At 34.0% G+C, this 144179-nt stretch overlaps 8 protein-coding genes across 19 annotated transcripts in view; 5 read left to right on the top strand and 3 right to left on the bottom strand.

Annotated features, from left to right (window-relative positions):
* The window catches only part of LOC111046885 (flocculation protein FLO11-like), a 46215-nt gene extending 31600 nt beyond the window's left edge, over positions 1-14615 (top strand). The window contains exons 2-4 of the mRNA XM_022332527.2: positions 7055-10409; positions 11440-11531; positions 12568-14615. Of these exons, the coding sequence (XP_022188219.2) occupies positions 7055-10409; positions 11440-11531; positions 12568-12729 (3609 nt within the window). The 3' untranslated portion in view covers positions 12730-14615. The remainder of the gene's footprint in view (positions 1-7054; positions 10410-11439; positions 11532-12567) is intronic.
* Positions 1-43832, bottom strand: part of LOC111046888 (galactose mutarotase) — a 46807-nt gene extending 2975 nt beyond the window's left edge. The window contains exons 1-6 of one of the 5 annotated variants that reach the window (XM_022332531.2): positions 43548-43832; positions 41038-41139; positions 2368-2560; positions 1565-1722; positions 505-714; positions 31-118 (exon numbers count right to left, since the gene is read on the bottom strand). In XM_022332531.2, the coding sequence (XP_022188223.1) occupies positions 31-118; positions 505-714; positions 1565-1722; positions 2368-2560 (649 nt within the window). In that variant the 5' untranslated portion in view covers positions 41038-41139; positions 43548-43832. Of the gene's footprint in view, positions 1-30; positions 119-504; positions 715-1564; positions 1723-2367; positions 2561-2902; positions 3328-30327; positions 30445-41037; positions 41140-43547 lie in introns of those variants that run through there. The other 4 variants (XM_039424527.1, XM_022332532.2, XM_022332530.2 and 1 more) reach the window with 4 other exon arrangements.
* Positions 15317-26077, top strand: LOC111046886 (putative fatty acyl-CoA reductase CG5065). Its single transcript, XM_022332528.2, has 10 exons — positions 15317-15474; positions 16008-16249; positions 16802-16909; positions 17912-18052; positions 20138-20298; positions 20945-21054; positions 21774-21972; positions 23253-23495; positions 25234-25494; positions 25968-26077. The coding sequence occupies exons 2-10, from the start codon at positions 16046-16048 to the stop codon at positions 26056-26058; spliced, it is 1518 nt and encodes a 505-aa protein (XP_022188220.2). The 5' UTR covers positions 15317-15474; positions 16008-16045; the 3' UTR covers positions 26059-26077.
* On the top strand, positions 29733-40886 carry LOC111046887 (TNF receptor-associated factor 6). The gene is made up of 7 exons (XM_022332529.2): positions 29733-30006; positions 30960-31093; positions 31519-31696; positions 33023-33139; positions 34423-34580; positions 39495-39749; positions 40393-40886. Exons 1-7 carry the CDS (start codon positions 29965-29967, stop codon positions 40712-40714), a joined length of 1206 nt encoding a protein of 401 aa, XP_022188221.2. The 5' UTR covers positions 29733-29964; the 3' UTR covers positions 40715-40886.
* Positions 43833-48802: 4970 nt separating the features above from the next.
* Positions 48803-70550, top strand: LOC111046889 (serine/threonine-protein kinase VRK1). 8 transcript variants are annotated; one of them, XM_039424517.1, is made up of 13 exons: positions 48803-49207; positions 53794-53974; positions 54555-54610; positions 56597-56666; positions 57863-58059; positions 58945-59170; positions 59983-60162; positions 60577-60740; positions 61595-61713; positions 62981-63139; positions 64655-64792; positions 66103-66269; positions 68674-70550. In XM_039424517.1, exons 2-13 carry the CDS (start codon positions 53812-53814, stop codon positions 68796-68798), a joined length of 1764 nt encoding a protein of 587 aa, XP_039280451.1. In that variant the 5' UTR covers positions 48803-49207; positions 53794-53811; the 3' UTR covers positions 68799-70550. The 8 variants fall into 8 exon arrangements, 4 of the variants coding, with proteins under 4 accessions (XP_039280451.1, XP_022188225.2, XP_039280452.1 ...); XM_022332533.2 differs by lacking the exon at positions 54555-54610 and adding an exon at positions 56150-56205 and having other exon boundaries at positions 48958-49207; XR_005570895.1 differs by having other exon boundaries at positions 48964-49207; positions 65665-66269.
* A 3210-nt stretch (positions 70551-73760) lies between these two features.
* Positions 73761-79852, bottom strand: LOC111046876. The gene is made up of 5 exons (XM_039422889.1): positions 79843-79852; positions 78594-78706; positions 77026-77133; positions 75361-75539; positions 73761-74585 (listed from the first exon to the last, which is right to left on the bottom strand). The coding sequence occupies exons 1-5, from the start codon at positions 79850-79852 to the stop codon at positions 74132-74134; spliced, it is 864 nt and encodes a 287-aa protein (XP_039278823.1). The 3' UTR covers positions 73761-74131.
* A 2761-nt stretch (positions 79853-82613) lies between these two features.
* LOC111046874 (cysteine-rich PDZ-binding protein) lies at positions 82614-85252 on the top strand. The gene is made up of 2 exons (XM_022332514.2): positions 82614-82792; positions 84580-85252. Exon 2 carries the CDS (start codon positions 84581-84583, stop codon positions 84881-84883), a length of 303 nt encoding a protein of 100 aa, XP_022188206.1. The 5' UTR covers positions 82614-82792; position 84580; the 3' UTR covers positions 84884-85252.
* A 115-nt stretch (positions 85253-85367) lies between these two features.
* Positions 85368-130075, bottom strand: LOC111046891. Its single transcript, XM_022332535.2, has 7 exons — positions 129606-130075; positions 95625-95696; positions 94140-94183; positions 92951-93031; positions 91945-92092; positions 90919-91145; positions 85368-90276 (listed from the first exon to the last, which is right to left on the bottom strand). The coding sequence occupies exons 1-7, from the start codon at positions 129790-129792 to the stop codon at positions 88471-88473; spliced, it is 2565 nt and encodes an 854-aa protein (XP_022188227.2). The 5' UTR covers positions 129793-130075; the 3' UTR covers positions 85368-88470.
* Positions 130076-144179: the final 14104 nt, after the last annotated feature.

Here is a 144179-nt window from a genome sequence, read left to right as displayed (position 1 = left end):
TTACATTTTAAAGAAAATTAACACACTTACCTTCAGCTACCAACTCACTATTCAACTTGGTTATCTCGTTTCCTACGATTTTCACCTTGTGTTGCATCAACGCTTGGGAACCTGCAGCCTAAAAGATTGTTTATAAATTTAAACGCTGTAAATTCAAGATCCAATACTCCTACTGATTAGAGATATAAAATAATCATCACAGGTCTATATATGAAGAATCTGAGGACAAATCGTTCGATAAAAATTGGTTAGTTGTAGCATTTGAAATAATAACTGTTTTTTCGTCAGAGGCCTTAACAGTAGAATTTTCATCGCCTTACTTTTAAATGTCCTCATTTTTGAAGAATTATATTGAATAATACAAGAGTAGAAGTTCAATAGTTTATGAGAAGAATAAACTATTTTTCGCCTATCTATTCCTTATTTTTGAGGAATTATATTGAATAATATAAGTTTAATAGTAAATGCGTGTATAAAAAACATAAGAATTCAAATAATACAAACATGTCCAGCCAGGTTGAAGTAGGAGTGGTTGGTGAGATTGACTATTGTTGGCTTGTCTGTAGTTGCCTTGAATACGATTTTCAGTGAGTTATCAGAGGTTATCTGGAATGAGGTAGTAGCCGTTAATGTGCCAGGATAGCCCTCTTCCCCGTCTTTGCTAACATAAGTCATGATCAATTTATCACCAGATATTTCACTTTGCCAAATAACCTGAAACATGATCAGTAGTTGCTTATTTCGTCAAGAAATCTCTTCGCCAATAAATCTTCAAAAGTACAATGTAATTACAATGAAAAGGTGGAAACCTTATTAAATCATGCATTGGGCACTATTACCACCATCTAGGTCTACGTGCACCTAGAGAATTTATAAAAAAACATTACATGCATCAATCATCATCAGTACATCAATTCATGGGATCCTATTACATGATTTAATTTTAATAATAAATGAAACATTTTTTTAATCGTTAATACATTCATTCAATCATAGTTTACTAATACAATTACATATTATAAAATATGATCCATTTTTATTAGAGGCTTTGATGATACGATATTTTTCAGCTCGAAGTTTTTGAGGATAGTTGTAATCTGAAAACTGATAATAATATCACTTTATGCACATTGAAATTGGCAAATAATACAGTATTATTAGCATTATTGAGTAGCATTATTGGAACTCCTGGTTTCAAACCAAGACAAACCTTATAATACTCAAATATGTACTTTTAAAAAATATAAACTGATAGCCATTGTGGCCGTAACAATGGGTGAATTTACATACGGTTTGCCCTAAAACACAGATTAGGTTTTATTTGTTGAAAAAACGAAATCAATTGGGTCGAAAATTCAATGACGAAATGAATGGTCGACGAAATGATATTTCTATCAAAACTACTTGGAATTGAAGGATTAGGCTTATTGAGACCAGGCAGAGTAGGCATTAATAAAGCGGTAGAAAATTTAAGCAAATAATCAAGTAGAGCTATACGCTAGGGTTCAGACTAGTTTTATTAATTCGATGCAGGTTTTCAAGTATTTATAACATTGATGTCTACCTTATCAAACCCCTTAAATCCACCATGCAAATGAAAGTCTTCGACATTTTGCGTCAGAGCCACTTTATGTCCGTGGAAATCGAAATTAGTTGGCTTTGTCCTGTTGGCTACACGCCCCACTGTGGCTCCAAAATACGGATTCACTTCCGATAAGTATCCTGAAAGTTTTCAGTTTTCCAATTATTGATGATGCTAATCTATTTTGTTATAAAAACATCTATTTTTGTAGAGCTCCATATTTCAACTGACAATAAACTGAAAGCCACTCAACTGACAATAATTGAACAGCGCTTATCTACAGTGAATAATAAACTTGATGTGCGTTAAATTTCTCAGATACAAAAATCAATTGCAGCAATCGAATTCCAAATTTAATGCTTTAATAAAATTCTATCATGAGCATTGAAATGACATCTGTGAGTATCAGTAGCCTACAAGTAAAATTTTCTCTTTATCTGAAGCCATACTCAATCAATTCAATTTCTGGATTTCTAATTTCAGCAAAATGAAATAATACAATAGACCTAGACCTTCTATAGGCCTAGTAGTATATTCAAATATTAAAAATTTTTCAACATTCTTTGGTATTTGGTTTTTTGGTACTAAAATGTGATCGTTTTTATACTTTTAGGGTAGATCAAATTCAAAGTACTTCTTTCCTTCTCAGCTCTGAAAGTTCAATTGGACAATTAGAAAATATTGAAAAATTGGGGCGAATGATGGAGACGGTAATATGAAAATCTGTAGATTCCAAAATGAATATGTGATTTTTGTGTAAGGATATTGAAATGTAATGTTATTACCTTCCATGCTATCGAATCCTAGAACTACATCGGTCGTACCACCATTCTTGCTTGGTAATAGTAGGTTTTTTATTGCAGCTCCATAATCTATGACTTCAACAGAAAATCCACTTTTATTTTTCATTGTGAATTTATGAACCGGATTCCCGTCACCGTCCTTGCCGAAAAGTTCCTTCGAGATTGGAGCAGCCATCTGCAACATCAAAACAAATGTGCTATATTTCTTACAAACAAATTATGGAACCGCATATTTTCAGGATCCCACTCTATTCCCTTTTCAATTTGAATAATTCTAATAGCTTTTAACGAGATTTTTCAATCACCGTTATTCTTCTTTTATATCATCGAATCAGATGAACGAAAGTTTTGGTGTAAAATTCATGACAATGTTTCTAAATAATATAGAAACTGAACAAAATAAAAATCCAAACAGTTCCGGATGTTGTTGATTAATTCTGAGAGAAAATTATTTTAAAACTAACAGTACCGTACTACTAATTTATTGAGAGAAAATTGTTTATATTATTTCATCTACTTTGAAAATTATCCTATTATATTCATGTCATTTTCTAATATATTATCCAATGTTAACTGATTTACACGCCTTATTATTTACGAGAAAAATAAAATCGTTTAATTAACTCGAACCTCAACAGTGATGAACTTGAGAAACTGAATGTATCGTAACGATTCGAAACAGAACGTCTACTGTTGATTTTAATCACTTGAAACTATTCAACAAAGCACTACTACAACTGACTGACACTATCTGAATGAGCATTCCAACAACACAAATTTTGATAAGCCACAAACGTGACTCACTGTGAGTTTTTATCCACTACTGTTTGAGTTATAAATCAAAATATTCTGTAGCTGTCACTGATAGAAGACGATTATGAATATTATGATTCACTGAGGGGGAATTCGTCGACTCTTGAAAAATTGATAATGTACTGTATTGTAAGTTACTGCATTTACTCAGATTAGATACTGCAATTAGTAGATTTCGACTCAACTCATTTTAACATAATATATAAGGAGATCTAATAATCAATCTTGATTTATAATATCAGATGCAATTTAATTCATATATGATTATACGTAGTTATGATTGATATAATTAGAATCTCACTAACTTACTGATGTGTGACTTGAGCTTGATAAAACACGATAAATGAAAATTCTCATTATATTGACTAGTAATATCTTATAAGTTTGAAGGTAGATTGTATCCAACTTATTTCTGTCTCATCACTCAATCACTATAGAACCCAATAAATACAAATTCTCATTAAAGTGACCAATAGTAATATCTCATAATTTTGATGGTAGATTGTATCCAACTGATTTTTGTCTTATCACTAACACTATAGTTTTAAACTTATGATTATATGATGAGTATCAGAAGTGTTAGCCTCTACAGAAACCAAGTTTAGGTATTTATTTAGCACATGACAGACTGCGATTTCTAGATTTTCACCTCAGCAAGTACCGGGTAATACATGAAGAATCAAAGTGGAGCAAATCAATGAAAGCATCAACTGCATGGAAAGCTATACAGCTTCAGGCGAAATGCATTATCATATTCATGAAGAGGTATCCCAGCTTGGTCTTCAATAAAACCATTCGAAATCTCAAGCAATCTAAATAAGATAAAACCTTGTACTGAAAACCATACTTTTACGGTACCTACTCACTTCATATTGAACATTGAAAAATTCAACTGATAGGCCACCTATGAAAAACTATATATACCTCTATTAGGAAAAACTTTTTCAAATCACCTATGAAAAACAGATTGAATCAGTTCATCTACTCTATAAACAAAATCTTGCTAACTAAAAGTATAGACCTACAATATTATTTTCAAATTTCTTTCTAATCGAACCAAACACGTTGAAACCAATTTGTTATTATTTTATCATATTTAGTACCTAGCCTACATACTTATAATTGATTCAAATTTTATATTCAAAGTGGCTGCTACCCACCCCTCCCTGGTTGTACACAAGGCGCGAAGGCGGTGGGGCGAGCGAAGCCCTCCAGCTGGAGCGCGAAACCCTAACCGGTGATGCAGGGGAACGACGATGGGGATTCAATAGTGACAGGGGGTGCAGGGACTAAAGTCCTAAACCACGTGTGAAGAGCGAGTATCAATGTGAAATGGAAATATACTTGTGAGAAATTATTGACAGTGAGTTGAATGACAAGTGATTCAATATGGAAAGGTTGAAGTTTCTATAGCCAACCCATAGGCAATTATTTAATAATAAAAATGGTTTGTCCTAATATGAGATTTTCGGGTACTTTTCTCAAGAATAGGGGAAGTCTTTCTTTGGGCCAATATTAGTCTTCATTCTAATAAACCAGTTATTTCCATACCGTATATGTTTTTTGTCTATCTATTAATTTGATTTTTCTACACAAGATTTTTCTGATCATTCAAGGTCCATCGTTTCTTTATTATCAATCCCGATTTCCATCTTAGATCAACTGTACCAGTGCCGTACATAATAGTTAATAGTTACCAGTATACAGTAGCAACTACTTGAATAAAGTTTCTTGCGGTTTAGTTAATAGCATACCGATTCCATCGTAGGTCGACATACAGGAATTAATTAAAAGGCATGTGAATAGCAAGAACATATCTGTGGGAGAAATTGAAGATAGTGAGCACTTGATAGTGTTTGTATGTTAGTTGAATGTGGTTTGTATGTGAAGCAAGTCGGGATTGCAGCAGAAGTCACGTTTATGTCGACTAGAAAATATTTACAGCAATGGTTATGGAGAAGTCGAGAGATACCGCCGAAGATAAAGCGATTGGAAATGCGTTGACCCGCTGCTCTTCTGCTTGGCCTTTGACATTGGCCGGCTTTGGCATTGACCTTGGCATGCGACCTCGTTTTCACTCTCCCTCACGTCCTTATGGCGATGGCGAAGGCGAAGGCGACTCCCTTTCATCGGGACCTGTTTACCATTCCAAGTTTGTTCGCTCAACACAAAATTGCTTAGATTTCCCTCTCGTTGGCTTCATTCCATCCATATACATCGTCTCCTATCAACGTTGATTGGGTTCTAAACACACGACCAATGACTGAAACTGGAGTTGAGAATTTTCACTGAGACACTGCGTTTGTGTTGAAGGGTTTAGCCAAATTTTGCTTTTTATAAGTACTTTGGCGTGTATTTGATATTCCTGAGTGGAAACTTCACTCCACAGATGTAAATTCTTATGAACATACAATAATTTATCAAATTACTTCACTTATATGGGCTACTTTTTTCAAATTAATAAAAACAACATAACAACTTGTAGTACCCTTCCTTATAAACTTTGAAATATTTCAACGACTAGTTCCGATCATAGGTCATTTTCAAGTTGGTCGAAACTAGTCGTTGAAATATTTCAAAGTTTTTAATAAAGGATACTTACTACAAGTTGTTATATTGTTTTTATTAATTTTATCAAATTGTATAATGTACCGGTAACAATTATATACAAATGATAAGGCATATTGGCGAGTACCGTAGCCTACTAAGTAAGAAATAGATGTTTCTTCAATTGATTAAAATAGACATGGAAAATGATAATAAGATTAATGAGTTTCTCTATGGGCTACTACTGGTAGCAATGATTTCGAGCACACATCAGGTATCATAGAACTAATCACAGAATCACAGTAGGTCCTAAAAATTAGAAATTTTTAGTTTAGTTATTAGTTTTGAAGTGTAAATTGGACTTTTTGAAGTGAAAAGTGGAATCTAACCTCATTTTTTGAAACTTTTATTTGTAAAAATTCAAGAGAAGACAGTTTTGAGCTATCCCTGTTGTCTTCTCCCAATCATATTTTAATTATGATTTGTGATTGTGAATAAATGAATAAATAAACACGAGGTTCTACCCACAAGCAGCACTGATTAGCTAGCATATGACTTGCGGTAGAGGAAAATAGTATTTTCTGAAAATGTAATCAATCGAAACAATAATTGAATGAGTTACAATATTGGGATTTTTGCATTATCATTAGCAATCACGTGAACGATAAATCAAAGAGTTGACCATTTCACAGTATTATAACTTATGATTGAATTTTAATATTTAGCCTAGAGGATTACACTAATTATATTGCACGGACCTCGGCGGATTACTTACGAATTCCTGTTAGAAACAGAGTACGGTAGCACATAGAGGAAAATCTAAGAATTTTATTCAAATATTTATTGGATATATTATGAAAATATATGTGAGAATACTGCACTGTGGTGGAACTACAGTGAACAATATCATTTTCTCATATATTATGAAGTAATATTGATGAAAATATGGAGCAGAGTTGTTGATTAAATACTTGATCAATTGATACTGTAAACGCCCCGTGTTACCATATGGTAATATGACATTCTATCATATTATATTTACTGGAATAAGTGAATAAGAAATGAAAAAATATTTCAGGAGTTGTTTTTAAGAACTGTATTAACGTCTCACATGAGAAAAAGTAAAAAACAAAAAATTGAAAAAACTTGGGCGTTGAATAGCTATGTGATTGTTTTCATTCATAAGCACTTGTTCACATTTCATTGCATAGACTACTTGCATACATATGAAATATACTCTTTTTTTTTTATTAATCAAGTCATCAATAAAATTATTTATTAGTAACATGAATCCTTCTCTGTTTTGCAGGTGACATTACTTCTGATTGGTGTGAGCGTTCTTTACAACAGTGTGTCTGCTGTAACCTCTCCACACATAGCAGCTGACTTCCCATCGCACAAAAACTGGAATGGAGGCCATCTTCAAACGAGACCCGTATACAAGGGAGGATCTGACAGCTCTCTGGCACAGAGAATAGCCAGGTGGTTCTGGTCACCTGACAGTGATGATGACGACTATGATGAAGGAGGTCATCGCCCTCTCAGAGTCAAAGTTAATAGTGGACCAAAACCACCACTGCAAAATCATCAAGGTCCTCAAATCCGGCAAATTCCCCAGAATCATCCTACTCAACAAAATCATCAACTTCATCAGAATAATCAAGTTCAACAAAACCATCCAGTCCAGGCAAGCAATCCTCCCTCTGAAAAGAAGGTGGAGCAATCCAAGTCAATAAAAGGGAGCTCATCAAATCTATTTCAATTCTGGGCATCTCCAAATCAAAAGCAATCATCAAACTCCCATTCAAACTCCAATTCTGGCTACCGTTATGGGGCTGGCCGATCAAAGGACAACTGCAATCCTTGCAATGAGTTTCCATGGGTACCTGTTGCACGATCCCTCCCAATGGTTCCAGCTATCTTAGCCAATCATGGAAATGATCAATACTCACTCACTATTCCAGCAGTTAGTTTGCATTATGGCCCACCGAACTCTCAATCTTCATCTGGTACAAAGCCAATACCTTCTTATGCAGCACCACCGCCACAACAACATCAGCCCCAGCAACAACAACATCAGACACAACAACAACATACACAACAACAACATACACAACAACAACAACAATATCATCAACTAAAACAACAACTATCACAGCCAAACTCATCAAACAAACCAAGCCAGTCATTTAGCTTGGACTTTGGAGGAAAGCCACCTCCTCCACCACCGCCACCACCATCATCATCATCATCACAATCCACATACATACCTGCAGCTCCACAAAAGACAAGACTTCCTCCAATGACATATGGCATTCCCATTGACATTGCAAAAATACCATTAACATATGCTAGCCCTTCAGCAAATAACTATCCTGTTCAACAAACATCTTATTCATCAAATGTACCAAAGAAAGTGAATGCTCCAGCTCTGATCCATCCACCAATACCTTTTCCAGCATTAAGCCATGGAGCACTTCCACCTTTACACCCCCCTCAGCCATTCACCTCGGCCAAGGCAAACTCACATTCAGGTGGTCTGAGTGCCTACCTCAGGCCTCCAGCAGCACCAGCTGGTGGACCAGCACCCATAACCCAAAGCCATTCACTATCATCTTCAGACCATGGTGATTGTGGTAAGTGCAGACCTAGCTCCACCTATGCTGTAGAGGATTCAGTGGCTGCATCTGCTCAGCATCAAGAGACTGGACACAAAATCCAAGCTATTCCCAACACCCCCGCTGTTGAAGTTATGAAGAGTGTTCCAGTTGCTGAGTATATATCATCAATTGAGTACCCTATGCAGATTGTTCAAGCCCCTATTGTTGATATTAATGGGCTACCACAATACTTCAATCTGCAATTCCCCACACAGAATGGACAGAGTTTTCTTCAACACAGTGGACATGCTTTATTTGTGAATCATGCTCTCAATACTAATGACATATCAAGTGATGCCTCAAATCCTTCCACAACCCCTCAGCCTGCAGATAATATCATTTCAGCAAGTTCATACAAAAACCAACTACAATCCCAAGAGAAAAGTGTTGGAAAGAGTTCATCTCTCTCATCAACAATCAAGCAGGACAGCTCAACAGTTACCACTACTTCACCAAAAACCACATCATACTATACAAGTGCACCTGATCTCCTACCTCCACTACAAGATCCACCTCAGCAATTCTTCAATGGATATAATACCTCCTCTTTGGAACAACAGTCTAATACACAGATTAATGGTGTGCCACCCTCTAGTATGCGTTATTTGAATCCACCTCCCTTGACACCCACACAATCCACTCTAAATTGGATAACAGGAAGCACAATCTCTAGTACTCAGATACACTCATCAACTCCCACAAATCAACCCAGATTTTCTTCCACGCGCCCCTCAATACCACCATCAACACAGGCATCCAAGAGACCAAAACAAATTCATCAAATAATTGTGCCATATACTACAAGGAATGTGAAAGGAGTTAGCAATGCAAATGAGCCTGGCTGGACACCTGTCCCTCCACAAGCAAGGAAGGTTCCCCAGCCAATACAGAATTTCAGGATTGAAGTGCCCCAACAAACAAGAAATATCTCATTTGGTGACATTCATGGACTACAACTTGGTGGTACAGAAATAATCAAATCAATACCATTGAGTGCTACTGGATCCGAAAATGTTGGACAGTTCAAAATACCAGGGATTGAAGAAGGGCTCACTCCCGAACTAATTTCTCAACTGCTAAAATTGGAAGATGGTAATAACCACAATAGTTTGAGGGCAATGGCTCATCCAGGAGACATCCATCATGTTGTGGCTGCTAATCTGAGAGCACTTCTCCGTGGAGAAGAAGATGCTGTTGATTTCAATCGCCTTCAGAAGAATATTGACAACTGGACAGCTGAAGGATATAAAACTAATGCTCCACCAGAAAACTTTCAGCCTCTAACCACCCTTTCACACTTGTCACCTTCAAAAAATATACCTGAGGAATATTTCACAACACCTTCAATATTCACAAGCAATTCTAATGATGATGAAGTCTACGAAACATCAGGAAGTCAAAACCATCCTGTAAGATCAATTTTGAAGCCACATACAAAAGACAATCAAGATTCTGCATCTGACAATTATAATAGTTGGTCTCTTCTAGATACAAAGTTGAAGGCTACAGTTATTACAACACAGGTAACACCAACAGTTTCTGAAACAACACCTTCTACCACAGAAGTACCTAAATTGAAAAAGAATATCATCAAATTCCATCCTCAAGCAGTGCCATTCAATTCCCAACAGAAAACAGCATCACTTGCCTCTTCAACCCAGCGTCTGACTCCATCATCAACTACAACTGAGTCAACAGTGATAGACACTACTCAACCAACATCAAAAGCTTGGGAGCAATTACAAGTTTCAATCTCTCCACTGACCAAAGAGAAGGTTTATGTTGTCACTCCTCAGCCAGTGGACTCAGGAGAGCCAACCACTGCTACCGACACATCTGAGCAAAGTACCATGTCCATTTCATCAACCAGAGTCGACAAAACCTATTCTGTCGAGACTGCCAGGAGAACAACAAGATATCTTCATGATGGCATTGAAAGCCAAACAAAGACACAGGCTAAAGCCTACACTCTAAAACCAAATCGTCCAACACTACAATATACAAGTGAGTATGAAATCGAAAATACAAATCAGTAGCGTTAAATGAAACATGAACTATTCTTATCAAGGATAAAATAACAGTAAATTGAGAAAATAACATGGTAGGGATAATATAGTAAGCTACTGAGCTTAGCTGGGAGAATAAGTAATATGTTTGGAATCTATTATGACTCTAATTTATTATAATTCAAAATTTATATAAATAGCCACATTTCTTATAAATCAGTATTATTGATACTAATTAGATGGATTAGTTGAATACTAATTAGTAGCCTAGCTAGAGAATGCTCTAGTCTAGACATTCGGGTTTGAGAACCAAATTCTCTCGAAAATAGCATGATAATTACTTTGTTTGATGCTAGTGTTAAGAGTTACAAATAATATATTTTACTGTATTGAGTAAAATCCTTTTTTTCGGCTAACTATAAAGACAACTTTATAAGAATACTACTTTCAAATCGTTGAAAATTTTTTAAAAATATTGGTAGGTAGAGTATCTAAACTTGAGTCTATTAGACTTGACCTTCCGTACTGATGAGTTTCTTTACTATTCTGGTAAATGAAATCACTAGACTAGTATTAGGATAGTCCATAATAGATTATTCAAACAATGATAAGAAACTCCGGTTGTCACCATTATGCAAATTCAGCGCTTAACATTCAACTTTTTTTGTAACGTAAAATGTCTATAAATTTATTGTTGTTGAATGGCAGATAGACTGTGAGTGAAGTGTTTTTGTACTCAGGAAATAGATTTTAGATGATGAAAGCTCAACTTACACCACTTTTTTCGATGTAAATAAATCAATGGAACCATGCAAGGCGCATGTGATAATCTTCAGAAAAATTACTTGATCGAATAATAAAATCGATGGAATAAAATACTTATTATATAGCACTTGAACATTATTCATTTAAGCATTAATTGATTTTTTATCATCTTGAATAAGCATTTATGCTATTTTGAAGTGAATAAATCAAATCACCTGACTATCCAAGGAAAGTTGAACTTTTATTTTTTAATATATTTTCAGACATAAGAAGAGCAAAAGGATCTCCAAGTACATTGAAAGATTCTTCAGAAACTCTTGATCCAATCAATAGAAGTAACTTTGGAGTGAAACAGGTAAGTTGAAGAACAACAATTTCCATTCACAAAATTTTCAGTGAAAAGGTTACTCAATTTTACTCAAAAATTGCGCGATGGAAGGTAGATTTCACAAATAAATAAAGCAAATCGTATAAACAAAAGTTTAATATAATTAAATCGGGAAGTATCTCTGACGATGGCGCCAATACAAACCCATCAAGTCAAATTAATGTAAATATCAGTACTTTAATTGACAAATTCATAATCATAAAAGTTTGATGAATGAAGGAAAGCGATGAGCCCTGAGTAGTCAGATATGGATAGAAGAATTTAACAGTTCTTTTGTCAATGAATGTATCATATGCTACAACTTTTCCCCAATGATTTGTAGCGATCTCTCATTATAAAGCAATAAGTATATTTGAAATTTTTAGCAAAAATCATAATTGATATACAATTGAACATTAAACATTGATTTGAAAATTATTTACTATAATTAAACTACATAGGTACTGCATTACAGTTCTGCTTGTAAATGTTCATTTTTTTATAATATCAATTTTTTTTTTCAATGAAAACGTAACTTGAAATGAGTTGAAGAGAATAATTAATATTTGTGTAGGAATTGGGCTTATTTGTTTTCTCGTAAGTAATGAAATAATTTATTGATGGGGAGAAATCACAGTTATAGTGAATATTTATATAAGTTTGACTTTGTATGCTCTATTTCAATGTAGGGAATAGTGTATATGGGATGACAGGGATTCCAACATAGTACGCAGATACAGTATCTGCACTCGAAAAACATTTCCACTATCCTCTGCATAGTAAAAAATCCATTTTCTCTCAATACATAAATCTTTAGTTTTGCGTTATTATCACACAAATAATAAGTTTATAGAGTGTTCAATTAATTTTCTCTTGGGCTATCAAATTTCTACATGAAGGTTACAACGAAAGTTGAAAATTGGTCAGTGTTCAAAAACTTGAATATTAGGTCTCATTTTAAATAATTGCCTTCCAATTCTGAAAATGTTGATGAATATTCATGCAGCATAATGTTTTTTTTCAGTCCTCAGATGACAAAGGAAGTCGATCGAGGAGAATGCAAGACGAAGAAGGGTACTTCCGATTTTTTCCCGAGCTGATGAAAGCCAGCGACATTGGAGAAGAAGCGGAAGTCGATCAAGTCAGGAGGGTTGCCCTAGAGTTGAAGAAAGAAGGCTCAACGTGAAAAATCTCTAATCATAGACTTTATACATGAACAAATATATGACAATTCCTATGCTTTTGCTAGCATCATGAAGTGCAGTGAACGTGAAATTGACAATCAGGTGAAAACGGTGTGAATGATAAAAAACTGCATAACAACTAAGTAATGATATTTCAATGTTAAAGTGTTCATTGTGTGTAGATTCATATTTATTAGCATGAGGAGACAGCGTGTAGTGACTATTGACTATTACTGTACACCACTAATGTCTTAAAAAGTATCAAAAATAGAACAGTACCACCCAAATTGCAGAAACTTCCATGTAATTATCCAACTCACTAGAGAATAAGATCAATGATAGATAGTCAGTCGAGTGAATGAATTTATTAGAGTATGTATTATGTAATTATACGTGTTGTGAATGTTTGTATACTCAAGAATTTTCCCAACCAGTGAATGAGAATTGGGGACAGTAATAATATAATCATTAAGGAAAAGAAAATCCACTTTTCTTACAGAAAGTTTTTCAAATCAATATTGAATTCTCATGAATATAAGAATCCAAATTTCACAAATTGAAAACATAATCTAACAGTATCATGATTTTAAAGAAAGCAAACAAACTCCACAAATGATATATTTTATTTTAATAATTTTATTTATATTGGGATAATATTGAGTCAATAGAGATGAATATTGGTGTCTACTAAATAACCAATAAATTAATATCCGTCTTATGCATATTCATTAGATAATCGAAAGAAGTGTACAAGCCTTGAGGAAGATTGAATTTGACTGTACAGAATATTTCCTCTTAAATATTATAGGTACCTAAAAATAATATTAGGTTAAAATGTGAGTTATAAAATCACATTACTTAGGTTTTCTTTAGAAATATAATATCCAAAGATCTGTTCATAGTGGGAACTTGATTAAATATTCTTCTTCAAAACTGAAAAATATTACTTTTAATTGACGAAAACAAGATTAAGATCCTCCAATCAGAACAAAGGAACTTCAGCATTCAGTATTCAAAATAGTTTCAAGCAGGTGGAGTATGATTGTCAGAATATTGTTAATTATTGTCATCATTACCTATTTTCTATATCCACATAACCTCCTCAAATTATTTCTTTGCAACTTTCATTATTTTACAATTTTTCAAAGAATAAGGTATATTAAAGAGTAGTTCTAGTTCCCAATCTGAACTTTCCTTTGTAGATCAGTCCTTTATAATGATGGTTGAAGAATGCTAAACTCATTGTTTTTATTTTCAGCACAATTCTAGATTATTTATTACTGATTTTTCTGTGTTTAAATCATCTTACATTTAATATTTATTAATACGAAGTCAAAATGGTGTTCTCATTCTCATTTAATTAATCAGAATTGTTATAGGTTATTATAATCAATTTATGTGTCTGATAATGTACCTTTGTGACAAAATATATTCATATTCTATTAGTAGGATAAGCTATATAAATAAGGATTCTCTGTTCCAAATATTTATTTGCAATTTTAGATTTTTCAGTTCAAAATATTCATTTCCGATTTAAATTTTTCAGTTTAACTCGTATAATGTCAACGATATAGATTGAAAAGATCCTTTTTTGAAATTGATAAGTGAACAAGTGCAAAACCTAGGATTTTTCAAATTCACTTCAAATATCATATTTGTGTTACAATCATTAATTGAAATGAATGCCAGACTTTCAGAATTGTAACTGGGCCGGGACTATTATATTCTAAGCCAGAATGCTCTATAAGACGCTTAGTACCTTATATATTACTATAGAAATACCTATTTGAGAGTAAGATTCTAGTTTAAGGCATAGTATGTAAAATACAAATTTATACTGCCATATTATGCGAATTTAAAGTTCATCAATAAATTCTTCCAACCTAAACCTATTTTTTATCCTAGTTACTCATTCGCTCAACTGAAAATTAAAAATATAATGAGTTTGCCTATATAAAATGTAGAAGCTTCAAGTTAAATGTTGAATGCATGACAATAAGTTAGACAAAACAGGAACAGATCTTTCAAGTGCTGGATTAATTTTGCATGTAATACGTTACAGAAGGTGAATGAAGTTGACCCATCCCTAGAATATAATTACATTTACTAGATATATGACAAACAGAACATGATAAATAATTAATAATTCTCGAGAAATTCATTAACCATCAAGCCATGTTCCGAGCTGCTTTAATAAACGCGAAGGCTAGCACCTAAGGTGGAATAATTTTCCCACAAGTTTGAAGTTGTAGCTATTAGACTAGAGAACATACTGTTCGGCGATCAACTACACCGCCTGGTTGACCGAAAATATGAAAAAACTGCATCACTTGCTAGTAAATTAACAAGTGAATGTTCCAAAAAAGGACCAGGTAGTATAATTATACATATATGTGAGTTCATAATAATTATAATAGGACGATAACCTAAGAAATGACTGGTGAATTTAGTAACCAGTAGGGAATCATTCATTGGCTCCAACAATTGATTATTGAAAATGTTTGTAATCGGTACCGTACTTAAAAAAGGCCTATAAAAATTATACAGTTGAGTGAATAGTAAATGTCAAAGATCATTAGCACACAATACAGGTCACTCCCCATGCTGCGTCAACTCCATAGAACCAACGAAACATTGTATCAATCGCACTCCAATCAGCCTCATGTTTCCGATTTTTACCGTTGAAATAAATTACCTTGATCGACCAGAAATTCAACCAGAATTAGTAAAGTTTACATCGAATTGTGGTGAGTAGTATTTTAAAAGTGACAATTCTCAATTTACTAGCAGAGTAAAATTTATAAGTTTGAAAGTGAGGATCTTATTATTAGTTATTAGTATCATTAATAATTTTCTTCCATTGCCTCATCCCTCTTAAATGTGCTTGCTTATCAATAAAATTCTTCAATTCAAATCAAGTCTTCCAATGTGGGCTCACATTTTTTCAAAGAAATTCTTTATAATCCAATTAACTTCTTGGCTAGGCTCCCTCTTATATAGAGAGTTTAAATTTTGATATTCCAAAAATCACTGTATCTCTCTCAAGATAATCATGAAAAATTATGGATATTAAATGTGCAGTTCATTATTAAAAACTTAAAAGAAAAAGTTTTCATGCGAAGTTTATGTTGTATATGTTTTTGTGTTTTCATCCTAAATGTGACCATTGCAAATGTGTTTTTCTAGAAGAGAAATAAATGAATTTAGTATAGGAACATTGTATAAATCTACAACCAGGGAAAATTTAAACATTTTCTTTACAAACCAAATTTTTTTCTAGCTACTGCAAATATCTGTCTATTTTAACAACCATCCACAATGAAAATAGATCCAACAATACCTATACCCGAGTTCTTCAAAGGAAAAAATGTTCTTATAACTGGAGCTTCAGGATTCATGGGGAAAATTCTGGTAGAGAAATTACTTCGATGCTGTCCAGAAATCGGGAAAATCTACATTATTTTAAGAGGCAGAGGTGATAAGAGTCCAAAGGAAAGGTGGGATGAAATGACAAAACTTCCGGTGAGTGTGTCAAGTGAGTAATTAACTTGATTTTTCAGTACATTCTTATTTTCTTGGAAAATTGATTAATGAGATAAATAAATTCAAATAAAATATCCTTTTCCATAATTATCAGGCTGTACGCTATTTTTGAACTATCACTTAAGAATCTGACTGAAATTTTACAGATCACCCGCAAATCAGATTTCATCACAATGACCACGATTAATCAATAAAATTTTATCGAGAATTGTCTCATTTATTATATGCGTATCACATTAACAAAAAAAAAACAATTCCAGAAGAATATGATGCTCTATTCCAATGAATTTCAATAATTTAAAATACTAAATGAGGTGTATTTAGTAGCACTAGAAAAACAGTAACTTGGAAAAAACATTAAAAACTATAGGTCTACCTGTCTTCATGCTACTAGATGTCAACTTCATTTCACTTTTTAGATTGAATAGCTTTTAGCTTGGAAAGAAATTTTTATCATAGAATATAAAGTGAGTAGATATTTGAATAGCAAGGAAATGAGTAAATAGCATTGTAATGCATTACAATTTACAGGTATTCGACAGACTCAAGACAGAGTACCCAAATAATTTGGATAAAATAGTTGTTTTAGAAGGTGATGTATCCGAGAAAAATTTGGGACTCGCAATTCATCATCAAATAGTAAGTGAATTTTTATTCTTAAGAATACAATAATGTGTGATGCTGAAAATGTGGAAAGAGCATGGGAAGATCTTGATTTTCCTGGAAGATGCGCACACAAGCTTATTACTCGTGCGTTGGTAATGAAATGAGATGATGGTGAAACAACCGTGCACTTGGAGCGTTTGAAACCTCGGCAAAAAATTTTATTTAAAAATTAATCTTTTTTCTATGTAAAATGTTAATATTTTGAAGGGGTATAATTTTTTATCAATAAATGCTCATCTACTACCGTCATAAACAATACATGCGAGTTGCGAGAAATAAATATTAAATATTGAACCCATTCTATAAGTTGAAGAATCGACATGTTTGAGATTATGCGAATAAGAAATTTTGTTGGAACGGAACCTCGTTCCCCTCATACTAGTACCTAATTATTTTGTCAATTGTCACCTTTAGGGTGTGATCACATTGAATGCATGTATATATATATATATATGCAAGTGCACGTCAGATCATGCATGAACCGAAAAACAAAATCTAAAATTACAATTTACACTTTCTCTTCTAGGATCCCCAGGAGAAATGTGTGCTACACATTCTAGTATTGGATCCCTAAAAACCATTAAGAGACTGTGTATATTTTAATTATATGTAATTTGAAAGTTTATTTCTTCTCAACTACATTCGACTGTTTAGTTTCTATTATCATACCTAACTACTTCTTTGTAGACAGACTTTAACTACTTTCATCTTGTCCAACTCACAATCGAATCTTCAAATAGAGAAGACAGTAGATATGGTGCTTCAAGCCACTGAGTCATCTGATATGTCCGGTCAGATTATAGTTCAATTATTATTCCCCAAATTCTTATTATTACATTAAAATATTAGTAATGCACTCAAAACCTTAGCAACAAACTTAAACAGGTATTATTATCCTACAATTAGATAAGCTATCAGTGTCATATTATTATTATTTTTTATCTTTAGTAGTCAATTGAAGTGTTCTACTTCTAGATTTTAGAGGAAGATGTTTCGATTATTTTTCATTCAGCAGCCTCTGTGAGATTTGACGACCCTCTAAGCAAAGCGATATTTCTCAATACTCGTGGTGCCTTGGAAAGTGTCAAACTTGCTGAAAGGATGAGGAATCTGGAGGTGAGATTTCTTTCAAATAATCACTCACTATATCACACCTTATTATTATGATTTTATGTTATTGGTCAGTTATAGTATATTTCGCATCTAGGGCGGAAAATGTGTGTCGAGATCACAGTTTTCAAGTTCGAGAGCCGGTAAAACATTTTTGCCCGAGTTGCGAGCACTATTTTTCGCCACACCACAAAAACAATCCGAAAACTTTTATGAACTGGGAATTGGGAATTTGTATATAGTATTCATTTAGTCTGTATAAAGTTTTCATGAACTGAAAACCTGTCAAAATGAAAACTTGACTAACAGAAAACTTGACAGAGGCTACTGAAAATTTGATGAGCTGAAAACCTAACGAACTGAAAACTAGAAAAACTGAATACTTGAAATAAGAAAGTGAACATTTTCGGCCCTAGGGCGGTAAAGAAAACATTTTCAGACCTCCAGCTAAGCTCGTCGGAAACTTATTAGTCCAGTCAATAATGAAAAACGGGGTGTGCTTGCAATTTATATTGTAGTTTTGATGTTCTAATATATTGTTTGAATGTATAAAAGAAACCTGGAAACAATTTTTTATGCAAAATTTCCTCGTGCTAGATACAGATGGCCCAAAAACCTCATATTTTCGGTTCATTTTCCAGTTTATTTCCGCCAAATCCAGAAATCGGACAGAAAAATTTTCTCTCGCCTTTTTTTTAGATTATTAAATTCTGAATAAAATGATATCATTCGGAACTATATCTATGTTCATTGAGTACTGAGTTACAATTTTTGAAAAATGAGTAAAATTTCAAGAAAAAATCAATTTTGATGATTTTTTTTATCTACAATATCTTTTGATTGTTACCATTTAAATGCATAATTCAAATTCCCTCTGAGCGTGATTTTGTGCTCTACAATCCAAGACCAGGTAGAGCGCTCTGTCAGATTTCCAAGTACACCTGATAACAATGCTCCTTGTATTTTGAAAAACACCTCATTTTTAGCTTCAACCATCATTACCAACTTCATTGTTCTCACATTTAGATTTCGCTCAATATGATATAAGTTCATAATATCATGTTTTACTAGAATCACCCGTTAGATGCATTTAATTTAGTAGAGAGACGCGCATAAGGATACCTTAAGGATCAAACTTTCAAACACTCATAACTTTTGACACAATGATCGGATCTCATCGCACTACAGCTCATTCTTCTCGACTCGTCAAGACAATTCAAAATCATGCATCATAAGTCAAATTCGGTCAAAAAATAAAAATCTCATTCTTCTGTGTACGTACAACTAGTAATATCGGGGCACCGAGCTTCGCTCGTTATTTTTATTTATTAATAAACAGAACGCAATTTTCTTTAAAATGATCGTGTTTATATTTTACGGCTGGCGGCTATACGTCAGCTTATGAATTTCTGGGATGAGATATTTTGATTTTCTACAGACGCACTCACTCACTCACTTTTTATTATCCACAGACGAAGAAAGTCTCAGCTGTTTTTCCAAGGATGAATTATCCTTTCAATGTCGTTCATCGATTTTTCCCAGGGATGAGACCTTGTGCAATCGAATTTTTATATCATAAATCTACTATGTTCCAAATTCCGTGAAAATCGTTAGAGCCGTTTTCGAGATCCGGTGAAATACAAACATATAAACATATAAACAGAAATTGCTCGTTTAATAGTATAGGATTTCAAAAAACAAAAAAATACCAATTTCTATATTCAAAGCAGCGTATCTTGTGGAATTCACAGTTTGACAAGGTTTTTGTATCTAGCACAAGGAAATTTTGTATGAAAAAATGGCTCTGAATTGTCTTATGTATCCAAACAATGTAGGCCTATTAAAAATCAGAACTACAACGCAAATTTCAAGCACAAATGTATATATCATGTTAATTGTTTTAATACAAAACCCTTAGAAACATATTCACTGGAATTAGATATATTCGACCTCCATATCACGTGCCAAAACAGCTTATTATTATTACGTTATAGTGAGGCGCAATTGAATTTCTTGTTGTAAAAAATTATTATGAAAATTCCGAGGTTTCTTATTATTGTAACTAAATGGAAGTGAAATGTTTATTTTCAGTGTTATCTTTATGTCTCGACCGCATACTCCAATTCTCATCTAGATATTGCAGAGATAGAAGAAAAGATTTACCCAACTGAATATGATTACAAGATGTTGATAGAGCTGATTGAGAGATATGCTGATGCTGAACCAGCCCTAATTGAAATTCTTGCCAAAAAGTAAGACTTTTACTGCAAGCAAGTTTTATTTTGTGGTATTATTCATTTCATAATATTGAAAACTAAAGATCATTTCATTGCATTAATTAACAAGTAATATATTAAGATGTTCCTTTATCAAGTTGAAATTATATAATAATTAAATTAATGATGGTGAGATTGTTTACAAAAACCCATAAATTCATCTAACTGTAATATTGAATATGCGATACTTCTTCATAAGCTAATATTAGCTTTTTCTGGGCTTCAGAAGGAACTCACTCATTCTCAGTCATGAAAAATGAACAATTTCCAAAGAATTCAGTGGGAGAAAAATCACCCATTATTACCATGTCACTCACAAACTGATATCCATATACTGATTTAGTTTTTACATTAAAAAAATATATTTAAATTATTCTACATAAATATTGTAATCCAATTTTTTTAGGAATGCAGCACCTATTTGAAGATTCCAATGGTGGAATAATACTTAAAATTTAGCCATAAAAATGATTAAAAATTATTACTTTTTAAATATGGTGTGTGATCACTTATTAAACCTTATTGATGTTTTTTGAATTTTTTCTAAATCAGGCATCATGGATAGTGTCGAGTGTCAACATTTGTTTGCAATAAAACTTTTTTGTATTTTGACATTTTTTAGAATAATCAACAATCATCCAAATACTTATACATTCAGTAAAGCACTGGCGGAACAAGTAATGGTAGATTATTCAACGAAAATTCCAGTAGTTATCGTGCGACCGTCAGTAGGTGAGTATACATTTTGAATATTGTATAAATTTGTGAATAATGATTATTGAAAGGTTGGAAGGTAGGAACCATAACATTCAAGAATTCAACCATATACTCATTTATACTCAGAATTCATATTGAATTTCATTTTGACGAATATCAGTGCCAAAATCTTCTATATTGACTGGTATATTTCTGACCATCAAAATTATCAAAGTAGGCTAATTGAAGGAGAGATCCATTAATTGAAAGAATGATTTATACATTATTTTATTGAGTAAGAAGGGCTTAGAATAATTTTAAAACTATTACCTGTTATTTTAAAAATGATTTCTCATGCATAAAAATTTAGATTGCAAATAAATGGTAAACTGAAATATAAAAATATTGAATTGTTTTAAATCTGAATATTATCTTATTTTAAAATAGTTTTGAATTTCAAAATAGAATTTAACTTGAATGCTATAGTAGGCCTACATCGGTGCCTTTACAGTAATAAGTTGATTTAATTGCTAAACAGAACTTTATTATTTACAACTTGATATTTATAAGAAAATGTGGAATAATATTATAGCGATTTCAAAAATGAATATAGGCTACTGTTGATCCATCCTCTATCAAGTAATAGGTTAAACAAAAAAAACTTCCAAGAGGAGAAAATAAGTCTCACTTCGTTTTTGAAGATATAGTTTCACATGGAATTGTTGAATTTCATATTGGGCCTGTTGAATTTTCAGTTATCAATTCGATGCACGAGCCTTTGGTTGGCTGGTTGGAAAATCTGAATGGACCAATGGGAATCATAGCTGGTGTTACCAAAGGCATTCTGAGAGTTTTCCTTGCCAACGAAGACTGTTCTTTAGACTATGTTGCTGTCGACTATGCTATCAACAGTCTCATTGTTTCAGCTTGGCATAAGGCTGTAGCTGAGCAAAGGTAACTTCTTACAAAGGAACCACTATATTATCTTCTATTTTCTTTTCTATCATTTTTCATTCAATCAATTTATTAATTTACTACTGAATCATGTGAACATTGATTCATATATTTGCATTTAATTATGGTTTGATCAAAAAGTATCTGTTTTCCAAACGGCAAATGTTTATGTCATGGTAATGGTTGATTAGCATGTAGGTAAAAATATCCTGTAAGGAAAGTAGAGTTTAGGGATGAGAATTCTGTGTTCCCATACAAAGATTTTAATGGAACGAAGCAATAGAGAACAATAAAATATTGATAAGGAATACAGTACAGAAAAAAAATATAATGTAATATTCATAAAAATGTCTGAGCAGACAGCTATACATTAGCAGCCCTAATGAATAATCAGCTCGATATGAGTGCGTAAGTTGATGAATAATTTTATGGAATTGAAGGCGAATCAATTCCCTATTGGTTTATCAATACGAGTACTGTTTTTATAATAATCAGGTACCAAACTGAATTCATTATTCTCATCATACTACTGACTCTGTGAAAATAAGGAGTTATTTCGTCTTATTTTATGTCCACATAAGCAATAGGCTTGAATAAGAAAGATGATGACAATATACAGTGTTTCCAAACTATCTAACAATATTCTATGGCATTGTTGTTCCTGGGAACGAAACATATCCGAATATCATTTTTAAACTATCCGAAAGTCCTTAGTTTCTAACACAGCCGCCATTTACTTTTTTCACGTACTAATTTTTTTCTCAAAAATCGCTGAACATATGGAAATGAAACTTCGCACAATCATTTATGACAACAAGACAGAGCAACAAAAAAAGTTATGACAATTTTTCAAATTCAATTTCAAATTCAAATTCAAACAAAATTGCGTCCGTTTAAAATTGTATTTCTTGAATAACAAAAAACCGGATATGTTTCGTACCCAGGAACAATGCGCTAGAATATTGGTAGAGAGTTTGCAAACACTCTGTATATTCTTGAGATATATACCGCATATTAAAAAATATATTTCATGAATGATGCGGTGCTTGAGCAAAAAAGTAGGCTACTTGTCATTTTCCATCATTTTGTTCTTATTTTAAACACCTAAAATTCATAAAAATTTTTGTTGTAAATTACTTTTAATTGGGTTGCTTGGATATTTGAGGTGAGGTGTGAAATTGTAATTGAAAGCCGTTTTCAATCAAATCTATAGAATTGAAGGATGAAATTTCCCGATTTTTAAATTACAAAAATGTGTCAACTCTTTATTTTTATTTCAGAGAGAAGAAACAACTTACAATTTACAACTGTGTGTATGGTAATGTTAAATCAGCGACATTTGGTGATATCATAAATGCAGGACCGTCTGTTTCCAACGCTTACCCATACACTGATGTCCTATGGTATCCAAGTATAATAACCACTACAAACACAAAACTTTTTACGTTTCTTTTCTACATCCTCCAAATAATTCCCAGCTTGCTCTTGGATGCAGTACTCTGGCTGTTCAGTTATGATACAATGTAAGTGGTGATACTTCCATCCAAATCCTTTCTATTGATTTCGTCTTATGATTCTGTCATTCATGTTTTTAATTTTATTTTTGAATATTACTTTTGGAATTTGGAAGTTATTATTATTAGTTGATGTCAGTCGGGCACCACTCCTGCAAGGTACTCCTTTAGAGGTTGTTCAGCAATGCACGTGTTTAGGGTCGATCATCAGCAATGATGGAAGCATTGATGCAGACATTTCGAGCAGGATTAATACGGGTTTGATGGAATGGAGAGAGCTGACGGGAGTGCTTTGCGACAATAGAATGCTCATACACATTTTGCTTTTTTACAAAGTGTATAAAGCTGCAGTGCATCCAGCAATGATTATGGTGGAGAGTGCTGGTCTCTGAAAAAGCAAAAAGCAGAGAAACTTTATATAACTGAGATGGGCCAGAGGAGTAAGTAGACTAGACCACATTTAGAACACTCATGTACGTGTCAGTTTTTAAGCTGTGCCAATTGCTGAAAAAATTATGGAAGGAAGACTGCGATGGTATGGCCATGTAAAGAGACGCCCACCCGAAAACATGACTAGAAAAGTGCTGGAGATAGAGTCACAGCCAAAACACGCCTCCCGGTGCACACTTGCGTCATTTCTAGTCGCAGTTTTACGACCAGAGCAACAACAAGGTCACTGGCGTTCTAAAAATTGTTGGAAGTATATGGTGTCGGACGGAGCAGTGCACATTACAGCGTCGCACGCCCGCTTACCCTTTGTGTACGCTCTGCGTACGGCACTAGCGCTTAGGGATATGGGACAATTGGAACTAACAGCAGAGACGACCCATGATCGCAATCACTGGCAACTTAAATCCGGGAGAGCCGACCCCAAATAATGGGAAAAGGCAAGGGAGAAGAAGAAGATTTTTGTATGTTGGAAATTAGAGTTGTGGAATTAATTATAGTTAGACCTAGACGTGATTGGTGAAGCGATTTAATTTTGTATTTTTCCAAGATTGGGATCTTTTAAGGGAAGGTGGTATTGCAAACATTCATTTTGTAAAGTTTTCATTGTATATTTTTTTATCCAACGTCAGAAGTGGTTGTCATCTGAGACCTGGGTGCAGACCAAAATCCATAAAGTAGGAGTTTAGATTATAGGAATTTTTAATATCAATTTTTACCCAATATTAATTAGGTTTTTTATTTGAGCGGCCACAGACAGCCTAGCAAGTAGCATCAATTGACGTTCATAAAAGGAAATATAAATAAATAAATCCTTATCTCAAAACCGATTAGAATGTAGTAAAACCACAAATTCATTAACAAAACTCAATAAAATTTGTTATGAAACATTCCTATGTAAGGTTTGATAATTGTTTATTACGGATATCAAAATTTTCATCAAAGCAAATATATATCAATTATATTTTTATTGAGTTCTACATTTTTGGATCAAAACTAGATATTATAATTAATTTTTTAAGCTATAGATATTGGTTCAATTTCTTGGAAATTGTTTATTTCAATTGTTTACCAAGCTCAATTTAATGAAATCGTGAACTTTTTGTACAAAGGAGTTGAACAAAGAGGTGACCTTTTTTAATATAGCAAAATTATAATGTTCTACAAAGAAAACTTTTTAAAGGTTGGATTCATCTAGTCACTAAACATAATATGCTTAAAATATATGCTTTCACTTCATTCTAACTACGGTAAAACACAGAATGTACTCAATTTTTTTTATTAATTGTATTATTTTCAGGTTCCTGAAGATTAGCAGAAAAATCTATATTGTATCTTTTGCGCTACAAGTATTTTCAACAAAAATTATAAAATTTTCGAATAGATGCTACCAATCTTTATGGAAAACTGTTAGTGAGAGTGATAGCAAAATATTCTACATGGATCCTCCAGAACACATTTCTGCAGCAGATATTATACTGACTTGTCACTTGGGAATGCGAAAGTTCTATTTTCATGAAAGTGAATCGAATATCCCACAAGCCAGGGCAAAATTCAACAGGTGAATTACATTATTAAAAGCTACATTCTATTCTGAATTAGTATTAGAAATTCATTTTCTAGTCTTAAAGAGGTTGGAGGTGAATAATGTATAATATTAACAGTTTGTCAATTTATTTTGACAGACCATTGACAGTCTTTCTGAATAGAAGAGTTGCTTAAGGCACTTAATAGGAAATCTATATTTATTATACTATTATAAACTACTACGAGGTTATTGAACAAAATGTTTGATAAATAAATATGAAAATCTATTCTCAAAGAAAGTAAACCCTTCTACTACGTTTGAGGTATTTGTCTACAAATTCAAGGAATCAGTATTTTTTCATCTTTGATTATTGTTGATCTTTAAAATATTATCAAAAGAAGCATAAAAAGTATCAACAAGTGTATTTAAAGTGATTTAATTGTATTAAAAGTATCAAAAAAGTATTACAGTACTTGATTATTAATAAATACTCATTTATATTTCAGATTGTATTGGGCGGATAGAGCACTCCGAGTCTTTGTTATAGGCATCTTCACATGGTTCTCTTCAAAATATGTTATGAATCGATTCAGTTAGTTGAATAAAATTTGATAAGTCAAATACTTCGTATATTTTCTGTACTCAGCAACCTAAATACAAAGTTCAATAAATTTTGATGGTCAAATTCTCATCAAATAATATCAGACCGTTCCATTAATACTTTAGATACTTGCGGTAAGAATTATTCAACTGTTGCCACTTTACAATCAGTTGAGATAATCATTTCATTCAGATCTATAACACATACAAATGAGTGATATAGTCTACCAACATAGTATTATAAAATTATTGGTCTGTAAACATATACTGTTGTAAGTGCCTGGAAAATAATAAATTTGTGACGAAATATTGCCAGTTTTATGAATTGAGTCAGCCAATATGATATTCTACAGACGTAATGATAACTTTTTTAAAGCAAGAGAAACCTTCAATATATGTTGCATTTAATTGGTCCTAGCACGATCGGGCTGGCTTTCTACGACCAACTAGTTTTTATTTTGTCAGCCTACTCTGCTTTGAAGTAAGTTTAGTATCCTTCTGGAACATTTTTCGGAATTCTCTATAGCAGATGATTATGTGTGTTGAATTCACATTCAATTGAATTCACATTCAATTAACAAACACATACAGATTTCCAACTCAATCATTGATGTTGAAATTCCTACTTCTAAAATGAAAATCTAGCGAATATTTATGTTGAAAATATACAGAGTGATTCATAATTATGATGAAATAATTTAATACGTGATAGTAGAGGTGAAAATAAGAAAAGGCTAAGAAATTATAAAAAAAAGAAATTATAAAAAAGAAATTATAAAAGGCTAAGCCCCGACAGACTGAAATCACACCACAGCCCAAACTACTGAGCCTAAAAACTTGAAATTTTGCACGATGGTTTATGGTAGCCTGAAAACATCCACTAAGAAAGGATTTCCAGAAATTTACCCCCCTGAGGGAGCTAGGGCCCCCCCAAAATTTTGTACTTTTTAACCGCTCATTGCACAGCAAAGTCATGAGGAACTTTTTTGTTCAGCTACGGAAAAAAATTAGATCTATGCAGAAAAATTTCGATCAGGAGCACAGGGGGGTCCAGGAGAGGGCATTTTTCGAAAATTTTGATGTAAAATCACACTACAGCTCAAACTAATTGACCTACAGACTTGAAACTTTGCACAAATATTCTTCAAACATGCTAGACGCGCACTAAGAACGGATTTTGAGATATATTGCCTCTAAGGGTTTCAAAGGATGAAAAAGGATCCTATTAAGTAAGGTTATGAACATGGTAAGGAGAGTGCCATATGGAAATGAAATAATTTATTTATTGACATGTGATATTCTAACATATGTTGTAATCATTGGAAATAACAAAATAATATGATAGAAATTCAAAAAAGAACATCTGTTCTGTTATTGCTTTCTACCTGATTCCACTCAACCTCAATAATATTGTTCTGATAATTGATAAATATGTTTAGTATTATTATTAATATAATAAAAGTATTGTTTTGATAATCAATATTTTTTTCACAAACTCTGTATAATAATATGGCGAATGTGAAACAGCTGCATCAAAGAAATTATGTCAACAACATATGTTTAGGAAAACCATAGTTTTGAACTTCATTTTCCTGATGCAATGTGAAGGCCCAATGTATGGATTATTAATTTTTTAGCTAGAACAGTTTTTCGAGACTGCTAAATAAACGTCTACAGTTTTATCAATGCTGTATCGGCAATACAAAAACGCATGCAGTTAACATATCTTTAAATAAAGGTTTTTATTTTATTTATTTTATTTTTAATTTATAACCATTTTTATTTTATTACAATTTCAAAATTATTCGAGCCATGATAGAATTATTGACTCACTGTAGAGTCAGTCAAAAATTTAAATATTGAAATGAGGGGTATTTTGGCAAGCTGAACGAAAAATAAGATCCTATGCACCTTTTCGATATTTCCTCAAATGAAAAATGAGTTTTGTGGGTTGTCAAAACTCCCCCTGAAAGGGAAACTATTCAACTTATCCTATCGTTTAGTAAATTAACAATGATTTCTGCGTTGAATAACATGTTTCTTGCCAACAAGAATCGAACTCTCTAAATGGAGGTAGAATGATAAGGTTGACAACTTTCAGTTCTGTTGTTTTAACATTTTTTTTAAATCACTTTCAAAAAGTTCATGTAGTACCTACTATTGTGTTCGAGAAACTTCTGGGGCTATCATAGTTTCACAACTATTCTGTTCCACACTCCTATCTCTTGCAGTCGTTAACCATATCTATAATAAAATAAAGAGTTGGCTTATACATGTACGGGATAGGAAAATTATGTTTGACGCATCATCACGTCTGAACTACTGGACTAATCAACTTGAAATTTTGCATATATAGGCTAGATTCTTAATTAACCAAGGATGATTATAGGCCTATTTTCAATTCTTCAAAATTTCATTACGTCAAGTTTTCAGATTATCAATTTTGAAAATAGATCCTTGCGAAGCACGGGTTCCTGCTAGTGTTCTTATAAACATATATCCATAAACGCTTCATTAGCGAGCTATACAGGGTGAAAGATTTCGCCCGTTTAAAAAACGTATGAAGGATTCATATGGAAAAATATCTGAAAAATTGAATAAAACTAGTCTGGAAGCTGTAGTATGAGTAGTTTTTGAGAAAAAAGTTAAAATATGCAAGAAATCTATGTAGAAAAACACAGACTTCTAGGTTTGATGCCCAATAACTTTCTTTAATGACCAGTAAACAAAAATTGTTTTGAAATAACAATTGTAGAGAATTTAATTCTGAAAAGAATTATGTAAGCTGTGTAAACTAAATTCGAATAAAAGTTGAATAAAATGTATTCTAATGTAGTACATTACACCACAAAAATTTGCTGTTTTATGAGGAGAGAACTAATAACTCATAGGTTGTAGCTGATTGCAGCTACACATCATAATTGGTAGTAGGGCAAGGAAAGTAAAAATCTCATTCAACCATAACAATATAGTACTAATATAAATGTAATACTAATAGAAATGAAAGTACCTAACATTGTAAAAATTGCAGCTAAAAATCAGAGCAATACCTACCTACTACTATTTATAAGCCTACCAAGTTCTTAATTTAACAAATATTTCAATTTTTATATTGAATGATAATGGATAATGAATATTCAATAAGTTTAATGCAAAACACAGAAATAAATAATATAGTTGTGAATGATATAATGGAAATTAATTGCCAGCTTAACTGAGGACAATCTTGAATGGTTATTTTCTGAAAGTTTACAATAATGTTTTGCATTATTGTACTGAGACAGCGTTATGTTTACGTTTCTTCTAAAATTAGATAAGAGTTAAGTATTTTAATTTATTATTTAGAATCAATAACAATAGGCCTACATAAGTTTCAATCTCAATAATAATATATTATATAATTATTATTTTTGTAATCCTAGTACCTAGTAACTTTATATGGAATTAATAATCATCCATGAAAATTACCGTCCACAAGTTTTCAAATGCATTGATAGGTAGCCTAATTAAATAATAATTTGAAAATTCTGCCAGGAAAATACACAGTACTCCGTAAAATGTTAATAAAATTATTGAGGGTTCAAACTCAAACGAGTACCGTACAGTATTTAAATATTACCGCGTCTAGAACAAACAGCTGGTCGCTACATGTCATGCGCTTTGCAGGTAAACTGGTTTCTTGGTTTGACAAGTCCAATCCTTCTACTCCCACCTCTACCTGTTTGTGTTTATCAGGCTGAACGCTGAAGGCTGAAGTAGAAGAGAAGAGAGCCTACATCTACGTATTCCAGTCCAGTTTCGATGTATGAATCATCGGTCACGTGAATAGGTTAACAATGCAACTTTCTCAAAACAAGTGGTTGATAAGATTTTATGTTTTGTTTAATTTATTAATAATTTGAAATGACTGATGCATCTCCGACTGGCACCAGCGCATCCTCACCTGTAAGTTGTTCACTTGTGTATTACCGCATTGTTATGTTATCCAGGTGCAGGTTATCTTTTGTGTTGTTATCTTTCAAAAGATCAGCTAATATTATTTTTTATTATAATTTTCTCCTCTACTCCTCTTTTTGATGTTTTTAATCCAATTTAATAGAATTATTTTTAGAATTCTATCTGAACTATTGTAATTAATTGTCGACAACAAAATATTAATCCAACTTTGAATTTATGTTACGTCGTATTTTGAAATCGCTAAACTTGGGATAGTTTTACAAATACCAAAATATCATTCTTGTATTTATCATTCTACCAATTACTCACAGTAAAAGTTCCCAAAGATCAGCGCCAAATGTAAATAAAATTATTATTTTGAACACTGATGATAAATTAAACTTGAAATTCAAAACTACTGTAAATCTTGACTTCTCATCTTGCTATTGATATGATGAAGGAAGAAAGCAGATGAAATGAGATTCTGTCTCACACGTAATTGTAACGTGTACAATTATACTGATTTGCAATTGGTGACATTTGTTGTTCTCAGCTTCAATTAATTTTCTTAGGTTTTCATTTTATTGGCTCTTGTGGCCTCTCTAATCTCAAATTTTATGAGAATTTGAAAACTAAGTATGTTGTTCTATGCCAATAGACCTTTATTGAAAAGATATTAGAGGTAGCCTATAGCATTAGTTTGAGAGAACATTACTAAATTGTGGTTTTTGTTTTTATTTAATTTTCTGAACTATAGGATTTTATAGGCCTTGAGTCCTAATAGTAGGCTTTAATATTAATAGGTGCTGGCAGTGAATTTTAAGAGAAATATTAGCTTTTATTTATCCTATTTAGGTTATTAGCTTTGGTTTATCCCATGCTAAATTAACAAACTTGAAACTTCAATGTTAAGTCCCAAACCAGTTCTCATAATTCGACCATCTGATTGTTTTTTACTATAGGATTCTGAAACTGGAAAGCTTCCAGCTCTAGATCCAAGATTTGAATGCCCAATCTGTCTCAACTGTTTGAAGGATCCATTTCTAACATCATGTGGGCACAGATTCTGCAAAGAATGCATTATTCAATGGATGAAGTGAGTATCTAGTCATTTAATCAACAACTAATCTCAATGACTGTGAGTAAAAATTTCATAAAGAAATTCAAAATAAATTCAACCTCAACTTTGGCTATTAGACCACTAAAATGAAACTAACATAGTAAGTCTCTTCTCCTGAGCACTCTAAAGATTACACTCTTTGAAATTCTTGAAACGATTTCAATTTATTTTATGATTAAAATATATAGTTTCTATTCCAATGCTTTTGAGTTTCCATACAATTTCATCTTTTTAAAAATAAATCAATATCATCAGTTCAGACTCGAAGCAGTAGTATTCTGTAGTTTTTAACATGTTGGAAATTTCTACTCAAACTTTCTTTGTATTACTGAAGATGATTTGGTAGTAACTTGTGGGAAAGATTTAGTTCCTTTTTCACGCATTTCATATGTACATTTCAGACGTCAGGGGGGCGTTTGTCCAATAGACGGCAATGCGCTGACCTTGGAGGCAGACCTTTTCCCCGACAACTACACGCGGCGAGAAATAGCTCAGCAAAAGTTGCGGTGTCCCGTTGAAGACTGCACACAACTTCTTTCTCTGATCGATGCCGAGCAACATATGAGTGAACACCATCCGGTAATAGAATGCTTTCAACAATAGACATTTCCCTTTTTTCAACTGAACGATTTTCCCTCAAACCGAATATACATTGATACACTATTCACAGTTCCTATCCATATTCACGTCTACTGAAATCAGACAGACTAGTCCTCTTGTAAGCCAGACATAGAAATAATCTACATTGTAATTTCTTATCAAATTGACATTGGAAATTTATTTTCCATTAATAACAACTAGGTACAAATCGAATAAATTCATTTCCCAGAATGTTACATGGAAAAAATGAGTTACAATTTAAAATAAAATATATCAAGGAAACCCCCTACAAGACTATTAACAGGTCTTTGTTAAGCAGAGAGTTGATTGGATCAATGAATACAGTATAAAAAGAAATTGATATGCATCCAAACAGCATACGAAATTACGAAGTCATATGGAAAAATTTCATTTGACAAGGGAAATTCCTACAAAGGCAACAGCTCCACTGCCTATCTAAAACTCCCAGTCCTTGGAAATGACCTCAAGTGCGTAAGCAGGGGCCCAGTGTTACAAAATAACAAAACAAAAAACATGTGAGAAGAAACATTAGGTCTATTTAAAAAAATATCATTATTATTCAGAAAATTAATAATTTCTTGGTTGGTAAAGAAATATAATTAGAGAAAAATATTGAAATCACCCTTGGGCTTGACTACACGAAGAATGATAACAATAAAAAATTTAAATTAAAAAAAAAATATGCATGGGGATAGAGAAGAAAATATTACTAACTAATTTGGATGTTGAAAGAATAATAAATTAACTCAAGGAAGAACGGGAGAGCATTTCATTAGAAATGAAAGAGCCTAAACACAGGTAGTTCAGATTGCCAGATTATGAGAAACAATTAAGTATATAGATCAATTTCAACAAGAGCCTTCCGTCATATGATTTAATTCTTTTATGCTCTTTGTCAAATAAAGGTGCATAAACTCATTCAAATTATATTGGAGGATTATGTCTAGCAAAACTAGACTCACCAACTTGATTCAGTTGATTCATTCATAATTAAATACTTTCATTCATTTGATTGATTCACTTTTTATTAATTCACTTCATTCATTCTCTGATAACTTGACTCACCAAACAAAACCATACGTTTTGAAGAACATGTCTCAAGTGAACATTCCATGCCAATAAAATTCACTAATTTTATTTAGAAACTATTTATCCTAATATTTGATCTGAATATTAAATCTAATGTTCGATTTGGTATAAACAATTTAAACAATTAGCAAATTTTTGTGGTTTTTCATTTAAAAATTCTTGTTTTTCATTCAAGTATTCTTGTATTTATTTCAGTCCACCTGTGAAGATTGCATGCGCTGTTCATTTCATAATGTAGGCTGCAATTTCATAGCCGTGTCTGCAGAGCACATGAAGATGCATCTCAACAATGATCTCCATAACCATCTCAATGTAAGTGTTCACTGTATCTTTTGCATGGCATTGAGTTTCTATAGTCGATTCATCGAAAGGAGAGTCAACAATAACATAAAGTTTGCGCTTGTAAGATTATAAAAGTTATCACTCATTTGCGCTGTTGGATGCTCAACTTGTAAATACCAGTTCACAATGCTTTCATTCACACTGGATCACTTACTGTAATTACTCAATTCAGACTACGACAAACATGTTGAATGACTACTGTGAAACGGGCTTGCTGCTCCAAAATCTACTCTCACACACCAATGCTTCTTTAAATTGTCTCTTGGCTCCCAGAACTGACTACAGTTAATGTTCCATAAAATCTAAAAATAAGATGTTTTTTAATAGTTTGATTCACATCAGTAAGCATCGCTTTCATGAAGGCTTGCCATCATTGTGTACGCAGGGAAAATCATATTTATTGGACAAAGTGCTGAATGCTGTTTACAGTGCCTTTGTGTATTTGGCTCGGTTTGTTGAAATAGATGGTAGGGGGCCTTAACTGGTATGTGCAACTGAATGATGTCATAAACTAATTAATAACTAACTCCTTTTAGCAAATATCGACATTTTATTGTAAACAGATGCTATAAAGTGGAATGATGTAAGAAACTCCCAAAATGTATAAAAACATAAAAATATCACAGGAATGTTAGAAACTCCAGAAATATAGAATAGAGGGATGTTATTTTTAGCAAGAATATGCTAAATTTTTTTAAAGCTCTAGCTAAAAAATAAATTTTTAGCAAGCTTCTGGAATTTAACCCTGGTATAAAATTCTTATAAATGTAATTTTTTAATGATACCATTATAAAATTTACACATACAGTACTTGGATAGTTATGAAATGATTTAATCAATTATCCATGCTATTGGCGGTATTTACCCATAAGAATTAGATTAGTATATCGATATCAGAATGTATAGTTCAATTGGTTCGTAACGTAGCAGTGTCTAGTTTTGCATAACTGGCTCAAAAATAAAGTATTCAGTTGAACAAAACTAAACTAGGATTTTTCATTTATGTACGGCATCAGAAACGAAATGGACAGAATATTATTTTATTTTTCATCAAGCTAATTTATATGTGAAAAATAAGCATTTGTATTATTGTGCTGATTTACATGGTAAACATCAACATTGTTTCCTAAAAAATGGTTTTGCGCTTAGTCAAGTGAAGATAATAAATAAATTATATGAATGGTTTATTTGATAATAAATTCTACTATTTTGATTTTGTTTGGAAAAATGAAATAGATTGATTTCTATTCCAGCTCATCAGTTCGGTTTGTTCTGGTCTGAGTTCGAGATTAACAAACACTGCCATCACATCAAAAGCAGAAGAAGCAAAACTATGGGATCCTAGGCCCAAACAGGATGACACTGATTCTACAACTAGTTCAGAAGAAAGCCAATTCAAAGAGCTAGTAAAGTGAGTAGCTTACATGAGTCGATTCATTCTATATACAGATATAAAAATCATTTTTATAATATGGAATACCATCACACTTCGTAATAAGTAGTAATAATGCCAATCAAATATCAAATAATTGCCCCCTGTGGGTTGGGGGAGCTTTGAGTCGAACATCGGACTCAAGAATTTGTTGAAAACCAGAATAAAACTACAGTATTTCTGCTCGTCGTAGGAGGCGAATAAAAGGGACCCCTTTCAAAAGCCCTTCTTCCAAAACCCTTCTCCTTAATACGCTTTGGAAGAACTTTTCATTTCTAGAATGGCACTTTTCCATTGACTTTGCTGTGTGCCATTCTTTCTTTCTTTTTTATCTATCGACCTTTCTTGGCCATATTCTTACTTCTTCTTATGCCAACCCAAGGTGTGAGTGATGTGGACCGTGCTGATGGGCGGCTTTTATATGGTGTCTCTAACATTGAGAAGGCATCTACTGATCACGACATAGATGACGTAAGCTCAATCACACCATCCCAACTGAAGAGGGAGAAGTCCAGAAGATCAAGAATCCGCAGGAATGTCTAAGGATGCAATAAGTCAACCGAGCAGTTTGCGGGTGGAGAGACCAAACCTCACCACTGCTCAAAGAAGGGCGGCCATTCAACCAAAACTTCTTGAGAGAAGTGAAGCTTTTGACCCTGCAAAGTTCCGGAGAGGCAAAAAGAAAAACCCAAGAGGCTGAGTCGAGGGTGGCAAAGCGCCCTAGAGGCGATTTGGTGACATCTCCCTACAAAAAAGGCCAGGAGTGGAACGTAGGTCACGAGGACCAATCAGTCTGAAGAGACTGCTAAGCATATCATACTGTATTGCGAGAGACTAGGGGCAAGGAGAGAAGCTCTGTTTGTCTGCAAGCTACCATGTGATGAATGGGATGTTAGTATAGGGAAAAACTCCTGGATCTTGTAAAGGACACGTTTTGGTTTGCCCAACTACGTACTTGGACACCCAATAAGCTCCGGTTGACGTGTGAGGTTCTTTCAACCTTTGGATCCTTGAAAACGACCCTTCAAACATAACATCAAATAATTATAATTTGGTCATCTTTCACTTCACTCTTTTTTCTATGGGTGGAAGATCATTTGGGCTTGCAAACATATACATTGTAGTCTACTTCAATTTGATTACTTTGTATGCCCATATATCTTATTCAAACACTATCCTTCTTTTTTACCATAATGCGAATTTCACATAACGTTGATATTTTAGACCTTCGCTTCCCAAATACATTCTAAATAGAAGATTACTAGCTGATTCACGATGTTGTCAATAGAATCGAAGATTACCATGATCTGTGAAATAATCTCCATTTTTTTCAATAAGTTTTCTTCCTTGATATCTTTACAAGAAGTAATAGTGCTGAAGAATTTCATCATGTTTAATGATCTACTATGCTTCTAGAATTGAATAAAGTTGAAGTTTAATTGACAAACTGATGAATTTTGTTGAAATCATTGCTAAATTCTAGCTTTTTTAATTCAATTTCAATTTTTTCAATTTCAATTTATTTTCCTTTACACACATACATAAAATACAAGTAATATTAAATTACAACAAGAATAAACAACTAGCAAAATTAGTACAAAAAAAAAACAAAAATGTCCGTACAAGATGCTAATTCAGAATTTGGTGTAAAGGGGTGGGATTGAAGCTCTTCCAACTATAGTTACCCATGTACTAGGAAGGCTTTCAATCCTTGAGAGGGAAAATAAAGGATTAGGGAAAAAGGTGAGGTGGGATGATAGGATAGTTAATTTAATAAAGAAAAATAAATAAAAAGGTCCACACTAGATTGGTAAGTGAGCACACAAAAACACTAAGTTCCTCTTTTACTTTGTTTAATTTACAGGTAGAAAAAATAGTTCGTTTTAATCCAAATACTAATATCATGTTTTATTTTTTTAGTCAATTTTGCGCAGCAGATATATTCTTCAGGAATTTTATTTATCAATTTAGTGCTTAAATATATAAGTTGTCTTCTGATGGTTTCAATGTTTGTATTGTACATAAGATACTTATTTGAGGAGGGTCTCAGATTGTACAGGTTATTGATTGTGTTATTTGTGCAAGGAAAATTAGCTTTATGTTTGATTATATATTTCGCTACATTTATTACGTACAACTGCCTAACTGTTAACACATTAAACTCTTTGAAAGTCAAGTCGGTTGGTAAAGTCTGGGTTTATTCAAAATTGTTTTGATTATTGATTTTTGAATTATGAAAAGCTCTTCTAAGTGAGAATTATAACAGCCCCCCCATACGGATATACCATACTGAATTATGGACTGGACCAGTGCAAAGTAAACCATTTTTAGATGTTTTGAGTTCAGAATTTTTTTGCTTCGTAGAATTTATAGGATAGATATCTCATTCTTCTGCAAATAAATTTTATGTGTATGTCCCACTTCAAATTTTCATCTATTTGGACACCTAGATATTTGGTACTTTTGACTCTTTTTATAGTAGGGCAGGTGCAGTTATTGTTGCAGTTTCAGATTTAAATTCTCATCAGGTTTACCAGTTGTATTGAATGCGAAGGTGATGTAATTGGTTTTTTCAATGTTCAGGCTCAGGGTGTTTCTGTCCAACCAATTTTTTATGAGCAAACAGTTCTGTTCTGCAATTTCATGTACCCCAGTCCAAGATTCCCCATGGAAAATAGCTGCAGTGTCATCTGCGAATGATATAGTTGTGGCGTTTTTTAATTTCAGCTTTAATAAGTCATTGACATATAATATAAAGAGGATTGGTGATAGTACCGTTCCCTGAGGCAAACCGTAGGAGGTCATTTTGGAGACATCAGTAAGTCCGTCGATTGTTAAAGACTGGGTTCTATCTCTCAAGTAGCTCTTTATGAGTTCTAGAAATATTCCCCTAAAGCCATATCTTTCGAGTTTATTGTAAAGAAAACTATGTGATATAGTATCAAAGGCTTTTTTAATATCCAGGAAAACTGCTATAGATTTGTAATTGGAATTCAAGTTTTGTGAAACAGTATTAGAAAATTCAATTAACGCATCTTCGGTACTTTTCGCAGTCTGGAATCCAAATTGATTCTTATCTATTATTTTATGCTTGTTCAAATACACAACTAATCTCTTCTTTATAATTTTCTCCATGATTTTTGCTAGATTACTAATAAGGCTGATTGGTCTGTAGTTACTAGGGTCCAAGGGATCTCCTTGCTTGAATAAAGGTTTTATCTTGGCGGTTTTGAAATGTTTAGGGAAGTAGCCTTGTTCAAAGCATTTGTTGAAAATCACGGAAAGCGGCTGTGAAATAGTGTGGCTTATATGTTTGAGTACTGTGTTATTGAGATTATCCAAGCCTGGGGTGCAGTTATTTTTCAGCTCTTTTATTATCGCTTGAACTTCATTGAAGTTTGTCGGTCTCATAAAGAAGGAATTCGGTAGAGGAGTTTCAATTACATCGTTGTTGAAATTGAAATTTGGAGAGCTTGTGGGATCATTGTTTATAGTTTTAGCCTGTCTCTCCCCAACATTGGTGAAAAAGTCATTCAACCTCTTGGCATCAACTCCAATTTTACAACACTCTTTCTTCCCCTCCCCGATAGCCTCATTAATACACCTCCAAAGCTTTGAACTATTGGTGTTACATTGTTCTATTTTATCCCTATAATAGTTATCCTTCGCCTCACTTATGAGCCTATTCAATGTATTACGATAAACTCTGTATGTATTTATCGAATCAGCATCTGCAGGGCCTTTTCTTATTTTATCATGCATTTTATCCCGTATAATAATTGATCTTATTATTCCGTCCGTAATCCAAGGTTTTAAGGGACGCTTTCGGCGAGGAATATACTTCTCAGTTTTACTTGAATCCATAAAACCATTTATACGATCCACAAAATTGTCAACTAGGGTATCTATAGTATCATCATTTCCAAAAATAGTATTCCAATTTTCTTTTTCCGATTTTTCAGCAATTAGTTTGTAGTTGTATGCAATTTTAACGTTATTTGTAGGCCTGTTTCTATGTGAAGTGGTTTCAGGATTTTTCTCATTACCCAAGTGTAATAGTACAGAATAATGATCAGTTATTGTTGTTTTGAAAATATTTCCAATAATTTCCAATAAGTATTCTGCAATAATATACTATCATTTTATTTGGATGAATGGAATACAGATAAGATATATATTATAAACTATCCAAATTCGATTTTCAGAGTAGGATGGAACTTCTAACCTAAACTTCCGAAGTCGACAACAAGCATTGTTAACGTTGACATAAATTTAAAAGTGTGCTAAAACAGCTGATCAACAAACTTTTCATTAGTCATGTTTATTATTCAATAATAATTAAAACATTTATAATAATATCATCTTATTGTCATTTAAAAGAATAAAAAAGTATAAACTCAACCTCTCACATAATTGAACATCATCTTTTAGGTTATTTAAACAAATCAGAATAAAAAATAAAAATACTTGGACAATTTCCTGATATTCAGATTACCTCAGATTTGCTTGAGCTATGACCTTCGACTCTTGCTTTTGGAAGTGCTTAATAAACAATTATTCTCAATTATTATATATATATTGTTTATTTTTCTGTGTAGCGAAAAATAGCGTTCGCACCATGGGCAAAAATGTTTTTCCAGCTCTTAATCTTTTCTAGTCCTCGGCCTACGGCCTCGGACTTGAAACCGATTTCGAGCCAGAAAAGTCTCATTTTCGGCCCTAGGTGCGAAATATACTATTTCAGTTATATTTATTCAATAATAATTTTAGATAACCCTATTATTCTAACAAAGAAATTATACAACTAAAATAAAATATGTTATGTAATCTAAGTCTAAGTTTCAAGTTTTATAATAGAAAAATAATTTTTAATCAATCATTTCTCTGTTACAGGAACCTATTCGAAAGAATAGTCTTACTTGAACAAAAAACAAGAGAGCAAGATGTGCAGCTGTCAGGGGCTCATCAGCACATTGTTCGATTGTCGGTTGAGATTGATAGACTGAAATCTGATCTACCTCTTAGAGTTTGTAATGGTGTGTATGTGTGGAATATTTCCGATTTCAGAAGAAAGTTACAGAAGATGAAACTGGAGCCGTCGATTATGTTCTACAGTCCCGGTTTTTTTACCTCATATTATGGCTACAGGTGAGAGTGTTGAATTGTCTTTTTTTGAAATCTTAGCTTGATAGAAAACAATATACTGAAAATAGTGGTGGTATCCATCACTACACTCTTAGTGGAAAAAATCCAAAAGAAAGTACTCAAACAAATGCTGAATTAAAAAAAATTGCTGTAAGCTGCTCGGGTAATCGAATCATTCCCAATGTCAACTTTTTGAATTTTAGTTTTGTAACCCCACAATCATTGCACGAAAAATTCACTTATTTCAGAGTTATTTATTGAATGACCCAAAAACTCACTTTTTTGTACATTATGACTGGTCTAGAATCTATTTATTTCACAGTATGCATGTGAAAAATTAACTAGAGTTAAACAAGAGATCGCTGCTCTAAAAATGATTTTATGGTATTGAGAATATCTCTGTAGCTTGGACTGAATTTGCTTTATTTCTGTTCAGATAGTTGCTTCTTATCAAATTTGCAAAACTTTTATTTCAATATCAAGCAAAGCATATTTTGTAATCAAAAACTACTATATTTTAGAATTTATCCATCCAGGAAATCACGATATTTTATCAACGATATATTCACACCTTGGTCCAACATTTAAGGTATAAGATTGGAAAAGTTAATTTTCGCCAATAATATCTAGTTCTTTCACATTTCAGGTTTTGTGCCAGGCTCAATTTAAATGTTAGTGATAAATCTTTCATCACATTGAACGTACATGTAATGCAAGGAGAGAATGACAGTGTGCTGCAATGGCCATTTATTGGTAGAATTTCACTGACTCTTGTTCATCCACAAAATCCTTCACTAACGATTTCCGAAACAATGATGTCAAGACCAGAACTGGAAGCTTTCAAAAGACCAACAAAGGAAATCAATTCACGTGCCTTTGGTTACGCCGAATTTGTTTCTGTTAGTACTATTGAAGGGTACTTGCAAAATGACTGCCTGACTTTGAAAATTCAGGTAAAAAGTGTTTGATTCGCCACCGTAAACGTGACAAGTTAGCCTACGAGTATATTGTGAGTTTAATGTCTTTCGTAAAAGTATTTCAAATTATATATACTGTATTAAGATCAGTATTATGTTGCTACTTCTATGTACTTAATTTTATTGTTTCAATTTTATAGTGATAAAAGAATTTAAAAATTTATCTACTAGTTTATTTTTCCAAATATCATTCCTCAAAAACAACATATACAAGATCGCGACCACATTAATTTATTCGTAAGATGAAGTTTCAATTGTTTTAAACTATAGTATAGTAATATCCGACTTGTGTTATCCAAGTGTTTTATACTCACTATTCAGTGCCAGTCCAAAGAATGTGTTCTGTTGGTGAATTCAAATAATTGCAGTTGAGATTCCTCGATATCTGCCAGTTGACGTCAGGATCACACCATCAACTGTAATAAATTTTCCATAACTTGAGTTTTATTCCTTTACATTCATTCATATCTCAATGTGATTGCTGAATTGAAAATCGAATCAATAGGAATGCCTTCTTTAGGATGTGAGAGTGAATTAATAGATTCGGACTACAAATAAAAAGTTAATTACAGATAATTTATCAATAACAAAAATTTAAAAATAGAAGAACAATAATTAACTTGTAAGATGTGACAACAATTTATAGACCGAGTGAGTATTCATATCCATGTTGTTTTTTGCTCAACAATGTTACATCTATTCAAATGTTAGTTTTCTTAAGGGATTAATGACTTGAAATAGAACAATATCAAACCCCGCATAATGCGGGGTTCCCTGATCTGTTGCCCTTTGACATTTTCATGTATGGCTATTTGAGAAATGATGTTTATGAGCTACATTTGCTGAACTGGAACAAACATTCTCCGAGAAAATGTCTGAATAGGGCAGCAAATGTTCAGGTACATGAGGAATAGTTGTCATTGGCTATTCACCTTCACCATTTTATTGGATGAAGACATCACTTTGCTGATTTATTGGGAGAAAAATTAATTTTATAAGTGGAATATGATTCAGAAACAGTGAATTCAAAATTTTTTGTCAGTTTCACTTCATTTCTAAACTTACAGACAGCAGTTCCAAATTGAAACCAAAATATCTCCAGTTGTATGCAATTCCAACACGGTCTGTTACATATGTAGTCCTGTACGTTGAATTATAATTGATAGAATAATACAGTGTTTCTAAATTACTGTATGCAAAATTACCACAAAATCAATAGCCTATGTGTTAGAATTTTTATCAGGGATATGCTTCTCTATGTAGATCCTTATGGAGTAATATAATTATTTTCAACCTGAGGAACAAACTAAATATGACAGGTGTTAATATATAGATGCTTTGATGATCACCCAGCTAAATCAAAAATGTCAAACCATTGGAATAGAAAATATAAATCTTTTTATTACTGTATAATAATTATTTCGAATATCCAATGAAAGCTATATAAAAAGGGCCAAGGACTTCTGCTACTGCAAACATTGACCAAAGAACTAAATAGCAGATGGAAATTTGAAGAATAAAACTATCCAAAAATTGCGCCCAGACCGGGAATCAAACCCAGTGGGCGAAAGGTTAAAGCCGCTCCGCCGGCAACGGAGAAGGTTGCAGGTGGAGCGGCTTTAACCCTTCGCCCACTAAGCACTCTCTCTGAACAGCTTCACTCAATTATGATGTAGCCAAACTGGACAGGTATCAAATATGGGTTTAAGCTTTGAAATTTCTTCTAATGTTCATGCACATAAAGTATCTAATACGATCTACTAATCCTCTGATTTTCTTGAAGATAACAAGATAGATTAAGAACTTTTAATGTCACAACTATAGAAGCGTCTTAAGACGACCTGAATTTTTTAGTAGCTTGTTTACAGGAACAGGATGCATTGTCTCTTATATGAAAAGGCTATTCTGTTCTTGCTGAGTTGTGTGAGGGGAGCAGTAAGGGATCGCTGCTTGCGATCTATCATAGCTATCTCATGTCTGTCATTCGTTACAGTTTGATATTCTGGGGTGACACACACCTTGGGATAATTTTCAGAGGCAGAAAAGGGCTTTGAGAATAATCTTCAACCTTAGTGCCCGAACATCCTGCAGGCCTTATTTTGTGATCGTATATTAACTTTGCCAGCCATGTACTTTTGACGAAGTCTGTCTGGCGACTGCCGGTCATGGACTAAATATAATGAATTACTTTCTGGAGATCATCACGTACGTTAGTAAAAATTGGAGGGCATTCTCATCCGTTGTACTTGATCATTCCTACAATACGAGGAGAGGTGGCTCAATCCTCTGTTACCCGGCACATAGACTAACCCTTCTGGAGAAAGGCCCACACTATTGCGCAATAAAAATTATGAATAGACTACCCCATAATTTTAAAGATTTTCTAACTTTTTAAAGATGACCGGAAGGATAAGGGAAGTTCTGTTAAAAAGAGCGCCATTCACAGTGGATGAATGTGTGGATGTCTTAAGAAAATAAATAGAAAATTTCATTCAAATTAACTGAAATTAATCGATTTCTTCCAGGGGGTGCTCCTGGATGCAGTGTTTTTTCTTTGACGTCTCCTCCTTGCTTTATTGTATTTTCTGTGTTTCTTATTGATTGTGACGATTCAATGTTGTGAAGCTTGTCTTTTATATGTAACTAAATGAATAAATGAAATTTGATTGATAGAAAATAGCAGAAACAAACACTATAAAAACGATATTAAGGTTTTTAGAAACAAAAGCCCAAAAATGATAGTAGCCTACTAATATTTACGAAGAACTATGCAAATGCAACAGGCCCCAAAATAAATAAAAATTATAATAATGTAAATCCTTACTTCTAGCTTCTTGAGGAATTTGATACCGGTACGGTAATTGAATTTTATAAAATTTACTTGGAGAGTTGAAAAGAAGACCAAAAGTGTGGGTAAAAATTTTTGTTTCTTTTACAATCTATAGTAACCTACTTGAATTTTTAATGATTTAAAATCATTAATCATTCCATTATAATAAATTTCAACTACACAATATAATACTAGTCATATAAACAAAATCAAACATAACCTAAAATTGTTATATAGAATAAAATTTATTTCAAATTTTGATTTTGACAAAGGCCTTCTTGATATTTATAAGACAAAAAGACCATTCATCAGCGTATCTTTTCTGAATGCAACATGAACTGAATAAAAACGACATAAATTTGAATTTCTTGAGAAAAAAGTTAAACTATTTGTTAGTTACTCGAATGTATGAAAGATTTTTTTATATGAATAACTATGTGTGTGTCATCAATGCAATTCATTCATGTTGGATTGAATAGAATTCATAATTTAAATACGATAATATTCGATTTGTTAACTATCAGAACACACAGACACTATCAGAAAATTGCCTTCAATCGTCTTCATAATAGTCCAGGCAACGAAGACATAAAAGGGGAAATAATTCATGTATAAGCCAAAATTGGTACAGTTGTAGGGGAAGGCTTCTTAAACAACATACTAAAAGTACTGTTCGGTAAGCTAAGGGGGAAGGGAACTCTAAAGGTGCATTTTTTCGGTTTTTTGTAAATAACTCAAAAATCTATGGCCTCCAGTAAAAAGGTTGTAATTAGTAAAATTAAAGGTATGTAATATTCTCTACAAAAAAGGTCTCATGAACTTTTTTGATAGGATTAATAATAGTGGAGATATAAAGTGGAGAAAGTATTCATTGTTCAAAATTACTATAGTGTACTGTTGAAGTTTTACTTATACTACTACAAATAATAATAGTACTATGTGGACTTTTAAATGCCGGTCTGTGCGAGTAATCCTAGTGAAGGTATGGAGGGCTTCAAGTCAAGATAATGTGGCTGCGGAAGGGGTGAGCAGTCCTGCTGGAACCTGCTGGTGGCGTGCTCCGTTTTCCAAACACTACAAAGAGTGAACTGTAGAAATGTTCTAGTTGTTAACAGTTCTCTCCACCTTCACAATTTCTGAACATGTTTACTTCTATTGGTCATGAGTTCCTGAATATGTTACACAAATTTATATGGTTCTTGATTTACATGAAAAAATTATATTAAAACTCTTCATTATTTTTCTCACTCGTTAAGGGCAAGGGCCCCATCGGCCGCCCCCCCCCCGCGCCACTTGGTCAGCGGGGCCCTTATCGCCACCACTATGGAGAACCCCTTGTATTCCATCAGTGAGTTCTTAATGTTGGACAACACACTGATAATTTTGTATTTTTGAATTTCTGTTGTTGTGACTAGCTATTGGGTATTAGCTTTCTTGCTTTTTTTCGTTTTTTGACTTGTCCTTGTGGTCTTGTGATCACATTATGCACCTAAAATACTAAATACTATTATGTTGAGGAGGCCAAAGTCCACACAGGACTGTGGGGCCAGAAAAAGTCAAATAAGTAAATATATAATCCAAATATCTAATGTGATATCAATTGTTCTTTATTGTTAAGAGTTATAAATCATGTTTTATTTAATGATTTCAATTAAAAACATAATTTTCAATGATTTTCAAAATTGAGATTGAATAATTTGTTAATTAGTCACATTTTCTAGGCTGTTGAAAAACGTTTTGGAAACATCGCAGAGCTAGAAAAAATTGCACTGTGTGAAATCTGCTTTGTGAAATGATAATGCTCGCTCTCTCTCTCTCTCTCACTCGCTCTCTCTCTCTCTCTCACTCAAGCTTACTCTATTAAAAATAAATGTCGCCTGTATCCAAATGTCCAAAGTCTAGATTGTTAGCCATGTGTTCCTGGATAGATAGCATCAAAAAGAAATTAACTTAAAACTTGAGAATCAGGATGGTGTGGCATCACAGTCCCTCAGAGCTATCCCCAAGGAAATCACTGATACTGTAATAGCTTTTCTCAATCAGCCACCTTGACAGCCTCTTAATTCTTGAAAAAACCAATAGGAAGATCTCTCACTGAGCCTGGCAGCAGTTTGAACTTTTTGAGTGCCAACTTTTTGAGTGACAAGTCGGGACTCATTTTGAGTCCAAAATGAGGAAGAGTCCTCCACTTTTTAACATTTGAGAGAGTCCTTCACTTTTCAAGGACAAAGAAAACGGAAAGAGTCCTTCACTTTTGACAACCTACAGCATGGAATATCCAACTGTAGCCTTCCGCTGGAACCATATGAATGCACTTGAAACCTACTCATCATGTTAGCCCTGTTTCTTCACTGTGGTAAGTGAGGCCAATATGTACAGCCCGAAGACAGTGTGCACCCAGGCATCTGAGGATGGGTTAACAATGGGCAATGTAGTCACTGTATGTAAGTATCTGCAGTGCCTTCTTTTGGAGAAGCAGGATATCATTGGCATGAGGAGAATGGCCCCAGATAAGAACTCCATACTGCACATAACTGCCAAACACTGCATGATACATCATTAGAAGTCTCTTGAGACTCAGGAGGCTTTTCAGCTTTCTGAACAGGTAAATTACTCTAGACATATACCTAGTCAATATGCAGCTCTCAACTCAATTTGGCATCGATTCCAAAGACAAGCAAAGTGACTTTTTCGTCCATTGAAGTGTGGGTACTAAGAGTACAAACCATCTCCTGTGTCTTGGTCTCATTCAACTTATTCAGTTTGTTTGCAGCAAACCATTTTGCTCAGCCTTGGAAAACAGCTCCCATGCACAGCGTTTAGCTTCCAGGGGTCCACTGCCCTTACCAACTATGGTAGTGTCATCAGCAAACAGCAGACTAGAATTCTGCAGGTGGAGATCCTTGATGCATATGAGAAATAACAGCAGCCCAAGCACAGATCTTTGAGGAACTCCATGTGATATTCTCCTATCCTCTGAAGTCGCACCCATCACCGAGACAACTTGCCTCCTGTCGCTTAGATAGTCTTCCATCATCCTCCATGCACTGTCCCCAAAGCCATACCTATGTAGCTTGCCAAGCAGGATGTTGTACGACACTCAGTCAAAGACTTTGGTCAGGTCACACAACACAAGGTCAACCGATTTGTGCTCCTCGAAAGCCACATGTATTCTTTCAACTAATGAAAGTACTGCAGAGGTGGTAGGCCTGCCTTTCCTAAAACCATGCTGCATATCTCCCATAAGGCTGCTCTTTTCCAGATATACTGTCAGCTGCCTCAACATGAATGTTTCAATGATTTTACTCAACACCAGTACAATTGATATTGGCATAGCCACCTCTAATACAAGGCTTCAGCCTACAATATTGCAACGTCGCAGTGTAGTCCTACAATCTAATACATGATTGGTGAAAAAGATTTTAAAAAATACCAGCTGATCTTTTTCACCAATCATGTATTAGATTGTAGGCCTACACTGTGACGTTGCAATATCATAGGCCGCGGCCTTGTATTATAGGGGGCTATGATATTGGTCTGAAGCTGCCTACATCAGAAGGATCACCCTTTTTGAAGATCTTTCTTTGCAATCTTGAGACTGTTGGAAAAAGCACCTTCTCTGAGGCAGCTGTTGACCAGCGACAGCAGAGGTTCCATCAATTGAAGAGAGTGTTGAAATTCAAGGACTTGGGGGTTGTGATGAGTCCTTCTCTTAGTCCATTGGAACATATTTGTGGTATGACATCTAGAGCTGGGTCTTTGCTTGGTTTCATTTTCAGGTCCTCAAGAGATTTCAGATCTCCTTATAGCCTCTTGGACCTGTTTAGGCTCTGGTTCTGCCTGTCCTGGAGTATGAATCGGTTGTCTGGTCGCCATATCATCAGTATCAAATGGATCAGCTGCAGAGGGTGCAGAAGCGATTTGTAAGAATGCTTGGCTGTGGGATGGGATTTGCCTACTTTGATGTTCCTGTGATGGAATTGGAGAATCGTTTCGGACTCTTACCTTTAGCTCAAAGGAGAAGGCTCAATGATCTGGTGCTTCTTTTCAAGTTGGTGAATGGGACATTGGACTGCCCTGAATTACTGGCTGGCATTGATATTTTTTGTGCTCCACGTGGGACCCGTTCCAGGACCATTTTCTGCAGAAGCCTTCATACTACTGCCTATGCCTATAACAGTGGACTGTCTCTAGGGTATTGCGATTGGGCTGTGAGGCTGCTGCAGCTGGGATAGAATTCTTTGGTGTGTCTGCTATGGCTTTCAAGAGAGCGGTTTTACAGCTGGGTCTATAGCTTTTCTATTTTGCAGAGTTCAAATGTATTGGAAGCTTTTTTTTGCTTGTTTCATTGCATTTTTGTTTTTTTCCTATTTTGTTATCATTTGTATTAGTTGGCTGTGTTTTGTTATGGTGTTAGTGGTATTGTATTATTGTTATAGCTATTATTCTATTGTTGCGCTTGCTGCTGTTGAATTACTGTGTTTGCTATTGCTACTGCTAAAAATATTTTGTTTGCTATTGCTTCAAGTTGTTGAATTTGCACTGATAGTTTCTAATGCATATTTGTATATTTCATTCATATTACTGTTATTAGTTGTTATACTTGTGAATGTTTGCTAAGTTACTTATTTGACTTTATGTTGTGTATCTCATATTTATATTTATATTTGTCTTGTTATTTTTGTCTATCTTCTTACCATTGTATTCTTTTGAAATTGGTGTATACCGTTGGAAATATGATAATTAAATAGATACCAATAACAATTTTTTTTAACAGGAACAATGCTCATAAGGTCCTCCCCACTAATGGGTTCGAAACAGGTAAACCTATGTTGAGACAAAGGGACAGCTCTGTATTTTAGTATTACATCGCAAATATTCAATACCGGTCAAAGCCATCATCGTGGAGTCGAACGATTTTTTATGCTTTTAGATATAAGGCTATAATGCATTGAGAAAGACTACTGAACAGATCTGATTGCAATTACAATGAAAATAAAAAGGAAATATAGGCTTTTAGATAATTTACTGAGCATATTAGAATTTTAGTAGATATTCTAAAATAAGTTTTATTTCAATTTTTTTTTATCAATTAATGAGCTGCTCGGACTATCGACTGTCAAGTATTTTGGTGAAGTTTTGTATCGATATTCCACAAAGCACAAATTAATTGACACCGAAAATTGAAAATCGAGTTACCCTGGAAAAATACATTTGATTTTGATAAGATAGCATAAATAAAAATATTCAATTCCGGTTGAATAAAGGTTTGCTTTGATCACTCATATTATAATTACTGAAAAATTGCAAAGTCGAAATTAATATCGATAGTAATTATTTGTTCAACCTTGTTGAACATCGATTATCAATTGTTCGTTTTTCGATGCTCGTTGCTCGAGCTCGATAGAAGTAGAAGTAGAAGATGGAAGCTGAAAACAGTAGCAAATCACTGAGATCAGTGTTTTCGTTTTATTTCTGACAGTCAGATTATTAGAAAAAAACTCATTATTTTACCTATCTTTAAGTAAAACCGTGATTTAGACGTTTACCAATCAAAATAATGAAGTTCATGGATTTTCTCGTTACTCCGGATTAGTTGAAGTGATGTTTTGTTTTGTGTAATTGATGACATTCAGACTATCTTATTATCCTAAGTAAGTTTTAACTTTTTATACAAGGTTTTATTATTTAAAAAGACGTGTTCAACATAAACATAGAATTTCTATATTCATACAGTATAGTCTCATTCAGAGTTTTCTCATCAGGTTATTTAGTTATGTTCCCATCTATCTAACCTACAGTTTCTACAAGTAAGTTAACTTAGCATACCCAGTTTAATTTAACTATGATTGTTCATAAAAACATGTGTCGGATTTAAAAATTGTTTTAAATTTTCATTAAAAACAGTATTTACTATGGCCAAAAGCTGAAAATGGCAATGTCCTACTCCTTACCCGTACATAAGTGTTTACTTACGATCTATAGGCCTAGGTTTTATAAGATTTGAATATTGGGAGCATCTTAGATTTATACAATGGATTGCTATTAGGTTATCCTTATCCCCAATGCAAAATAATTAATGTTTAACCTTACCAAAGTTATACTTCTGATGTATTTTTCTTTTCCTCGGTCTTTATAGGTACTAAAGTTTAGTAGTAGGCATATTACTGTTATATCGGTTAACCCCTTTCTATAATTGAACAATCTGAAATCATATCCATGATAATTTGTGGCTGTTGAGAGTAGGCCTACATATTTATTTATCAGATTTTCAAGTTGGGGTGTTCCATATAGAGAGTGTATAATGTAATATTCTATACATAGTAACGTTCTTACATTCTAAAAACAATAGTGACTGCCGTTTAATTTTTTGGTTTTGTGAATAAAATAATATACTAAATCGATCCCAACCAAACATTTGATGAAAGTTGTTACGGACCGGAAAATAAGTAAGAATACGGTACTGAACCTAGATTTACGCCATAATTCGTCTTATATTTTAAATTTGTTAAAAAATGTTTCTAGGCAGTTTTTTATTAATATTAGAAATCTATTAGAATAGTTATTTTGAATATGAAGTATTTCCTGAAGACCTCAAAAACCGTTCCTGTCTACAAGAAGGGGGGCCACCAGAGCCTTAACAGCTTCAGGCCAATTTCAGTGACTCCAGTGTTTGGAAAGGTGGTTGAAGCAGTCATTAAGCCCCAGCTTGAGAACTTCTTTGAAAGACAAAACCTTCTTTCGAGTATGCAGTTCGGTTTTCAAAGAGGTAAGTAAATTTACTGGATGCAGTAAATAAAGTGGCTGAACGTATTGTCAGGTGTTTGAGAATGGAGAGTCTCTGGAGCTGACCTTGTGCGACCTGAGCAGAGCTTTTGATTGTGTTGACCATTGCATCCTGATTGAGAAACTGCGCTACTATGATGTAGTGGACTCAGCGCTATCCATTGTGGAGTCCTATCTGGCTGGGAGGCAGTAGGTGGTGTCTCTGGGTGGAGCTTCTTCCTGTCCACTCCCTGTGAGCCACTGTGTACCTCAGGGATCAATCCTGGGACCGATCCTATTTATAATTATGATAAACGACCTCGACAGTGATGGTTCAACGCTCTTGTTTGCGGATGATACATTATTGATGTCATATTGCTGTTACCTTCAGCAGGTGTTGGAGATGTCAGCTGAACATCTGTGGTCTTCAACTTCATGGTTCCTGGCAAACCGATTTCAGTTGAATGCAAACAAGACCCAGCATGTCATCTGCAGCTTGTAAAAAAACCTTCCTGGTGATCAAGACCCTGTCAAGCTGCTGGGTTTTTTCTGGACAATAAACTCAAATGGGCCAGCCATATTCAGCATGTGACCACAAGACTATCCAGAATTTTTTCTCTGCTGCTGAAGCTGAGGGGTCATGTCACTGAGGTCTATTCAGTCATGGTGTATCACGCGCTCTTCCACTGTCACGTTTCCTATGGCCTACTCATGTGGGGTCAACCAGCAAAGGTTGTGGACATACTGAAGCTGCAAAAACGGGCTGCCCGAATCATCACCGACAGCGATTATCGCGCACACTGCAAACCCCTTTTTGTTAGACTTGGTATTCTAACAGTGATCTGCCACTTCCTACTTATCTGTCTAATGTATGTCAAGAAGAACGAGCAGTACATGTTGACTCGGACTTATGTGCATGAACATAACACCAGACATCGAGAGCTAATTGATATTCCCAGTGTACGCCTTCAGAGATCACAGGTGTGCTTCAGGAGTTCGGCATTGCGATACTTCAATAGGCTATCTACAGCAGTAAAACAGTTGGATTTAAGAGCGTTCGAGAGAGTTGTATCCAAGCACTTGAAAAGCAAGGCGTACTACAGTATTAGTGAATATATGAGTGATGATTTGTCGGAAATGCTGTCTTGCTAAACATGCCTTATGTATGTTTTTGTTTTGTGTGTTGTATTTTATGTTTTTGACGCCATCGATCCCATATTATGGGTAAAGGATGCAGATTTAGGTATAAATGTATTAAGTATAAAACCTATAAAGTTTAACTAGAAAACACATATTTCTTTTACTATACATAAATTAAACTAAAGGCTTTTACTGTACTTCTTTGAAACAATATAAAGTTTTTATCTCAAGTTTCTTTTTCATTGTCACAATATTTAGCATATTTGGAAGTATCAACAATTAATTTTGTAATCGTTACATTGATTACAAGTGATTTGCCAATCAGGGTGGGTGAGTCTCGGTTTTTTATCATTGCAATCTATTAAAACTTCTATTCCAATTATACGGCGAAAGCTAGAAGTATGACTGTGCTGGTCAGAGCTTTTGTTTAGTCTGTAAAAATAGCAAATGTTTCAGTATTGATTTCCATCGAAGGAATTGAGTGGTTTCCAAAAAAGGAAAAATAATTATAGAGGACCACTCAAGTACAGAACTATTAGATTTTTAGTTTAGGTGTAGGAAAATTGGATAGTAGCCTATAACAAAATGTTCTTTTCTTTTGTATTTCTGACATTATCGATTAGTATTTTACATTACCCAGGTTCCAGGAGTAGGCCTTAGAGAAGGTAACATTGAATGCGTATATGTGCAAGTGAAAGCTGAGACACAAAATCTGGAAAGAGCAATAAGAACACTCCACTGAACGCTTGCACTTGCTGGTTGCGTTCAGTGTGAGCAAATACATACCAGTCACAATGGTGCATTTCAATTTTGTTTTCCTGCTTATGCATGATCTGACGTGCACTTGCGCATATACAAATTCAATGTGACCCCTCCCTAAGTGTGTGTCTGGTTATGCATGATCATGGGTGCAGATGAGAAACAAAATCTGAAAGAGCAATAGAAATATTTATACTGAACGCTTGCACTTGCTGGTTGCATTCAGTGTGGGCAGCTACATGTAAGTCATCTTTAGGATGTGATCACATTGAATGCGTGTATGTGAAAATGCTCATCAGATCATGCATGAGCCGAAAAAAAACTGAAACCATTGAAAAACGTTTTGACTTGCATGTAGCTGCTCATTCTGAATGCAACCAGCAAGTGCAAGCGTTCAGTGTGAGTGTTCCTATTGCTCTTTCCAGATTTTGTATCTCATCTGCACCCTTGATCATGCATAACCAAGTTTGTACTTGCACATATACTCAATGTAATACCACCCATAAACTCCTAGTGCAGGCAGGAAGTAGTTCCTGAAGGGAGTTCCTCAGATCGGCCAGATCTGATAATCTATATAATTTAGATTAATATAACCTGAAAGAATATTTTTAAGTGTGCTTTATAGGTAAAAAGAAAGGTTAAAGAGGTTAGGTTTTGCTTCTTAATGGCAATAGAAATGTTCTTTCTAAGTTTGAAATTAGGTTTTGCTTTTTAATAGCAATATGTTATTATTATAAATGTTCTTTGTTTGTATCTTTTGATAAAGTAAGTTAATAAACACAAATAACAAATATTTTAAATAATGAACAATTTAAAATACTCCCTCTTTTTCCTGAATCCTCATTATTGAGGAAGGGTCTATTTTTCAATTGAATATTTCGTTTCATAATAGCCTATTCCAATGCAGTGAAAGTGAAGAGTAATATCGAAAAATTAAAAATAATTTCTTATAAATAATAGTTCATCCTCATAGAATTGCAGTGTATTTCTTTTCTACAGCCTGTAAAATGATACTAATAATGTTTTATTTTTCATGGTCACTGCCCAACAAAAGCTTTACAGCTGGGTGAACTGACCTTTAAGTGTATCAGTTCCAAATAGCCACCAAGCGTACAGCTCTTCAACTATTAAAATTAGTCAAATGTTACTCATTCTATCAGTTTGTAGCTCACATCCTTTAGTTGAAAAGCAATAACGGCTCTATCGTCCAATTTTCTAATATCAACTTTTTCCAGGTGATAAATTGTAGATTAAGCTATTTGGTTTTGGTATTTTTTCAATTTTATGAAATTGATTATTATACTCTTAACCATCTCTTAAAATGTTTATTCTTCCAAAGCATCTTGCTTTGGAATTCCTCTCCCAAAACCTAAATCTGTAACTTGAAGTACCGTACAAGTTTATTTATTTCAGTAGCAATCAATTCAGAGAGTTTCAATTGTTATTCAATTCCATCAAATAATGGATTATCATATTCATTCAAATAATATACTCTTGATTTTAATCATAATATATTTAAATTTCAATTATTAGACCTAGGTACCTATTAAACTGGAATCGTTTGATTGTATTTCAGCGTTGATCACATGTGAGAATGCCTCGTAACAATGTATCAGAACATAAGAAGAGGAGTGCGCCCAACGGCTATAAGCTGCCATTTCGCATTCGCGAGGGTGAAATTTTCACTGACCTCAGAAGTAAGCAGTGGCGACTAGGAAAGTCTATTGGCTATGGAGGATTTGGAGAAATTTACCTAGGTATTGTACCTGACATTCATTATAATATTTCCGTTCAGTTGAAACTGTTTGGCCAGCAATAAACGTAACGTTTTACTAAATTGGTTTGACTGGGCCATAATGTCAGTCGCTTCCGACGTAGGTGTGCATTTGAAGAGCTCTGTTACAAAAGAAACCCAGAAATTCAATTCTTTCTATCTGTCAGTCTAACCTGATAGCCAAACATTGCGTTATTGGCTGGTCTAAAAAACTATTTTCCTTCCGTCAAATATTTCATTAAGTTTTGTATTGGAGCTAAAATAACTTGATGAATTGATTAGCGATCTGCTAATTAATACATGCAAGATAATAGCATGAACCTATGTTGCATGAAAAGTTCTGCTGAGAAGAGTCAATGTTTTTTAAATATTCTATATATTTTTGAGACCGTATCATTTTAAAGCGTTCACTTGATATTAATCGAGCTATTTCAATATCATTATGTGCTTCGTTCTCACTTTTCCTTCTGTTCTATTAAACAATTTGTATTTGAGCTATCAGCATTTCCAATCAAATCAGTAATTTTAAATGTTCGAAATTTTCTAATAGATCTTTATTTCAGCCTCTGATGAAATCACAAAACCAGTTCCGTCGGATGCGAAATATGTCATCAAAGTGGTAAGTACAATACGACTTTTCAAAATTATTTAAAAAAGCTACTGTAGTTTGAAACTTTTTTGAGCTTACTGTTGTCTTGTCATCATCATATCAGCCTATTCCAATGCAGTGAAAGTGAAGAGTAATATCGAAAAATTAAAAATAATTTCTTATAAATAATAGTTCATCCTCATAGAATTGCAGTGTATTTCTTTTCTACAGCCTGTAAAATGATACTAATAATGTTTTATTTTTCATGGTCACTGCCCAACAAAAGCTTTACAGCTGGGTGAACTGACCTTTAAGTGTATCAGTTCCAAATAGCCACCAAGCGTACAGCTCTTCAACTATTAAAATTAGTCAAATGTTACTCATTCTATCAGTTTGTAGCTCACATCCTTTAGTTGAAAAGCAATAACGGCTCTATCGTCCAATTTTCTAATATCAACTTTTTCCAGGTGATAAATTGTAGATTAAGCTATTTGGTTTTGGTATTTTTTCAATTTTATGAAATTGATTATTATACTCTTAACCATCTCTTAAAATGTTTATTCTTCCAAAGCATCTTGCTTTGGAATTCCTCTCCCAAAACCTAAATCTGTAACTTGAAGTACCGTACAAGTTTATTTATTTCAGTAGCAATCAATTCAGAGAGTTTCAATTGTTATTCAATTCCATCAAATAATGGATTATCATATTCATTCAAATAATATACTCTTGATTTTAATCATAATATATTTAAATTTCAATTATTAGACCTAGGTACCTATTAAACTGGAATCGTTTGATTGTATTTCAGCGTTGATCACATGTGAGAATGCCTCGTAACAATGTATCAGAACATAAGAAGAGGAGTGCGCCCAACGGCTATAAGCTGCCATTTCGCATTCGCGAGGGTGAAATTTTCACTGACCTCAGAAGTAAGCAGTGGCGACTAGGAAAGTCTATTGGCTATGGAGGATTTGGAGAAATTTACCTAGGTATTGTACCTGACATTCATTATAATATTTCCGTTCAGTTGAAACTGTTTGGCCAGCAATAAACGTAACGTTTTACTAAATTGGTTTGACTGGGCCATAATGTCAGTCGCTTCCGACGTAGGTGTGCATTTGAAGAGCTCTGTTACAAAAGAAACCCAGAAATTCAATTCTTTCTATCTGTCAGTCTAACCTGATAGCCAAACATTGCGTTATTGGCTGGTCTAAAAAACTATTTTCCTTCCGTCAAATATTCATTAAGTTTTGTATTGGAGCTAAAATAACTTGATGAATTGATTAGCGATCTGCTAATTAATACATGCAAGATAATAGCATGAACCTATGTTGCATGAAAAGTTCTGCTGAGAAGAGTCAATGTTTTTTAAATATTCTATATATTTTTGAGACCGTATCATTTTAAAGCGTTCACTTGATATTAATCGAGCTATTTCAATATCATTATGTGCTTCGTTCTCACTTTTCCTTCTGTTCTATTAAACAATTTGTATTTGAGCTATCAGCATTTCCAATCAAATCAGTAATTTTAAATGTTCGAAATTTTCTAATAGATCTTTATTTTCAGCCTCTGATGAAATCACAAAACCAGTTCCGTCGGATGCGAAATATGTCATCAAAGTGGTAAGTACAATACGACTTTTCAAAATTATTTAAAAAAGCTACTGTAGTTTGAAACTTTTTTGAGCTTACTGTTGTCTTGTCATCATCATATCAACCTGTACAAATGCACAAATCCTGGGGACCAAATTCTTGAAAATAAATCAACTTATAGCCAATTAAACTGTTATTGTACTCTATGCAATTTATTTTCCATAGAAAATTCATATTGGTTGAGAATTTTTCATGTAAATTAATCTTTCAATAAGGTTTTTTTTCAATTCCACAACAATTTTATTGTTCTCAAAAAATTATGATTTTTCAAGAATATATTATTATATTCAAGGTATATATTGATTATTATAAACGATAATTCAATAAAAATTTAGCCTCATTATTTTTCTTAATTTTTCAGGAGCCACATTCTAATGGACCGCTACTGATAGAGAGGATATTCTACATGAGAGTAGCCAAGCTTGAGAACAGTAAGTTTGAATTTAGTCATCACTTACATTTATCAATATTATTTTCAACATTAATTTATTTAATACCAATTATGAAAATGAGGAAGTTTAATTAGAGTCTAATTGTCCAAAAATTAATGTTTACTTTTAATTATAGCTTTTATTTGAGATTCAACAATTAGCCTTGAACTGTTAAAAAATTTACCTACTCAATAATTGGATGACTATAGTGAGATTCACATTTTTAAGTCTCTGAAAATTATAGGAAAACTTAGTAGTCACTTTTCGTTTTCCACCGTCTTTTCCCTTTGCATCGTCCAATTTAGTAATCACTTTTCCTTTTCGCCGTCTTCTTCTTTTTCATCGTTCAATAAATTGCCGCCAGAATTAAGACAAAAAATCAATCAGAAATGCTTCTAGTTAAGCTTAAAAAATTTTTTTTTACTGATATTTACTCAGAATTGGCATTGCTTTTGAATGCAGTTTAGTATTGATCCTGAATAAGTACCATAGACTCATATGTTATGAGAAATGATTAGCCTATTATTCTTCTATTCATGTTAATAATTATATATTGTAGAAATTATTGTTTTCAAAATGAGTGCATTGAGTACATCGGTAATGTTTCCAGAACTATGACAAAAGAAAGGAAGCAATCAGTTTTTGTTTTTTTGAATATATTTCTATTATTATTGGCTAAGAATTTGAGATTTATATTTCTTTCAATGGTTTTATGTGTTAGTATTGTTGTATGTAAATATGTTTGAATAGCTTATGCTTGTAAACTACAGCAGAAGAAAAGTCAACTTTTTCTTTCTTGTATTGTGTCTATTGTTGTAATGACTCCTCCTCTAAACACGGACTTGTTCCATATTAGAGGGAGTAATAATTTTCATGGGAATATATTGTAAAATGTACTTTCTAGAAATAAAATGAATTTGAATTTAGGTAGAAAGCTGGAATTGAAGCTATCCCAGTATATATGATCTGATTTAAATGATCAATTCTTGTTAATAATTATAAATTCCATCTTCTCGAGTAGATTTTGATATCAATTCACCATTCACCTGAGTTCTGTGGTGGATGCTCGGCGTTTCGGATAAATATATGTCTATATTCAATTGATGTTGCATACAAGAAATGCCTATGATCCATTGTCAATAATTGTTGAGTAGTTATGTTTTGAAACTTGATTGAAATGCAATGTTTGATTTCAGTTGACTCGTGGGTGGCGAAGAATGACATGAGCGCTCTTGGCATGCCCTATTTCGTCGGAGCCGGATCACACATGTACAGAGGGGAACACTACAGGTTTCTCATAATTCCTAGGTTCGGACTCGATCTTCACAAAGTGTTCGTCGAGAAGGGGAAGAAATTTCATATTAAGACTGCATTAACAATTGCTTCGTATGTTGTAAGTACAAAATAATAATACAGTCGTATTTGTCATTGAAAAATTATTTTAATTTACAATGCCTCCCGATTGTATATAAGTCTGTTAAATTTCAAGTGTGATTAAGTGCTAATTAAATACATTTTCAGCTCCTCTGATTTGCTCTTGTGGCATTGACTTATGAATCAGGCCAAAATATTAACTAGTTTTATCAATTTCAAATTAAAGAACAATTTCTTGCAAAAATCAACCTTTTTTAGCTCCACACTCCGATGTGGGCTTTGGCCTCCTCCACAACATTCCTCCAAGCATCTCTATCTTCTACCAATCTTCTACATCCTCTATTACCCATCCTTATTAGATCATCTCTGATCTCATCTTCCCATCGTATTCTCGGTCTGACCCTTTTCCTTCATTAGTGAAGTTTCTCTTTTAGCACTATCTTTGGCATTCTGATTTTATTCATCCTGTAAACATGTCCGACCATCAGACATAGACTAATGTGTCTTTATAATGCGTACTAAACTACGGCCTCTTATTAATCTTTCATGTTCAGCATTAGTTTTCCTTTTCCACTCTTCTCCTTCTTCAACAGGGCCGTAGACTTTTCTAAGAACCTTTAGTTCAAATACACTCAAATTGTGATTGTCTTCTTTAGTAAAATTCCACGATTCAGAGCCATAGGTAACTAGGCCTACAGGTCTTAAATAAGGGTTGCATAAATCTCAAGCTTGGTGCTTCTACTGTTGAGCCTGTTCTTTAGAAGCATCATGTTGCTGTAATAAGCGCATACCTGTTACAATTAATGAAAAATGCTGCTTTTCTTGTCAGTAAAGTCAATCACACGATCAGCTAATTAAACTTCAATCGCAGAAATCAACTAATGGTGAGTACTTTTTGTTTCAGATTGATATTTTGGAGTATCTGCATAGTCATAACTACGTGCATGCGGATATAAAGCCAGACAACCTGTTGCTTGGCCTGGCGGCACAAGCGCCCGTCTACCTGGTTGACTTTGGCCTGGCTTGTCGTTACCGCTACCCGAATGGCCGGCACAAGGAGTTCTGCGTCGACGAGCGCAAGGCGCACTATGGAACTATACAGTACACTTCCAGAGACGCTCATATAGGTGGTAAGTACAAGTTCATGCCTTACAAAAATTATACCTCGTATTCAGAAAATACTATCGGAATGTGTTATAATACTCTTCGAATTCAACATTACAATCATTTCATATTATTTAAAACTAATGTATGACTATGCACAATTTTATATCAGGAACGTAATTCTCCAACTTACAAAGTAGTTTTAATTTTTAGTTTTATTTAAATTAGATGTTATAAGAAACTTTCTCAGTGAATTGTGTAACTGCACTTTCAACTGATTTTGAACAGAGTGAAATCTATAATGATACCATCTGAAATCAATCATATATGATGATACATTGGACAACTGCACTTTATATCAATAATTTCTTCTGCGAATAATCCCAACGCTTGTCAAAGCTTGAGTAAAATTGATGAACTCTTTCGATTTGTTGATATAGCTCTAAATTTTCATCATGTACAGTAATTTAGTTTCCAACTCATCAATTTTTCATTAACAATAACGAGAATTTCACAATATTATATCATGTTGTATTTATTAGAAAACCCATACAAAACGTTGTGTGCTTTTTGTTGTCATTTTTTTTCTTAAATAATAATACTATAAGAATTCTACTCTACTAATACTTGAACGAATATTAATTCTTGAGTATCCATCATTATGCATTATTATACTAGCCCCAAAACCTCAAGATATATACGATATCTTCTGGAATATACTTTAGACCATCGATTATACTGTTCTAGTTTCTATAAAAATTGTCATAGAAGAATGTAAACTGTAGAAAGTTTTCTTTCAAACTTAGTCCTGTCATTAACACCAAACGTTGACTTTCAGCAATATCGAGGAGAGGAGATCTAGAAATTTTAGGATACAACGTGATTTATTTGTTGACTGGACATCTACCATGGGAGGATGATGTGAATGATGAGGAGCTTGTTGCCGAAAAGAAGAAATACGCTATGAATAACATCAATGAGTTCCTCGCATCCTGCTTCATGCCTGAATCACCTCCAGGTAATTTATCTCAATCAAGTTATTGTTCAATATACGAATCCACTTCTTGATAAAATAATGATTTCAAATTGAAAGCCGAATTCCAATAAAGCAATCTCAAGAGACCTGGATATTCCTTGTATCGGGATATTTTTAAATGGGCAGGGTACTTTCAAGGGTATTGTAAATAAATAAGTTGAATAGAGATCATTTTATAGAGTTTAGTTTTTATCATTTTGCACATAAATCCTTTTGGTTCTGACTCCAATACTTTTAAACTTATCAATTACAGTATTCAAGAAATCCGATCTCACTAATTTTGGAATTCTAATATTCCCATCTCTTCTTTCATAATTCTCTTTTCCTTATCAAGTAATTTCTCATGCTGTACGCAGATTAGATAATTTTATTTAATGAAATTGCATTTTATTTCAGATGTTCTCGTCGATTATCTGGATTATGTAAATAAACTGAACTTTGACAGTCGACCAAACTTCAAGTATTGTAAACGATTATTTAGGAAAGGCATTCAAGACGCTGGATACTGTGATGATGGCAAGTTGACTTTCGAAGCACATGCCAAACTGAAAGCAAAGAAGGTATTCACAAGTTCTTTACCCTATTGAGCAATATTGACATTGATAATTTATCATTTCTAATCGATGGTCTAAGTTCTAGCTTAGTCGATTCAATGGTGGAATTATCAATTGAAAATCAGGTCCAACAAATTTGTAAGTCTTGGAAGAGAATAGAACTAATTCTTTTCCACCACTGTTGTTTATTACCACGATAATCAATATATGAAACTCTTTTTTATGACATAGCCTAGTTTCTATTTATAGCTCATAATATGAGTATATTATTACATTAACGTTTTAATGTAATTAGTTTTAGAAACTAATTTTTCTCCACCCACTATCTAGTCAAATTTTACTGAATTGAGCATAATAAATGGAACATAACGTATTCCTGGGGGGAAAAGTAGCTACTCTACTCCCTTGAGAGAAAAAATACTCATTCAGATAACTTGGGATAGACAACTGGAATAGGATTAAATATTAAGTTTGATGTGTCTTGCCACATTTTATAGCATGCTAGTTGATCATGTTAGAATACTCTTCTTGAAGCAAAAGATTATAAATTGATATGAAGTTGATCTCAAGTAGGTATAAGAATTATTCATGTAGGTGGAATAACATTAGATTTCTCTTTCAAGTAGAAAACGTTTCAATTGAGTCTCTATAATATGAACATATTTTTCTATGAAAGTATTCAGTGGATATGAATGGAACTACTGTATTTAATATGAAGGATATTCGTGAAACTATAAATGAGGAAGTTATTTGATATAGTAACTATTATTCTAAAATAATTTCTGGAAGGTTTTTTGTGTGTTGTTATTCTAACTTGATTTTTCTATCTACTCACCTTAATGTGAAATGATGTTTTTCAGAGGAAAAGTAACTCTGAAAGTGAAAATATGGGTGTAAAAAAAGTGAAGAAGTCGTTAACGTTTGGCTTAGAGTTTGAAGTGCCAAACAGAAAACCTTGTACAGCTCAAAACTTCAACAGGTTGGTACTTCAATTATACAATTCTTAAAGTATTCTCATAATATAAAATAACATTCTTAATATGTATCTATATAATGAAAGAATAAAGAGGTGTGCTTGTAATTTGGTGATAATTGCTGATTGAATTCAAAAAGCAGAAATGGAAAATTACAAAGAAAGCATCTTCAAGTATTATTTTGATTCACCTTGAAGCCAGAATTTTAGTTTCCTTCTAGATATTTTTAAATTCAAAGCCTCTAACCTCACATTTAAAATTCGTCTTCTTGATTTGACTAATATGAAATTGACTAATTAGACTCGTATCTCATTTTGTCGTTGGGACTGGAGGTTGTAGCATCGAATCCCAATGCAGCCTAAATTGTTTGCTTAGAATTTCTAATTTTTGTAAGGATTAACTTATAAACTTACATATGTCGTCTTTACAGAGTAATAATTATTCTCTCAATAATTTATTGTTTCAATAAATATTCTAGTTATAATTAGGGTATAAATTTTCGTTTGAAAAGTAAATCCGAAGAATCCAAAATTCATGTTTGATCAATTAACAGATCTCATACATCTCAAGTAAATTTAATAACAATGACATATTTTAGTTACTGTTGCATTATTTTCAGATAATCCTAAAATATTGGTAACTTGGAAACATTCCAGTTGGTCACAGTTTATCTTTTCATGTCTTATTTCAGGTTTATTTAATTCAAGTGTCAAGTAAACAGATTTATTGAATTTTATCTTAATATTTAGATGATAAATTTGTTAATTTAACAATAATTATATTGTTGTTTTAAACTCGTAAAACATGTATTTGATTGGATTCATATACAAATATCTTCGGTTCATTTTGAGTGGTTGATACGCTGACACAGCAAGGTAATTTTGTAAACAGTTCTCAGCATGAACTCCTAATTTGATCTCTTCATTCGATATACATAAAAATACTCATTTTCCATTTTGACCCATTAACAGAGACATTTTGAAGTCTAAATAAAATCTGCACATGACAATTCACCCTTGTTTTGATAAAACCCGCAAGTATTTGAATGAGCTCATAAGAAAGGTCTTTGTTTTTGAGTTCTGCGAGAGTTTTTTTTTTAAGTGGAAGGATTCTCCAATCATTATCTCAAACATCTTTCTGACTACTATCTAATGAAAAATATTGTAGTAGTATATAATTAGGCCTATAAAGTACAATATCAACCTCCTCATTATATGCACATCTTTGAATTTGTATTCAACTATTTATATTTAATGTTTCTGTTGTCTCCAGAATGACTCGGAAATCGTCTACGAGTCAGTCGAATGTGAAGCCTCTGGAGGACTTTGACTGGGCAATGGTTCTGGCTGGTAATCCTGAAAAATGTGCCAGGAAAAACTCGCAAAGTAATAAAAGCAATCAATCATACAGATGTGATAATGACTGCAGTTTGTAAGTAGCAATATAATACTTTATGCATTATTTTCTCCTTTACTATGTTGTTTTTTTCATACATATTAAAAAACCCATCTACAATTTTTTCTAAAAATTTATAGCAAACTTCTGGTCAAACTTAAACCGTTGAACAATCATTACGTGAGAAACGAATATCTGTTCAAAGATTATTATTATTATTATTATTATTATTATTATTAATGATAATGATACTGTATAATTGTCTAGGTTCACAATTTTTGGTAGATATGCAAACTGCATAGTTAGGTCACGATAGGCTGAATTTTCAGTTTCCTCACTGACAGATTAGATAGTTGAAGTTTACAAAATATTTCGTATTGTTGACCAGAAGCACACATTGTGAATCACAGTACAACTTTCCCTCATGATTTTTGCCAGTTCTAATGCCAATATCGGGGCACCGAGCTTCGCTCGTTATTTATTTATTGATAAACAGAACACAATTCTTCAAAATGATTGGGGAAGGACAAACAGGCACAGCCCTAAACTGTTCCTTCCCCGATTTTGATTTATACACTATTAATGATCCAAAAAGTAGGTTATGTTTCATACAATTGAATTCAGTTCCAATTTTCAGTCAAAATATTTAAAAACAAAAAAGTTCTAATTTAGATTGTTTACAAACCAAATTGAATAACAGAATAACACTCACTAATCACTTAAAACCGTAAAATAATGATTAACTCTGAATATTATGATATACTCGAATTTAGAGTGATGAACCATGTCATGTCAACAAATCAGATTATTTTGATAAAATTTCTAGGTAATATTTCTCGCGAGATACAGTAAGCTGATTGAATGATTACACATCTGATCTCCCACAAAGGCACACGCATCTTCTGTTATCGACAGAAGACGAAAATATCATCTTTTCTTCCAAGGATTAATTATCCTTTTAATGTCCTTCAGCGAGTTTTCCCAGGGATGAGACATAGTGCAATCGAATTTTCATCTCATAAACCTACTATGTTCCAAATTTCGTGAAAATCGTTAGAGCCGTTTTCGAGATCCGTTGAACATAAATAACCAGATATAAAAATATGAACAGACATACAGAAATTGCTCGCTTAATATAATAGGATAGATACACTGAAAAATTGTTATGCATTATTAAACATTTCCAACAAAACCTCTATATTAATTTAATCTAATCGGTTTGCTGCCTTAATTAAGAAATTTGTAATAAAATATTTTATCCATCGATTAAATTACAAATATATTTAGTTATAAACATAATTTAATTTTTTCATAATTCGCATAAATTTAACCTATTATTTTACACTATAAGGTACAAATCATACTCCTAGTTAATGTACTCTATTAATTTTCTATTGATTTACTCTTAGAAATCAATCAATTTATTTCTACACATTGCACAGACATTTTCCACTTACATTTCATGGTCAATACAATGAATTATTTTGAATAGTTTGTGATATATTCTTACATTAGTATTAGTTTTTAACCAGTGGTTCATTGTTTGCCCAGGAATTACTCAGATAACTATACAGTTGACCCTGTGGATGATTCGATGAATAACCCGACACCGGCAATGCTGGAGGTGATTGCAAGGCGCAAGCAGCGAGCGCAGACCATCACTGCACACAGACGATCCAAGAGTGAGAGGTATGGCTCAAAACGAATGCGCTTGTAGGATTCGACCTGTTGTTGTTTTCATTCCATTTTTTCAGACTCTCCGATTCATGCTGAGAAGGACTTATTCAAAGGGATTTAACAGTGTTGTTTATTTAAATTTTATTTATTTTTCTCTTTATTTTTATTATTTTTCTATAAATGTCACTTGGTTTCCATCATAAATATTACTGTTTTGTTTTACAATAAATTTTTGATTTTTAACTACATGTATTATTTTTTCAATCTGTAAATTTATTTACCCAATAGAGTAAGGATCAATTGCTATTCCTCCTCTTGAATAGGATAAAATTGAAAACAGAAAACAGATCAACAATAATTTCTAATGCATGCAAATTAAAAATCGTTCTACTTGTTCTAATATTATGTTGTTGGCTATGTCACATTTATCATAAACAGCATTATTAATACAGTTTTATTTGAAGAGGTTTTTATCAAATATAGGTTTCAAAGGAACACTATATCTTATCCTTTCAATAATAAATTATTCGTTTGGTTTTTTATGTAGTCTATAAAATTTATATAATTAAATAATACATTTCTTTAATTTAATTTTACTGTACTTGAATTATTATGTATGGGTTTTGTTTCAAAATATCACTTGTTAGCTGTGTACACGTTTTTTACTATTCAATTGTAAGCTATTTACACGTTCTTTTACTATTCTATTGTTGAAGGTCAGCTGATATATACGGATAGATGATCTAAACATTCTGAAAGTTGCAGGTGTTGAGATTTTCCATCTCCAGTATCCTTATCTGTCTTAATGAATTCGTGACTTTTTTATATCATATTTGGTATATATCAAGTACTTGAAATTCAATTCAAATCACTGAAATTTTCAGATCGATTTGGCTTGGCGTTAAGCAAGAAGGTAAGCAAACCATTTTTCTGGAAAATGCAGTTGCTTTTGCTGTCATCCAGGTAAAGACGGAATGCTTAATTTACTTCAATAGAAATATTCGTGAACTAATGAGTGAACACAAGGTTAATCTTTGCTTGACTAAGTGGTATTTTGAAACATCAACTAATTAATGAATTCTATTTAGTTTTCACAGGTATTGTCTACTTTCGAGGACTTTCCAGTCTGTGAGTAAACGACTACAGAAACTTTTCTGAAATGTGTTTGCAGTATTTGGTATTGTTCTAAACTTTCATTCACATGTTTTCAAAGTTGTTAGAATAGTGTTTCAAGAAGTGTTTACTTGATATATTTTTGTCTGAACTATTTCATTTTTGTTGACTCAATTTTCAATGTGATATTTTTGTGGTTGGGAATTTAGTCGCTGCAGTAGTCCGACAGAGTTGATGTCGAGTGGTTTGACTCCTGCCATGGAAGCGGTGATCAGGAGGAGGCAGGCGCTGGCAGCAGCTGCGGCGGCTGCAAACGAGGAAGCGAAAACGACTGCAGCCGCGAAAGTCAGGAAAACTCGATCCAGTTCACGCAAATGTAAATAAAATATTACATATTCTAGCCTGCACACGTCACAAATTCTTTCTTCTACTTTCTATCGTGACTTGTAAGTTTTCAATTTTGTAGAACATAAATACTTTTTTTGTTGATGTAATTTCGTAGTTTAAATAGTTTAATTTTGACGGTATATAATATGCATTAGGAAATTGAGCTGTTATTGAAAAGTGTACAAGGTGAATGAATGTGAGAGTGATTGGTTGCTAGTCTTTTGTTTATTTCTTCTTTCTCTTTTCTCCAGGAATTTAAAATAAATTGAGTTATACTCATTCCTACTTTTAGACGTAGAGTATGGTATACCTTCAGCAAATAGTATTAATAGTATTCTCTATTCCCAATTCACAATTTTTTTCTGATAAAACATGCCAGTATTCATTATTATCCATTGTATAATTATTACGAGCTGTGTGTTTTGTTATCTTATTGCTTGTGATTGTAAATATTGTTAATTGGAATAATTATAATTCGAATTTTTGACAGTAATGTCTACTTAATCACTAAACAGGCATTGGTGTTAGTTTCATCTTTTATGTTTACTTTGTCACCCACGAAACTGTGGTCCAGTATGCACCTAGAATTTTTATTTTGGTCCAATTTTCAATTCATTACCTAGCTCTGAAAGTTTATTTTTTTCACTCACGAGCTCTTTGGTGATTCACAACTGTATTACTGTCATTGTGAAGGTTCTTTAATTGGTCTCGTAATTTCATTTATGATATTAACATTTAATTCCAATTATTGTTGTAATGCCTATTTTAATTTAAGTTGAATGCTTTAGTTATTTTCCGCACTTGATTCATTCCATGAATTCTTATGAGTAACATAGTAAATAATGAATACAATTCAATTTTTTAAAAACTTATTTAAGAAGTCATTTTATAAAACGTTGTTTAATTGATAATTTTATACTGAAGTATATGGGTTCTTTCAAGTATTTAGGGACCCTAATAACAGAAGAGAATAATGTAGCTGAAGAAGTAGATGCTAGGATAATGTCCGTAAATAGGGTGTACTTCGCCGTGCAGAATATCCTCAAGTCCAAGAATGTGTCAAAAAAGGCAAAATAAAAATTTACACAACAGTTTTAAGACCAATAGTGACATATAGGGCCGAAGCTTGGACATTGACTACAAGAGAAGAAGGTCTGCTTCAGAGATGGGAAAGAAAGATTTTAAGAAGAATTTTTGGAGCAATCAAGGAAAATGAAATATGGAGGATAAGAACAAACAAGGAACTAGGAAGATTGTTCGAGGAGACCAGTATTTTATCTTTTGTGAAAAGTATGAGGCTGAGATGGGCTGGTCATGTGTGCAGAATGCCGGAAGGGAGGGTACCAAAAATGGTGCTGGAAGGCAAACCCGGAGGAAGAAGATTACAAGGAAGACCAAGAAAGCGGTGGGTTGACGATGTGGAGGAGGATTTGCGAAGACTGGGTGTAAGAAGATGGAGAAGAACAGCAGAATGTCGAGAGGGGTGGAAGGATGTGGTTGTGAAGGCTAAAGCTCTACATGGGCTGTAGTGCCAATAATGATGATGATGATGATATGGGTTCTTTCAAATCTAGCGACACCAGACTAATAACGTACTGTGCCCTTGAAACAGCAAACCAAAAATGTAATTTGAATAAGCTTAACCACATCCTCTAATTACTGACTGCACATACACGTGATAGTAATGGCTATGCAAATCACATAGAAGAATGCGCGAATTTCTGTGGTGTGTTTGACAGATGTCGGTAGCTGTGAACCATGCGTTCAATACTATGAAAATCTCTAGCTCATATGGGCTTAAATTCAGTGAAAACATTATCTATTTTCTGGCACTTATGTATGTTGTTATAACCTTAACATTTTTATATGGTCTGTAATTGTATACACAAATAATTGAGTAAATAATGATTCATTTAGGGTATCGGAGCTCGGGATTTAGCTAAGTTGGTAGCTGGAGTCAGAAAATTGGCTTTCCGAAATGGGGCGTAGTCGCAGTTTTTATAACAAACTTTATTTTCTCAATTTCTATAATTGGAAACGTTTTTCCTTGACGAAATTAAACATTCCTAAAATAATTCAAAATATCTGAAAATTTACACACTATTTTATTTTGTGTTCAATTTTCAAGTTTTTCGAAATTATTCAAACATGACTATGACAATGACTACGACTACGCCCCGTTTCGGAAAGCCAATTTTTTGACTCCAGCTGTTCAAAGTCTAGAACTTAGCCAAATCCCGAGCTTAAAAAACCGGCCCTTAAAAAAAGTTATCTTTCAATGGGTGATTCCTCAAATTAAGTCATCATAGATTCTCGAAAAACTGACAATAATTTAGGTCAACTTTTATGAAATTCATCTTGTCACATGACTCATCTATTTGAATTGTTGACAGGTCCGGCTATAAAAGAGCTGAAGATGCAGTTCAAAGCGATGGTGCTGCAGCCGTGTGCAGTCTCGAAACGGGCGTCGACGTCTCCGCCGAAGCGGGTCACTCGTTTGAACTGCGCCAACGCTTAACCGCCTCATTCAGTCTGTGGTTTATTAGGTTGTGAATTCATAGTGAGTAATTCTTCGACTACAATAGAATACAATTATTATGGACTTTATTATTATCTGCTATTCTTGATATGATATTGGACAAATAGGAGGATAATTAGTTGATTACTATGATATAGATACATTTTTGACATTTTGCTTTATACACCTTGTGAAAAGTGAGAAGTTTCTCACGATATGGAAAACTTACTTAGTCTGAGCACAATTACTAACTGCTTCCAATATTTCTTTGATCATTTTTGTGGTGTTGTTTATTGTAACTTATGAGTTAAGAACTATTTGACTTAGCCGCCTCTATAGTACTTGAATTTTTTAAAGCCTTATTAAGTTTAAAACTCATATAAGTAATATATAAGAGTTTCGTTTTACTTATATTATGTGAAAACATTTTCACTGAAGGGTGTATGTATTATTTGGGACACGAAGCATATTTTTCCAAAAGATATTCGAGTGAATTTTGATGTAAACCTTATTATTACTTTTCTATCGATTTTTGTGATCAGTGGCGTTCAAAAACGTCTTTCATTTTTCTTGAGTGAATTGTATTTAAACATTTCAAAATTATCACTCCTCTTAGCATTTTAGATGCGAATTAATTAATGTACAGGTGGCCGTGGCAAATGGACAGTTTTGCCTTTGCCTTTTTCCATATAGAATCTATTTAAAAATAGTAATCATGAAGCTTAAAAAATGACCTAAACAGTGAATCGTGTACGAAAAATGGCAAGAAATTATTTTCCTTGAGATTCTAACAAATTTATCTAAATATAAATAATTTTATGTGTATATTCAAAACAACTAAATATTTAAAACAAATCAATACTTAGGAATCTATATTTAATACAAAATGAATTTTGTCAGAAGATCGTTGGAAATAAGAGACAAATTTTGACATGGTTGAGGGAAATTATAGTGAATCTTCTTTAACCCAACAGTGCACAATAAAAATGATCACTTGAAAGATGTGATTTTTCGTACATGACAGTTATAATGCATTTTTCAAGCTTCAATACAAATTATACTTGAAAAGTTGTAAATTTTTTTTATATTTTCGTTTATTATCACCCAACCCTTACTAATATTCTCCGTTAAGAATACATTTTTGATATTCATTTGCTTCAGATTAGCTGTTCATCTCAATACATTTAGATAAAAATATAGATTAGATGCCAAAGTTTTCATTCTTTGTTCAACTTGGCATTAATAAATGAATGAGTTACAAACTTGGAAAACGTATTGAACATCCTTTGTATTTTTTGTCCAGATTTCAATTGAGATTTGCAGGCATTTTTTAGTATATTATAGTTCCCTGTTATGTACTTATTAGAAAGTTTATAGTTATGTTGAAACTGATAATTTAATTCAAAATCAAATAGTAGACAACAGTTGGATCTGATGTATAATTTTCTTGACAATTGGTTTTTTTCTGTTCATTTGTTCAGCTGCGTTAAATTTGAGAAATATGCTACGAACAATGCTAGTCAAGTTGTATATTTCTAGCTAGCAACTATTTAAAAACCTTGTTCCATTCAGTATGTAGATAGAAAAATTACCATTAATAAAACATTCGTATAAGTTCATTCGTCAACATCGTATTAGATGAATCGTAGATTATAATCTAATGAATTTATCTATAAACTCTGTGAAAGCAATATTATTTTCAATTTGAGAAAATAATATTCTTACAGATACTACATAATAAGATAGCTTCATTTTATAATAAGAAGTCTTATTACTTTAATCGGTAAAATGTATCAATTTGAGATTTCACTGAAATATGATGAATATCACTTGATGAACTCATACTCAAATTTGTACCATGTGTACAAATGTGTTATTTTCTGTAAAGCATTTGTTTTCAGTAAAATAATATGAATATTATGTTGAGCTTTAACTTGGGTTTCCTAAATGACATTTTCTTCATATAAGTATGATTTTCTTCATATATCTAAGTTAGGTTATGATAATTACTATTATAGAAGAAGGTTGAAGATCATATTGAGCTGTGTTAGCTAATGTTCCTGAGACTAGGTTTTCAATTTTTTACAATAATGTAGGAACAAGTGTACTGAAATGTAAATTTATTGTGATTGTTAAGATTCAAACATTTGAACTGTAATTATTATATTTTGTTTCTTTTTTAAATAAACGGTCAACTCGTATCGCTCTAATTATCATTTCACAAAATGATTCTATCCTGAAGCCGGCGCCACACTCTTGCCAAGTGCGTAAAAATTACGAGCGCGAGAGTGTGGTTGGCTACTATACCACTGCTCACCTTCAATTGCCTTTGCTCCGATTTTTGTCGAGACGAGACGGGCTAAGGCGACTGGATCCCATCCACACTCTCGTCAACCATTGCGTGCCTGCGGCAAGCGACTTGGCAAAAGTGTGGCCTAGGCTTAAGAGTCTCGGATCTTTGATGTCTCAAATTGAAAAGGTGATAATTTTATATTATCTTCATATACTCGCAGATTTAGAAAGTTTTTCATTTACTGTAGTCTGTTCTACGATTACTATCTATGGATAGGAAACTATTCAGTGATTTTTAGTCCTGTTACCCAATGTATAATGTAATTTATAAAACGGAAATTTAGTTGATAGAAATGTTTATTTATTATTCAAAAATGTTTGATTTATATACAAAAGAAATGTAATATTTTAGTATTCACATTTTAGTTACCAAAGATGGTTAAAGAATAAGTTCAAAATGTCCACCCATTGAGGTTATATACGTTTGATTCTTTTCACCATATTAGCAGAAACTTTTTTGGAGTTGCACTGGAATCATTTGTGAAGTCTATAATATTGGCTCTAATTTCATTAATATTGTGAGGATATTTTTTGAAAACCTCAATCTTGATTAACTTATGCCCCACAAAAAGTAATCAGGGGATTTGAGGTCGCGTGACATTAATAAACCATGAATCCTTGCTTTTTTTGAAAACCCGTTGCTCTATGGTAAAAGACATTCTGTTCAAAAGACGACCGGAATTCACAAAGCTGAAGGATAATCAATTCCAACTATACCGTGTGTATACAAATTGAGTAGGGCTACCAAATTCGTGCAACAAAACAAAATTTCATTTTTTTAGAAAATGATCTACCACACACAATAGGGTAACATGACTGAGAAATCACTCTGTATTAATAGGAATAAAAAATTGTTGGATGATACCTTGATACGTGTTATTGGTGAGAAACTTGTTGTACAGTAGGCCTACTTGCAAATCAATTATTATTCATTTTTATCGTCTAACTTTCAATACAAAGAGGGTTTTTACCAAAAAAGGAGTTGAAATATCCAAAGCTTAGTATAACAGACCTAAGTGTTCGAAAAAATTTTATACACCTCTATACAATTGATCAGAATGCAACATGTATTGTAATGCAAGTTGTATTATCATTCCAATTAAAGATAAGGTGATCCTTTAAAGTTTTCTCTATTCAAAGCTTAATTTCAATTTTTCTTCAAACTGCACTTTTTAAAGTTACTAGAAATAAAATGTAAATAAGATGACATCTGAACAATATTAATGATTGCAAATTGTTTTTCACTTCTTACCTTGTCTACATACAGTAGAAGCTCTCTTAACCGACCCCTACGGGACCGGACCGTGGTCGGATAACGAAAAAGGTCGGTTAAACCGAATAATATTGTAAATAGTCGTAGTAGGTGTTAAAATCATTCAAACACGTGAAAAAAAGCTTTTAAAAACTGTTCCTAAACTTTTAAAACTACTGTAGCCATTACTCACCCAATAGTCCTTATGATCTTACATGTCCCTTGATCAATGAGACACCGTAATGTATAAGAATAAGAAGAAGTAACATAAATTTAACTCATTTTAATAAACACTCGCAGTTATAAATTATTATAAATTAGAGGTTAAGATTTTCTCGGATTAAATTTGGGTGCAGTAGTCCTAATGGATTTTTTATTACGCTTCCAGTCCTTGACCGTTGTAACACCGACACAGAGTTCATCGCTAATGCTTTTAACAGATTCCCCTTTATCAAGCCGTTCTATTGCTTTTAGTCTTTGTTCCATCGTCACAACCAGTCTCTTACGTTTAACACCACTCATTTTACACTAACAAAGTCAATTACATAAACAATTAAAAAAACAATTACGGTATCAAAAACTGTTAAATATCAAAGTTTGCAAACACAGTTAGCACACTAGAAACTGCCCGCACATGATAATGAGAGCAACTGACTGAATTTTGACTTGCTACGGAATCATTTCGACCTGTTGAAACATGAAAGTTATATTTGGATTGTTATCGCAGCAGCAGCAGCGGAAGTTTGTATATTCCTGGAAACGGTCGGTTAATCCGACAGGCGGTTGATCCGAGGTCGGTTAAGAGAGCTTCTACTGTACGTCAAGGGCCTACAGAAGTACCGTAATCTTATGTATGTGTTTTAGTAAAGATGATGATGATGCAGATATTCCTATTCAATAGAATGATGAAAATTGTTACAATCGCTCATTTTCTAAAATATTTTTGAAAAAGTAGTTTCAAACTGTAGGCTAGTAAATCTAGTAGTTTTTGTTATCTACTATTTTCTAATTGATGTAAATTCGGAATTGGAATACTGTGTACTTTGTATTGTATTCCCTATCTTATAAGAGTTACACCAATTCAGACGTTATTAAGTAGAGTACATTTTATTCATAAAGTTACTTGTATATCAAATATAACCTAGTAAACCTTAGGAGCAATCTATTAACCTCCTAAATTGAGATGCACTATTGAGTCAGTATTGATCGAATGGGAAGCACTGACATTTAATTGGTATATGGAATGCTAAGAGTTTCAAGTGAAGCTCACTATACTAGATTACTCCTTAACAAGTTATGCATAGTTAGCAAAAGGGATAGGATAGGATAGAATGAAATGGAAAGATATCACTCAGTTATAATCAAGTGAAACATTCCATGCAGATAATTTAATTTTTATGATTTCTATAAATAGCCGACAACTAATCATTACAAATAGGTTTAAAAACTAATAATTTAAAATAAATAATTCCCAGGTTTCTAACAATATTACGTAAATGCGTCACCACTTAATTACAGTACAGTAATTTGAGATACAATACTGTGATAACTGTGATTACTCACATTAACCATTCATAAATAAATAATAATTATAAAAACCGCATATAATCAAACGTCGAGCACAAGTTCCTCAATAATATGTGAAATAAGCATGCCAGTTAATCATAACGAGAAACATTGAAAACGTTTGCATACACAGAGCAGAGCATACACCTAAAATTAGCTAATATCAACTATCATTAACTTGTTTGCTAGCATATTTCATCCATAGATTAGTTACAGAAGAACCATTCAATTTATAGTCTTTGAAACCTTTAATTACATAGTTGAATTGGAACCAATTCGAATTTTCAGAATCGCTGTCATCTTCTTCAATTAGATCGATTGTTTCAAGTTTATGATGGTCGTGGCACAGTCTAGTTGTTGAGTCAGATTGTTTTGGACTACAAAAAAAGAATGACATATCCTCAATACAACAACATTTCTTGTCGTCAGTTCTAATATCACTGGTGAATACAAATTTCAAGCCAACTGACTTGGCAGGTATTCTGAAGTGGTCCTTCTGATGGAAGACGTCCGATTTTATCGTAGTGTTCCTGTCTGTTTTTATCAGAATGAATGTGTTGGTTGGGCACATTTGATGATCCAGAATTGTGTTTAGTTCGTCTGATGTCATCATTGACCTGCAAGATAAAATAATTTGTTATAAAAGAACTTTAGATAATAATAATTAAGAAAACGTATAATCATTTCTATTTATAAAATAGATGAAAAGATTGTCAGATAATAATGGTGTTACACTGAACCATAACAAGTAGTGTGAATTTTGTGTAGAAAGTGTGGTGTTCCTTGGCCACATGATCACTGAGAATGGAGTTAGTGTGGATCCAAATAAAACAAAAACCATCCTGAATATGAAAAGTCCAACAAATATTTCAGAAGTCCGCCAATTTATAGAAATGATAACCACTCTAGTTGTTATAATTTGTATTTTTAATCTATTATTTTATCTATAATTTTTATATTCCAAGTAGGTTTTTTGAAATTCAATACGGCAATACTAAGATGAAATTACGGAACACCATGAGTAACGAAATACTTTACAGCCTATTCCATAAATAAATAAAGCCATTTATCAGTCTCCCAATTTTTCAATGCTCAATTTGTTTTTCAGAACTAAATACTGCACTGGAATATTAGTACTGAAGGCTAGATTGAAAGTTTTCAATATGTAATATAGAAAGAATGTAATCAAAGTAAAAAAGCTCCAATCAAATAATATTTTACATGCATAGTTTGGATTGCTTACTACAACTGAATCGATGTAACTTGTGCGTTGAAACAGCATAAGAAACTACGCTTTTCACAGTAGTTGTAAAATACAAGATTCATTAATTCGAATATAACGGTGAGATTAGATCAGGATTTATTAACTAACATTATCAAGATTTAACTCACCTAAAAAGACAGTTGAGGAGTTTTTGAGGTGGATGACTCAAATCTGAATGATTGTAATCTACAGAAGGAACCACTATTCTGAAAACATTTTTCGGGTGTAAGGCAGTAGTTCCAAAAATGATGACTATTTCTTGTATGTTATGTTCAGGTGAAAGTGAATGAAGTTCCGAATCAATATGCTGCGAACAGAAAAAAATTATGATATCAGTGTGACGATTGTATTCTGAAGTCAAAGAGATATTTATTTTGAATGGTGCAACTGCAATATCCAATTTGTATACAATATTATGTACTTTAAAATGAAAATCTTCTGGAAGTTACAAATAACAATGAAATATAGGTAATTACAGAACAGTATCAGCATAACGAAGTAGAGCTGAACACTGAAGACTGATTCCTAGTATCTCTATTACCCTATCTTTAGCAAAGAGACTTTGTAAGGCTCCTCCACTTTAAGAGGCCAAACCACGAGACCAACACAGAAATAGCCCATAATAACAATTTTACTTTTTCCCGCTGCCAGTCCGGTTGAAGGCCGATTTCAAGGACGCCCTGATGGCCGAAAATATGGAATTTGTTATTGTGGACTATTTATGAGTTGGTCAACACGAACAATATCTACTAAAGTAGTTTTTCTTTAGGGCTACTTTTGAATATAAATAAAAATAGAAATCCAAGTAGATAATTCAATCTAGATCATTTTAAAAGGGTAGCCTACTTGGATTTCTATTTTTATTTAATATCTACTATATGTGGAGGTTCCTTTAGCCATGATAGATGTATTAATGAAGTATCATACACATTATAGGATTTGTCAGATTGATCTAATAATGGCTAATTTAGATTAGCAAGCAAATAGGAGGATGGTGTCCTGTGGTATGAATCCGCGTACTAATTGAAATAAACATTTATGGAAATCAGTCTAAATACCGCTTCAGATGTAGTACTGATGGGGAAGTCTTACTGCTTTAATGAAGTTTTGTATAAAATAGATAGTGATGATTCAATTTTAGTATAAATTGATTTTTATGGTTTTTGCTTTATTCGTTTAAATAAATTCATGAAGAGTAAAAAAAAAAATCAAAGATAGTAAACAAAAAAAAAATATTGGAAAGATCGGGTCAAATTTGAAGAATAAGTTACAATGATGATACTAGCCTATATCTATCTCGACTATTTGAAAGAACTGCATGGAAAATAATATACTAAATAAAATGATTTAAAGAAAGCAAGCATCTGCTTGGGTTGTACAAGTTTAGCATATTATTATTTATGTGAGGTAAAGGTTGAGGTAAAATAAGTTGAAATATTTACAGGATTATCAAACTTATTGTCTTGACAGAGGAATTCCCTAGAGTAAAGGTCAGTCTGGATATAATACTGCAGACCAGCAATTTTATCGTAAGTGGACCTTATTTAAAAGTTTTTTTTCAATAAATGCTACTAAATTCAATTCAAACGAAAACCTCAATTCAAAGAAATAAAGGGGAACTTTTTTAATTACAATAAGTTGAAAGATTTGAAAAAAAGTCCAGTTGATTTGAAAAATTGAACATGATACTGGAAATCCTACAACTCTTATACTACAAGGAATAGAAGATCTTTCAAAGTAAAAGCTGTAGCATTTAATTAATAGCTACACATGTAGAACTAATAGCTACCAACCCGCAAAACACTATCAATTGCTTCGTAAACATCAAGTGCCTTGTTGAATTCTCTCTCGACTGTGAGACGATCGTGTCGAGAAATCTCACATTGTTCTTCCTCAGAATCCTGTAAAAAACGCAAAGAAGTATAAAATAAACATCTTCTAGTAGCATGTATAGAGAACAAACTGATAAAAATCATAGAGAAACAATAGCGTAAGTAGATATCCCATGGTATAGGGAATTTATGTCGCAACTTTTACTGTTATCTCAAGCCGAGTACTGTCGATTATTTTCAATTTTTACTGTTTTGTTGGGGTGATAGTGTATGAACGGCACAGTATGATAGACTACGAGCGTCAGACAGCTTCACGGGAAAGAACTACGTGGACTATCGGCTTGAGATAACAGTAAAAGTTGCGACATAAACGCCCTTTACCATGGGATATCTACTTTTGCTATCGTTTCTCTATGTAAAAATCTATTGAAAATAATAGAATTTGATTTGAGTTTCTCATGTTGGAGAGCGACTTGGTAAGCTCTTATTCTTGATTTTTGTTTTCTGTTCGAATTTTCAAAAAAGACCCTAGTATGACTGGTAGCTACAAACCTATATCTTAAGTATCCATTATTGCCAAGATTCTTGAAACAATAATGATGAGACAGTTGACAAAGTGTCTGGAGACCAATAAGTTGTTGGGTGATATATATGCAGCATTGTTTTACAATAGAAGATGCACAACCTCCGACCTTTTATCTCTGGTTGAGGCCATACGTCATGCCTTCGAAAGTTGTGAGTCGGAGGAACTGTTACCGTATAAATTATCAAAGGCATTGGATTGTGTGTGTGCCACATGATGTCCTGCTGAGGAAGCTTACAAAGTACATGGTCATGCATGGAGAATGGTTGAGATACTTAATGGATCATCGGCAGGTTGTCAGCATGATGGGTGCTACGTCTGAGGAGAAATCAGTAAAATATGGTGTCTCACAGGGCTCTAACACAGAGCCCAACACGGTCCCCTTGCTGTTTATAATAATGATGAATTACCTCAGTCTTGATGGTTCAAGTCTGCTGTTCGCAGATGATAACACACTTGTTGATTGTGGAAATGGAACGTTCGAAACCTCTTCGAGGAGGCTAAAGAAAGGTTCCAGGCTAATAGACTGTTACTTAATAAGATAACATAGGAGCTGATGTGTACTCTTGGTAAGTTGGTTTGAATGCTGCAACAGTTAATTTGCTGGGCTTCAATATTGATAATCAACTTAACTAAGGACAGTACATCTTCAGTGTATCCAAGAAGCTATCAAGGGCATTATATCACATCAGAAAAATGAGAAATCAGACATTCAGCACCTTGTGCATTATTCAACAGTCACATCCATTATGGCATCCTGCTCTGGGAACACACTCATTCCTACTACTGCTAAAATAATCTCTTAGATCAATAACATATGTATATAGCGACTTCAACGCCCACTGTGGACTAATTTTCTGTCGTTTGGGCCTATACACCACATATGGGCAATATATTTTGGAATCTCTCCTATACAATACTAGAGGAAGAGTCATTATCAACATACCTCGCTGTCGAGTTGTGAAGTATTGTTTCCCGGTAATGAAGCTGTTTTTAATCGTTTGCTTTCTTCACTCAGACTCCTCGGTTCAGTACCTTCAAGAATGTAAGGTACACCAACTTGGTGTCAATTGAGAGGTGGCTTGGAGTGAAGCTTGGTCTGAACAGGTGTTCAGACAATCTGAGTGACAATCACGACAATAACATCGGTGACTCTTGCCAATTTAGTTGTGTTTATTTGTATTTCGTGACAATTAGTCAGTTTATGACTAGTCTGATTTACTGTTTGTGCTTACGACATGTTCTATACAGGAATGCCTGGTCATTGCTTTTTTTGCTGTGGGTGATGCCCACATGAGCTCTAGGCTTGTGCGTGAGTAATGAGACGGATGATAATGAGAGATAAGTGGACCTATAGCTTAAAGTGAGTTCCAAACCATCGAGAAGTGATTTTCCAAACTAATGAATTATATTCAGAGGAGTTGACTCAAGTGGTCACCATTCAACCGGGTGTAGCAGGAGCATGATTCTCAACTTATCAAAACGATATCTTATAGATCCAGAAATTATAAAAATTAAAAATGTAGGCTTACTATAGAATAAACCAAAAATGAATTCATGTTTCTACTGACGAGATAGCTTAGTAAAATAATGTTTAACCTAGGTAACCAAATATTATAGCCTACTTACATTTGTTACAAGTTCATTCCGCCGCTTTACAAGGTATTTTAAAACTTCAAACGTATATGGAATTTGATGTCTCTGATAAATTAAATATTTTATAATACTTGAAACTAATGTAGAACATGACTGAAAAGTTACTAAATCGTTCAACTTTATGTTCAAATCAACTCTGGTTTTATTCATGTCTCAAAACAAAGAGCATAAGTCAAAATAAACGTGTACCAATATCAATAAACTGTTTCCAAGTTAATTCAGTGATTTAGTCACTATTTTACTAAAAAAAAAAACTTCAACAAACATTAATAATTTTTAAATCTATGATCTTGATGCAACGGTAGAATTTTTTTTCGCCCCCTCCTTCAACAACTATTCAGCTCTTCACTTCACTCTTCTGCTCTTCAGTCTTCAGTGAAATTCGAAACCGAGTATGCGAAACAAACTGCCGTCAGTAAAAATAAAATTTAGAAGGCACTGAGATTATTGGTTTGTCTTCTGACAAGATAAGGTTGATCCGTTCAAAAAAGTGGATAAAGAAATTTTTCGTTGTGAGAATAATTAGAATTATATTGTACTCGAAGTCATAATGGTTAAATGAGCATAATAGTAAAACTGCTGTAACAGAGAAAGCAAAACTATTGGGGAGGGGCGACCTCCTGTAAGTTTGGGTTGTAGTTTCGGTTTCCTCCAAAAGTATAACATTGGAATAAAATGTAATAATGCATGCTTCATTTTTCCCATTTAAAATTTCAATACAAAAATATTAGGCTATTTATTATTGACAAGTGATATTTTATTAATATATTATTAAATATTTATTTGAAATATATTTTTTTTTAATGGTGACAATCCAAAGATATTGTTGATCAGAAACTGAAATTATCAAAACTGCTCGGAATGATCTAATTAAATTCGAAATTCCCTAATCTAAAAAAAAATTAAATATTCTGTCTGATGACTGGATTTGACAGAGATATATGAGAACTGGAAAATGAACCAATAAAATTATGTTTTTAGGACACTCTGTATTTAGCACAGGGATTGATTGCATGAAAAAATAGTTCTGGACTTCTCTTATGTATCCAAACAATGTATTAAAAATCAGACCTACAATAATTATAATATTTCGATCACAACCCATTTTTCATGTCTTTATTGACTGGACCACTAATCTAAAAGCCATGTCAACACTGAACAAATGTTTGACATATATGCTCGGCAAACATGTTTGTTGAGGACACACCTTGACACACCTTGTGTTCTCAGCAAGGCCTTTGATACAATGGATCATGCTATTCTCGTGGATAAGCTTAGGCATTATGGTGTGGGACCGTCTCCTCTCAAACTGATTCAGGCCTACCTGGGGGGTCGCAGACAGGCGGTGCTGGCTAATGGAGTTCACTCTGAGATCAGGGATTGTGTTGACTGTGGAGTGCCTCAGGGCTCTGTCCTGGGGCCTCTGTTGTTTCTTATTTCATTCAACGATATAGCTCAGGTGGATGGCAGGTGTGTTGTCTGTTATGCGGACGACACCCCCTTCTTCAATGCTGGTCGTGAGATGGGAGGACTGAGGGCGGCTATGGTGGAGACTGGAGCATTTGCATCGGACTGGTTCTCTGCCAATCGCTTCCTCCTCAATGAAGACAAAACTCAGTCTATTGTGTTCAGTCTCAGAAATGGGAATGAATACAATTTTGCGCCTGTCAAACTGTTAGGGTTTACCCTTGACAGGAAGCTCTCATGGGACGAGCACATTGAGACAGTTTGCGCCAGGTTGAGCAGAGTGGTTTTCTTGCTGAGGGGTCTCAAATACAGTGTGCCAACTCATTATCTTAAAATGTGCTATTTTGGCTTTTTTCAGAGCATGATTTTATATGACCTCCCCCTCTGGGGTGGAGCCACAGATGTCGCCCGAGTCCTTCGTCTCCAGAAGAGGGCCCTGAGGATTATTTGTGGGGCTGGTAGATTAGCCCACTGTCGCCCACTCTTTATCAAAGAGAGGATCCTCACCGTCTTCTCCCTCTATGTTCTCCATACCCTTTGCAGAACACATGCGAACGTGGGGTTGCTCGTGACCCGACAGAGCTTCCACCCATATGAGACTAGGGGTAGACTCAGGCTGGATTTACCCTACCAGAGGCTGAGCAGAACTCGGACTGGTCTGGCTCATATGTCTATCAGCCTCTATAATAGGCTGCCTCTGTTGGCCAGGGATCTGCCTGCTGTGCGGTTTCGAGGGGCTCTGAGGAGCCTGCTGACGGATCACCCTCTGTACTCACTCCGTGAACCTAGCTCCGCAGTGCAGGCTGGTTGCTTGGCTGAATCGGACTAGGCGCTGAGACAGCAAATTAATAATAGCAGCGTTGGTGGGAATGCGAGCGGCCGCAGTAACGTCTTCCACCCAGCAATGGTCGGCGTAGTTCTGCCTAGCGGACAGACGAAAGATCAAACCAGTCGGTTATTTGATCCCTCCAGCCAGGCTCAGCCAAGCAGCCAAGACAATAGAACAATGGAGTGACGGTCTTATTCGCGTTCATCAGCAGTTTTCTTTCTCACGATTATTTTTATTTTTGTGTTGCCTATAAACTCCAGTCACCAGTAAAAAGTTTCCAGAAACGTGGTGTACTACCATATTAATGACTTTTGATGATGATTTTTAATTATTTAAAAACATTGTTGACATTCTGAGCCTTCAGGCTAAACTTGGGGTCGCTGAGAACGAATCTGCAATCAGAATTTCTCTATCACGAAAAATAACGAATAAAACCCAGCTGTTGATCTTCCGGCATCCGTTAACAGTCATCCTGCAATGCGGCCGAAACACTTCCAAGCCAGACACCCATCTCAAATGACAACAACGCCAAGCTGTGAGAAACCATCCTGCACTGCGGCGCTAGGTTAAGTTCTGTATGTTGGAGAGCAGTGTGGTGAGTGCCTATTTTCGTATTTGATTTCTGCCTCTGGGCAGTTGTTTTTTTTTTACATTTTTGATGTGTCCCAGTGGGCTTCACTTTAGTGATCCCTTTTAGGGACTTATTTAAATAAATACTAAATACTAAATACCTCAGGGACAAAAATTTTGAAAAATCTGGACAATCATTGTTTGTCGAACAAAAAATTTATGTTTTTCAAACAAAAATACTTTATGCACTCTCCCTCACTCTCTCTCTCTCTCTAGTTGACAAAATGCTCACATGTAGCTCTGTATGTACCAATACTTTCTCAAACATATTTTAATGGTTAAATGTTATAACAGAAAATGTATTAATTCTGTATTATCTCGTTCAAATGAAACGCATTGAGAAAAGAAGTCCTTCGTCAAGGTGCGAGTGCGAGTGTGACCTATTCGCAAATCTCTGAAGTCTGAACTGTTATTCACTGTTTGAAGTTTTAGGTTATGTTTATATTTTGTTACCAATAATTAATTTATTGAAATAATATTGTTACATTATTTCGTTCAACACTTGCAAACGATAATATGCTGAGTCAATATTGATAAATTGTGTCTTGCTTGTAAAATTCAATGTAAGTTGTATAATTTTTCTCAAACCAACAAATTTTATTTATCTTCTTTTTTTGAGGAACTGTTTTATTTGTAATTGGGTAAAAGCAATTAAAATATAATTCTCTACCACTACTTTTTGGTCAAATATCAAAGCCTCAACATTTGTTAATATTATATACTAGGTTATATTTAACATGACAAGTTAATTTTGTTCTATCCTATTTGCTTTTGTACCTAGCCTCCCCTTAATATATGGCTGTAGCCTTATATTATATATATATATATATATATATATATATATATATATATATATATTATATATATATATATATATATATATATACTTAGCCTATTACCGTAGTAGATTTTTTTGCACTCTGGTTTTGTAAACCAGGAACTCCGAGTTTGAATCTTGCACAGGCCAGATATTTTTATATATTTACTAGCTGCCTAAAAGCAGTCACTAAGTCATGACAGGCCCTGAAAACCAATTCTAGACTTGATCCAGCCAATTCATTTTCAAGAGCAACATATGCGTGTAATCGGATGGATATAGTAGTTCAATTATAAACAACCCTAACAAAAAGTATGAAGGTTCAATTAGAACCTAATTTTGAGGTCTGCATAAATCAGGCTGTCGTTTTTTGTTTGGAAGCTTCACTAAACCATCTAAGACTACTACCACTCATTGACTTAACAATCCTTGAAGAGCCTTGGATCTGGCCTCCAACACAAGCCTTTCCCATGCATCTGACTTTTTGCTTGCTGTTTTCACCTCTTACGACTAAGGATTAAAGGTTTAAATCTACATTGTCCAGCCATCTCTTGCATGGTCGACCTCGTTTTCTTTTTCCATCTTGCTTTCCTCATATAAACACACTTTCTGTGCGGGTTTCCGGCCCACAGGTATCCACATGGCCCAACCAACGAATTCTAGCTCTTCTAATTTCTGTAACAATGCTTGGTTGCCTATACAGATTATAGAGTTCATCACGTTTTTCTCAGTCGCCATTTATCAGCCTCCTCTAGAACTGGCTCATAAATGTTTCTTGGGATATTCCTCTCCCATCTATTCAACAGCATCATATTACAACTCGTCAACACCCATGTTTCACAAGCATATATCACCACTGGTCGCAGCACTAACCTATAAATGTTCATTTTACTGCTTCAGCTTAACATACTTGTAGGCTGGAGTATGCCCTATTTTATGTCCTATAAATGTTCATTTTACTGCTTCAGCTTAACAGACTTGTAGGCTGAAGTATGACCTATTTTCAGCGTTCAATCTCTCTTATCAATTTATTCTTGTTAGAGATCAGGGATCCAAGTGTGATCAAGGGTAAATAATCTGAGAACTAAGTAAAAATACTTACAATTAACGCTTTTTAGAACAATGTGTGGAATGTTCAAAAGGATGTCAACTGCTCATAAAGTGTTTAGTTCTAAATAATTGTTTTGAGAAATCAATTAAAATTAAAATTGCAATGCCTGATTTCCTTCATTTTTTCGGACGATGCCCACATGAGCTTTTTGATTGTGCGTGGGTAATTTGAAGTGCGCGGGTGAATCATGACATGAACAAACGTCCCTGCGAATTTGATGGGATTCGAACCCGTGACCAGGTAGCACTAGCAGACTGAATGGTGCAATGCATCAGCCAACTCGGCTATCTGGTCGGCAAAGCCGGTAATTTTAGTTAGATGCATGTAATCATGTATTGAAGTATAGCAGAAGCCAAAGAAAGATAGAATTTATTTATAATGTAATTGATTATATTTTTTAAATTATATTGTTTTGTTTGCAGAATGGTGTGCAGCAAGTGTGAGAAGAAATTGGGCAAAGTGGTGACGCCCGATCCATGGAAGAGTGGTGCAAGGAATACAGTAGAAGGAGGAGGAAGGAAAATAGGAGAGAACAAAGCCATCTCCGGTAATAAATCGAGATTCAATCCGTACACTGCCAAGTTTGAGACTTGCCGCATCTGCAGACAAAAAGTGCACCAAGTTGGATCGCACTATTGTCAGGCTTGTGCTTACAAAAAAGGCATCTGTGCCATGTGTGGCAAAAAGTTAATTGACATTAAAAATTACAAACAGTCATCAGCTTGACTTCATTTATTAAAAATAGTGGACAATGAGTAATCCAGTATTTGTATGTACAAATCAATGGTTGACAGAGTAGCATACCGTATTGGTTTGTATGGTGAGGTTAAACTGAAATAATTAACTCTGTACTAAAGTCTGTTTATAGTACAATTCTGTAAATATATTTATAAATGAATAAATTCCTTCGCAAATTTATTTAAGAAATAAACTTCAATATTATCATTTGTAGCTTGCATTATGAAACGTTCGATTTGAAGATTTTTATATTAGTAATGACAGATTTTTTCATTTTAAAAACAGTGTTGTATGATTGGAAAATATATTTAAGATTCTTTTGTAATTCTGAATATAAAGGTATTAGGCCTATATAAATGTATATGTATTAATTGACTTATAAATCATGTTTTACCTTACCTATTTACTCTAGTTCACTTGACCCTATTGATATTGATTTAGAGGGCTTGAAAAATAATTTATAATTTCAAACTTTAAGCTTATTGTATTTATTAAAATTATTATAATTTGATTTTACAATTCAACAAGTAATCAACTTTTACTTTTGTGATAGATTCAATTTTGATTACATAAGATAAAACAACACTGAAACTATAGCTAGATATTTTATTATCTTAATACTTGCTAATCTACTGCTAAGTTATGAAAATGATTACTGTAGGCTATCATTTAAAATTAAAATGTAAAAGTGTACAAATTTAAGGATTTATTGATAATTCTATACAATGGAATATTAGCACCTTTCATTATACAAAATTTACATCTTGAGCACCTCTATTCTTTACAAATAGTTGAGCATTAGTTTCAAGTGTTTTTCATTTTTAAACTAGTAGAATACATAAAAAAAATCTTTTCAGACAATAAATTTCAGCTTTGTTTTAGAAAGATAAAATTAGATCTGAACAGATGGCAACTTAATTATTTCATAAACAGTATTTACAAAATATTCCATAGTCAGAATTGAAGAACCTGGATTCAAATATCTTGAAAGTTTCTGAATTGGTTATGACCACAACTTTTGACTGTCCAATTTTACTATTTTTGAGTTAGCTTCAAGGCTGTTCATTGATAAAATCTTTCTAAGATTTTTGATTTGGATAATATCAAGTAATCAAAATAAAATAAATGCCAGTAAAAAATTGATTTTTTTATTATAACTTTTTAAGCGCCTAAAGTTGAAATTTTTGAAACAGAGTAATTTACAATTGGTAGCTCATAATTGAAAAGCTGGGTATCCTTCAAGGTATTAAATAAGATAAATTTTGTTTTGTTAAAAATATTTTCTTTACGGAAAATTTTATTTGATGGCAATGTATTGCATTATTCATTATTATTGATAAATGATTCAAAATAACTCAAATTGAATAAATTGTAAACTGAATATCATTGTTCTTATGTGAAATTTTGAGAGAACTAATATTTATTTTATGAACAATAATTTACGAAATGTTATGAATTTATCTGCTGCCAATCAATCATTGTGAAATGATTTTATCAAAATTTCAACTCCAGTCTTCAAAAAGTAATACTGTAATAATTTCAAAAATCCAAATAAATTAATGTATTTTATGTTGACAACTTAATAGTATCCAAACCAAAAAACTTCACTATCAACATTTTTAAAAAACCCTGTTGCTCAGCTCTTAACGGTTAAACTTGCAAATCATTAAAATGATTAGGGAAGGACCAACAGGACAGCCTAAAACTGTTCCTTTCCCGAATTTTGATTCATACACTATATGAGTCTAAAAAGTAAGATTCATTCACTTAAGAATTTGAGTCCAATTTTAATTATATAGAATATACTGTTATTATATTATAGTAGCCTAACTGTATATGTAACTGAAAAGTTGGCGGTATCGATATTTTGTCTACAACTGATATTTTTCATAGCCTACTAGAAATTGCTCAATATTATTGAAGTATGTCTAGTAGGCTAAAGAAAAGTATTTCTTTCTAGTAGGCTAATTATTCTTTATTTTCTTTCAAAACAAACCTATGGAAACACGTATTCGATTTCTAGTCATGATTTTTTGATTTCAAAATACCTAACTGATGAATCATTATCATAACATTAAAAAAAATGATGGAAAGTATCAATTTTTCATCAAAATTGACTTGTCATAAACTATCATAACTATTTTGGTCTACTTTTATGTATACTTATGTTCAAAATAATTTATCCATTTGATTCACATACTATTTTAATTGAAAATATTTCTCAAGTATTATAAATTGACGATAATGCTATATTTACAAGTATATTTTACTCATTTTCATTAATAAAATTCAATATTATCAACAACATTATAATATTTACAATTGAAAAATACATTTTCTGTTTTGGTAGTATTACTATATACAATCTAGCCTAGGATTTGTACATTATTATAATGTGATGTATACTTTTCAATATTGGCACGTTTAATGCATAACCAATTCATTACCCTTCGTGCAAAATTTTAACCGGAAAATTTTACTTGAAGAATTGGAAAGTATTTCAGATAATCAAAAAAATATTTAAAAGTCACACTAACTCACTATTGATGGTAAAACCAATGATGATAATGAACGCAAAATCAGTCACAGGAACTGATAAAAATTTTAACTACAATTTATTGTAACAATAATAATACGGTACATGCTTTTCATCAGGTATTCAGAAACATAATGAAAGCATTCTTAAAGTATTAAAAGCGTAACATTGATGAACGTAGAATCAACTGATACAACTCAGTTGATGAATTTTACAACTATTCTACCACTATATACATTCAATGACTAAAATATATTTACTTTTAAGCTTCAGAGCTCCATTCTCTAAATTGGCACAGCAAATTCTTAACAATTTATGTTATATTGGTACTGGCAAAGCTTTACTGTTTGGCGTCCAATCAAAAAATTTCATTTTTCGTCTTGACAAAATAAATCACGTAGGTGTTGTTTTAATTTATTCTTCTGACACACTTATTCTGTTTCATTTCATACATTTTGTCAAACGACTTTAGTGCAACAATAGAATTGATAGAAACGTTACTTTGAATTATCAAGGAAAATATGTGTTATACTGTTATGGTCAGTGCCATTTTGTTGGGTAATTGGTGCCTTATCACTATTGCTCGACACGTTGAGTGAAGAAAAACTAACATAGCTTCCAGGCTCCGCCTTCTTTACTTTCCGTTGAGTGGGTTCCGGAGCTCGCACGGGAATTCTTGAGCCCGAAGTTTTGATTGATGTTACACTAACATTATTTTTCACTCGATCAGGTTTTGTGATGTTCAGTTTACTGGTACCGTTGTCGAGTACTAGGGGCTCTGGCGATGACGATTTCAAAGCGAGAATTTGTTCATCAGACATGTTTTCGCTGGAGAAGAGGTGTGGAATCTGTTGCGCACTGTTCGGTTTGAAAGTGGTCAACAAATCTTGATTGATTATAGGATCGATGCTGTTTGGTTGACTGATTGACACTTGACATGTTGTATCACCAGCTGTTGGCGTTTTTTCAGTAATAAACGACAGTGGCTGTCGTTTTATTTCCAAATCTCCTTCAGCTCCATCCATTTTCGTGACATCATTTAAAAGAAAATGAGTAGTTGCGATGGTTTTTTCAGAAGATATTTCACCTGCACTATCGGATTGCGAGAACAGAGAGTTATCATCGATTGACGAGTGCTCAGAATTATATAATTGTTGTAGACATTTATTCTGGGATGACTTGAAGGATGAAGAAGGCTGTCTGTGAAGGGAACTTTGTCAGCATTAGACTTTTCTGTGGTGGTTATAACTTGTATTTCAGTTACGTAAGTGGGAACAGGAGACGTTGGAAGATCAGGAGGTGTATCATTGTCGTTGTCACTGTTGTCTGTCAGAGCGCTGCCGTTGACTGCGGTCACAAATTGGTCGGCGTTAGAAGAGTCGGGCACACTCAGGTCCCAGCTGCAGCTGCTCACATGGACGCTGTTCATTCCACTTTTGTTGTCAATCATGTCGGGAGATGTTGGCCTGAACGGAGTCGATGTGATTATGAGGTCTGACGACTTCTCTGGAGTTGAGCAGCCACTTATTCCAGCATCAGTGTCGTCATCTGAAAGACTAGAGCATTTGACAGCGTCCTCGAGAGTGCCCCAGTCCGATGACTTCTTGAGTCGTGCTTTGATGCCGTTGTCCATCCTGGCGCCTTTCGGCTTGCTGAACGGGGATCCTCCTTCGTCGGAGAACTCCTCCCCTTGCGGTGGCAGAGGTGCTTTGCGCTTCTTGCTTCCTCCGGGCGTCCCATCAGCCAAGTCCAGCGACACCGCTCTTTCCAACATCACTATTGGCTGATCGTCGTCTATTCTGGACAGGTCACCTAGCGAGGCAGCTTTCCTATTACTTTCTGAATCCGCAGCATGATGCACTGTGATATGGGAGTCATTCAGTTCAATGGTTGTGCCGCTTCTATCGCCCGCCTCCGAATCTGTGTCTGCAGAGTCCATATTATTTTGAGTTGAACCAGACATTATTTCTGTCATTTGTTCATCTTCCATGCTCTCTAGCTTTGTTGAATGTTGTGGAGGCAGGGGGGCTTTACGTTTACCCTTTTTAGTAAGTGCACTGTCGCCTTCATTGGAGCTTTCACCACCACTGCTGTCTTTTCGCTTTCTTTCCACTTCCACTACTGATCTCCTATTACTCCTCGCTGCCATTCCAGCTTTATGCACTTCCTCCGGAATGTTACTCGCCTCCATTGAATGTCTACCGATTTTATCAGCAAGTATGGCATCAATATTCTTTTCTGTTACACTGATACTGTCCAATTCAGCATTTTTTGAAGCATCATTCTTTACCTCAACAACTTTACTGTCATTTATATCTTTCTTATTTTTTACAGTTTGTGGTGAATGATTGGGAGAAGCCTTGTCTTCAGTATCTTTATCCAACTTGTGGACAATGGGTTGCAGTTTTTCTTTCAAATTCTGTATTCCCTTTGCCAAGATAGACTTCATGTTTGATTCCTTAGTTGCAGGTGAAGGTGTGTCTTTCCTGATGCTTTGATCGGTCTCATCGAAGAAAATAGAGTTGCTGACATTATGTTGGCCATCTGTGAGGTCAACCTCCACCAATTGACCATCGACAGTGTCAGCTGTTGCCAGTGGTGCAGCTTGAACGTGATGTGTGCTCTCTATCATCGAATTGCGAACGTTCTGATGTTTTTCCGGCTCGGTCGGGCGAGGCACGGCCTCTGGTGTGGTTGGAAGTACTCGAACTCCAAACTTTTGCATTTTATCAATTGGCGATGTTTCAATGATGGCAGGTCTGTTCAAGTCTCCGTTGCTCAGGTCGTTGATTGTAATCGAATGATCGGGGCTCATCCTGTTATGAGAGTCTACCTGTTTTCGTATCTGAAAAATAAAGGCACATTAAGATTTACATAAAATTTATTTTCAACATCTCAGTATATACCTTAAACTCTCAATTGATGAATTTTTACACTTATAACGTTTCATATACGAAATTAAACATGATTATCGGTTTAAATTTCCCCTTAACTGCAAAAAATATTTTTGAAGTACCAAACAATGATTATCAATCAACAGGTTCTCAAATTACTCTCAACATAATGTTGATCATTTCATTTCAAAAATTATTGAATGTTGTGTTGTACATAAGGTTTTGCAAACTAAATAATGTGTCGCTTGTTATTCACCGTTTGCTACAAAGAGAGCTTTCGAGAATACGATTTATAGTAAATGAATTTTATGGTTCACAAATAATTTAAGTTGGATAGTCTTTATTATCGTTGATCAAAGTGAAAACATAAATTATTATGGATATCGAAGTTGAAAATTCGAAAACAGGCCACCGTATGATTAAAAAAAACTCTTAAATGAGATCAATAAATATATTATCTTGTTTAAAGTTTCTAATTAAAATTTCTACAGTAAGTCAGGTATTGAAAAGAGCAAAACTGCAGTAATAAAAAGCAGCGATAAGTTACAAATTGAAAAAGGGATAAGGTTTTAGCGATAAAGAATCGTATGTACCTTTGAAAGATCAGCTATGGATTGGCTGCGATAGAGTGGATGGGAAATCCTTTCGGCCGGACTGATTGAGGATCTCTTATTTCTCAAAAGTGTGGCAGGTCTTGAAGATGGACCAGAGCTTTCCACCTCCAGTTTCACTTCGTATGGTGAGGCATAACCAAGAATTGCAATTGCATCTTCGAAAACCATATGCCGAAAACTTATCTGGATACTTTCGATTCGGTCTCCTGAAAAAATGCATACATAAAAATCAAATGAGCTAGTCAATAATCAAATTCTTTGATAATGAAATAGTTCCTCAATAACCTAAATCCTATTAGGCCTATATGAATTATCTGAATTACATAATTTATATTTGGTTTTCATTTCAGAAAAGAAAACTAAAAGGGTAGGTGGGAACTACCTAAATTCATTATATTCTATTCACTATAACAATAGTTTTTCAATATGCTAGCTTTAAGCAGATGAATCACACCCGATAGCAATATAGTACCTACATGAAAAATTATCAATAATCAAAGTAATGATTTGTGTATTTTAATAAGTGAAGATAAATCATTCAAAGCATATACCTAATATAAATTACATGTAAATTGAATTTTGTTACAATGCCTTCTGCTAAGAAAATTGATCTTAGTCTACTTTGGAAATAGGTTACCTTTGAAAACGCACGAAAGATCACGATGTTTTTAAAAAGATGTGGAAGCTCTTACTGCATGTGTGTTGGATGTACGTATTTACACATATAAAATATACGATCATTTACGTATAATATAGATAATAATATATATTCGTGAGCGCAGCCTAAATCTGATCAACTTACGAATGATGCATTTGAATTTTATTTTTTAATTGTCACAGTAGTATTATTTTAACAACAATACCCAAGTTTTTCAATATTCACTTAATTCTATTTTTATTTTAAAGAGCGTTCTCACGCATTCCTTAAGATGACGATTTCGAGTTTGTTTGTTGGAGGAATTGACTCATATATCTACTTGAATCGAGTATTATTTTTGAAGTTACCTGGAACGATTCTGCCAGATTCTGATGCTGGGCCTCGATGTAGAACGTCCTTCACAAATATTCCGTCTCTCATGTTGCCGCAAATGTTAAATCCCAATCCGGTGAAATCGTGACTTCTGAGTGGAACCACATTCATCACGTTTGGTTGCTGCAGAAATAGAATAATATTCATTGAATCTATATGAATCAATAATTTAGTTTTTGCACGCTTTTTATAAAACATGGTTTTTTATTATAGTGAAAACATACATATTCACTAGAGACAACAGTTAAAATTAAATTCTGTCTTCAAATATTGATGAGTGAAAAGTGACTCAAAAACGAATGAATTATTAACGGAGATCAATAAATTGAGTTCAGAAAATAGTAGTAAATTCAAAACTTCATACTATGTAGAAGTAATTTGATTATCAATAAGAGTATAAAAACATAATTCGATGATATACTTCGAGGCTATACTTCTATAGAACCAAGTGATTTCCTTCTTCTATTTGTGATGTTAATAAGAAAATGAACTTCATATCGCACCCCGGCTGCAATACTGCCTTAAGTCAAAAATGTGTAATTTCACAGGAGAGCTTGTTAAAGTTTTGTCTCTTCAATAAACCTTTCATAGCAACTAGCTATTATTTCAATTTCAATATATTTTATTTTGAATATCATGTTCAATTATTTTAAAAGATGGATGAAAATGAAAAAAAATTATCTTGATGTTCATAAATGATTCTACTTAAATGCAAGACCAAATAATTATAAAAAATACATAATATGATATTATTTGAATTCATGTCAAATTTAAGTAGGTACTGAAAAATCATTAAAACATTAAAGTTAGTGTAAATAAATGGAAGATCATGGGAAATCCATAATCTTTGGGCATAGATGATCTTGCAGCCCAATATAATTCCGATTTCCAATTCAAGTGTTTTCTTATCTCTTTCAAAGAGAGAACTGCAAGATACCAAGACAATAATTTGTTTAATACAATCTATTTTAAAATACTCACACGCAGAAAAGAGTCATCCATTGCTTTTGGTTTGTGATGTTTGTTGAGCATACTCATTGGAGTCCAACATGGCCAGCCAACCTGGAATTGCAATTAAAATTTTATTGAAAAACTTAAACAATACACAATACAGTATTATGGCTATAGGCAGCAACCTGTCACCTCATAAAAATATATTGATGGCTAGCAAGGTGTCACCAATCTGCTTGTCACATTATAAAACCACAATAGACAAGTTGTCGGGCACATACCGTACACGAAAAAGTGTCGCCTCGTTCGCTCACGTCTAGGAGTCACCCCTTCACCACCGAGACATTAGCAGTCTGCTCCTCCTATCAAAATTTGATAGATTAGTGCAGATTTAATCTGCATATAAAACGCCAAAATCTACAAATACAATTCTGATTTGACTGACCGACTCACTCAATCACTGATCATGATTTTTAAAAACTATAGGAATTGTGCTTCCTTCGTTATAGGGCGTGATTCATTATAGCTTATTTTTTGGACTCAAAATTTGTGTGCGAATCATTTACGTTACGTAAGTTACACAGCCTTTAGACTGTGTATTCCAAATTAAGGTTTGAAGCAGTTTTGGGCGAGTGCCTGTTGTTTTTAGCTTAATTGTATTTGATGAATAAATATATAAATACGATGTGGGAATGAGAGATAGTCAGAATCACAAGCTCATAAACTCTGTGAGTGAATGAAAATATTACAGTAACTCATTGTTCAGTACATTTAAAAGAAGCTGTTTATAGCAACGCAACAGGAACTCTTATTTTCGAATTACTTAGTTGCGTTGCTATCGCCCCCCCTAGAGACAGTGGGAGCCACAGATGACAATATGTCTAGACTATATAAAACAAAAGTATCAGCTCGCTCGCTGGCGACCAAGTATCACCCTATCACCGTCTTAAATTGATGACAGGTAGTCGGTGACAACCGATCAAATTAAAAGCTTGTTTATAGAGGTCCTCTGTCGGGGTGACTGGTTGGTGACACCTAGACATCTACCTCTGACACATGGTGTCAACAACCAACTATGAGAAGACGGAAACTACTATCAACTGAACTATAGCGTCCCTAGTTCCTAGTTATGAATCAAATTGAAATCGTTGTAATTTTACTAACTTGGACCGACCAATAATATGTAAAATGAATAGGAGAAAGTGGTTTTTGAACTTACCTTGTGCTCTTCTTTATCAGTTGACCTCCCAATCGGAGTTCCTTCTGAAAATGAAATGTCAAATTCGTTAGGACACATTGAAAACATTATCACACTAATGTTAATAGCTAATCCATAATGAATTATCGAAAATGATTAACGTTAATAATTGACTATTAAAAATCTGAATTCATTCTGAAATATGAAAAATTATAATTATATGCATGAGATTTCAAGTTACACTAAGTGAACGGTATTCAATATAGGCCTACTATATCAGTTAGAACAGTTACATGTTTAAAGTGTAGGTACGTTTGATGATTTATCATTCCAAAAAGTTCAAGTAAGATCTATGAATAATCGTGGTATTTCAAAATAATTTTCAAATAAGAATTGAAAAGATATTGCAATTAAAATTTCAAAAACTGTAAAATGCACTTTTTAAATACAGATAGTTCAAAATTGAGCAATGACACAGTGACAGTGATTTTTTTTCTATTTTATTACAAGGAAGTAATTACAAGCCAGTAGCTCTAAATTGTTTTTATATTTTCCAGGCATTCTTTATCGTGAGAGCAATTTATTCTGTGCATAAACAATCCATTGTCAACAGTTTGCAGCAACACTTCTCACTTCACTTGATCTTCGTCATTTTGTAAGTCGACCTTACAATGAACATCCATCCATTACTTACTTTGTTCCTTGACCTTGCACCATCCTCAAATGATTGAAAAATCCATTAAATGCATAACAATGTCTCATGCCTCAACAATCTGAACCAAATTTTCAATTCAACGAATAAATAAATAACCCATCTGACATTCTTTCAATATTCTATACCATCATGATACTACATAAACAAGGTGTTATCGCATCACGCGTCAATTTTTACTCTGAAAAAATGTTTTTTTTTTAGCGGTAATCATCACAGATTAGATCATTATGGATACAAAGTGCTCATTTAATATCATGGGAAGTAATTCTGAACTTGGATGTTGGATCTGCAGAAATAATAATTCGTTAAATTGCAGGGTTTATGGGTGCTTAGTCCTTGTCTTAAATAATAATAAAATTGGAATACAGACTGATATTATTCAAGAATCCTATTTAGTTTCATTCTTTTCAATAATTTTTACTGCAAAATACGGTAATACTTCCTGATTCAAAAATCTGTACTGGAAACGAGTATAATGGAAAAAATCATTGAGCAGTTCATTGAAACTGTTCGCCAAGTCTAAAAGTTTTCCAAAAGATTAATGCATCAATTATATTATATTTGAATACAAAAAATATCTTACTGAAGAAAGTGTAGAATGGGGTTCCCATCATCATAGGGTTTCGCACGTTGTAATTGGCGTTTTCAAGTCGAACTGATGAATTTTTAGATACAGTCTAAAGTGAGGATAGACTTTCTTGCACAGAGAAGAGATCCTCTTCTCTGTGCTTTCTTGAACATTACTAAACTTCAATAAAATTCAAAACGTAAGTTAGATACGATTCACTCACCTCTAAATACAGGATTGTCAAATGCAAAGTCGCCCTTCTCCGGATCGGGCGTAACGAGCACAAGGTGTTTCCCTGCAAACAAAAAAAAAACAATGATTACCGTATTATTTGTCTTGCAACAAAAACAGTCGAACAACTATAAATACGTATAGTGGGTTTCTGTAGGAGAGTTGTAAAATATACTGTAGTTGGGTTCGCAGAATGTTGACATTTCAATTTACATAAGGCTACAGGGATAATAATTAAATACACTAAATAGGTACTATAAAAATCTTCAACTGTGAAACCACAGCGAGTGATTTTTTTATGGATATCGTACAACTGAATGACTCATATTGAAAGGTAGCCTAGTTCTTGCAGGCAGAATTGTCAAATCCTACGGATTAGATGAATGCCGTGCACTCGGTTCTCCATTGGAAGAGGCCAATTTTGCTGAAATTTTATTAGCTGCAAAATAAGTTCCTGGTGGCTCAGAATCCATCTGAAACTGAACTGCAGGTTGACTCATTCCTCATTAACATCCCTTAAATTACTCACGCACAAACTCACACTTATGTGTCCGTGTCAAACTCAGAAAAAACTAACTTTTTGTAGAATTTCATCATTAGAAGCCTCGATATCAACAATAGTAAACAGCAAGATTGCTTTCTGATGAGTCTCACAATAATGGTTATTTATTACCGTACCTCCAAATTTATCTTCACCTGTGCTAGATTACATAGCTGCGACAAACATGTTCATTCAGTAAGTTTGATTGCTGTTCATAAAAACTTATGTCACCTGTTGCACCGACCACGCTTTAGTATGACTTTGTCACCTTTAGATGGATGGACTTGGATTGGTGAGATAGAAAGGATGCCCTAAGGAAACGGATTGCTTTGGATGCAGAACACGTGCGCGCGCACCGGAAACTGTCGACGTCTCCCTTTGGCTTTGGCTTTGACAATAGAGAATGTCTCTGCTCTGCTCTGCATGCATCGCGACAAGTCAAGCTTCATCCATTCAATCATGCAATATTTGTTTCTTCACATGGAAAATTCTCCTAGTAGAACAAGTATTTTGTATTTCATATAGTTGATAAATTTCAAAGATGCAAATATTTAACGAAGTTTTGCTGATCAATATAATAATATTTTTTATCGAAGTTTTGCGTTTAATAAATTATAAGTTATATTATATGATATCTATCTATCTATGAAGAGCGAAGAGCGAAATGGCACTGATTCACTGACTCACTCATTCATAATCAACAGAACTAAAAATCTACTGGAACAAATACGTTCAAATTTGGCCATCAGTTGGCCATCTAGAGGCGCACTAAGAACGGATTTGAAAAAAAAAATCCAAAGATACGTCCAAAATCTGCGTTTTTCCAGCGTTCTTCTGCGTTTTAAATAACTATTGGCAAAAAGTGTTGAAAATTGGTACAGAAGATCAGCAAGGGTCTGGAAATTTTGTCTTGAGAGGAATTCAGAACTATTACGCCAAAGATACGCTCAAGAAAGGCGGCTTTAGTGAGTTTTCCTAGCGTTCCATGACGCTATTTCTGTGTTTTCTACGACATTTTGAGATGAGAGGACTTCAATACTTCGTCAACAATACGCCCAAAATTGTCATTTTTCGAGCGTTTTTTTTTTGTATTCTCACTTACAAAGGTTTAGCTGAAGTGGAAAAATGTTGTATTAGAAGGGTAGGATATTTTTTGACGGAAGGAAGCAAGCTGTAATGAGAATGCAGCTGCCACTCCTATTCCTGGATGATCCAGCCGGGGGTCTAGGCTTGCTTGCCGGCTGGTTACGTTATATTATACTTTATTAAATCACGTTATATCATATTACACCGAGACTAAGACACTGGACAGCTAAAATAAGACTGATATTAATAAGCTATAAGATTGACGTCAATAATTTAAATTTCAATTGAATAAGTGTATGAAACCTTCATTCCAAAATTATATTAGCTTAGCCTAATATATTCTCCTAACACGTCCTACAGCAAACATGTACAGTTAATAAATGAATAGTATTTTGCTTCGACTAATATTTGAAGATTGCAAAAGTTTGAATGACTAAGAACTATCAATAAAACATTGTTATTGACTACAAACAATTTGTCCATGCAACTTTGATCCTATTATTGAAAACTGACTTCATAGAAAACGCTTATTGCCGAAGGATTAACTGTCAAATTCTACTGATGGAGTCATTTTATTGGAACAGAGTAGATTTTCCTTTTAAGTATAAGCAGAAAAAACTTGTTTTATTGTTTTGATCTACGGTAAAAGATAAACGTTTCTCATCCAGCCAATGATAGTCAAGGATACATCATACACTATACGAGATATTTTTTCATTAGTAAAATAGAGAAAAGATAGCTTAAGGTGTCTTGTCTGTATGTTATATTTTCACTGTGTATATACTAAAGTCAAACCCTGCAGATGGACACGCACTTGCGTAGAAGACGGGCGGACAGTGGTTGATTGGTAGAAGTGGAAGTCCAGGAGCCACGCTCGCTATTCTAGCCAAATCGCCCCGAGCCACTTGCAACATCATTTCCATCTCATTTCGAATCCTTACATAAATTAATGGGATGAAATAACCAGTCGCAAGAACTGGTCCTGGTTGTCTGGTATGCCAGTGCCAGCGCCTTCTTGGTATGTCTTACCACTGCTCCAGTCTACTCATGCCAACCGAACTAACGCCTATAATAATCGTGAACGAAGCGGAATAATTGAAATGATTCACTTCCAGATAAACAATCACCAGTCACCATTGATTTCATTGATAACATTGATTTCAAGTGACAAGATTCACTCAGCGAAAATCTCAAATCAAACAACATCCTTGAGTACAAAAATTATTTTCCACTGAAATTTCTCAAACACGTTCCTTCTTTCTCTAAACCTTTATGAGAACTTCAAGAACTTTATAAGGAACGTCTGATGATCTCTCTCATCTCTCATGACACAAAAAACTTTGGGAAAAGTTCACCTACTCACATATAATTACTTGGGTTTTGCGCACGTGCAGACCAAACTTGAAATTTCCAAGCAGTAAAAATGATATTCGCATTGTGTCTACCGGTACTTGAATGGAACAACTACAGTGGGCAGATCTACCCACAAGAGGTGAGTAAAGCTATACCTTTTACCTGAATACATTGATGAGAAAGAGTAAATTATCCGTGACCGGTTGTCCTTGGATAGGTATCAGATTTAATCTTTGTTAAGAATAGGTACTAAAATCTTGAATATTTCTGAAATCAATATAGGTGAGCTATACTATTAAAACTTAAATCTTTGGTCCAAATAAGCAAGAAATTTGTACACATTACAATATTACAACACTCAAACCTAATTAACGAATACCGCTAGCCCTACATGAAACACCCCTGAAGCTCTTTAAAACAAATGTTCATGATAATATGTTAGTATAAAACCCATTGTGTTTTATGAGAGTAGTATTAGCATCTCTTAATTTATGTTGTAAGTCATTTATGTAATGCATCCCTTAATTTATTCCATTTCTTATTGAGAGAAAGGTTTTTGCTGCTTGAGTCTTTAAATATTGACGTTTTATTTACAAATTCGTAGTTATAGCCTAATAATTATCTCAATATGACTGTTTATGTTTCACATAACATGTTGACTTTGTATTGTGCTTTGTGGCTTACTGACAATAAAATTTTATTTATTTATTGCTTTGTATTTTTAAAATACTTCATAGGAAAAAGTAACTGATGAATTCAAGAAAATTCACCTGCCTGACATTCTTTATCATTTTGTAGACTCCCCTCCACCTGATGAAAGCAAGAGCTCTTCTTATTGAGAGAAAAAAATAATGAACGTGTACCATAGTAAAGAGCTTAAAATGGATTTTTCGGAATCGATTACAAGGAACGCGTCGTCCCATCTTCGGACGGCTCACTCCATAATTCTTTACGGTCCCTGATTCTTTTGATTCGCTGTGCTGTACCCACGAAATGCACCTGCTGATGCTGCTTTATTCTCTATTCATCTTCATATAGAAGGGCCGCCTCTTTTCAATCCTGTTCTTTCTATTCAAGTACAACGACGGCAAGTATCACACAACTTACACTATACTCTATAGTGAGATTCACTTTAAACTGACATTATTCCCTATAAAATGAATCAATGCACATCATTCAACCAATGCTGACAGTTTAAAGTGAATCTTACTATACATAAATATTAACTCACCTTTATCAGTACAGCTTATACCTCTACCATTTTAGATCTTTAGTGCTCTTAAACTTTAAATTTTCAACCAGTGCTAAACTTGACATTTTTAACCAAGTTTGAAACAAAAGCCGGTTAAACGCGATTAATTCCACGAAAACCAATCAAAGAAGGCCTTTTTGAAAAGAGGGCTTCTCTGATTGGTTCTCGTAGAATTAATTACGGTTAAAATTTAACCGGCTTTTGTGCAACAGGCACTAACAATTTTAGAAGTGAAACAGATGGCATGAATTATGGTAATTTTGAGAAATATAATTTTTTTTCGCTTTCATTGCACTTGAATTGAAATATCACAGTTCATCAGAATACCTAAATCGGAAATCAGATAATAACATGTCTTAGTTGTTTCATAACGTTCTTTAGTAACTTCGCAGATCAAAAACAGGTATGGTACCTTGAAATTGCGAAATAAATCTAAGAGCAGATAAGTGTTGAGCATATAAGGTATTGTTCATCCAAGTTTCCAAACACACAGGTAACAATAATGTATTGACTGAGATAAACGTCGTTATTGTGTCTTGAGCAGAGCGTGGGACTAACGAACAATGGACTCACGTCCATCAATCAGAGTCTTTTCGTGGAGTAAATGAAGGATCATACAGCTCAGCTTCTTCATACAGTAGAGTAAGTTGCTTGTTGCATACGCTCTGTGTTGTGCTGTGCTTAGTGTAGGCCTACCAGTGCCAGGTACCTCGACTGGGCTACTCTCAAAAACATTCAACACAACAAACAGCTTTGTCCTTGAGACAGCCACACGTATGACGTTCTAAAAAATAAAAATCTTACTCAGTTCTCCAAGGAGCTACTTTATGGGGCAATATTGCTTTAGATAGCCCTACCAGCTACCAAAAAGCACTGAAAAACAGGTTGTCTCTGAAGAAACCACAATAATCACCACGGTATTGTGTGAATACTAAAATATGAGTTTGTTTGAAGTTTGAAGACTGAAAGTTAGAACTTTGAGAGATTTTAGAGGAAGACCATTAATCCCTCTACAGAAGCATTCTGCGGTATCTATGAAAAAACTTGTGAACAAGAATCACCTATATCAAAAATGGTCAAACAAATCTGTTTATTTTGATATGAGATAAATATTTATAAAAAATAATTAAAATTTAACAACATTTGCATTTTGGTAAGATAGTTTCATATTAGAACAATGATACAAGGTCATGAGGATAAGATATACAAAAATATCATAAGATAATATACAAAAGTATAATATAAGAATTTGTCAGACTGATAGATCTTCCGAGTTGACCTACAATATGTGATTTTCTGATGACCAAGGCTTATGAATAAAACTGATTCACGCAAGAGCAATAAATTTACAAATACTAAAGCTACCAGTGAAAAGAAACATATGATCGAAAATTACAATCAACTAGCAGACCTTGAAATATATTGTTTTAGGTACTAGTAAATAAAGATTTGACAGTAATGACAGTGAAATCAGAAATAATTTTCTCATCTCCATTCATTGCACGATCGTTGATTAGCATAATGTAACCTCTGAGACTGGAAGGCGATAAAAAGTATTATATTCTTCTCAGGCTTTCAGTTAGCTGTACGTTCTTACATGCTGATTGTTGAATTTTCTCTTGGATGGGAGGACACCAACACCAACTGGAATGGCATTCCAAAAGTTCCTCCCTCTTCAACCTGCTTACAATCTTTCTCCCTCTTTTCTGTCGGACTTTTTCACTTTCCCACACACACACACACACACACACACACACACACACACACACACACACACACACACACACACACACACACACACACACACAATCAGTAGAAGAGAGTGAGATCAACAACATCAAGAAAAGAGCAACATCAAATGAGAATAGTAGCTACGAAGCCACTACCAATGCGTGATAAGAGTTGAGTTTTGAGAACCTATTCTTGCCGTAAAAACCAATAGAACCAACCATATTTAGTTCCACTTTATTTTGAAATTAATTTTCAATATTATGAATAATCATCACCTACGTTTTCCAAATTGAAGATAATATCTCCATTAAAGAGGAATCTCGATTATCTGACTCTTCGTTTATTCGACCATCACCATTAGATCGATTTCCATGCAATTTTCGTTTACTTTAGGCCTCTATCTTCGACATTGCTTGACATGATACTGACTGACATAGTAGAAAATTGTTTCCAGTTATTTAACATATAATTTGAATGTGTTTGGATTTGTTTTCAATGTGCAAAATAAACTCTAAACCTTTCAATGTTTGTCTCATTTTCCATATCAATCGTTTGTTTGACAATAGCATTACAGTTCTCATTAAATTACAAATTTGAATAATCACAATCTTTGGACAGTTTAATAGCCATGATAGACATGTTATTTCAACATGTGTTAAGTCACATTAAACTCAAATCTCGACCAATTTCTTTTTCCACGATCTTATATTATTGATTTCAACACTCAATATAATATTTTTCTAAATTGAAACTGAACTCAAAATATAAGATGAAAAACTCAAGATTAAACCCAAATCAAGGTTATCATCATTTACTATTCATAAATATTACTCGATCAGTAATATTATTAGTGATATTTTTTCCCGCTTAACATTTTAAGAGTCGCTTCTCGCATCCCCTCCACCATCGCTCCTTATTTCTCCAGTCATTAGTGATAATTATTAAGAATAATTACTGTTATTTATTTATCAACTGTTACTATTCATCTATTCACTATCTTTCAACTATTGTTATCATTAGTGATTGTTTAACCGATAGCAATCGATAGACAGTGAGCAGTCCTGCAATAATTTTAACGTAAACATGCATTATACGGTACCTATCTTATAGACTAGGCAAAGCTCTAAACGGTGGAAATTGGAACCTAGTGGAACCTCCCTGGATGTATTTATTTTTATCTCTTAGCGATTATTGATACATAGTAATTGATTATTATTACATTTAGTTAATTATAGTATATTATGAAGGTGATATTGAGGTAAACCGTAAACATCCATATTATCATTACGACGCTTGATTCAGAATCGATTATCAGTAGATTACCGATTAAATGAGAACTGATTTCAAGATGCATTACAGTAATAATTAACTCTTATCAATTTAATGATAGTAATTATGAAAGCCTATGAAATGGAATGACTGTATATATAAATAACTCACTATAATTTTTTTCGCTAATGATGCCCACATGAGCTTTTAGCTTGTAATGGGAAGTGCATGGCTGATTTTATGAGATGATCAAACGTCCATGCATACAGCGGGATTCGAACCCATGACCAGGTAGTGCTAACAGACTGAAGGATGCAACGCCTTAGTCAACTCGGCTATTGACATTGATTAATGGCCGGGACACACATATCAGCACCGAGCCCGCGCCGCGGCACGGCCGAGTGTCGGACGTACTACGGCGAGTGAGAAAACAAATGCTTTCAAACGTGTAGGGACACATACTACCGCACCGCGTCAGCACCGTCACCGTGTTTGTTGCCCGAGCCGTGCCCGCGCCGTCACCAACTAGTTCAGTTAATTTTTTTACGGAGACGGTGCGGGCTCGTTCAACATACGAGAGTGGAAAACTTATTGAAGAGATACGGAATTTTCCAGTTTTTTTACGATCAAAGTGATGAGAAATATGGTTGAACGGAAAATAATTTGAACCAAAAGTAAAAGTATAACCAAAAAATAAGTCAAGCCAAAGGTATTATAGACATAATATAATAAACAACAAAAAGTATAAAAGAAGGAACCCGTGACTGTGTCTCAAATTTTAAATTAAAAACTAATTACGTTTAGATACATACGGCAGAAGATAACAATTTTACTGCTGATATATATATTTCCGATACATGACTGATTGTGGTATTGCTATGCACCGAAATATATACCTGCACTACGATTCTCATCGGCTACAGGTAATTAGTTTAAAATTGAAAAATATAAATTCAAATCGGATGTAACAAGCTTCAATAGTGTTATATTATTAAACAATTATAGTTTAACACATTCAGAAATCAGACCACAGTAACACTACAGAACTGAGACACTGCTGCCGCTCGGCTGTCGCACGGATATGTGTGTTCTCCTACCATCATCACCGTGTCGCGGACGTAGCTCGGCCGTACCTCGGCACGGGCTCGGTGCGGTTATATGTGTCCCGAGTAGTCGTCTCGGCTATACTGGCCGGCTAAAAATTCTTGTTGTTTTCAATTAAATAATAATAATAATAATAATAATAATAATAATAATAGCTTTATTGGCATTCATGAAATGAACAAAAGCCTCTCAATTGAGGTAATTTTTGGTTGGCAGTTACTAAAAAAATCTTGAAATAACAAAATTTACAATTACAATAACAAAATATACAAATTCTCCAATCCCTGGCTGTTGTCGGCCACATCTACGCGCTGAGCGATCTCGTCCCTCCATCTAATGGCTGGGCGTCCTCTCGTTCTTCTGTCACGCGGAATCCATTCGGTGCATATCTTTGCCCAGCGCTCCGGTGCCATCCTCGCCACATGTCCTGCCCATTTCCATTTGACGAGATGCGCCTCCTTTTGAAGATATTTAACTCTCACCTGCTGTAGAACGTTGATGTTTCTGACTCGCTGATTCAATCGTAGACCAAGTATGCTCCTCGACATTTTCGTCTGGGTAGTCTCGAGTCTCCTATCTAGCTGCGATGTTTCCTCAAGTCTCGTGCATTTCCTCAAGACGTTTGATTTCAAGCTGTTTGAGAAGTCACCTTTGAATATTTTCTTCAATGACCAATATTTTTTCCATCCCTTTTTGATCCTTTGTTTTACCTCCTTCTCAGTTCGGTTATCAAAAGATAGAAGCTGACCTAAATATTCATACTCCTCGACGTATTCTATATTACCACATGTTACCATTACTTCCTCCTTGTTGAAATTTGTCATCAATCTCGTTTTGCTCGCATTCAATTGAAGGCCCATCCTTTCGCTGGCCTCTATCAATTCATTCAACATTTCCGTCATCTCCCCAGCACTTCCAGCCACCAACATCACATCGTCAGCAAACCGCAAGCTATTCAGTTGGACTCCATTTATCAGCATTCCTCTATTCTCTATTCTCTATTTTAATGCAATTGCTGAAAAATATGCTCTAAACAACAATTATTAAAGATTATTGGTGACAGCGGACAGCCTTGCTTGACGCCTTTTTCCACTTTCATACTTCTCCCTCTTCTCTCCAGCTCCACGTAGACCTCACTATTTTCATATAAACTCTCAATTATATTAATTATTCAATTGTTTTCAATTATTTGATACAATTTATTATACTTATTACAATATTACAATTGTACATAATTATATACAATTCGATACTTATTTATTACATTCAAACTACTAGGATAATTCGATAACTTGGTATAGGCGATATTCTAAATCTATTTCTCTCGAAGGCAACAAGTTTATTCTTGATCATCCAGTTGGATACTTAACTAGTCAAGGAAATCGTTAATTTTACGTTATTAGAACGTTTAGATTCTGAGGAATCTTATTAACATTTTTCCGCAATAAAAGCTCCAAACTGAATTCATTAACTATAACAACAGCACCGTAATATAGCCTACTGCACTTTCACTTCAGCTACTTCGAGAAGTTCATCTTTGTCAAGGACAACAGAAAGTTAATAATATGATGACAGGGAGAGGTAATCCGTATTAGAAAATTGCTTTGAGTAATTACACTTTTTACGGATGAAGTACACGACTAGTAACAGTAACGAGTAGCCTAATGAACAAGCTATGAAGCACTTTGGAGTACATAATATGTCATTTCTCAGACAATGTAATCATATTGAAGCTTAGATAAAAGAATGGAAATTTTAACAAGAAAAATCTGGTGTGGCTCACACCAACTTTCCTTGCCGTTATGAAAATTGATCAACTGACGCTAGTGTTCCCGCGCCTATCAAATCTACTATTCTAAGATCTGAGACAGCTGGTGACAAGACAGTAGCGCTACAGACATACGAAGTGCTATCTCTTCATAGTGAATGATTTAATAGAATCAACAGTTGCCAACAGTTTGCAATTGAATAATCTTATTTTCTTGCATTTTCAGATTATTTTAAATTTTAGGTGAAAATGTTACTAAACATAAATTGTAGAGATTTATATGCTGAATCTTTTCCTTGAATTTATTTGTTTAAATTGTATCTGAAGCCTGATAATTGGGAATCTAAAACCAAACTTTGCATAGATGGGGCGGTGCTCCTGGAATTTTTACAGATATGGGACTTGTGGCTGTCGATAGAGCTTATCAATGACTTTTTCAGGTATGTATTTGATCAAAATACGTTGGAGCCGTTTTCGAGAAAATCACGAGAAACCCTGTTTTGACAACATTTTCGCCATTTTAGCCGCCATCTTGAATCGCATTTGATCGAAATTGTTCGTGTCGGATCCTTATATTGTAAGGACCTTACGTTTCAAATTTCAAGTCATTCCATTAATTGGGAGATGAGCTATCGTGTACACAGACGCACATACACTCACACACACACACATACACACACACACACACACAACACACACACACACACACACACACACACACACACACACACACACATACAGACCAATACCCAAAAACCACTTTTTTGGACTCAGGAGACCTTGAAACGTATAGAAATTTAGAAATTGGAGTACCTTAATTTTTTTCGGAAAGCAATACTTTCCTTACTTATGGTAATAGGGCAAGGAAAGTAAAAACAATTATTGTATTTTGATTATGAAAATTAAAGATTCATCTCTTTTGATAATATATTACTTTCTTCTTCTTTGAGAGAATAGAAATTGCAATTACAGTGCAATATACAATGTTATTTTTGAGTTTTCGCCTCAAACTCATTTGAGCTTCAACGGACCCATTTCGAAACTATTTAAGTTGTACTGTACAACTTACCGGGGCTAGTACTTGAGTGTAACAGAATGAAAATTGCACTATTGCCTGTTTAATCCTTTTGAAGCTGCAGAAAAACTTTCAAACTAGTTTGTTTGCCCGGAAATATGTAATTACTGTACCCTATCTAACACCCGATAATAAAATTATTCGGAACTAGACTTTGAAACTATTATCTTTTTCCTTTCTCGTATGATCATAAAAGTAACAAAACCACTTCTCGTAACATGTATCGAATTACATTTGATTCAATAAAAAAGTTTACAACATCTAATTTTGTTGACTTTACATTAAAACTACTTTGAGTGTCAAGGTTTTATTTGAGGATGTAGTGAAAGTGGAAACATAATTTTAACAAGCGTATAAAATTTCGTTGTATGTTCTTGATGAATGTCACCAAGTTCATACAAATTCTCCTTTCGAAACATCTACTTATGTAACAAACGACATTACACATTTTTCATTTGTTTCTCCTATTAAATAATAATATCAATAATTCAAAAAAATGTGTTGAGCCGTAACCAAAACAATTCCTCATTGCATGATAATTTTGAATCAAAATGAATGCTGAAAAATTTAATTCATTTGAAAAAATGAAGTTGCTATTAGCATATCCTTTCAATAAAAACTGATACAGGTTTGATAAAGGTTTCTAATAAAGGTTTGATAGGATATTAATATAATATCATAGAAGAATTATAATATTGAACCAATGATTGAACCTGCAATAGATTTAGTTTTGAATATAGTGCTTGAATCTTATAAAAAAATATCGTATAAGTTCAATTACAATACAAAATACTAATAACGCTGATTCCTTTGAAAAATATTGATACCCGTAATTATTTATTAAATAATTAAATATTGTTGAGTCTTATCGACAGAAACAGAATTTCTCATTGCATGATAACTTGAATCACGTTATTGCAAATAACGTGAAAATTAGGATGTTCTGGAATCATTGTAGAGCACTTTCTTGTCATGAAATTTGAAAAAGTTATTGAAACGTTGACTTTTTTAAACATGATGTTAATGAAGTCTTGCAACATGGTAATTTCCTCAAAACTATAAGAAATTCAAATTGCATTGTAAACAGTTAGCCAGAAGGGAGTACAAGTTGCAAAGAGGTGTAACTGGAAAAATGCCATTGCACAAACCATTACTAAACAATTTCTATTATATAGACACGCCAACTTCTCATCATTTGTGTTGGTGCAACAAGCTTGCCTTCGTCTTCGTATATCTTCGTATGTTGCTGAGGAGCGTCTGTCCGTCCGTTCATACTCAGTCACTACTATAAAAAGGGAGAAAGCTGATTGCTGCTAGTATATAAGTCATCCTCAATTTCCAGAATCTATTAAATGAAGACGAATCACGCACCAGACTAGAAAAATGGAGAAGTCATGACGCCAAAGCAGTTTCCAAGTAATAATTACGAAAATATGCCCGGAGAAACTTCGACCACCCGTAAAGGCGGCACACGAGGATGGGGATGGTCGGCCTACTAAAAATTACCCTTCAGATTATTAGTAGTGGATCTTCAAACGAGACACACCCACCCGAGAACCCTGGACCAGTAGGCTGCCACTGCCCCATTCACGAGAAGACCACAGGTTACCAACAAGTAATTCACTCAAGATCTAATATGGGTACAGTACTCAAAATAGATTTCGAAGAGCTTCAACAAAATATCACATTTTACTAATACAGCCAAATTTCATTTGTAAAATTCTTTCTGATTTATTATTATAAAATAGAATAAAAAACTTTATTATATTATGTGGAATGGTATTTATGGTAGTTGACTTTGAGGGTATAGTACTTGATTCTACACGCCAATTTCTCCATGAATAACTCTAATTACTATCCGCTAATTGGGGCGAGTTTCGAAAGGAACTTGAATATTTTAATGGAAAAGTATTGTCGTTACAGTAGAAAATGATGCATTATTCAAGTAAGGCAACCATCCAAAATTTGGGAAGTTTAGCAATTTATTAGATACAACTCATCAATTTATGTTCTTCAAACTTCTTCTGACTTGATTGGATGTTATTCCTCCTTTATTAAATTATATCGATTTTATTATTGACGATTTTCATGGCATTGTTTGTGACGTTGTTCATGACAATTTGTTCAATCACATTAATTTTCCTTCTCCTTCATTAATCCTCTTCTCGTATTAAAGTTTCAGGATTTTTAATCCATCTACATTTTTGCCCTTTTTATCATTATTTTAATTCTAATCTCGTTGTTACCATCAATTGGCTGTTACAATAAACTCTGCTATCCAACAACCCAACTACTCAGCTATACATCGAGAGAGGTATTTTGACTGCATAACAACCAATCCACTTCCACATCCACATCAACATAATTGCAAACGTTTTATTATTTGAGACGTGGTGCGGTCAAGTTCCCACAAGCTACCAGGTTAATGACTTGAAATAATAACACTGTAATAACATCAAACAACTGCAGCCTCGTTAATAATATAGTGCTATGATTAATTCAAAGAGCCTCACAGTGGAATTTTCTCAAGGCAGACTGAAAATGTGCCATATTGCAGGTAACATAAATAATTAACTTGATTGAAATGAATCAGACTGTTCTGTTCTAATAAGTTATGTTTCAGCTAGTTGTTGTTGTTGGACTTGTGGGAGCCAAGCTCTTATCAGGCGGTTGTTGATTGGATAATAACAAACACTGCAAGGTCGACTTGATTACACTCAGAAATAGTGCCGATATCGCATGCTTCAAATACCTTTCTCAATTACTAAACTGAAAGTATTCTTGTGAAAATGATAAGAAGAGGTTTAATGCAAATTACACTTTTTTGGATTCAATCTACACTATGTAATTGTACGATCAGGTATTATAAAATACAAACAATCCAATTATTATGATGTTACTGTATTTTTTTAACAGTCTTGATTACATATTCAGAAAACTCTGGGAATAGATTGTTGTAATAACGCGTGAAATAGATTGAGGATCCAGAATCCAGAAATATGGACGCCAAGAATCAAGTCGAAGGTGTATTGTACAGTATTTGGAGTATTTCCTAACTTTATTCAGAATGAAAACCTCTACCCCCCCCCTCCTAAATATCCCAAAATTTAGTAACATATCACAGAAAAAGGTCATCAGTCATTTTGTTAAACACTGCCGACTATTCTGGTTGAAAACAGCGGAGGCTTTTTAATGCTTACAGGTAATAAGTTCACTACCTACATTCAAAATTTATTGAATTGGATGTATGAATCAGAGAAATGTCGTAGAAAGAAAACAGAACAGTAGTTGAAATTCAGAACAAACTTTATGAAATTAATAATTGATATAAAGCGAAAAATCAACTATATAATATATTCGTGAAGCTGTTACCAAAGTGGATTATATTCCAGTCATGATACAGTATTGGATAAAGCCTGGTGCAGCCTAGAAATAATACAGCTGGAATTGATATTGGCTATGCACTATACCGATTGGCTAGTCCACCTGTGGAGAAGTAAAAGTTGGCAGTGCAAGTGAGACAGAACGAGAGGTGACGAGGGACGGGGGTTCAATGAACCTTTCTCGTTCATTAGCATACAAGTCTTGGCTGGAGCCATTGCGACACCCTCCGATTACCAGTATGTGGCTTTCAAGCACTGACAAGTAATAACTCACCCCTTATACTTATCATGACTATTACCAGATTACCACTGGCCTCAAATCATGAAATTTTTTTCGAAATATAGCCTACTGTATCTGTATAATTGCACAAAGTATACGGTCATATTTTAATCAAGAAAATAATAGAAAACATGTTAAACCTTCAAAAGATGATCCGATTTTCATAACTAGTGCACTAGAATTGTAATTCTAGCTTATACAGTAGCATAAATAAAAAATAACACACAGCTATTCAGCTTCTATGGAATTGTTAATTAAATTGGATAGAGCTCAGTTGAAAAAGAATTAAATCAAAGAGCTATATTTATTGCTATATATATTGCTATATATATGGCTATATATATTGCTATATTTGAACGTTCAATCTTGAGATGCACACCTCACTATGTATTTTGTAAAATTGATATTCAGGTATACTTTTTTAATTACTGAAATAACGTGAATCAAACTATCGAAATTCATTCTCAGAATGAACTAATTTGAAAAGCAATCATAATATTCTTTATTATATTTCGATATTTGCAATTTTAGTAAATTTCGAATGTACTGCAATAGTTATTTGTGCAACTAGTGCGCAAAGTGACAGTTTGCTGCACCGAAAGAAACGTTTACGCACGGGCCTTAGGCGAGGGTGGAATGGTTTCTTGAGTGCAGCAGAGGAACTTTGCACACGTATTTCACATTAAATTTTTCCTACAGTTTCCATTGAATATGAGAAGTGATTGATTATGGATAAAATGATGACTGAAATCCATCAAATGTTTGTCTGTATAATTTTGTTATTAATAACAACTTTAATTTATTTTAAACTTGATAATCCAATTGAAAATCAATAATCGACAATATTTATTCAAATTAAAAATTAAATTAATTTGAAAATTTGAATAATTTTGAGTAAATCTTAATTTCTAAATAATTTTTCAACCAAGCAATTTATGAATGAAAAAAATATTATTTGAAATAATTAATAATATTCAAAATGTATAATTTAATGAGTTCTCATTTTTATTTTTTTGAAAATCTGAAAAATTATAGATAGAACAAATTTGCATTCAAAATACACGCCAACAATGTCAACAGCTGATTGGGATGGCTGCAAGATAATACGCAAAGTATTAAGAGTACGCAAAGTAATACTTTGTGCACTAGAGCGGAAACGTGATTCTTTGCGTTCTGTAATCAGTGCAGGAATGATCACTTTTCAAGGTAACTGTAGGAAAATGAAATTTCAAGTTAGTGCTGAACTTACTTGCAGTAAAACTGGTTGACCAAACTTCTATGCATATGCATGAAATAGTTTAAAATTACTGGAGTTAAAATTTATTATACGTTGAATACATAGTAACCCTATGGTCAATTTTGCTTTTGCTCAATATAAATTCTGGATTTTGTGTGGAAGGGGAGAGAAAAAGCATTCTAGGAACAAGAGGGCACGAAGGAGATAGGAGGATAAGAGTTGAAAGCATAGTAATGCCATTTGCAATTGCATTGACATACAACTCACACAACAGGCCAAATTGATGAGTTTCAGCTTTGCGAACATAAGATTGAGCTCTAATTGGGTGCGAAGCACTGTCTTGCAAAATGCATCGTCAGAATAGAGTGTTTTGACCCTTACGTCAGGTCGCACCAGACTATCTTGATTTTGATTGATGAGCTGATGGTGAAGAAGAACAAGTAAAGCCGGGAATCAGATACCAGATATAATAGTGCTCGGTGCCCGATCAGACTACACATCAACATCGGGCTCTGCCGAAGGAAACATTGACTCTTCTGTTTCAGCAGGACCTCCTTTATACAGAAGGTCCTGGTTTCAGGTACGGAGGAACAGTACATATATGGACCACCCAATGAGCGTTTGTAGTATTCAAATCATAAAAAAGCCATTATACATTGAATAGAATTGATCAGATCTTTCGTCTTCCTACGATTCTATTCAAATTCACTCGTGCAATTTCAATGTATGAGCAGGAGACAATAGCGAGATTGTATCAAGATATGTTCAGAATTTTCATTACTTATCAAGCTCATTCACACCTGAATCAAAATTAAGCTTTAGAATCATAAGGCAATTATTTTTAGGGTCATTAGAAATTAAAAAGTATTCGTTGATTCTATTTTCCTTGATAACTGATTTGCAAGGCCTACCAATATAAACAATATAGTTGAGATTTTATCCATACAAAGTTACAGCTATGAAACTTATACTCTTACGTACTTCGTTGTTTCTTCCTTCGAAAAAAGATGTCTTCATGAGAAATAGTTCTCTGTGTTCTATTTATAACACTACAATATTCCTGATAAACTTTGAGAGATACATGAGCAACACTGTGATGTTCTGTATTAGATGCACATTAAATTATTTATCAAGTGAAATTTCTATTAGAAAAAAATAGTTTCTTGATTAGTTTTAGTTTACATATTGGCAGATTTGCACTGAATGATCCGGTAGCAACTCAATGATTGGTAAGATGAGAAGAGCGATGCCGAAAAACAGTATTGTGGAATATAGTTACTGGAAAGGCAAATAGATTAGACAGAAACCACAAATTCTACCTCCAAGGCGAACATCTTTCATTCGAATATGTTAGAAAATTGATTGAGTTCAAAATAAAAGAGAGAGGAAATAAGCTTTTGACGTTAATAAACAAGGCGAACAAGCATTTCTGTAATGTTATTACGGCACAACGACATTGAGAATTGGGCAACAAAATCATGAGATGAGCTGATGTGGCCATGAACCAAGAATATATTGCGATACCACCTATATAGATATAAAGATTATTTACTTTTTTATGTAATGTAAAACTATTATACTCAAGAAAATACACAACAGGTCCATAGTCAAAACTTTCCCTTTTACAGTATCTCTGGGATAGCTTTACGAAAATATATAGATATTATCCTATATACATGTCATAAAATATTATGGGAATCTCAACTATTTTTAAAAGTTTCTCAAAAGGAAATGACTTGTTATAATAGTAGAGAATGCAGAGCTATCCATTTAGATGTTATTTATACACTAATTCTTATGACTTTATAAATCCATTCTTCCATTTATAACATTTATTTATGAGGACAAATCGGTAGACATCTCCACTAGTATTAGAAAATCATTAGAATTAAAATAGGAATGAAAGGTTTGAGACGATCTGATCGAAATGATTTAGGGATATTATGATAACTACGATTTCCATTATTTTAGTGTTTAATTTATTATAGTTTCCACATTGTAGAGAATTTTGCAACTCAGAAGGAGTCACAATTACAGTGGGAATAACTATCGAGTTTTATAGGTTCTCACAATTAAATCTTGATAGAAGTCACAAATCCTCAGAGTTTCTCAACTTGCTTCAGTAATAAAATGGTGTATGAATACGTGGGTCGGATACAGTACAGAGTTGTACAGTATTATATTTCATGTACATAGAAAGATAGGTTTATAGCTTCTAGAGGCAAGAAAAATCTATCGTAAAGTACCCCTCGCTATTTGAACGGGTTTATATTAAACATTCCGGAACATGATATATATATATATATATATAATGGTATTTATACAGCTCAAGTCATAGCAAGGTTCTCAAGTGTAAATACGATTCTCTTGAAGCTGCTCGGACACATATTCATCTACTGCAAGTAGAATATTATATTATCTGAGTTCAGAATCATATTGAATTATTTCATAATTGAAATTGCCAAAGTTCGATTGGAAATTCGTAATATTGAACTAGCGCTCTTTTAAATTTATCAGCGTCACATCTTATGATGAAGGGGCAGTACTCCCGTCATTTCCCCGTTGAAGGGTAGGCAACTCAATAACCCATAAGTGGAAACCAAGCTTGTTACAGAGTAATTGAATCAGTTATTTTCCAAATCTGCTACATTTTGTGAAAAAAAATCTAGTAGTTTATTCGTGAACAAAGAAGAAATAATAGATAATTATCAGTCTCCGTCCAAATCTTTCTCCCTTTCAAATCTCTTCAATTTAATATAGTCGATAGAAACAATTTTCATAGTAATGAATATGGAATAGGAGTTTATATGACTAAGAATGGTGAGAACGATCTGAATATTTTGTTAGTTAAAACCAAGTTGAATGAAAATCCGGAAAGTATTTGATGATCAATTACATTGCTAATCATTTCCACTGGTTTCAAAGTAATTTGGACAATAAAAGTGATGATGATTGACTCACCAAACCAAGAGCACGAGTGCAGAGTAAATTACCTGGAAAAAGAAATAAATCAGCCAATTAAAAGAGAGTCTGATCCAGTGATCTGCAGAATTAACCTGTGGGAAATATTTTATAGACAGTGATGCAACATTTTTAGTTTCTACTACTTTCACTCTGAATAAATTCGTAATACACTATAATAACTGGAGTGGATTGGATAGTAAGAATGCCCATCTTCAACCTCTGCTTGTTCAATCCACCAATACACTCACTTTCAACGATAGAACTGCCATAAATAATTGTTCATTCTATGCTTTCAACATACAATTCCTCAGACTGAATATGTTACAGCCAGAAATTAAGTGCAAGAGTCAAGAGAACTCACATAAATCAAAAACCCCTCTTCAATAAGTCATGGACCTGAATTTCGCAATTTACAAGAGTTTTTCCTGGTATCTGAATCATAATTTCAATGATTATAATATAATAAATATGGAAATCTATCAATATCAATTTGAATGATAAAAAAATTAAATTAATAATTCGACTACTAGTCTACTAAAAACCTCTTGTAGGCCTCGAGTGAGCTTTTATGCCGGGTCTACACAACGATATTTGCGTAAACTTGTCTCGAAGCCAGATTTACGCAAATCTGGCTTTGAGCCAAGTTTGCTCAAACCTCAGTTCACACGACACCAACTTTAACACAAACCTGTATTATAAACTAAACCATATATAATAAATTCTATATGAAGTCTCTGAAGTGCCCTCCTACTCCTCCTCCTCCTCCTCCTCCTCCTCGACCTCCTCAACCCTCCAACCCTCCTCCTCATCCTCCCACACCTATCCACCTATTCCTCCTCCTCCCCTCCTCATCTTCCATCTACTTATCCTCCTCCTCAACTCCACCACCTCCTCCTCTTCCTCCTCCATCTTCTCCTTCTCCTCCTCCTCCTCCTCCTCCACCTACTCCTCCTTCACCTCTTCATCCTCTTCTCCTCCTCTACCTACTCCTCCTCACCATACTCTCCTCCTCCTCCCACTTCTCCTCCTTCTCCTCAACCTACTCCTCCTCCTCCTCCACCCACTTCTCCTACTCCTCACCCTACTCCTCCTCCTCATCCTCCCACTTCTCCTCCTCCTCCTCTTCCCACTTCTCCTTCTCCTCCTCACCGTACTCCTCTTCCTCCTCCTCCACATACTCCAACTCCTCCACCTCTTCCAACTCCTCCTCCTCCTTCTCCTCAATAATAATAATAAAGAATACTGCTAATCAAGTGAAGAGTGATTAACTATATCTATTACATTACTATAGAGTAAATAAGATAATTATTATCCATTATAAAATCTCACTTGTTTTTGAGTATTTTTGAGAATTGACTTCGCACATATTTAATTTGAGGGTGCTGAATCCGAATCTGAAATCGCGAATTCTCTATCTTCATTTTGAAGCGATTTAGGTTTCGATGGTTAGATGAGACATAATCGTTTCCTAGAAAAATTGACGCAAACCTGGCTGAGATTGATCGAAGAAAGCACAAACCTTCAAACCTCATTAATTCACAACGATCTCCCGTCTATACGACGCAAACTTAGCGCAAACCTGGCAGGTTTGCGCTAATATCGTTGTCGTGTAGACTGGGCATTACAGTAGTAGGGAAAGTAATTATTATGGCAATTAACCACATAATTGAATTCAGATGTTGATTAGGTTGAACACGTAGGAATTGCCTGATAATTACTGACTTTACATGAATTATTCATGTAGTACATGCATTTCAATTAAGTTACTTGAAGAAGCCTTTAAAGGTCATTCCCACAGAGCAAACACTTTATATATAAAATAGTCTAATGTTGTATTCACTACAATGAATTGTGATTCAGAACAAATGAGATGGAGGTGAAAGAGAAGATCGCATGCTATAAAGAATGAATTCGGCCGAAAATAATTCAAATTCATTCTAGTTTTCTTTACAAATACATGCTGCAAGTCAACCGAAATTTATTATCATTTATTTTAAAAGTAAAGATGTTCCAATTAAATCTTCAAAACTTTTTCATTCCATGTTTAGAATTTTATGAATGGATGTTTGTTATTATTATATGTGCTTGAAATAGATACACTGCTGATGTGCTGAAAATCAATTCATACTTTTTATGAAATTTATTTTCACATAATTTAGGATTACTTCGAAAGTCTGATCGCAGATTATTCAGTTCTATCAAAATAATGAATACAATCTTACATAATTTTATTACCGAGCTGAAGAAATGTCATTTGAGATTAATGGCCTTTATTCTCAAGAGTAACGCATCAGCTGAACAATAGTGTTGAAAGGGCAACAAATCAAATAATGATAAACGTAGGAAGGAAGCATTAACACACAAAAGCAGGTAGTTTTATTTGGTTATCAAATGATAATATTTTTCTCAATTATATAAAGTTTTGAATAATCTTGAAAAATTCCTAATTTCATAAAAACTCCCACATGGAAATTAGGAAAAAATCCCTAATGATGTTATACAGTAATCTCATTGTTAGAGTTGATCCATTCACACTCTCATGCCCGGTTTCACCAAGCTCAGTCAAGCCTGTTACCCACAACAAGTGTGTACTGGGAATATCGATGATAAATCATTTACGTTTTAGTTCCAGTGCACTAGTTGTAAACTGCACACCTGTAACCTGATTGACAATGTTCGCATCTATGTTTTGACCGAGCTTGGGAGGTATCAGGGAGGTATTCACTGTACTGAATAGCATCAGGATCAGCTGGTGCTGAAATGTAACAAATTTGTATAATGAATGCAACCACAGCTTGATTCAACCCACCAACTGTTTGGATTAGCGTTGAACTTAGACCATGGGTAGGCTACGTTACATGGATGCACATATTCACGGGACGATAAAGCAGCCGCTCGATTCAGCCCAACTGCACTGATAGAGTAGGGAGAGAGAGAGAGAGTTTAAAGTTTGTTGGTTGAGGTTGATGATAAAGACACGGAGATACAATGTATGGCTAGGACACAAGAGGGTATTTAAATTGAAGGAATGAGAATAGAATGGGTTTGGTGTTTGGTGGAGAGACAAGAATCCCACGAATGCAGTTCGGTTCTGAAACCGGTTGCTGAGCTGCCGGCTGCCTTCATGATAGCTGCCAGGGTACGGCGACGGCATTATAATGCATGGAGGTCATTCAGTGCCTCATGCCGCCGCTGCTGCTGCTGCTACGCAAGCCACAACACTTGTTCAACTTTTATTGTTTGTTTACATTCAGTCGATCCACTTTGATTGTAGATCACATCAGACTTTTCCCCAGATCAATATCCAATCTTATCAATTGACCACTCGGATACATTTACATTGATCAATCAATGATTGCCAGTTATGATTGAAAGTTGTCAGGTAATCTTTATAGAGAACTGATGACAAAAACTACTACTTTGAACAATCATAAATGGCAGGTCTTGTGTATCTCATAAAAGATTATGGGAATTAGTATTTCTATATTCATACCAGATAATGTAAACTATATAGTACAGTATGGCAGAAAATTCACTGGGATAGGGTAGGTATCTACCCAGTCATATAAAAATGTTATTTGTAAAATAGTGACAAAAAAAACTTGGGTAAGTATAATGAACGTTTGTATACAATTTAAATCTCAAATTAAAAGCAAGGCTTTAAATTAATGTGGTAGGTGGTATTTCATCGGTAGGTATTTCATCTTTCATGGAAGATCACTTGGAGGCATTAAGTGGATTCACCTGTAAAGATATATCCCCATAATACAAGTCATATCAAATCAAATCATTAAATAAATGAATACGGGTTTCCCTGTGGGTGTAATCTTTGTAGGTAATCATGAACCTCTCAAGTACTAGGAATCCAATAAATGAATGAATAATACGAAGATTTATATCGCATAAAATGGATAGTCTACCATTCAAATCAGTATATTTTTGGTTGAAACGATGAATATATCTATATAATTAATATCAACTATGCTGTTTTTTCATAAATAATTCAACTGCCAACTCATAGGTCACTTTCTTTTGGTTTCTAATGGATAGACAAACATTTCATAGAGAAAGTTTTCTCGTTTACCTAGAGTTAAAGCGTCAACAAGATTCAGGAATTTATAATTATGGATTCCATTAGTGAATGACGCAGCGAAAAAAGCTTTACAACTTGTGAATAGGCCTACTAGCAACATGTCATCTATCATATTTACAAGGTGTCATAAATATTCTGTGAAAAATATCCTATCTTTGGTGTCTATATTTATCTATAGTTTATTAAAAACTTTTGAAATTTATGATGATATTTTTAATGGAATTTTACTGAAAAAAGGCCAACAAGATTTTGACTGGATCTCGCCAAGTTAACCTACAAACTGTATTTGCAGGAAATGCAGGAAATATCAGTATTAAGTTAGATTGATAAATACCTACATATCAGTATCAGTGAACGTTTCAGGTACAGTGAAAATAAATATATTGCCATGAGTTCTAATGGAGCCAACTCAGCCCGGCCAAGCAAGAATGAATAATCTCATTAAAATTCATGGATATTATATTTTAACTGAAACGGACACTAATAGTATATGACACTGTACTGATGTGTGGGAATGCAACTTGATACGGTAGCCTTCCTTGCATGGCAAATATTATTACAGTCGGTTTGCTTTCGAATATGGCAAATAACAGTTATTCCAATTCCAATATATTATTTAGATACCTCATGTCTAATTATAAATAGAATCTCAATTTTCTGCGCTCTAATTACAACCAATAGACGACTCTTCCTCCTCGAAAGATGAGTAAATTTAGTACAGTTTTGTAAGAATTAGAAAGCTAATGCCATGACTATGAGGAAGACGGAATTCTTAATTTGAGGAAGGCCTTTATGCATTCTGTATTTTGACTAACTTCTACATTTGCCAGCTACTTGGGATTTAACTATTATTAATTTTCCATGCAAGTTATTTTATGAATATAAAATCTTCAACCGTAAACGGTCTTGAACTTTCTTTCCACAGTTGAATAATTAACATTCCACGCACTGAATTATCCTGTAGTAAAAACAAATTATTATCTCCCAGGCAGCAAAGCAAGTATGGATGGAAAAAATCAAGAAATTTACTTTTTCTGTGAAGAAACAACAATAATATTGAGGAGATGGATCATGTGCCCAACAATATACTGTATTAATACAATACAACATGTAATATCAACATTTGTGAAGCCTTGTAATGATTTTTACTTTCAATGCCACACACGCAAGATCAAGAGCCCAATAAATCATTAATATGCAAGTGGCGGCAAATTTAAAATGAACAAAATTGATTTATACACACTAACATAACAAAAGGAATAAAGCCATCTGAACCTGTATTATCATGGGAGCTCTTCATCAAACGAAAGTATAAAAACGTTTGAACTATTGTAGACTACCGTACTATTACCGATAGTAAATTGTCTATGTCATCAAGAGGAATTCTACTTAATAAGAATTTTAATATGTATTCCACGTTGTCGTTGAATAGATACTACATTCGCGAGAAATTACATTAAAGTAATTAAATTTACAGATAAATGCAGTAGTATATGGAGCTAGAATACTCGTTTGCACTATATATTATATTTTGATAAGTACGTATAATGTCAAGTTTTCGTTAGTCGCAGCACACAACTACCGTACCTGTCATTCGAAACTATCCAATACACTTCCGAAACGACATTTCAATTTCCGAAAACAAATTAAGTTTGATTTTTATTGAATGAGTGAGTGACGTTGTCACACAAAACACTTTGCTTTGATTTGTAAACAATCAGATAAGCTGTTCTTATTGTCAAGAGTTGTAACAAGAGAAGAACGCATTCATTATGCGAACACACCTAGCGCTTGGAATTTATACGATGCAATAAAAATGTCTTCACTTTCAAGGCCAGTTATTCAATAAGGAACTTCATTCGTGAACCAGCATTTGGACTGAGATTTGCTTTTGGCATCCTGCCATCCATTGATGAATAAAATTATTACGAAATTTATTGTGCTGCATTTGAATTGCAATGGCGAATTGCCGTATTCACTCTTCCCGAAAGATTCAGTTTTTGATAGTTCAGTAAAGTGGATCAAGTTTTGGATGACAGCCACTATGAAGACGGTGGGTGTGTGATGTGGTTTTTATGATGATTCAATGGAGATTGTGATTACAAGCATGCAATGAACACCTAAAATAGACTAATAGTCGGGTGAACTTCAAGGCATTTTTGTGAACACTCACAGATCGAAACTAGCAGTATGAAAGATTTATAGTATATTTCAATCAGATATCAAAACCTACAAATAAATTGGAGCAGGGATTAATGGAAATGTTCACCCTACATCCTACACAAACAATAATCAGCCCTTTTCCCCAATAATATTGTCATTCATTCATTGTATCTATTACTAATGATTACTCTTATGAAACTCTTACTCCTACTCTTATGATAACTCTTATGAAATACATAATCAAAACATCGGGAAAAAACTAGCAGGGGATAGATGAAGATGACTTCGTAATAGTTGGCTTCATTTGATCCTCCACATCTTCTCAACCATGAAGAGAGTGAATAATAAACTTTGAGAGTGGATCAGAGAGTGTAGTATGATATACTAAGCAGCATGGCAGCACTTGAGTTTTAATATTCTCAGACTTTCTGAGCTCTTTTGTTTACAAAAGCTGTAATTTTTTTCTCCTTCTGGGTTCTTTACAACAAACTGCGTTTTGTTGCTTCAAAACTCAAACTGAACGTTGTGTTCTTAGAGTAAAAACTGCCGAAAGAATGTGGTTAAAAGTAGGAAGAGTTCAGCACAACATTTGTGTAGAACAGGATAGGAATGAGGAGAGATTGGGTCCCTGGAGATCGAATGCCACCTTACCGGTGTTGGCTGTAGCTCATTTGGCACAAGATTCATGTAGACTGTAGAGGCGGCATTATAGCTTCCATATGCTCTTTACGTGAATTCTCTTGCGCAAATTTCTCTCTTTCGTAAATCATAGAGACCTCTTAATGTTAACTCCATTATTTTATTTGATAATAAAGCTAACAAAATAATCATTTTCCATTTCGGAACCTCAAAACTAGACATGCCTAAACAGAGAAGTGGTGGCAATAGTAGTTTTATTATAAGATTACAAATTCCGATTCTGATAGCTCAGTCGAATAAAAAGTCGAATACCTTTAATCTTTGAACTACTCCCAGAAGATGCATAGGTTTAGATCCTTTTTTTAACCATTCCAAATGATCTATAATCAATATTCTTTAAGAAACCTGTAAGTAGAAATGTATCTTCAGAACTTTATAGGTGCTTTCAAGTATTTTTATTACTTTTTTCCAAGGACATGAGTATGAAATTGTGAAAATGGCTTGTAGTGCTTGTAGTGCTATCATAAATACAATAGTAGAATAGTAGAATAGGATAATGGTTTAATATCTAAATTAAAATGAAAGTTCATAAGACAATAAATAATAATAATATTTAAGGACATGAGTATGAAATTGTGAAAATGGCTTGTAGTGCTTGTAGTGCTATCATAAATACAATAGTAGAATAGTAGAATAGGATAATGGTTTAATATCTAAATTAAAATGAAAGTTCATAAGACAACTTTCTTGAATATAATGATGAAAAGAGTGTACATAAAAGAATCTTGGAAAATAGTCTTATCTAAATGGAGCAGAGATAACCTGCAAGGTCTTCGCCGAAATGTGCAGATAAAAACTATTAATAAGTACCGAGAACAATTAGACTTGTTGCGACAATCGACAGAGATGAATAAGAGCTATTTCTTTCACCATGTCAAACAACTGGTAGATTATCAAGTCGTGCTTTTCAAGTCGGTTACTTGAAACTAGTAACAACCTGACTCAATCATTATTGGGCTGTGTCCGGTCGTAAATCAATCTTCATTAACCTTGGCCACAAAATAAAAGATTTTTCATTTCCTTTGAAACTAGTTCGGATTGCCGATTGCTGTTGAAGTCACAAATCATTCCATACTTGTCTCACGATTTTTTTTTATTTGAAATGTTAGAACAGTTCAGACTACAGCCCCAGTAATTTTACTACTACTTATCCTAGTAACTTACCTCAGTAAACTTTAACAAGATACACTATACACTATACTTATACTGAACACTACACTATCCAAATGTTTTGGTACTGTTTACGTCTTCAGACTATATCATGCACAGTTGCTTAGCCCAACTATTCAAAAATTCTAGTTTAAACTGTTTGGAGAAGACTGGGTGATGAGAATTTATTCTCAAGGATGTAGGACGTTGAACATTCATCCAAACAATCATACAGCAATTAGCTAGTTACTTTTTCAGGTCAAGCAGACAATTATTTAGAGTGCTTCAGAGTTTTTTGTTGAAAACAATTAACTGAAGGCTAGTATCAGCTTGAAGCTTCCTATCAGTTCTCGTTACTGTTTCGATCACAGTATCGAATTCACAGTTAAAGTATATATAATATATTTTTTCAAATCGACATCATACAGCATTAAAATCATAATTTTTGAGAGCTGAACCGTGGGAACCATCAACATCAGCTCATTTATCGGTATGTGCCATAAAGGTGGAAATAATCCATATATCAAAGAGAAGTGGTCGAACGTGTTTTCTAGTGTTTCTCCAGTGCTTGGCTGGTTGGTTACGTGTGTAAAAGTAGGAAAACTAGGATCCTGAGCTGGCAGGTATTGAGGTTATGTGCCGAGCCGGGCCCAATGTCCGATGATGACTGTGGACTCCACAAGGCAGGTTGTTTACATGGCAAGACCGGCTTGGCAGCCACATGCCTAGCGACAAGTGGGCTCGGCAGCCGCTTGTGCCCAACCACGAGTGGGCTCGGCCCAGCCAGGTCTCTTTCCGACCATCCGGCCACTCACTCATCACTTCCGTGTCTCACTCTCACTATTCACTTCACTAAAACATTCGCATCCCCTATCACTGCAAGTTCACCATCTCATCTCTACAAGTCAAATCAAAGTCAATAATAAAACTACTTTTCTTTCTGAATCACATTTCTTTTTCCTTCTACTTTTTCTAGGCAAATTTAATTTGCTAAAACCACAGATTGTCTAATTTGGTTCGTCTATAGCAGCGTACAGACTTGAGCGCCACGAACGCACGCTTTACACTTCTCATTAGCTGATTATATCTGTATTTGTACAGATACAGTAAGGTAAAGATATAGCTGATGAAAAGTGAAATGCGCGTGCTCGTGGCGCCCAAGTTTCTACGCAGCTTATGATGCTAAATTGAACCAATAAACAACCGAATGATTAGATACATCACTTTTCAAGAGTTTGCACTGAAAAGGGTCAGATTATAGATTCGCTTACTCCCTAGGTAGAATTGTGGTGAGTCCTCCCCCTTTCCCTCCATCATATTAAAGAGAGACTGATCCTGAATTATAATAATTCCTTTGCGGGGGAAAAACTTTATCCTTTGACATGGTATAATTTTCTTTTTCCATCAATAGTTATAAAAATTAATCATATGCTATGCTAATAATTTGAAAGGATTTTAACGAGTAATGCATTTATCAAAAAGTAAAAATGATAAACAATTTTTTGCTTAGATATTCGTTCCATTTAGGTAACTTGATAGCATCGAAATCGAATTACTTTGAAAAATGTCACCAGTAAAAAGCTTTCAAAAGCGTGGTGCACAGCCACCACATAGACGATGCTCATATATACAATAGATAGATAGACGAAGCTGGAGAGATGAGTATTGAGTACAGAATTGGAATTGTCGATTTGTAATGGATCGGTTCATTGTTTCCAGATACATAAATTATCGTTGAGGAAGAATCAGTAGCACGACGTACATACACGACCCACTCTCTGCACTGAGACACAGGTGGAGTTGTACAAGTATAATAATTCCAGTCGATCAGGCTTCGACTTTTAAGGAGTTACGTCTCGTCAGAGTAATGGCTCTCACAGAGTGACCGCCTTGAAAGTTGAATGACTTGGAATCATCTTTCACCAGCAACCAGCACCACTACATCTCAATTAGGAAATAGCAGACGTAAATATGTAAGAGAACAGAAGGCCAACAGTGACTCAGGCTGGCGCAGAAACTTTTACATAACGTTACCTTCTGCGAATAACAAGTTTCAAGTTATCTCGAATTTTGAATTTCATAAGAAACTAGTTAAAAAAACACCTCATTGATACGTTCACGAGTGAACAATACGATTAATAGTGAAGCAAGCCTTCAGTATAAAACATTCTAGCAAATAGTATAAAGTGGAGCTGTCCCTAGAAGTTGGAAAAATGTGAATGAGAAGTTGACTCAACTAAAACTATCTGTAGTTGACAATTTGCTGCAGACAACGTATGTAGCCAACTTCATGTCAGAATGAAAGTGAATTCCAGTAAAAGGTCGCATGTACTTTCAAACAATGTACAGGCATGAAAGATTGCACACATGTAGTTCAATTAACTTAATAAACTTGTCAACTGTCCATTAAATCACAATTTACTACTTCTACTTTTGCTATTTAAACCAACAAATCGTAATGATCTCGAATTCTAGAAGTTGTACGAAGATTACTTGAGAAAGTTGATCGCTTCATTTCACAATTACTTTGTAATCTTGGATCAAAGGCAATTTTCAATGAACTGGAACTCACGTTGATGTATTTCACCTCTTCTCTAATGAGCATTTTTATTGGTTCCAGATTCGAGTGTGACGATTCTGGGATGATTTCGAAGATTATGTACTAAATATTTCAATACACATTCCCGTGATTGTATCATAGCAATCCTAATCAGTATTTTGTTTACCTAGCCATCTCACTGTTCAGGATTGATGGGTTGAATGTAGATTATTTAGCCAATAATGTCAAGTATATCAACTCAAATTCAAGTTAAAATTGAAAAATGGAGAAAATATTAAATTACCTTCCATGAAATAAGAAAATAGCATGAGATTGATTGTATTATGTGATTCGTGGATTCCAACTACTATAATTTTGAAGCCAGTATACAGCTTAGAAAAACATGGCAAGATGAGAGTAAGCCACTGTGAATCTAGAAGAGAACTGGAGATTTCTCACAGATGAGTGATACAATGTTCAAAAACCAGGGGTGCAGATGGTGCAGTGTTACCTCTGCAAAAACCCTACAAGTTCTAAGAACTAAATTTTCAATTGAATTGAAATCTCCATGAAATTTTCTAACCCTAATGAGAATTGAGAGATTGGACGGTTAATAGTCTTCCGACATTGATAAACAGTACTGACATAGTTATTGCACATCAATATAACCAGCCAATTTATTCTTATTTCTTGCAATCCTACGAAGTTCTTCTACAATCCAAATTTTATTAATTTCACGGAGACACTATATAAGTGACAACACTCTAGCTCCTACTATTCTGAGCTAATAAAATAGCTCCTACTATTTTATGTGATTAGCTAATAAATACAATTTAGCTTTTTACTTAGCCTTCTACTCAAGTTGAGACCTGAAAACTTAATGTTATTGCTTCAGATACCCTTCAGAATTCAACTATTGTATTCTTGAGCTACAATTTGGACGCGTTCAGCCTGTCATACTAAGTTTTTTGGCAAACTCTCAAGTACTTCTCCGATACGAGGCCAATAGAAAGATTGGGCTAGCGTATTAGCCTCAAGTAGCAGAATAATAATATACACAGTACTCTTTTTTATATTCTCTATTTCAGAAACAATGTGCAAGGTGCGTTCTTGAATGGTTCAACAAGGAATTTTTGCGCCTGTTACGATGATATAATTCGTAACTTGTAAATTTCACCACAGGAAAGCATTCTTGCTAGATACGTCAATTTTAAATTATTTGCTCTAATGTGAATCAGGGGTTATAGACAAGGCTTAATTCAAGTGTGAGTGTGAGTTTTCCACGTTTGTCAAGTTCTGCTACGTGGAGTTGACAGACAGTTTTATGGATGTTCATGATACAGCAAAGTTAGGCATAACATTCATTATTCTCTAGTATCTAGTTCCTAATTGAGGAAAAGCTTCCATTCAACATTTTCAAATAATAAGTAATACAGTTACTCATTTTCAGCAAGGTGTCGTCGTACCCGGTTGGTGTAACTCATCAAAGGTATTTTCAAATAGGTTGAAAAGGCTGAATAAAAGTTCTTATAAATTATGGGGTTTTGGAGGGGTAACCCTGTATAATTCAATGTTTCAATTTGCTTGGTAATAAATTTGATTTCATGTTTGAAACGATAAGCATCAAGACAACATTTTGCTCCACTTATAATTTTATCCAGTAGCATCCAGATCTCTACAGTACCACTTTCAAGAGTCTCCCTCATAATTAAGGAGCTCGACAATATCACTGGAAATACCACGCCCTTATTTCACTTTCCACAGAACTATTTTATGAATCAGGCGACTGTGACTTAAAAAGTGAAAATTCTTGCTATGTATAAGAAATATGTTGCTAAAAGAAGTGGAGAGTAACAAACAGAAAAGCATTGAAGCAGCTCTAGCAGTCACGGCTACCAACACACAGCACACATGTGTCGCCTGACCTGAATGAAGCCGGTTCTTGACATGGCGAATGCCTTGAAGACATTTCAGGTCGCCTTCGGCTAGGCAGAGGGACCGCACCCAGGCCGCGTACCGCGTACTGTTCGCTCGCTATCAATTATTATCAGCGCGAGAAAAACAAATCGGCTCTAGTGCTGCTATGTCGCTAGCAGGAATGCGCCCGCAACCTGTTGCTGTTGCGAGTCACTCGCTACTTTCACGTGCACTCGCCACTCGCCACTCGCCAGAACACGCTGTCACCTCTGTCTCTGCATCATTATCAATGGTCAGTGATACGAGACCATAATGTTTACAATACGTCAGATCTACATGGTATTGTGATAATGCTGCAATAGCTGGTATTTTATGAGTGCTAAAATTGTGAAGAAATCAATGAATAGACAGAGGTAATAATCTTTCAAAACGCATCCCCTTTCTGAATTTCACGATTGATATAAATGTATATCAAAATATACCAATTTCATCGACCTCACTGATTTCGATGTAGTTATTGTATTTATAAATTCTTGTTCTCATTTATTGCAAATCTCATTCATAAAATCCGCATTCCTCAATCTTGCTCCACCTTCCAAATCCGAACTTGCTTAGAATGAAATGAATGAATTACATTAGACAACATACTTATTGGACTTTACATGTATAATTATTGAACTTCACACTCATATACATTCCACTTCTAAATATGTTACAACGATAACAAAAACAAACTGATCGTGATAAAAACAACCAACGCCTTATTTGGAGAAAGTCTGCCGTGATAATAGGAAACAATATGCGAACTGCGAAGTGTAATAGCTGCTTACCTTAATTATTATAATACACTACTAATAGGAAGGAATTTACTTTTAAATGTGACACCTTATTTACAAGCTAGCGCAGGCGTTCCTCTGCTAAGCCTACCCGCCTACTGTATTTACATAATTACAGTGATGCAACAATAGTTTTTTTCCATCTCCTGACAATCAAACTCTTTTAAACAATAGGATACAAGTTGATCATGTAACATCTGACTTGAAGGATCCGAACCTTTGAATGCAGACCTACACCTACAAATTTGTTGTTGAAAGTATTGGAAAAGAAAAGCCTAGCCTAAACCTATAATTGTGTAGTTTTTAGCTTGAATTCTCATACCCCCATCTACACCTATGAATCCTTCATACAAGTTTCATTCACAATAATTATTGCTAGTTAGGCCTACTACATTGATCTGCTGGCTAATTGGAAGTGGCACCTATAGGTTGAAATAGAACTCTGGTGACTCCGGCTAGTAATGAGAACAATACTGGCATTTCAGTCAAGAATGTTATCTTCCCACTCGTCTATTGACCAGCTATTGTTGACTTCGTCTAGTCTACCTACCTGCTTCAGTCTATTCAAGAATATACAATACAGTTCCGTTCAAAATCACAATGGTCTGTCTGAAAATATATTGGATTCCAAGAGGTGTGGTCACAAATCACAAATACCTGTGACTTTTGTACGATATTCAACCCCTATGATCAACTCATCTCAATTTACAGTAACGAAAACAGAAAATTATGGTGTAAGTGCACGAAAATAATATGAAACAAACTGAGGAACCAGTAGTCGAATTCTATTCCTGTGTATCTTAGAAACTAATTATTATTTTAGTGTAGAAGAATAGTATATCACTATTATCTTAAAAATTTAACTTATAGGTAGGTCTTTATTGCAGAATAGAAAAAAGTTATATTAAATTTTCACAATTTTAAGTTATAATAATATATAGGTAACATTCTAGCCGGCAAGCGGCAAGTTTAGCGCTTCACCTTCAGTCAGCGCGTCAGGTGGTAATAACTATATAGCAACCCTCTAACAACATAGAACTTCCGGTGTTTTGATAAAAACGGTCAGTCAGTGACCTGGTTTGTATGCTACATTGCTACCCCGAGTGAGTATAATACACATACGATACTATATTACAAATACAAATACGAATACTGTACTGTATTTTTTATTTAATATGGCTTTAATCTCTTCTGACTTTTGTATGTATTGTTCGCTCTATCTAATAAATAAAATAAATAGTTGCACAACATATTCCGCCTTTTCGCTCTTCATATCAGGCTACCAGCTTGAATACCTTTATGTAACTACAGTAACTGTATGTGTATTTCTAAAATTAAAGTAAAATATAAATAATGGGAGCTTGCTTGCTAATTTAGCTATTTTAAAATTAAAAAGTGAGCTACTGCCCAGTTTCTGACAACTTGAGCTACAGCACAAAACAGCCTGAGTGACTGAGTGCCGCTAACGTAAAATGTATATCATGCATACCGGTACTAAAATGTGTTGGAACAATAACAATTAGAGGATAATTACCTTTTCTAGTCCGGTTGTAAATCCTCCAGGCAAGAAAAGAAGCAGCTACAAGAGCCAGAGTTATGATGAGGGTGGCGAGAATTGCACCAAACAATCCGGCTGATGAGTAGCATTCCTCGGCGGAGGCCTGGGCGGACGCCGACGCCGTTGTCAGGGTCAAAACCGCCGCCAATAACCACCAGCACATTGCTGGATCAGCGGGTTAGCTGCTTGTGAGCAACGACCAAAGGCAACAAACTTTGAAAATAGGTAACCACTGGCTTTTACAACAGTAAAAACGACCTCACATTTCCGAAAAAACAAACAAATCCGACACACTGATATTCAAAAGTCAAGATCTTTAGTTTTCTGCACAGTTGACAGCACGTGTTTGACTGTTTAATTCTGACGGTTAGGTAAACATAGATAAACGGACAACTGAAGCAACAACACTACGACAACCGACAACCGCCAATTGAAAACTGAACTGCGAAGCGAACTGCGTCTGCGACTTGAACGAAACAAACCTGAGCGACTGGTACGCGACCTGTCGGATTCCACAGTCCACAGGTGCTTCAACCGTGGCGCCTGCCCTGAACACCCCTCAGAGTGCGCCGCCCCTCGCCATCCAAACATGAGGCGCATTCAAGGTCGACACCATCAGTGGAAGGTGGAAGGATGTGCAGGTGTAGTGGGGGAAGCTTTCAACAGTCATCTAGAAGAGGGGGAGGAACAAACCTGGCTTCTCGAAACTCAAGTCAAGCGCTTTAGGATAAATTCCAGCCTGATCCCTGATGCATGCCTGAAGCCCAGTCGTCCACTGACTTGCCCTGTGCCCAGCAAGGAGAGGAAACCAAGGATAGTATATAGCTATAATATACAGTATTATATACTATCCACTATCTATATACTATTCTTGTATGGAAACCGGCTTCGTAATTACAATAGGCACCTACAGAATGTCTATACACGCATATATTAATATTACGGTACAAATTATGTTTTGAAAAATTTGAATAGTTTTATTCCTGTCAAAATGATGTATTACCACACTCTAATGTTTACTTAGTCTATGGTAGGTACATAGGAAGCATAGAAGAATAGAATAGAATTTTATTAGTCATTCAATATTTACAAAAAATACATCGACTTTGTCAAAATACATCTTTTTTAAATCACTATTATTCATTAGTCAGTCTTAAAAATACAAAAATAAAATTAACAACTCATGTAAAGCATAGATCACAAGTTACTCATTATATCATAAGATAAATGGTACCCAGTTTATAGAAAAGAAATCATTTACTGTGCACAAACATTCATTAACTAATAAATATTTATTTTTTTCTTAAATTGAGTGAATGCTAGTAACTTTAATTTGTCTGGTGTGGAGTTATATAATTTTATTGACAAGAAGTGCCGTTTCTCTGAGATTTGGAATGCTATATTGTGGAATTTTAAGTCTATGTCTATTTCGTGTATTTAAATTATGGTGTTGGTTTGTATCATATTTATCCAAATTATTTTGTATATAACATAGAATATTAAAAACATACAGTGATGGCAATGTCAGCAATCCAAGTTCTATGAAATAAGGTCTACAATGAGCATTGAAAGGCAATATATAATTACATGATATGATTCTAATAGCCTTCTTCTGAAGGACAAAGATTGAATTGGCTTTAACACTATTAGCCCAAAGCATAATTCCATATGATAGGAGACTCTGAATGTGTGCGTAATAGATATTCATCAGCACAGGCCTATCAACAGTTACACATAGTCTGCCCCCTGTGGGTTAGGGGAGCTTTATTTATTAGGAGTCGATCATCATACTCAAGAATGTATTGAAAACCAGAATTCACCCACAGTATCCATGCTTGTCGTAGGAGGCGACTAAAATAAACCACAAGGCAACTCCAGGAGTTACCTTGCCTTCAAACCCACGGGATCTGCCCCATCGGGGCAGTTTCGGAGGGGAGAAAATAAAAACCCAAGTGGTCAGAGATGGGTGAAGCTCCAGGCACAAATGTAGGTCAAGAGGCTAAGTCGAGGGTGGCCAGGTGCCCTAGAGGCAATTTGCCAAATACCGTATGAAAAATAAATGGAAATATAGAATTTCTAAGAAACCTTCCTATTCAGAAAATTATACCTAGACTGAGATAGATAAAAGAACGATAGGTAATGAACTTTCTTCAGTCATAATTACAAAATATAATCGGTTTTGAACTATTTTTGACGACACTACAGTCTAATTTTTTAATAATAGTTATTAAAAACTAGTAGGCTACTCTCGTATGGCGAGCACTTTCGGATTTTTAAAATTCATTTTCAAGTTTTCAACACTAAAACCATGAGTACAAAATATAATATAGACTAATTGATTCTTATACATTAAAAATTAAGAGAAATGAAAAGATTAGTACGGTACCCTTCAAAAAATAAAATTAATAAATCACCTTACTGGTACTTCTTTTAAAAAACAACAAACTTTTTCAAATTATTAAAAACACTAAAAATGATTAAAAGCACTACCTACAGTAGAGCTCCTATAATTCGGACTTCTATAATTCGTAGTGGAAGCTCGGTCCCTTGAAAAAACCTCTATAATTCGTAGTAAAACAATGTATTTTGTACGCCTCGATAATTCGTAGTAAGGATATAGCGCTGTCATATCTTCGACCTTTATAATTCGTAGTTTTGACTGCCAGAACTATTTATATAATTCGTAGGTCTTTTTCTTCATACATCATGGAAGGGGAAAATAATTACAGTGTACTATGCTAACGCTAACAACTAACTATGCTTCTTTATAGTCCAGTCAAATGGTCGTTTTCCAGGAAACAGCCCTGAAAGAATTTTTCTCGACGGTTCTATATGTATTTTGGGGCGCTGAATTCGAATCTGAAATTTGCTGACACGCCAGAGGGCGGCTTTACCCCCAAAACCCCAAAAACCCCTGAAATTTCGGACTTCTTTTAATTTTTCCATTTAATCTCGAAAACTTCGAATTTTTGGAGAAAAATCATTCTTAACAAAATTAAAGATAATAAAATTTCCAATGAATTGAATGGTCGCGCAGGATTCTAGTACTTCTGGCTCCGGAGCTACAAATTTTCAAAAAGGCGTATTTTTAAGGGGTTTTCAAAATTATGCAAACCTACGACTTCTACCCTATACAATTTGGATATTTCTCTAGTGTAGATAAAAACCACACATCACGTGAAAAAACAATTCATTCTGAATAGGATTCCTTGGGAATTTTCGAATTTAGTAGTGGGGGGAGGGGGAATACACCCAAAAATAGAAAATCATGTCCTACAGCCAAAATACAATTTTTTCATTATAATACCTTTTCAAGGCCTTCCTAACAAAAAAATACATATTTCGGCTGAAATCATCTCACGGGGGTTATTTTCTATGAGAATCACCCGTTAGAAACATTTCATTTCAGTATTTCCTAGTGGGGGGTAGTCATAAGGATACGTCAAGGATCAAAACTTTAAACACGTATAACTTTTGACAGAATGATAAGATCTCCTCGTACTACAGTTCATTCTTCTCAGCTCGTCAAGGCGGTTCAAAATCATGTATCATAACTGAAATTTGATGAAAAAAAATTCCTCCTTTAGTGTATTTTAGCCCATATTCAAATACACAGAAAAATGGCCAATTCTATATTAAAACTGTGCAAATATTGCAAGTAGTATAAAAAGGAGGAGTCTGGTGCACAAGTGCACCAGACTCCTCCTTCACCTCAAGGTCATCCAGGTCAACCACCCCCAACCTCAAGGTCATCCAGGTCAACCACCCCCAACCTCAAGGTCATCCAGGTCGACCACACCCACCTCAAGGTCATCTAGGTCAACCACCCTAACCTCAAGGTCATCCAGGTCAACCAACCTAACCTCAAGCTCATCCAGGTCAACCACCTGTCACGTTATTCTTTATATTTAAATAACGATTAGCCTCCTGCTTGGCATCAGTCGGTAAAGCATGAGATTTGATATAATTAGGTCGTGGTTTTCTAATAGTATTCAGTCTTAAAAAATCTTGATAGGCCTAGATATGGGCTTCTCCTATAACTCTTGTAATTCAATAAATAATAAATATATATAAAATGATACTTATACTATAGTGTTGAGGAATAAAAAAATAAATTGCACACCATGAACGTTTCATACATATATTACACAAATAATGCAAAAAATAAATCGAGGCAAGAAATATATAAAGAGCGATAAAAAATATAATATAAAAATAGAACAATAATTGAAATCAATAAAATATCACAGGCTAACTTTATATTCTAGATTTATGGCACGAATCATTACCATGTGCCTTTATCTTAAAATCATATGCATTCTTTTGCATGTAGCTGCGATATGCGCTTGCTAATACTTGTCGACTTGGACAATTCAATTAAAAATATGTGCTTTAATATCAGCTTGATAAATTAGCCACTAATAATCCAAATATATATATATTAAAATCTCTAGTACTTAGTAGATTTCTTTGTATCGAATATATATATGTTTATCTCAGGGTGCAAGATTCGGCACCTGACGGAATAGGTAGAGCCATTCATCTAGTGAATTAGAGCTATAACAAACTATCGCAAATTATATTGCAAAAAATTAAATATCATATGCATATGTTTTGATAGCCTAGATTTTGTACTTCTTTGATTTAATAGAAATTTCTGAAATATTGATCTATATTTTTCTTTCAAATAAATACCTTTAATACTAATTTTACTTGCGCAAGTATTACTCTTATTAATTTCTTAATTTATAATAAAACCCTTTCGGCGAGCTAGCTTTGATCATCAGATTAATTCGAAGCACTAGGGCACCCATCACTAATTCAATATTAATCACTCACGTGTCGAAAATCTTCTTGTAAGCCGCCGATGTCGATCCAACTCCATGTGGTCCGGGAATATGGTAGCCGGAATTGTCTCTTCCAAGGGGTTATAAATTTAATTAAAAATGAAAATGACTTCTGCTTCACAATAGCATCACGAAGTCTTTTAAGAAATTTAATAATTCAATTTAACTTTAACTTTTACAAAATCATTAGTAAGGTACTACGCTCTAAAATATTTGGGGTCCTCTTATGGTGGCATTTGGCTGGCGAGTGCTGGTTCTCCTTTCTCAATTTTTACAGATCCTATTTCCGACTTTCAAATTAGCATAAAATTTAAATATCTTAGTCATCCGCCATTTAGGTTCAAGTAGATCTTACAAAAAATGCCAAATATTGCTTAGATTGTATGATTAATAATTTCTTCGCTTTCGAGCCATATCGATAACATAGACTATATAACAATTCAACATAGATTTCGAACATTTATAGAAATATATATAATATTTTTGAATTGGCCTACAATTGCCGCCTATTAACTGCCGTTTTACTATTGGTGCATGCAAATTTTATTCGGTATTAATGCGCCTGGTACCTCTTATTTCCTGAATACATTAAATTATTTTTATTTGGTTTTTTATTTATGCTCTTTACATGCTAGCTAATATTCTATACATTAATATTAATTCCATGCTACCTAATAATTAGCCACGTGGACAGGTGTTTTTTCACATTGCACACCATCTGATTGCAATAAAGCTCTGCCAAGGGGTTTTGGTCAGATTCTACGTTCCTCGGTTTGATCGATCTCTAGGTCACCGATCCGTGAATACATGTACATAACCTCAATCTTCAAATATTTTATATAATAATCTATTTATGAGCAATAAAATTCCTTCAAATCCTTTTTAGGTTTTTGTACCATTTAGCCAGAACAAGCTGATGCTATCTAATCTTAGTTATTATCTATTTGGCGATATTAGCCAGTTACTTTATTTTCAGACCTATTACTGTTTCTGTTAGGGCTTTTTATCTACCCAGATTTAATACTTTACACGCGCCCCTGGGTTTGAATTCAAAATATTTGAGAATCACAATGTTTTTAATGAAAACCCACCCTTCAATACATCGATATACACTATACTTTATTTATAAATTATACTCTCATACTTCTATCACAGTTCGCAGACATATTTGCTGCATCTCCTTTATACCTTTATCAAATACAATAACAAATTCTCCTCCTCAACACACATAAAATATCATAAATATAAACTTCTAAACGCACTCCTCCTGACAACACTTAAAACATAGTAATTTTTAAATTCGCCGCTTGCAGGGCTGCCAACCTAACTACACACATTTCATAATTCTCATAAATGATTCCTTTTAGACAATAATTTCGATTCACAAAACTTCTGGGCTTATATCTTATAGTATTTCTTAGGTCTTAATATAAATAATTTTTTTATACATCAGGTACAATACTTTTCCTTTGCTAATGGCTCTTTGGTTTTTTGGTAGCTTGTATTCACTTTAAGTCTTTTCAGGTAACAAATGTGGCATAATTAAAAGTAATAAATATAAAACATATAAATAAATATACCGACATTAATAAATATGATAAATAACAATAATAAATAACAATGATAAATAACAATTTTCGGGGTAACCATACTTTTTTTTTATAATCATATGTTTGCAGACATTACATATTTGATTCAGGTGGCCTTGCCCAGCTGGTCACTGATTCTACAGAATTTGCTGTCGAATTTCATAATTAACCTAACTGCTGCATTTTTTTCTCTTTAAAGGTAATTTACAAATTTTAAATATACTATCCCCGCTTGTGTCCTTTTTTAGTGGATGTAGCTAATTTAATTACACATTTAAAAATTATTCTTTTTCTTATTGCAGGCTTCTAACGGCTGGAAGGAATTAAAACACTGGATTGTTGCCATGCGGTCCTATGCCAAGATTAAATTTATTAAGGAAGGTTAGTAATCGGTTTGATAATAATGTTTTCCTTGATTTCTTATCATATTTATTTCAAATTCTGTGATATTGCATGTAGAAATGTTGTGATTTACTTGCATCTTCTTGCATTCTGTTTGTTGACATGATTTAGGCCGGTTAGGTTATCTGCTATCTGTTGGTGAGGCTGTCCTAATTGATAATTTTTTCCTTCTCAAATTTAAAGCCCATGTATCTCGTGTATTCTTTCAAATAACTCCTTGTTCCTTTAATAATAATTTCTTTTAATCTGTTCTTTTCCGATTCATCCTGCACTCTTAACTCATCATTCCTTTCATTTTCATTTAATACTCTTGATTTCGGTTCATTATAAATTAGTAGGCTCAAGACAATAAACACTTTTATAATATTAAATTTCCAATTATCAATACTAGATTCTTTCAATACCAACAATACAATATTTTCCCTCATATCTACAACACAGTATTTTATTAATATCACGGCCATTATTACAAACATTAAACACCATAACAAAACATTTATCATCTTTTTAATAGTATTATCTCTCATCATATAATATCCAGATACTTTTACTTTCTTAATATAATTCCTTATTTCTCTTGATTTTATCAACCACTTTCTGTCCATCAATCTCCACAAGTAATCCATTTCCTTATTATCCAGGCATGATTCCATATTTGTTTCATGAGCAGCTCCATTTTTAATCCATTCATTTGGTCCATTTTGCTGGTCACATCGCTGGTTTGCCCTCTTGAAGCGTATGTGCCGCGGATGCACGCCGTCGGTCCGCTCCTGTCTTCCTCGGTGCCGGTCCGGTGTCCTCTTCGGGCGTTTGAACCGTGCATGCGGCCTGTATGCGCGCGCGTGGTTCCTCCGTTTCTTTCGCTTCTTCCGCCTCCGGGCCTTGCGATGCATGTTCCTCTTCTCCCGAATGCCGTCCTCCTCGTCCTGATGTCGGCTGGGTGTTCTCGGGCGCCTCCGTCTCCGGGCCTTGGTCTGCTGTGGGGTCAAATGATGCGTGGGTGCGGTGGCGGTCTCTTGATGTGCGGGCTGCTCTTCCTGCGGTGATGTGTCTTCGGCGGGAAACAATATACTTAAAATGGGTTGATGTTTGCGGCTGGCTTTAATTGCATGTTTGGCGGCGGTTTTTTGTAGTAGGCTGTCTTGTATTGGCTTCGGTTCTTCTAATACTATTTCCGGTAAATCATTTCTAAAGGTGGTGTATGATGTTGAAATATCTTGATTTTCTTGGTTTGTTTCATTTGAGCTTGTGCTTGTTATATCGGGTGTATCATATAGTCCTGGTTTATTAGCTGTAGTTTTCTGTATATCTGGTGGCGGGTCGTTGGGTGTTGGGTTCCGGGTTTTTTGTTGATTCATTCCTATTGCATGTGCTAATGTATAATTTGTACTTACTTGTTGAGGTGGCGGTTTATAATTTCTGTTGTAATTGTTTTGTGTGTGATTATTATGTGGGTTTAATCGATCACGGCCATCATAGTGATTCTTACGATTGCTCTGCTGGGCATAGTGGTTGGTTGTGCGATTTTGAAATTTTTCATTATTCCAGTTACCATTTTGCCTGTGCTCATAGCGGCGTTCAAATTGAGGAGCAGATCGGTAGCGATCATATGATACCAGTTCATAATTTTGGCTGTTATACTGATTAAATTTTGAGTTATGTTGATTTGGTGCGTATCTCTGGTCTGAACGGTGGTTTGATATTGCCATTGCAGACTGTATGCCATATAAATGATTTATCAGCTGCTTACAATCAGTAATGGGTTGTGTGGCGAGTGCCATTCTAACTTGATACGGTAGCTTCTTTAAAATAATACTTGCTAATGCCAATTCATTAATGGGCTCGCTCAATTGAGAATTTTTAAACTGTATGGCAGTGACGAAAGTGGTACATGCACTGTCTAAGTTAGGGTTGAAATCGCATGATATAATGTCCGCTAGCACGTCCAATTGTTTACTTCTGCTCCAATACTGTTCCAGGAAGACAGCTACAAACTCATCCAATGATGTAAATTCATGGGCTCTACTCCGAAAGAACATCAGGGGTTCGCCAATCAATAAATTAGTCAAACGGAGACGCCAAAAATTCCAAGAGGTAGGTGCAAGAGTTTGTACTAATTTTATCTGATCAATGAATGGTTGAGGTTGCAAATGGCGATCAGTATTATCAAATTTTCCTAGTCCTTGTAATATACTATGTACGTTGAGGTTGTCTGTTTGAATCCCTTGAGGTCGTTGTTGAATATGATTTTCTAATGCTGTTATTTTTTCCTGTGTTATCTGCCATTGACTATTATGTGTAATTTTATTTGCGTTTATTTCTTGATTTAATTGAGTCAGAGTGGATTTTTGAATTAGTAGAGTTCCGTTTAAAGCTTTACAGGTTTCAGTATTTTGATTGATGCTACCTTGCAGTTGGTTCATTTTTGTGGACATATTAATCTGTTTGTTTTGTATTTCTTTAATACTGTTAATATTTTTGTCAACTGTAGTTGTTAAGGTTTGATTGGCAACGGTAATTTGTTTGTGGATTTCTTGGTGGCAATCGGCCTTAATGTTATTTGTTATATCCTGAATGGGTGTAGTGATTTGTGTGGTTAGGTTATCTATCCTTTCATTGAGTTCACATGTAACCGTATCCAACCTTTCCGATAATCCTGCCGTAACTTTATCCTGACTTTCTTTTTGTAGGTTATCATTGCTTTTAATTCTTCCCTATGATTCTCTACTTTAGTTTCAATATTATCCAACCGTTGTTCTACTGATTTTATAGCGCCTGCGGTCTCTTTCATGCCCTGTTCCACTGTTTGTTTATTTTCCTCTTTTACTGTAGCAATCTCTTTTTTAATCTCCTGCATCATATTATCCATTGTTTTTTGTAACATAATATTGAAAGTACTGCTAGTTTGTTCCATTATTACCTTTTGAAGCGGATCTAACTCTGTGATTGAAAATATACTTTGTTTGCTCAGGTGTGACTCGGCCTCCGGCGATGCGGGTTCTGCAGGCTGCTCCTCGCCCCCTTCAAAGTTGATCTCTACTATCCGTTGATTCAATGGTGTGTCAGCGGCGTCGATTCGAGTGGATGATAGAGGTTGCAGACCTGGTGGATCGAAGACTATCGACCCGACGCTTCCTGGTTCCCTTTCTCGTGGCGTATTGGCATCTACCGTGGTGGGGTTTGATGTGCTTGGAGTTGACAAAGTGGGATCTGTGCAACCGCCGTACATATATGAAACTTCAGAGTTTGCGGGAGTGTGATTCATTATGTCAAATATGATAAATGCTAATTAAACAGTGATAAGAATGATAAGCGAAAATGCTTAAAAAAGAGACACAAACCGGGACTTACAGTGAAACAGTGATGTGTAAAGTGTTTGGATACTCTTACAACAAGGTATTTATACTTAAGTTTTTTATAATGCTCTAGCGCCCCCAATGTTTTGTTTTAATTTATTCTTGGCTAGTTTACAGGCTGTGACTTATTTTCCAACTGGCTTAAACACATAATATATTTTTGACTAGAAAGTAATAGCAGTTTAGGCTTATAAAATATAATCTCTCTCTATAGACATGTATTTTTTTTTTTTTTTTTTTTTTACAGTACTAATAATATAAAATTTTCTTTAAAACATATAATTTCTCTTTATTTAAAGCTATTGATTCCCCAAAAAGTAATACAAATTTCCCTTCGCCAGTTTTCCTCAAAACTCGTATAAGTTATCTATAATTTTCAATATGGTTATTGACTTAATTTCAAATAATTATTCAATGAGCTTGGCTCTCATCATCAGTCCCACGTTGGTACGGCATGTCTTTATGTCACGTTATTCTTTATATTTAAATAACGATTAGCCTCCTGCTTGGCATCAGTCGGTAAAGCATGAGATTTGATATAATTAGGTCGTGGTTTTCTAATAGTATTCAGTCTTAAAAAATCTTGATAGGCCTAGATATGGGCTTCTCCTATAACTCTTGTAATTCAATAAATAATAAATATATATAAAAATGATACTTATACTATAGTGTTGAGGAATAAAAAATAAATTGCACACCATGAACGTTTCATACATATATTACACAAATAATGCAAAAAATAAATCGAGGCAAGAAATATATAAAGAGCGATAAAAAATATAATATAAAAATAGAACAATAATTGAAATCAATAAAATATCACAGGCTAACTTTATATTCTAGATTTATGGCACGAATCATTACCATGTGCCTTTATCTTAAAATCATATGCATTCTTTTGCATGTAGCTGCGATATGCGCTTGCTAATACTTGTCGACTTGGACAATTCAATTAAAAATATGTGCTTTAATATCAGCTTGATAAATTAGCCACTAATAATCCAAATATATATATATTAAAATCTCTAGTACTTAGTAGATTTCTTTGTATCGAATATATATATGTTTATCTCAGGGTGCAAGATTCGGCACCTGACGGAATAGGTAGAGCCATTCATCTAGTGAATTAGAGCTATAACAAACTATCGCAAATTATATTGCAAAAAATTAAATATCATATGCATATGTTTTGATAGCCTAGATTTTGTACTTCTTTGATTTAATAGAAATTTCTGAAATATTGATCTATATTTTTCTTTCAAATAAATACCTTTAATACTAATTTTACTTGCGCAAGTATTACTCTTATTAATTTCTTAATTTATAATAAAACCCTTTCGGCGAGCTAGCTTTGATCATCAGATTAATTCGAAGCACTAGGGCGCCCATCACTAATTCAATATTAATCACTCACGTGTCGAAAATCTTCTTGTAAGCCGCCGATGTCGATCCAACTCCATGTGGTCCAGGAATATGGTAGCCGGAATCGTCTCTTCCAAGGGGTTATAAATTTAATTAAAAATGAAAATGACTTCTGCTTCACAATAGCATCACGAAGTCTTTTAAGAAATTTAATAATTCAATTTAACTTTAACTTTTACAAAATCATTAGTAAGGTACTACGCTCTAAAATATTTGGGGTCCTCTTATGGTGGCATTTGGCTGGCGAGTGCTGGTTCTCCTTTCTCAAGTTTTACAGATCCTATTTCCGACTTTCAAATTAGCATAAAATTTAAATATCTTAGTCCTCCGCCATTTAGGTTCAAATAGATCTTACAAAAAATGCCAAATATTGCTTAGATTGTATGATTAATAATTTCTTCGCTTTCGAGCCATATCGATAACATAGACTATATAACAATTCAACATAGATTTCGAACATTTATAGAAATATATATAAATATTTTTGAATTGGCCTACAATTGCCGCCTATTAACTGCCGTTTTACTATTGGTGCATGCAAATTTTATTCGGTATTCATGCGCCTGGTACCTCTTATTTCCTGAATACATTAAATTATTTTTATTTGGTTTTTTATTTATGCTCTTTACATGCTAGCTAATATTCTATACATTAATATTAATTCCATGCTACCTAATAATTAGCCATGTGGACAGGTGTTTTTTCACATTGCACACCATCTGATTGCAATAAAGCTCTGCCAAGGGGTTTTGGTCAGATTCTACGTTCCTCGGTTTGATCGATCTCTAGGTCACTGATCCGTGAATACATGTACATAACCTCAATCTTCAAATATTTTATATAATAATCTATTTATGAGCAATAAAATTCCTTCAAATCCTTTTTAGGTTTTTTGTACCATTTAGCCAGAACAAGCTGATGCTATCTAATCTTAGTTATTATCTATTTGGCGATATTAGCCAGTTACTTTATTTTCAGACCTATTACTGTTTCTGTTAGGGCTTTTTATCAACCACCCTAACCTCAAGGTCATCCAGGTTAACCACCCCAACCTCAAGGTCATCTAGGTCAACCACACCCACCACAAGGTCATCTAGGTCAACCACACCCACCTCAAGGTCATCTAGGTCAACCACACCTACCTCAAGGTCATCAAGGTCAACCACACCCACCTAAAGGTCATCCAGGTAAATCACCTTAACCTCAAGGTCATCCAGGTCAACCACCCTGACCTCAAGGTCAAAAAAAAAATAAAAATAAAAAAAAAATTGAAAAAAAAAATTAAAAAAAAAAATTAAAAAAAAATTAAAAAAAAAAATTGAAAAAAAAAATTAAAATAAAAAAAATTAAAAACACATAAAATCAGAAATAAATGGGGGAAAAAAAAAGAAGTATTGAGTTCCCAGGAAATTGACATAGATAATTTGCATCGCATATCCTGTTTCAATTTTGATAAGAGTGAAAGGAATAAACACTTCATAATAGAACAAATTCACATCTGGACTAAGAATAGAGTTTGCGGGAAATGATTTACACCACATATATCCTGCTTTCATTTTTATTAGATGGAAAGGATATGCGGTCAAGAAGTGGAACAATTTCTAGAACAGGAAACCATAAACAGCTTTACTCACAAACTAAATATATGGGAAAAGAGGGAAAAAAGGGAAAAAAAAGGGGGAAAAAAATGGACATTGTGTCTTGTGCAGTCATGCCACCAGTACGTGGGTGATTTTCGTATAGTAATGAGATCACACCAGATGAATATGTCCATGGTAGACCTACTAGATCAAGATGTCCATGGGAGACTCTAGATCAACATGGCCATGCTGCTCTAAAGATCAAAATGGTATTGAAGATAGATATTTTCAACAACTCCCACTCCATGTTCAGACATGACATATGAACATTCTTAATGACCCTCACTCCTCCTGTCATATGGACCATCATGTCTGTATGGTATAATTGGGTCGTCCACCCAGTGGTCAGTCAGTTAGTTCAATTACTGATCAGTTACTGATCAATCACTGTTCAGTTACTGTTCAGTTACTGTTCAGTCACTGTTCAACTGTTCAGTTACTGTTCAGTCACTGTTCAGTTACTGTTCAGTCACTGTTCAACTGTTCAGTTACTGTTCAGTCACTGTTCAGTTACTGTTCAGTCATTGAACAGTGACTGATCAGTAATTGAACTGACTGACTGACCACTGGTGGGCGTGGTCATTGGTCATATGACCGGGGAGGTGGAGTGGGGTCGTTGAAACAGCCTTCATTGAAAGCATAACAAGATGATTTCTTATCTCATTGACAGACATTTTCATATAGGTAAGAAATCATCTTGTTATGCTTTCAATGAAGGCTGTTTCAACGACCCCACTCCACCTCCCCGGTCATATGACCAATGACCACGCCCACCAGTGGTCAGTCAGTCAGTTCAATTACTGATCAGTCACTGTTCAATGACTGAACAGTAACTGAACAGTGACTGAACAGTAACTGAACAGTTGAACAGTGACTGAACAGTAACTGAACAGTTGAACAGTGACTGAACAGTAACTGAACAGTAACTGAACAGTGATTGATCAGTAACTGATCAGTAATTGAACTAACTGACTGACCACTGGGTGGACGACCCAATTATACCATACAGACATGATGGTCCATATGACAGGAGGAGTGAGGGTCATTAAGAATGTTCATATGTCATGTCTGAACATGGAGTGGGAGTCGTTGAAAATATCTATCTTCAATACCATTTTGATCTTTAGAGCAGCATGGCCATGTTGATCTAGAGTCTCCCATGGACATCTTGATCTAGTAGGTCTACCATGGACATATTCATCTGGTGTGATCTCATTACTATACAAAAATCACCCACATACTGGTGGCATGACTGCACAAGACACAATGTCCATTTTTTCCCCTTTTTTTCCCT

Source organism: Nilaparvata lugens, chromosome 3 (genome assembly GCF_014356525.2).
Source record: "Nilaparvata lugens isolate BPH chromosome 3, ASM1435652v1, whole genome shotgun sequence".
Lineage (NCBI taxonomy): Eukaryota > Metazoa > Arthropoda > Insecta > Hemiptera > Delphacidae > Nilaparvata > Nilaparvata lugens.
Note: the sequence above shows the minus strand (reverse complement) of the source record. Positions and strands in the feature narration are given on the sequence as shown.

What these genes read in the sequence shown, in the direction of transcription:
- LOC111046874 (XM_022332514.2), top strand. Translation starts at nt 84,581, where the DNA reads ATGGTGTGCAGCAAGTGTGAGAAGAAATTGGGCAAAGTGGTGACGCCC.
- LOC111046887 (XM_022332529.2), top strand. Translation starts at nt 29,965, where the DNA reads ATGACTGATGCATCTCCGACTGGCACCAGCGCATCCTCACCT. An exon ending in GCACCAGCGCATCCTCACCT is followed by an intron (nt 30,007 to 30,959) that starts GTAAGTTGTTCA and finishes TTTTTACTATAG; the next exon opens with GATTCTGAAACTGGAAAGCT. An exon ending in ACCTCATATTATGGCTACAG is followed by an intron (nt 39,750 to 40,392) that starts GTGAGAGTGTTG and finishes TTCACATTTCAG; the next exon opens with GTTTTGTGCCAGGCTCAATT.
- LOC111046876 (XM_039422889.1), bottom strand. An exon ending in CAATTGATAGTGTTTTGCGG is followed by an intron (nt 75,540 to 77,025) that starts GTTGGTAGCTAT and finishes TTCTGTTCGCAG; the next exon opens with CATATTGATTCGGAACTTCA. An exon ending in CTCCTCAACTGTCTTTTTAG is followed by an intron (nt 74,586 to 75,360) that starts GTGAGTTAAATC and finishes TTTATCTTGCAG; the next exon opens with GTCAATGATGACATCAGACG.
- LOC111046886 (XM_022332528.2), top strand. Translation starts at nt 16,046, where the DNA reads ATGAAAATAGATCCAACAATACCTATACCCGAGTTCTTCAAAGGAAAA. An exon ending in AAAGGATGAGGAATCTGGAG is followed by an intron (nt 18,053 to 20,137) that starts GTGAGATTTCTT and finishes GTTTATTTTCAG; the next exon opens with TGTTATCTTTATGTCTCGAC. An exon ending in TATCGTGCGACCGTCAGTAG is followed by an intron (nt 21,055 to 21,773) that starts GTGAGTATACAT and finishes TTGAATTTTCAG; the next exon opens with TTATCAATTCGATGCACGAG.
- LOC111046891 (XM_022332535.2), bottom strand. Translation starts at nt 129,792, where the DNA reads ATGTGCTGGTGGTTATTGGCGGCGGTTTTGACCCTGACAACGGCGTCG. An exon ending in TGACAATCCTGTATTTAGAG is followed by an intron (nt 94,184 to 95,624) that starts GTGAGTGAATCG and finishes TTTCATTTTCAG; the next exon opens with AAGGAACTCCGATTGGGAGG. An exon ending in TGGATGACTCTTTTCTGCGT is followed by an intron (nt 92,093 to 92,950) that starts GTGAGTATTTTA and finishes CTATTTCTGCAG; the next exon opens with CAACCAAACGTGATGAATGT.
- LOC111046889 (XM_039424517.1), top strand. Translation starts at nt 53,812, where the DNA reads ATGCCTCGTAACAATGTATCAGAACATAAGAAGAGGAGTGCGCCCAAC. An exon ending in ATTTGGAGAAATTTACCTAG is followed by an intron (nt 53,975 to 54,554) that starts GTATTGTACCTG and finishes TCTTTATTTCAG; the next exon opens with CCTCTGATGAAATCACAAAA. An exon ending in AGACGATCCAAGAGTGAGAG is followed by an intron (nt 64,793 to 66,102) that starts GTATGGCTCAAA and finishes TTGGGAATTTAG; the next exon opens with TCGCTGCAGTAGTCCGACAG.